Raw genomic sequence first — 123,890 nt, forward strand, 5'->3', positions numbered from 1 at the left:
ATAGTTACGTTTTGCGTTCAGGTGATGATGATACACAGGGCAATTTTTGAGCAGTGTTTTGGACAATAACATAGAATGATGTTATTATACACATATTATTATTGTTATTGAATAATGAATACTTATTACTTAAGTACATATTTCAGGCCATATTTCTTTACTTTTACTTGAAAACAAAAGTGTAGCCAGTACATCAACTTTCAGATTTGATGGGTGCGACCCACAGAACCATCAAGAATTTTACACTCTGTTCTGTTGAAGAAAGTGATATAGGTTTTGAATGTGGGATGAGTAAAAGATGACAGGTTTTTCATATTTGCGTGAACTATGCCTTTAAAACATACATATATTATTAGCAAATGTGATGAAAAGGTAACAGCTCGTTATTTAAAGAGATTTGAAAGAGATTCTAATGCTTATAATGTTAATGATCATATTGTGCATATGATTATAGCATCGATTTTGAACTGATGTTAAAAGGGTTAAAGAAAAAAGAGCAAAAACTTTGGCTAAATGCTTTTGAAATTAAATTAATCATTTTAGAGACAAGCATAAATCTGTTAACTCTGCTTCTGGCCCTAAAGCAAAAGCAATGAAAAAACAAAGGAAGTGCTTTTTGTTAGATGATCTGTCTCTTAAATTAAGTGTTTTATACTTTAGGGTAACATTAAGCGGGAAGAGACTATTGCACAGGAAATGTCTGCCTATAGGCATAAAAAATAGTAATTAAAATATAATTAGTATTAAGGGCATTCCTTTATAGCTATAAAGTGCATTGCAACAGAGGTATATTACACAGTAAGTAACATTAAAGTAAGTTTTTTCCTTCACAAAAAAGTACATATGTAGTATAAGTATGTGAATTGGGGTGCAGCAATAGTTACTCAATAAGTCATTTGATTACTTTAAATAAGTTTAAAATGCTTTTAAAACAACAAAGACAGTAAAATCGCTATGTAATTCTTAACCGTTATAATTACCATGGCTGCATGGTGTCAGTAAATGTGCATATATATATATGTGTGTGTGTGTACTGCAAACGGCATTTGTGTGAGGCTCGTCATGTCAGAAAGGCTTGAATAAACCACCATACTGTACATCAAGTAAACGGCTGTATTTCAGCTTCATCCGAGTCTGTCTCTGTCACTGACTGCTGTTTATCTGACGTAACGCATGATGAGAAGCAGACACGCACGTGGGAATGGTGGGCGGGGAGAAGCAGCTCATTTGGACTTAACACTGGACACTGTATTCAGACAACAAAATGGGCAGATCCTGGAGGCTATAATAAATTATCTGATGGGTGTTTTGAGCTGAAACTTTACAGACACATTCTGGAGACACTAAATGCTTATCTTACATTTTGTAAAAGGGGTAAAATAGGTGCCCTTTAAGGCAAGTAACTGTAATAACATCACCTAAAATTTAAAATAATTAAATAAACTTTTAATTTTTGTAAATTACACACTTTTTAACTGTAATATGAACTTTATTTTACAATAGGACAATACGTCAACGTATTTTAAAGTTGTATTTTGAAAATTACTGCATATTTTACAGTACAGATATACAATATTGCAAGAACATATACTGCAAAATAAATGGTGCTGTAAATGTAAATACCGTATTTTTGCTGTAATTCATTTACAGTTACTGGCGGACTGCTGCTGGTAGGTTACTGTAGATTCCACAGGAATTTGTTAACAGTGCAGAAAAGTAAACACAATAACTAGTTTGTAACTATTTACACCAACCACTGATTATACACTATATATTTTGGTAACACTTTAAATTAATGGTCAAATAGTTAATGTTAGCTAATGTATTTACTAACTTGAACATACAGTTAGTAATACATTTACTTTGGTATTAATTCATCTTTGTTGACGTTAGTTAATGTTATTTAAGTTAAAGAATGTTAATTCAAGTTATCTCACAGTGCATTAACTAATGTTAACAAACACAATTTTGGATTGTATAAATGCTTTAGTTAATGTTAAACTATGATTATTCAATGCTTTACAATATTATTTATACTTAGTTGATGTTAGTAAATGCATTATTTAGACTATTATTCTAAAGAATTACCTATATTTTAGTATGTATTCCCCTAAATACTAAATAAATTAAAGCAAATATGGCAGATTAAACATTAATGAGACATATTATTAATCATCATGAGTAAAATGAACGCAGAGGGAGATAGTTAAACAGGGTGTCTTTTTTTTTTTTTTTTTTAAAGATGTAAGCACATTGTCCTCCCCTGCTGCAATATCAGAGTGTAGCTGGACATATTTGCATGCTCAGCGCTGTGTGTCTGCAGTAATTCATCATTGGTCTCTGAGGTATTGAAAGCATCAGCATCCGTCAGCAAGCTTATGTCAATGGCTCTGTTTTTAAAAGAACAAAAGAATTATTTCTCATCAGTACAGCACTTATTTTTAAACAGCCTGTGATATGTGTCTCCAAAAATATACCCAAATGCAATGGCGAAAAAAATATATACCTAATTGTCTGTAAGATCACAATATTGGCATAATAATTAGAAAAATAATCAATGGGCAAACTGTGAGACCGTGTAATGAGATTGTAGCCATGTCCAGGGCAGTAAAAATCCCACTTAAGATCTGCTTTAAAAACACATTAACAAAGAAATGGTTATAAAATACATAATAAATATTTTTTATGTTAGTGTATTACATCACTTTGATTGACACTATATATGCACCAAAATACAAATACTCAATTATATAAATTAAGCATACTGACTTACAAAGTTATTGTAATATCAACAATATGTTTAATCAGTTGTTGTATAAAAATTAGAGCTATGCCTGCACTAAATATTCTATCATATTTCTATTTGCAAAACTAACAATATGTATTAATCAATAATATAATAAAAATGATAATTCTATTTTTTGAATAATGAAATTTTTCCCCTAAAATTTTAACTTAGCTGCTATTTAACATTTTGCAATACAGACATTCCCTATCAGAAATTCAATTCAGCTTTATTTGTATAGCGCTTTTACAATGTAGATTGTGTCAAAGCACCTTCACATAAATGGTCATAGTAACTGGAACAGTGTAGTTCAGCTTTTAGTGTTTAAGTTCAGTTCAGTTCAGTTTAGCTCAGTTCAGTGTGATTTAATCATTACTGAGAGTTCAAACACCGAAGAGCAAATTCATCGATGCGTAGCTCTACCAATCCTGAACCATGCGAGCCAGTGGCGACAGCGGAGAGGGAAAAAAAAACTTGAGAGAACCAGACTCAGTTGGGCACGACCATTTTAATTTCTCCGCTGGCCAAAAGTCTTGTACAGAGCTTCAGTCACCGCGGTGGAAGCTGGAAGATGGCCTCAGCGAAGACTCGTCTGTCCCTGGAGCGTCGCTGGAATCAGACTCATGTTCTCCACTCCCCACGACCATCAGCGCAGCAGCAGCTCAGGATACGGCCTGGTCCCGGATATGGAAACCTTGGGATCATCTCGTCACTGGTCTTGGATCCAATCAGTGACTCTGCATAATCTGAGGACCTCGGGATGAGTATTCCCAGGTGAAAATAGAGAATAAAGAGAATAATTAGCGTAGCTGCTGTTCATAGTGTATATAAGCAAGATGCAGAAGCCTGTGTGGAACCCGCTGGGGATGCATTGAGTGTATGCTTTACTAAACAGATAGGTCCTTAATCTAGTTTTGAACTGGGAGAGTGTGTCTGAGCCTCGGACGTTATCAGGATGTCAGTTCATCTCACAATTCTGATTATTTCGCAATGCTTTATTTTCAAAGTTTGCATGAATGTAAGAAAACCATTAAACTTGCAATTGTATCAGATAAAGTTATGAAAACCAACCTGTGAGATCTAAATGCTGAGGAAAAAATCAGTTGATGAAGTCAGAACTGCTAGGGGAAAAATCTATTAGACGTAAACTGAAAATTGCTAGATGTAAACTCAAAATTGTGATGGGAAAATTGTGTATCTGTGTGATATCTAGTTGCAATTACCAGCCAACATATTTTACTTAACTTAATCTATAAAGGATGGGAGTCCGTACCACAACTATAACAATTATGGGACAGAGAAACTAATGCTGGAATTTTTAAAAGCTCATGAGTAGTGAAAAACATTCAATCAGAATCCACCCTGTATTGAAGACCACGAAAAGACAAAATCAGACAAAGAGTGCAGCAGATGACAAAACTGCAGCTTAGAATATCAAATCCACAACCAGATGTCCGGGATTGTTTTGCATTTCAACTTTATTTTTAGTGTTCCAGTTTTTTTTTTTTTTTTTAAATTTATGTTTTGTCTCATATTTCGTCTTCTTTTTTTTAAATTGTTGAGCACTAGCTGTAGCTTTTCTTTCACACAAAAATAACAGTGGTAACCAATCATGTCATAGTATATTTGTAGCTCTCTGGTTAAGGGATTGACTTTTTCACTGGTGTTTTCCCATGATTTATTTTCAGTGCTACATTCACTCCACCGTCACTAAACACTGAACACCATACACCGTAAGAGCTTTGTATACAAAAGAAAATGAAATCAAATGTAGGAAAACATGAAAGCCATTTACAAACAAACAGACATCACTTAAACTCCAATCAGCTAGCGGACATAGCAGACCACACAGCTGAAATGCAGTGATCATGTGAGATCTCTCTGTGTATCCGTTTATATCCATAATGGTAATTAATTCAAAATAAAAGACTTCCTCTTTTACACTGAACATTTCCGTAACTCAAATACAGGCCCGGATTGGTTAATCTGGAGGACCAGGAGAATTCCCAGGGCCGGTCTGTTTTTTGGCCTAGCTCCAGAATCTGTTGCTCTCAGCAGTCACACTTTATAAAAATAATTTATTTATTTACTTGACCACAACCTTCTTATTCATTATTTTACCGCAGCTCTGCTATTTTTATCTATTTTCTCGTAGCCTCGTGCAGCAAGATGCAGCCTGCAGGTTATTGATGATATAACTAGATAAGTCATCATTCAATGAAAAGCTGTTGTGTTACAGTGGTTAGCAAGTTAGATTAAGACGCCACCAACCCGGGTTCGGTCCTCGTCTGAGTAACATTTTTTTTTTTCATTTTTATTGTTAAGACATATAATACTGTAAGATTGTTGAACATTTGAAGTTCTAAAACAGCAGTTTTTTCAAAAAAAAAAAAAAAAAAGACGTGATAGTGTAATTAGAAACTGAATTGGAAATGACCTTATTTTAATATAGTCAGTGGTGAACTGAGGTGGGCCGGTCTAAGGCTTGAAACTCCAGGGCTGAAAAAGAGTCCCACTCCGGCCCTGCTCAAATACCATAAAATATACATAACAAAGAAGAGAGAGAGAGAGAAAAAAAATAATACAAAATAATCAATATAAATATTGTAAAAAAATAGACAATAATAAACACCATATCAAAGTCATTAACAATATTTTATAGAGCAAATTAACTGTCTAATGACATTTCCACATCAATCTGGTTGTAGTTTTAAAGGGTTATTTCACCCCAACAAATGACATTTAAAGGGCTATGATACCCTCATGACCTCTAGCTCGAAAAACGTCAGGAAGACAGGTGCGTCTATCTTTGTTTAGGTGGGAGTGTTGAGTGGCGAAAGAAGGAAGGATTTGCATGAAAAGGGGAGTTTCATTATGTGCACTACAGCTGATTTTTCACAGCGGCAACCTAAACACAGACGCAGAGGAGGTATACAGTGATTCAGAAAGCAGCTTTTACAGCAGATCTGAGAGCTGTGTGGAAGTGGAGGATTTTAAGTCTATAATATTGTTGTGGTATTACTGTAAACTTAGTAACCAAATAATTTAGACTAAGGTATGTCTTTAAAAACTGAAAGAGTATGCTGATTATACTAACTAACATTTTGGGGGCCCCCAGAGATATTATTAGGGCCCCTCGTCCAACCCACCCCCTTTCCAGTCCAAACCATTTGAGCCAGCCCCCAAAGGCAATTCGATGAATTGCAGTTTCAGTTACTTCCGTATTGGCATCACAATAGAGAGCAGGACATTGCTGCTTGGAACTAGCCTATAAATGCACGAAAGCTATTTAAAAATCGTTTGCTATTGTGGTGTGTTTTACTGAGTAGCTAGCTATACTTCTAAACAAATAAATAAATGGTTGAATGAATGAATGAATGAATGAATGAATTTATGAATGAATGAATGAATGAATTTATGAATGAATGAATGAATGAATGAATGAATGAATGAATGAATGAATGAATGAATGAATGAGAAAAATGAAAATGTACTGATTTTTTTATGAGGTAAAGTCCAGGGTGGGATTGAACCCCCTAATTAACGCTCGATCTCTCCTGAAGGACATCAAAACAAGACGTATGGGGGGTCAGCTCTTTAATAGTAATCTCTGATGTATATCTTAAATATTAATAATCAAAAATGTATAATCTAAATATTGGCCTACCATTGTAAATGCAAAATCGCAGGAATCAATACCATGAAAAATATAATTCAACAGTCTAAAAATGGCAGTTCCAGAGCACCGATAGACATCTTAAGTATTCATACATAGAGCATGTTTCTTGTAAAATAAGTGTTTATACCTGCATGAAGCCTTAAAAAACGAATAATTAGACATAGTTAAACCGTAACCTCTAAAAGCACTAAATATCCCTTAAAATATTAATAATGTATATAATGTATTAATAGATTAGATGTAATTTAAATACATTCAAAAATTTGATTCACTGAAACATGTATTACTTAACTCCTACTGACAAAATTGACCCAAATAACTCTATTGAGGTAATCTATAACTAAATATAAAATCCCCATAAGTCCAGCATGTGGGTAAGAAAAAACAAAGCCGTTACCCAAGTGACCCTGTGCAGCTCTTTTCAGGCTGACCCTCTCTAAACACCCCCCGTCCTCCAGATCAGATCGCATTGCTCAAGATGTGTTTATTTCTGCTGCGCTGTCTTGTTTGCGACGTGCCTCCATCAGTATACAGTCATGTCCCGCATTTGCAGCGGAGGAGCGTGGATAGGCAGACGAGCGCGTCTGTCAGGGAAAATGACACGCGTGCCACTTTGCTGTGCGACTGACGGCGGGATGCGCACCAGTGTCACATCCCTGTATGTGTAGCCCGGAGCGGAGTGTGGGGGTCCCGTCCATCAGGAGGAGAGGAGAGGAGGGGAGGGGAGGGGGGACGCTTGACGGCGACGGGGCTGTGATGAGTGACTGACTGAGTGAATGAGTGACTGGAGCCGAGCCGAGGCTTTTGCATCTCCTCATTCTCACGATCTCCAGCTGCCACATCAAACGCCTCCTTCAGCCCGCGTCCGGCTCTTTATCCCATCAATTAGATTTAATCGCAACGATGGGTCACATAAACCCCGCATGCGGGTAATCTCGGGTCCTGCTGAACAAAAGTACAAAAGATCAAAGAAGCCACCAAAAGTAAATGAGAACACACACATCTCTTTGCAAAATAGCTACGGTTCAGTACATTTAATTAAAACAGTTACCTACACTTAGCAAGCTAGTGTTTTTTGACTGTTCTATTTCAATACTGGTAAAATCTTTGTTTTTAATGGCATACTTACAGTAACCTACAATCGTTTGTAGCTTTATAGGCTATAATACACTATAAAACTATTAAAGGTTAAGGTAACTCAAATGGTTAAATCAGTTTCCTCAAATAGTTTAAGTTCAAAACTAATCCGAATGAGCACTGTTAACTTTATCCATTTGAGTAAAGGAATCAATTTAAGCACAGTAAAACCCAAAAAAGAAGAGAACTCAAACCAACTGAGTACTGTAAAACCCAATAAGTTGTGTCAACTTAAACCGTTTGAGGAAACCAATTGCTACAAACCATTTGAGTTAAACTAATCTACACGAGTACTGTGAACTTACCATTTAAGTTGAAGTAATGAGGTATTTAATTAGCTCATAACCCTTAACAATGAGCTCAAAACTCTTTTTAAATAAGTAGTATTAACTTTCAGTTAATTTGGAGTTAACTACACTTTCATTTGATAAAGTTGATTGTGGGGTTTTACAAAAGTAAAATTGTAAGAATATTGATCATTTAGGAGGTAATAATGTACCACATTTTATAGTTTATAAAAGTAACTATGATGTATATTCTCAGGAAAACTAGTATGTTTTGAAAATACATTTTTCTTTAATTGAACTACTGAACTACTAAACTGTCTGAGTAAACCGATTGCAACAAATCATTTGAGTTAAAACACTAATCTATGTACTGTGAACCTAATCCTCAGGGTTCATATGGTCATGGAAAACCTGGAGAAGTCATGGATTTTTGACATTGCATTTTCCAGGCCTGGAAAAGTCTTTGAAAAACAGAAAGTTTTTGAAAAGTCATTTAAATTTAACAAATATCTGTATGCTTGAATTAGGGCTGCGCTTTATTGGAAAAATCTGACATTAGGAAATATAGTAAAGATAAAAGTAAATTAGCTCTCAGGTATTCACTATTCAGCTGCAGATATTGAATATTATTTAATCTTTATTAAAGTTACAAAAAATTCACAGTTGACTCAAATATTAAAATGTACTCACCATTTCCTCACACTTCACTTGTTTCAATACTATATGAGTTATTAAATTATATTCTTTTTGTGTTCATTTAAAACAAATGTTTGAAACAAGTGAAGGGTGTAATGAAAATGGCAAGTAATTTCTGATAAACTATCTCTTTGAAAATAAATGCATGCAGATGATAAACTTTTACTCCATTATGATTAAACTCTATATTAAACTATAATCCCAACATTGCATATCCTGTGATGTGACTATCGCAGATGCCCACATTGCGATATCGATGCTGAAACGATAAATTGTGCAGCCCTAACTTGAATATAGGTTAGTTGTCTTTACTTCTTTTTTGTCCTTGGCCAAAAACTTGTTCTCACATAGTTAGTGCTGTGTAAGCATTCTCAGAATAAATATTACATAGATATAAAAATAAATGTAATCAAAATAGATTGTTGCGTGTTCAATGACATAATGTAATATATGTGAACGTCACTGTTTTTCTTATTATTTATGATCTATATGTAGACATTACATGAAACATTACGTCATGAAAATGTACTTGAAAGTTCTTCAAAAGTCTTAGAAAAGTCATGGAAGTTTAGTAGTACAAGTGAGTATAAACCTTGCTACATTTAAGTTGAAGTAATGAGGTATTTAATAAACTCATTACCTTCAACACTGAGATCAAAACTCTTTTTTAAATGAGTAAATGTGGATTGTTTATACAACCACAAAACTTACAAATTTGTAACCTTTCCCTTGTCTTTATTAATTTTTAAAAATAATGTTAGTTAACTTTATTTGTCCTCGTAGAGAAATATCATTTGCAGCATACTCTCACAGAGACATCTGACTTTTCACATTTAGCATTTATATAAATAAATTATTTAAAAAAAACACATGGTACCCCTACTCTAAATAATTATCCAGTCTACTTGCCATCAATTGGAATTTAAAACTTAATTGCTTGAGGTATAAGTGATAATTTTGTCCTATTTCTTACACATCTGGGAACACAATATCAACAACCTGATGTATGTCTCTAATCATTGACATTCATAATAGCCTCATTTAATTGTCTTTCTTTATATATACTGTCAATACTCTTTAATTTTATTCCCAACAAGCGGTTGTTACCACCTTCCACAGTGACCTTTTCTGGGCCTCAGAAGCATTTCCATACCAACAGGTCACACAAAATGTTGCAATACCTTCAATAAAAGCACTATAAAACATGATCAGCAATGTGTTGTGAACATTAAAAGGCAATAGTTTCTTTAAGATTAACATTCTTTACTAAAGTTTTTTTCTTATACAGTCAGTCCATCCACTCCACTTCATTTTATTGTATTGTAAATATTTAAAACATGTTACTAACTGAATGTGCTCCTGTTAATTAATGTGGGATGAGTTTTGCTATGTGCCCTTTTTCTAAAATCAATATAATTTCTTTAGTTTAAGGAATATTTAGGGGAAAGTTTGAATTTTCACACCAGTCTAAAAAAAACCCCAAAGCTGACTTTTTCCAAAGACTGTGCAAAACTGGTAAAGAAAACATATAGGCTACTCATTCAAAAGCGTAAACACAATGACAAGCCTAATGTACGTAAATACTAACTGCATGCATTTATAAATGATTATCAATATAATTTCAAGTATAGGGTAAATAAACAGTGTATAAGTCTATATATTTAATTTAAATACATTTCTTTCAAATATAGAAAAAGTTGACTAAAGGCATAAACTGAATTTTAAAGGAGGTAGAGGATGATTGTATAAACTACTACTACCTTAAAAACAAATTCAGGGTATATGCAGGAATCCTAAAGGTAATTTCAATACCTTTTTAAAACTTTTAAAAGACCTTTTAGGAATATTTTAAGACCTTATCGCCACTTCAAGATCTAATCAGTATTAAACTTTTAACTTAATAAACAGTTGTTAATAAACAGTAGTTAACTCAATGGAGCACAACAATGCAGCAGAACTCAGATAAGCTCAGAAGAAACAAAGCTTGAAAGAATAAATGACATGGTTGTTTTCAGCAACAGGCTTCAGCCACTGTTTAAACTCGTCTTTCGCAAACTTACATTTTCCCATTTTGCCGTGTTTCGCTCAGTGGTTTCGCTACATGTGGAGAGTGTCTCATCACCTTCCTGTATTTGCCACAAACTACAAGACATCACCCAGATCGAGGAGCTTGGATGGACACGCCGTTGTTAATATTAGAAGGAAAATAAACATATTTATGCTTTTTTTGGAGTCAAACACTTTGGACAACGCCAAAACCTTGCAAAAACATGATTAAGACTTTTTAATACCTTATAAGGGCCTTAATTTTTTCATAATTGAATTATCTTATATACTTTTTAAGACCCCGCAGACACTGAAATTACTGTAGGCTACTAGTAAAGTATATCACACAGTGCTTGTGATATAGACCTCAATGCTACACTGTGAAAATTATTTTTGTGTGGGACAGCATGATAGAATAACATTAGTTCTTACAAATTTAAGTGGATTAAACATAAAACAGTTAAGTTGTTCCTCCAAAAACATTAACATTTTAAATAACTAGATTGATCCAACAGCAAACATCATTTTTTGAGTGTTGATTTGCATTTACTGCATATATACAGTATACTATAGTCATGTGCATTACATGGCATTCCAAAATCGAAGAACACCATGGTATTATTGATGTATTATTCAAAACTGGTATTCAGTTTAATCCGAGTATAATATGATTGTCCATTTTACATGACTTCAAAACAATCAATAGTGTAACATTATACAGCATTAAAACATGGTGATAATATGGTACTTTGATATCTATCCAATTACTGTCTGGCTGGCAATAATATTGCAAACAAACATGGTCCTGCAATGATAGATACCATGGTAGCACCTCTCCCACACAAATGAAGGAGCTTACACCACCTGCTGGACAATTCCTGAAAACATCCTATAAAAAAGTATGACATTTTCTAAAATGATACACAAGCATTTAACAGCTTTAATGTTCATCAATAAGAACCAAAATATCCTCACTCTGGTCTAGTACAACTGATGTGCTTTATTTGGCAGTTTACAGCATGTGCGGTGATTCGATTGTGTGGTCCATCTGAGTCTGAGCTGCGGTACAAGCCGTTTTGTGCAGCTTTTCAGTTGAGAACAAGACTTTGGCTCTTTACAATAGTTACACGAGGGAGAGGAAATGTCTCAAAAACATAGCAGTTACATAGAAGTAACATAAAGAACATAGTCATTACAAATTTGCAACTCCAAAAAGGAACAACTGGCTAGTATGTTAATACACATATTCAACTTTACATTCTCGTCCTTCAGGCCATAGTATGCCCATCATAATTTGTCCATCAAAGAGATATTAGTTCAAATCTGGTGAGTATAACTGCAACAAGAATAGTCCAGAAGAGCATCATGTCCATACTAGGGGTTGCACAGACTGGTCGACTTGAATGCTCTGCCATGGTGCTTTTTGATTGACGTCGACTAGATCACTTGGTTTATGACCTGAACAACATGACAGCTTTACACATGAATGTAGATTCACTGAATAAAACTGCCCTCAGGTTGAATTTAATTGAAACTTTACTGTTTACTCTTAGGGCAGCATGATGGCGCAGTGAGTAACAGCAGGAAGGTCGCTGGTTTGAGCCCCAGTTGGGTCAGTTGGCATTTCTTTGTGGAGTTTGCATGTTCTCCACGTGTTTGCGTGGGTTTTCTCCGGGTGTTCCGGTTTCCCCCACATGTCCAAGAACATATGGTATAGGTGAATTGAATAGGCTAAATTGGCCATAGTGTATGTGAGTGAATGAGTATGTATGGATGTTTCCCAGTGATGGGTTGCTGCCGGAAGGGCATCCGCTGTGTAAAACATATGCTGGATAAGTTGGTGGTTAATTCCGCTGTGGCGACCCCAGATTAATAAAGGAACTAAGCCGAAAAGAAAATGAATGAATGAATGTTTACTCTTAAGTCAGTGTGAACTTTGAGTGAATTTTATATTAAACAGGAGTCAACCACGAAGATCGCTGCATGCAAATTCCCTAGAGCAGATGCTAGCAGAACACTAGAAAAGTAATGTGATTAGCTGTTGTCCTCTGCAAAGCAGATGCTGACATATTTAGTGAATGAAATGTGAAACGCGCAGCCCTGTAGGTGTGGCTAACTTCATATCTTGTGTAAAAATGATCGCAGGTGAAAGTGGTGAAGATGTACACAGTGAGGAGACATCTGATAACAAAGATGAGCCAATAACCACAAAAAAGGCCAGACCTGAGCAATATTTTGAGCAGCTTTTTGGCCTGGACGCACTATCATAGCAGTAAAATATGCTACTGAGCAGGACTGATGCGTTATGTTGGTATTAAATAGCTTGCGATGAATCTTTTCTATGTGCTGACGACTTATGTATGACTTTTGCACTAAATTGTTTTGTTGTTGTTAAATTCATGCTGTAATCAATGTGTTGACTCTGCATATTGCAGTAAAATTAGCTCATGCTAATCTTGCATTGTTAATGAAATGCGCAGTGTTGACAAGGCATTTGTTTTGCACTAAAATGAGTCATTGGTAATGTTGCATTGTTTTAGCAACGTATAATGAGGTGTCAACATCATCTGTATATATTTTTCTTGGAAATTGTAAATCGTGACATGTTGCACAACAATTGCATCTTGTGTTTTATTCATGACATTACCAGCGACTAGTCGATGTCAACTTTGGTGGCAGAAAAGTCAACTTTAAAAAAATCAGAAGTTGTTCAGCCCCTATCCACACACGCTCAACTCATAACATCGTTTCTAGCATTTTAGTTGGGCCCCGATCACAACGAACACATTTTTTTTTTGTTTGTGGTGAATTGTGCTGGGCACCTCACATCTTAACCACCTGCTGCACCTCACATTTTTGACTGAGCGTTCTGTGCACATCCAGTTGAAAAAAGTCAACTCTGTGTGGAAAAAGTGCCCGATGTCACGCACTCCAGCACCAAAATCATTGATGCAATGGTTGCCTAGCAAGATAACGGAGCAGCGCAGTGCTTATTTCTAAAGTCAACAAAAAATACAAATGTTTCCAGAAGTGAAAAGCTTATTTAGTGTGATCGGGGCCTTAGACGCCAGATTTTAACACTGAACCTTCTTATATTTTCATATATATTGTTCCTGTTCATTTGGAGAGTTAAGAGACTCTGCTGGACTATCGCATGATCCTTGGTGCAGATCTGTCATTGGAACTCACTTTCCTGAGACGCACCCCTCTGCGGATGGTCTTCAGCATGTCCTCTCCTCCCTTCTCATGCCCTTCATCCTGCTGGAGGCTCTGGTCAGCCAGAGGATCTGCTGGGAACGGAAACTGGCCTTCGCCCAGAGCGTGAGCATTAGCCACCAGCTCTCCAATCTTCTCCACCAGACTATGGCGATTGGCAGCAAGTATCTGGTCTTCTTCTGAACTGAAGCCCGCAGCTCCAGGCGGTTGGGAGTAGACGCTTCCGCCCCCAGATCCCCATGTTGGCAGACTCATTCGCTTTGGAGAAGCTTTGTACTCTAGTATTTCCATCGAGTCGTCATTATACAAGCTTTCCTCGCTTCCATTGTGCTCTGGAGGAGGGCTGAGGAATCCAGGTGAGTCTGGGACAGTTGGCGTCTTTACCGGGACTATTGGTGGCCGGATGGGAATGGGACCCACAGTGGATGGGGTGCGCCTCACGTTTGTTTTGGACGAAGGGGTTCTACGAATGGTGGCTGTTCCTGAGGCGATGATGCTACTTCCTTTCCCATTGGTTGTAGGGCCGGCCAGTGCTCCATGAAGCCCAGCTGTGCTGGCTGGCCTCTTAGTCTGGATCATTCGCCGGTAGTTTTGGGCCAGGTTGCTGTGGCGAGGGACGGTTGAGGACTTGTCAAAGTCTGTTTGTGTGTCATTATCAGCGTCACCGTTCATGGAATAACAATCATATTCAGATCCTGCAAAGAGGAAAGGAGAAGAGATGTCATTATCTAAACCAGGGGCTCCTGGAGGGCCAAGGTACTGCAGAGTTAAGTCTGGAGCTTAAAGGCCTTGATGGCTAGTTGAGGTTTGTTCAACTAGGGTCTGCAGGACAGTGGCACTTGACCGAAACAAACACCTGAGCTGTTTCTCAATTCCAAGAACGCTGAGAATGGACTCATGTTCTAATGGAGACCATTCTTGTCTAATTACCTCGAAAGAACAAACTCAGGAGACCGGTAGAACAGAGAACGCGTCCTATTAGAAATGAGATGCTGTGTTCTTCCTGATGTGGTCACATGACCTTTACGCGTTTTTATTTGGAAAATAATTTAAACATTACAGCATTCATACAACAATTGATTGTTTTTCCCCTTTTCACAATATATACTATGCATAAAGACCTTACAAATATATGTTGCACAATACAAATCAAATTTAATTTTCGGTTCTGCAATCCGACTTCTCTAGCGAATTTTTAAGTCAGCTTCGATGCATCCTTGATATCCAGGAACTTTCATGTGTCTTCCATTCTTTGAGTTTTTGGAACTGACCTTTGGCAGCTGATGATGACATTACACGAGAACATGAGGACGCAAGAACGCTGAAGAACGCATATTGAGAAACAGCCCTGGTTTAAAGAAATGGCAGCCATGTTTCTACTATTTAAGTGCATTTCACTTAATTAGATCATGTTGTTATACTGGATTCACTCCAAACACAGTTCTACATCGCCCACTCTAGTTTACTGACAGGTTATTTTTCACCTCAAGTGAATTTTGTGCTTGTACACACAATTTACATAAAATGAGGCAACATATAACTAATAAGTGCTCAAGATTAGCTTAAAGTAAGACATTTGTAACAAACTAGTATGCCTTGCTGACATTGTGCAGGGATTAGTAAATCTTAAACCTAATTGCATTTAGATTGATTGTATGTGTTATGCAGTTTTACATTAATAGAGCACCATTTTGTGGCCTCCTTGATTTTCCATGTTTATGAAAATTTTATTTGGTATCTTCTCCCAATATATTCTGTGTGGTGAACAAAACTTTGAAACTTAAGTTATTTTGTTAGATTAACATAAAACAATAAATCAGAGTTGCACTCAAACCTAATATATATATATATATATATATATATATATATATATATATATATATATATATATATATATCATCCCAATAAAACAATTTTAATAGTAATATAATTCAACTGCTTTACTGAGAAATGTATCAGAGAGCACTTAGTTCTGCTGTGTGTTGATGTGTTACCCTGTGAGGGGATGGTGTCCTCCGAGCAGGATGGTGTGGTGTTTTGTGTGCTGTATCCACTGGAGTACTGCAGAGAGTCACAGCTGCTCTTCTGCGTCTGCTCTATACTCAGGCCACGGGTCAGAACCATAGCCAGCTCACTAGCGGCCGACGACACCAGCTTACCATGCTAAAACACAACGGCAGAACATAGAAAAATGTCAGAAAACTCTGTCAATCAAAATGTAAGAAAGTCTTTATGGTATTTTCACAAAGGCTGCATCTACTTGGTAAAAAATACAGTGAAAACTATTTTGAGAAATTTTATTGTTATTAAGTTGCATTACAACCATTTTTTGGCTACAAATGATTCCAAAAATGATTCAAATTTAAAAGCAATTTTAATAACTGAGCATCAAATAAGCATACTGCAATGATTTATGAAAGGTCCCGTGTTCACTGAAGACAGGAGTAATGATACTGGATTTTATATTGAACAAAACTTTATATTTTTAAATTGTAATTATCTTTCACAATGTTGGTAATTGTTACTGTGCTTTTAATCAAATAAATAGAATGAGTTAATAGTAAGCATTTATCATTAGTGAATATTATTACACTATGAATTACAATGAATAAACAATAATTACAAATAAATAAATTATTTTTTTAAGTATTAATATAAAAACATATACTAAAATATTAAGCCACACTGGAGTTTGAGCTTGCAAAATTCTGTAGTATGGCACTGCGAAAAGAGGCGGGATTAAACAAGATGATTAGACACTTAAACAAATGTTCCATATTTTAAATTTCTGTCCAGAGAGGTCATGTTTTGATCCTCGGTTGGTCTCACGCAGTTGCATGATGCGATTTTACAGGTCAGAGTTCACTTTCAACTTCATGTAGATCTTTGCAACTAAGCGTACTGCAAAACTTTTTTTTTTTTTTTTTTGCGAAAAAAAAAAAAAGTTAACACGTTTGAATCAATATTTGTTTACAACACAGAATATGAATAACATTGTCAATGAAAAAAGATACAAAAGACAGAAAGAAATAAACAAATAAAAATACAGAACATGATATAAACTTGAGGGTAAGACATTTAAGAATCAATTTCAGTATATAAATTAAAGTCTTTACAAAATGAAATACTGTAGTGCTGTTTGCGTTCCTATTTTCAAATATTTAAATTAAATTTAAATAATGGCTAAATTCTGGCAAAAAAAAAAAACAGGAGAATATGGGTTGGTATTAGTAAATTTGCATTTGTGGATATGGAATTTACAAAGCAAATACAGTTTATCTCAGTGGCTTGGGTGCATTTCTCACAACACTATTCAAATTTGCACAACAGTTAATGTATTTCTCAAAACAATTAGAACAAACGGCAAAACCTAGTTTATAACCTGCAAAAGCGTGTCACATGCTCAAAATGGAGAGCTCATTCCTCAAAAGCAAGTATTGATGTTAATGAAAGTGTCAGTGTCATCAAGGTGAAAAGTCCTGACACCATTGTTTATGAACAAGATAGCCAAATGGCTTTGTCCATGTTTTCATCATGAAAATTTACTCTGTAAATATTTTCCAATACAAAAAAGTCAGATTTTGGTGACACTTCCTGAAAATGCTCAAGACAGCACTATATACTACAGTAAAGTTAGGCATAACTGCATTTAGTGAGGTTGGCTGTTTGTGTGTGTTTGTGTGTTTTATATATATTTATATATTTACATCAAAACAAAACTATACAAAACAATATTGCTACATAGATATTTAAATATATATATATTTAGTTTGTATTATTAACACATATATAGTATATCTAAATATAACTAAACTTTTTTCTAAAATATATGTATGCATGTGTGTATTTATATATAAAAATGTATATGTAAAAAAATATACACAGTACACACATTTAAATGATGTTAAAATTTTATCTTTGATTAATCGCAATTCATTTTTGCCCAGCCCTAAAAATATCAATTCTAATATTTAATTTTATAATTAAAAAATTAATGAACAATGTGATCATTATATACATTCTCAGTACCTTGGCAGTGGCATCTTTAGAGTTCATCCTAGCAAGCCTGTAAGTGTCCTCTGGGTGTGTGTGTGTATGTCCTCCTGCTCCACTAGAGGGCTCTGCAGCTTCAGTCCTGCGCTGCTGACCGACAGATAACTGCTCGTACTGACCGACCTTTGACCAGTCCTGCTGCAGGAGGAAAACTGGGTTCAGGGTCACCAAAATATAGCCAGTACTGCACGCAACCTGGATTTACTCATTCAGTACATGTTTATTGTAATGAAAATGAACCCGCAGCCGGATGTCTGTTAATAATGAGAAACGGACGAGCAAGCAATTAAATGGGATGAGATTAAAACAAACAAGTTAAAATGAATAAAAATAACAGAGCATAAGAAAGCAAACAAAAGTGGTGCAAATGAAAAAACGAACCTTCCAGTAAGGAACCTTTGCTGTGGGTGAAGGGGAGTTTGATCCTGGGGATTGATTATATGAAGGGGACGCAGGAAGAGTGTAAGAGTGAGGCCTGATGGACTCATTAAAACAGTGAGACGGGCGAAAGGTAGCAAAGGATGAGCCCAACTGTGGATGACAGGATGACCAGTCAATCATGGAGAACTTTAGTGAAAAAAAAACCCAACAGCTTGATAATTCATCAAAATCACTCAAACAGCTGGCTTAACTCGTTTTATGCACAATATATATATATATATATATATACACAAAATATGCAATGTGTCATATTTAACAAGGGATCCATACATAAAACGATCCATTAGCAGATTTTTGTTTCTTTAAAAAAGATGTAATATGTAATTACAGTTTAGATATGTAAACATGTATATTATATATAAAATGTAAATAAGTATAATATTTCTTTAATATATTTCTTTAAATAATCAAATCAGCATATAATAATTATCTCTGAAGGATCATGGGACGATATCCGTTTTCAAGATATACCAAGGTTTGAAAAAGTCAAGGTTTTAAAACAGTCAATTTTCTGCTATACTGCTCCTAAGGTAAGAGTAAGATTTTTTATTTACTTTTTAAAAAAAATTTAGGACAGCAGTATCTCCAACAAAAAAGATCTCCAAAGATGCCGTTTTAAATAGTAAAAACAATCAAATTAAGACAGCAGAAGTCAAAAATTCATTAGAATTATTTAGCCTGACATGTTTACTGCTCCAAAATATTTTAAATGATTCCCAAATTAAAATATGTAGTTTAAAAATGGGAAAAGGTATTGTTTTTTACCCAGACGTTTAAAAAGAATATATTTTAGAGCAGTATCTCATGAAACCTCATCCCGTGAAACCGTGATATTTTTATCCAAGGTTAACATACCATCAGAATCTTATACTGGCCCATGCCTATATGTGACACTAAAAACTGGAGTAATGATGATGAAATATTTTTCTTTGCCATCAAAAGAAAAAAAAACATTTTAATTTTAAACTGCAATAAATTATTTATTAAAATATTAATTAAAAATATATATATTTCTGTTATTTTGAATAAATAAATATCACATCGTGTGCTAAAGAAACTCTTTATTATTCCAGATTTTTGGTGGTTGTTATATTTATTGGATTTTTATATTATATGTTATAAATATACTTTAATAATGATTACTTTTAAAGTTAATTTTATATGTGACGTTACGTTTAAAAGGGGGTTAAATGAAAGAAATGTGAGGAACATAATTGCAAATTATGAATAAACAAATAATAATAATAATACAAAAATAAATAATGGCAACAAAATATTGGGATGTAGGTAAAAAAATAAACAAAATTCCAAACTTCGAATAACACTTACTATTGTGGGAGAGCCGCACTCACTGACTGACTGACAGGTTTCTGAAGCCTCTGAGGATGCAGAACTGGATGACTTCTGTTAAAGATAAGGACAGATAAAGGAAGCAAAAATAGATATTATATGAAAGACAAAAACAAGACACTAGATCAAAGATGCTCAAAGGGCCTGCGGGCAAAAGTTGGCTCATGGTAACCTTTGATTTGGCCCACCATCCCATCTGAGAAGAGAAGGAGAATGATGGGGAAGGTTTAGAGATTGTCATATCAAATTTAATGTAACCTTTTATTTGATTGTTTTATTGTTAAGCTACAAACTGAAATTAAATGTTTGAATTTAGAGGCTGTTAATTAATCAGATTTAGTTTAAAATGTGCATACTGTCACTCAACAGGAGGACTTTGGTGAGCAAATCCAGGCAAAGACAGATTCTGCTTAACTAGTGTATTTAGCATTAAACTCCATTGTGTTATAAATGTGATTTTTTACATTTCAATAGGTTCTAATTAAAAAAGTTATACTGCATTAGTCAATACGATTCAAAGTAATGTTTTCCATTTATTTTGAATTATCATGAAATAATTTAAGAAATTACCATGGCAACTTTAATGTGGAATAGCTTGGTATATTTATTTTCAACCCACGGCAATCAATGATATTTGGTTTTTGGAGTTTCATACGAAATATTTTGGGCACCCTGTACTAGATAAAGGAGTAAAGACCTGGCTGGTGATGTCAGATGGCATCGGGGAGGGGGGTTTGGAGTGAACATTTGCGTCTTGAGAGACGAATCCAGAATCATGAGAGGAGACGCTGCTCAGACGATGAGCACCACCCGGTGGAAGGTGAACCAAACTGAAAGGAACACAAAGATATTATTATTGTTTTTCTAAAAGCAAATATGTCTGAATATGTTTGAATGCAACTAGAAATAGTTTGGAACACACATTCAATATTAAAAATAAAGCTTTTTTTACTGGCATCTATGGAACCTTTCAAATTTATGGAACGTTTGATTACAGAAAATGAATGGTTCGCCATCTGTCATCATTTACTCACCCTTCACTTGTTCAAAACCTGAGTTACTTTCTTTTGTTGAACACAAAAGAAGATATTTTGGAAAATGCTGGTAGCTAGCACCCATTGACTTCCATAGTAATTTTTTTTCCTACTATGAAAGTTGATTGGTCCCAGCAAGTAGACAGCGTTTGCAAAATATCTTCTTTCGTAAAGTAAGAAACTCGGATAGGTTGAAAACCCGTAAGGGCGAGTAAATGGTAAGGCAATTCTCATTTTTGATTGAACTATCCCTTTAAATACTTCCCCAGTTGATTGATTGTATTAAAAATAGCATTTTGACTACGCAAATAAGCTCAGGTTCAAATTTCAGGTCTCTTTTTATTAGTTAATTCAGAAAACACTAAAAAAATCAACTACACTTTCACAATTTTGTAAAATAAAATGTATGTAATTGAGCAAGTTATGTGTGAACAAACACCTCACTAAAACCTTCAAAAAACAGAAATGAACGAGACTGTACATTTTGGTGTGTAATAGCTGCTGAAGTGGAGGTTAAAGCAGGAGAAACTCACTTTGAGAAAAGGCATTAAAAAGATTTATAGTAACAGAAATCTACAAACAGCAAATAATGAAGTGTGATGAAACACTCAAAAGGGTATTTCACTAAATCTCAAAACCTCTAAATGGACAGGGGCATGGAAAAGTTAATTTTTACCAGAAGTCTTGCCTTATATGTTATCCACACTCTCAGAAATAAAGGTAAGTGAGTAGCAACTGGGGTGGTACCTTTTCAAAAGGTACAAATTTGCACCTTAAAGGTCCATATTAATACCTCAAGGGTACATATTAGTACCTAAAAAGTACAAAAGTGTCCTTTTAAAAATGTTTAGGTACTAATATATACTTTTGAGGTACTAATATGGACACTTTAAGTATACATTTGTACTTTTTGAAAAGATACCACCCCAGTGACAGCTCGCGTACCTTTAAATATATATATATATATATATATATATATATATATATATATATATATATATATATATATATATATATATATATATATTTTTTTTTTTTTTTTTTTATGTAAGATTCTTTAGGAAAACCAAAGATAGTTGCTCATATTGCATTGATACTATCATTTTTTGAAATGCAAAAAAAAAAAAGAAAAAAAAGATAAGATAAGCACCTGCAAAGGCTGCTCTTTCTGGATCCGATGCTGCTGGGAGAGGAAGGAGGCGTCTGGTAGGACCAATTATAATCAGAGCCTTTAAGATCCAAAATCACCTAGAGGAAAACAGAACAATATTTTGTTCTTATTATGATCTTGTGTGTGTGTGTGTGTGTTAGGTAGGTGATGTTCATGTGTGTGTTTCAGCACCTGTTCACTAGCCTCTGGTAGTTTGTGTGGGTCAGTGGTCAACACTGTGAGATCTTCAATGATGGCCTGAAGATGAGTAGCTTCTCCCAGCATGGCAATTTCACCCACCTGAGGAAAGATGTAGATTCACATCATTTTGAATTTTCATTTTAGTATAACAGCAAGTATTCTTCCTCTTATTCAAATTCATTCATTCATTCATTTTCTTTTCTTGTCCCTTTATTCATCAGGGGTTGCCACAGCGGAATGAACCGCCAACTTGTCCAGCACGTTTCTACGCAGAAGATGCCCTTCCAGCCGCAACCCATCACTGGGAAACCTTATTCAAATTCTGAAATGTAATATCTAAGTATCTCATTAATTCATTTTCTTTTCAGCTTAGTCCCTTTGTTAATCAGGGGTTGTTCAACTTATCCAGCATATGTTTTACACAGCGGATGCCTTTCCAGCTGCAACCCATCACTGGGAAATACCCATACACCCATCTCATCCACACACATACACTACAGACAATTTAGCTTATTCAATTCACCTATAGCGCATGTCTTTGGACTGTGGGGGAAACCGGAGCACCCAGAGAACACAGGAAGAACATGCAAACTCCACACAGAAATGCCAACTGACTCAGCCGAGGCTTAAACCAGTGACCTTTTTGCTGTGAGGCGACAGCGATACCCACTGCGCCACACGCCACCCATCTAAGTATCTATATAAGGTTTCTTTCATCCGTTAAACTCAAAAGAAACCTGTAACCATTGACTTCTATAGGAAAAATAAAAACCATGGTAGTCAATGGTACAGATTTTAAATCTGAAAATATCTTTATATTAATATATCTTTTTTTTTTTCAGATGTTCGGAAGAAAGAAAAAAGTTTGAAGCAGGGTTGAAACCACTTGAAAGAGTAAAAAGTGAGTAAGTATTTATTTTTGGGTGAACTATCCCTTTCAAACCATGTTTCAGGAAGGCACTTTGTAAATGTCTCACTGTAAACTTCTAATCTTACTTTTATGATCAGTAATATGCATGGCTAAGGACAATTTAGACATCTTTAAAGAGGAATTTACCAATTTATTTAGATTTTTTTGAACCCTCAGATTTCAGATAGTTATATAGTTACATTTCGGCCAAACTTTGTTCTATTCCAACAAATCAATCATCAGTGGAAATCTTTATTCAGCATTCAGACACTGTATAAATCATTAAAAATAACAAATTACAAATGTTACATGTAAATAAATATATCTATTTAATTTTATATGAGTGATGTTTTACATTATGTACTAAAAAAGACAGTTGCATTTCATGTAACGAACATTGCAGCGTTAAATAGAAAACATTCTATCGATACTCATCATATATTTAATACAAATTAATGTGCTTATTTAATCTTAAATTAAAATAATTAAAACTACCAGTCTTGAAAAAACATCTTTACGAGATCCGGCTTTACCCACATATCCTTAATAAAGAACAAGTGATTGCAGTCTTTATATATTACGCACATATAGTTAGAAATCTTTAACTTATTTAAAGAATTATTAGCCCCCCTGTATATTTTTTACACAATTTCTGTTTAAAAGAGAAAAGATTTTTTTCCAACACATTTCTAAACATAATGGTTTGTTCTGTAGACAATGAAAACAAATTGCTTAAGGGGGATAATAATATTGACCTTAAAATAGTTTTTAAAAAATAAAAACTGCATTTATTCTATCTGAAATATTATCAGAAATACTGTGAAAAATTCCTTGCTCTGTTAAAGATCATTTAAGAAATATTTGGAAAAAAAAAAATTACAGGAGGGCTAAAAATGTTGACTTCAACTTCATCTTGCAAGACCCCCTCAAAGTAACTTTTTTCCCTCTCACCACCACAGGCTGCAGGAAGCTGATGAAGGTGCAGTATCTTCCCCTCTCCTCCAGCAGAGCTCGACGCACAGCCTGCTTCTCCGTCTCCTCCATCAGCAGGTACATGTCATTCACATCCTGCATGGCACTGTTTAGCTGTGGCTGAAGACCTCCTCGACCTGACACCGAATCACAGACACAGAGGGTCAGAGACAGGACAGAGAACAGACACTGAAGTCATCACTGTCATCCCATAAAATTACACAACTGTTCAAAAGCTTGGGTTTTTTTTATTGAAAAAAAATGAAATATTCAGCAGACATGCTTTAAATTAACTGAAAATGCAAACAGTGTCACGTTATTAAATAAATATAGTGCATTTGTGTCCATTTTAACCTGAATGAGACAATTAAAATGTTTATCTAAATTCACAGTTCTTACTTAATGTACAAAATTTTGCAAATGCTTTGAAGCCTTCAACATATTTTATTATACTTTTAATTTTTATTATTTCAGTTTATTTTACAATTATTTAAAATATCCATTAACAATGATAATGCATTTAGCAGTCAAACATAAGTTTTTGTAAAATGATCTATGAAGAAGTGAAATGTTTTGAAATATATATTTAGACTTCTCCATGTTTTTTTTTACCCTTTCGGGACAGAATTGTGTTGATGAATAGGGTATATGCCGAAGCATGCTAAAAGGACTTTTAATTTGCCAGTAACCTGGGTTAAGCGCTTCCGGCGAATTGAATGCCAATGCAAAATCCAGTGCGTTTAAGGTCTGTTTTCTTTAAAAATCAGCGATCTCCACTAGCTGAGTGATATCCAATTTAAAGTGGGTCTCAGATTGTACAAGAAGCACTGCATTAAATTACATTTCCCCCGCCATATCTTTATAATATGAGCATTTATTTTACCCCACTATATTCAATGGAGCTTCTGCGTTAGCCTGCCGATTCTGACGGGTGCATGCGAGTAAACAGCTTTTTGTCTCGTTTTACGCTTGAGCAACCAAATAAATGCTAAAGTTTATTTAACTGAATGTATTTTATTGACATTACAACATCGATGCTGTATAAGGAACCGTATAAAATGGAAAAAAGTTCACAATAACAGGTCACGGGAAGTGTATCAGCATGGGAACAGCACTAGCGCGGCATATACCCTATATGAATGCGTACTGACAATAATCATGAAGGAATTTATGAAAGTACAATGACTTAATTTGTTTTAAAAAACATTCAGAGTAATACTTATGTTTCTGAATAAATAAATATGTACACTACTGGTCAAAAGTTTGAGGTCAGTAGGATTTTAAAATGTTTTAAAATAAGCTTCTAAAACTGTTAGTTTTGAGTCACAGCTCTAAAGTTACATATCAAACAGTAAGATCTGAGGTGATCTGCTGCTGCTTTCAGTAATATGGCAATAAATGTCACCACTGGCTTGCATGGTTCAGAATCTGAAAAGCTACTCATCGATGAATTTGCTCTTCAGTGTTTGGACTCTCAATAATGACTTCAAACCACACTGAACTGAGCTAAACTGAACTGAACTTAAACACTAAAAACTGAACTACCCTGATCAAGTTACTATGACCATTTATGTGAAGCTGCTTTGACACAATCTACATCGTAAAAGTGCTATACAAATAAAGCTGAATTGAATTGAATTGAACATAAAATGGCATTTAAACTAATTATTAGCATTTAACTCTCAATAAAGCATATGCGGTGTACCTGAGGTGATCATTGTTAGTTTTCTATTATTCAGCTGCAAGAAAGAAAACCCATTTCTAATATATCAATTGGAGGTGTTGGTTAGAACAAAAACTCCATTAACGTGGAGAATATTCCTTCTATATTGTGCTGTTGCTTTTATATAGAACACGATTTAATTCAGCCGTTAGGTTCGAACATCAGACTCACTCCTTTTGGTTCTCAATCTGGCAACCTGCGCTTGCGTTTGTTTTGGAGTGCAATTGAATCCAGGAATGCAATACCTAGTTCAACCACTGGGTGTCAAACTTACAAACTGCCCCTTTAAACTGTTGAAATATTCATCAGTACTGCTGATTTTTCTTGTATTTTTGACGCAGATTTTAGATTTCTTTCAAAAAATTTAAAATTAATAAATACAAAACCCAAACTTCTGAACGGCACAAACTGGATGAACTGAAAAATGTGCATTTTCCATTTTCATGACATGAAATGTTTGATGTAAACGTCAACACAGATGTCCCATGAGTCAGCAAAACGAAGACAGATACGGGAGGATAATGTCAACACAGCAAACAGGCATTGTCAGGCATCATGCAAAGAAACGTTCGTGACCATATAATGAAAATAAATGAGTTGATGATGCTCTGAATCTAAACACCCCAGACTCAATGATTGTACATTGTGATGGATTTTCACAACACGGATGCTTATTATGTCTGATGGAAACAATGACAATGAGACAAACATGCTGTGCAAACAATGGAGCCTTTGAGAAGGACACTAAAACATTCTGATGAAATGCACGCAAAACACCTTGGAATGAAATGGAATCGAGTTTAGTTATGTAAAACGTGATGAGTTATGAAAGAACAACCCAAATACATACCTGGTAGTTCTAGAGTTTATAAGCAGAAGCCAAGCCAATAACAGTATGAAAGACAGAAAGAAAAACAGCATGAAGAGATCGCAAAGGTTTGAAGAAATGTAAGCGAATGCAATTGCGAGCAAGTCTGACTCTGTTTATACTTGGTGTTAATGTGCGTTTTCATCAATGTGATCACAAGTGGATGAGGCTAAATGCAAATGTAAACAGAGTAGGCTTTTGCCAGTATCAAATTTTCTTGTGATTAACTGATGAAGCTTTTATCACAGTATACAATATTATCATGATGTTGACCTAAGCTGCAAAAATAAAAAAGGTTACTTTTAGGGGGAGCTCACACCAGATGCAACTTGCATGAAGAAATTTGCAATATTCACGCATAAATAAATGCGTGAACATTTAACGTTTACTCGCTTCATCTGAGTTTCACATTAAATTGAGCGTGAAATTCATTTCACAATAAACACGGATTTGCATGATGAGCGGGGCTTTTGTCTGCCCGGTGACTGTAGTTTTGTTGCTAAATAGCAGACATGAATTTTATTGAGATAATAGCTGTGCTTTATGTGCTTTAGGAAGGCTGAAAAAACAGCGTAGATTCATTTGGCGCTGTGTCAGAGTCAACTAGACTCTTTCAGAGGTGCATTCAGCTCTGTGAGTTCATCAACTCTAGAAACTGTGCTTGGATGATGGAAGCTTTCATTTGACTGAACCGAGCCCAGTTCGATAGCAGCGCAGGACGTCTATTCGCATCTTTGCATTGAATTAACATGTAAATTACTTGCGCTTGATGCTTCATCCGCGTCTGGTGTGAACGCACCATAACAGGTATAATAACAACAAATGCTCAGCATATTACTTTATTGAACACCAGAGGTGTGGACTCGAGTCATGTGACTTGGACTCGAGTCAGACTCGAGTCATGAATTTGATGACTTTAGACTTGACTTGACAAAATATGAAAAGACTTGCAACTCGACTTGGACTTGAACATAAATGACTCGGACTTTTACTTGGACTTGCGCCTATTGACTTGTAAAGACTTGCTACTTTCTATAAAAAGCCCAAAGATAAAAAGTATGTTGACAAGGAGCGCTCTATCTCTGTGTGTGTGTGTGTGTGTGACAGAAAGCATGCGCGCATACTTTCGACCACTAGCGCTTTGTGGCGCACTTCCGTGTTTTTGCACCAGCGGGAAATTTGAAGATGCCATTTTCATTCTGACTCGGAGAGTAAAATAAACACATCCGCGATCTGCTTCTTTTGTTTTATTCAGCGGATTTACAAAATCTGTCAAAGGTAAGAGACTTTACTACTCGCAATGTGTTACTGTTGTGCAAAAGCATTGTTTTACTGTTGTGCATAAGTCAATGAACTTCAGTTTTTTTAACCAAACTTACCCTCTCGTCATTTATTTCACATAATTATGAATGAACATGGCTGTAATTTATGTTTTTGCACTTGGTCGTTTGTGTCAATGCGCATATTAAGTTTTATTTTTGTGTTTTGCCCATCCTCTGACAATATTTTCTAACTATTTAATTAGTAGTAATAATAATTACATGCCATAATAACTATATATATATGTATATGTATATGTATATATATATATATATATATATATATATATATATATATATATATATATATATATATATAGTTTATTTTTAAAGCTCTTAAAACTGTGAAAAAAAGTGTTTTGTTATTTTTTGGTAACATTTTGCAATAAGGTTTTTTTAGTTAATCTATGTACTAACATGAACTAATAATGAACTATACTTTTAAACCTTTATTAATTATAGTTTAACATTTACTATTGCATTATTACAATTTAAAGGTATGCTTCTTAACATTAATGTTAATGCACTGTGATTTAACAAAGGTTAACCAATAATTTTATTTCCATTAATTAATGAATACTGTAATGATTTGTAACTGTACTTCACTGCATTGTTTGTTCACATTAGTACATACATAAACTTAATTAATTAATACAACCTTATTGTAAAGTGTTACCTTTTTCATATTTTGGATTGATACTATTAATTTTATTTAATATTTAAAACCTTAAAAGTATTTGTATTATTGTTGATGTTATGCCTCTTAGCAATATTTTAGTCCTCTATATGGTTTTTAATTAAATTTTTATTGTGAAATTGTAATGTAATGCATCTATATTGTTGAATTTCTGTTTGTTTGTTTTTCTGTATTTCCCCCTCTATATTTAAGGCTTATCTACTATTTTTAAGGTACTTAAAACCAACCATCTAATAAAAAATACAATTGACAATCACATTTCGTTTCATGAGTTGTTCCTGTTTTGTAGGACTCTTATTTTAACAGATTTCATTGGAAAACACTTGACTGATCATTCAATTAAAGTTTTACCTTTATTATTCCATCACTCAATGAGATCATTTAATTGTGAGTTGAATTACTCCATTTGTAATTGTTTTTAAATAAACTAAAAACGAAGACTTGTTTTATTCAGTTTGTTGAATTTGAACTCTACTTTACATATTAAAAGATATTTAAAACCACTATGAATGTATTTAAACTAATATTTAAATTTATATAACTGTTTCACTGTGGGTATATCTATTTTAATTTATTTAGCACATTTATTGCCTATTCAAACATGAAAACAAGTTTTAGATAATTTGTGGCTCTAATAAATTGGTAAACATTACAATATCCCTGCAGAAAAATCCAGCTTAAACCAGCCTAGGCTGGTAAGCTGGCTTTAGCTGGTCGACCAGGCTGGTTTTAGAGGGGTTTTGGTCAGTTCTAGGCTGGTTTCCAGCCATTTCCAGCCTGGTCTTAGCTGGTCAGGCTGGAAACTGACCAGCAAAATCCAGCTAAAACCAGCTTGACCAGCCTGGTTTAAGCTGGACATAGCTGGTTTTGGCTGGGCTCCCAGCCTGGCTAGGCTGGTCAAGCTGGTTTAAGCTGGTCATCTCCCAGCCTGACCAGCTAAGACTAGGCTGAAAATGGCTGGAAACCAGCCTGGAAGTGGCCTAAACCCCTCTAAAACCAGCCTGGTCGACCAGCTAAAACCAGCCTAGGCTGGTTCAAGCTGTTTTTTTCAGTAGGGATTTTTGACAAAATGGTCTAAAATGATAGTTTACAAGTGCCTAAGTGGGATTTGAACCCCGTTCTTTATGAAAAGAAAGAAAAATCTGATTGGCTCTGACATTACTTTCACCAGTGGGCAGGTACTTCAATCTGATTGGCTGGTTTCTCGTGCACGTATTCAGTCTCACTGCGTTTGCTTGACTTTTGTCCACACTGGCGCCTCAAACTTTTCCTGCTTTTGCTCTCAAGAGATCCTCCGGGTAAATTGATTATTCCAGAATGTTGATATGGTTTATCAATGTTGATAATGGTTTCCTTATTTTTATCACAGTTACATTTCTGCTTGCGTTAGTTATATTTTTGTTTAAATGTTTTTTTATTTGATTAGTATGGTACACCTTTCGGGTGATTAATAAATGTTTGTAAAACAAAATGCATTCTTTACATCCAACATCTATTCTCTGTGTCTTTAAGTGTTTGTAACTGGAAATATCTCATCATAAAACATACAGCCAAAATGTTATGGTTTATTAGATTAAAAATTTAATATGTAAGGCTATTTTAGTATTTTGGTTATTGTTAATAAATAGTGCCTCAATATAAATCATATCAAAAAGCACGAAAGGAAGAGGAAACACAAGACACAAATTCTATATATAATCTCTGAGAGCACGCAGGAAAATGTGTGCGTGAGCAGTGCATATTTGAGAGCGAGAAAATTTGCGCGTGAGCAGCGTATATTTCAGAGCTCGCAAGCAGTTTTGTCCACAGAGGAAATCGGTGCACGAGCGTCACACAAGGTAGAGAGCAAAGTTCTTCATTGTTATGTGAAGAAAACAACGTTAAGTTTTGTATAAAGTAGCCTACTTCATTGAGAATATGTGCCACAATTTTACATTGCTGCTAGACAGATTTGCATCTTCATCTCTTCAGCACACACGAGATTCAATTGACAAAATACCAAGTTCACTCAATTTTACTTTGCAGCATACAGGAGTTGGTCTACTGCTACCACATTGAGGTTGTTTATGTAGTTTTAGTTAATCACAAGTTGATCACAGAAGACATAACATAGCACAACTAAACTTAATGAACTAGACAGCAGTAGACCTGCAATTTCTGTGTGATGTGAGGCAAAATGAACTCTATTGTGGTGGAACTCGTTCTTGTGCAATTTGCTGTGGAGACGAGACGCAGCACTGTTTAGCACTTTTTCAGAAAATTACATTTGTGTTTTTATATATCTGAGCAATGTTCTTTCATAAAAAAGGTTTGTTTAATAAATACAGATCTTACAACCATACATAATCTGTTTACAGTTCATTTTTTCTGTTAAAAAGACTCGAAAATCAAACTATAGGACTTTGGACTTGACTTGAGACTTGTTGCCTTTGACTTGGGACTTGACTCGGGACTTGCCTGTCTTGACTCGGGACTTGACTCGGGACTTGAGGGCAATGAATTGAGACTTACTTGTGACTTGCCAAACAATGACTTGGTCCCACCTCTGTTGAACACACATGTTCAGAGTAAACAAATGATTCAACTAAATTTATTTATTTCAAGTATTTCAAGTAAACTGTATAAAAATGCTGGGTCCCAGATAATTCCATCATGTTGTGCCAACATAAATCAAGTAAGTTAACTTGTTATGTTAAAATGTTTTAACAAATTTAAGTGGATTGAACATAAAACTATTTTTTAACCTCATTTTAAATAAGTAGTTTGAACAAGCAGTAAAAAAAAAAAAAAAATATATATATATATATATATATATATATATATATATATATATATATATATTTGATATATATATATATTGAGCGTACAATAGGAAACACAATTAGTACAATATAAGTAAATTAAGTACATTACAAATAAGTAAAAAAGTCTCATTAGTAAATGTTGGTTAATGAAATAAAATCAATATTTAATAATAAAATAATGTTAACAATATTTCATATTGTTTAATAATTACAACAGAATTTTTTAACATATACTAAATTGATTATGACTTGTAATCTGCTAATGACTAGATTTTAACAAATTATTAGGCATTTACCAAGAAATAAACATCATCTAAGATTAATAAAAGCTTTTGTAGTTTACATAATGAGCTTAGTTTAATTAACTTATATTAATTGTTAACTATGTTAAATATTGGATATTATTAGTAGTAGTATGAACATACAACAGCCCTATCAATAGCCACAGGATTTTCAATCAATATTTCGCTATAGGCTAAGATGAAGAGGTGTAAATGTTCATGCTTGAAAAATTGACATGATTATAACCACTACAGCAAATACAAAATTAATATATTCTTAAAAAGTCCTCTTAATGTTCTTTAAATTTTTTTTTTTAAAATCCCAGTATTTTGAAGCACCCACCGGTGATGGGGAAAGTTACTTTTGAAAGTAGTGCATTACAATATTGAGTTACTCACGCAAAAAAGTAACTAATTGCGCTACTTAGTTAGTTGTTTATTAAATAAAGAAAAGATTCACGCAGCTTCTCCTACTGCAGCAAATTCCATTTTTACTGTTGATATTTTGCGCCAGTTAATCAGGAAATTACCACTTTATTAACTTTGACTCGTTGGATGGAAGCGCTGCTTTATTCGCACTTAACGTCAATCCACTTCTTTTTGATGAGTTCAAAATGACAAGAACCTATTGCAAAAATGTAAGTCTCCGGCTTTCCATTGTTTCTGACTGTCTGTAGTGACGACCGGCGATTCGCAAATGAATCATTTGTTTTAACCAGATCTTCAAAATGAAACAGTCAAACCAATTTATTAAATTGAACGGAGTTGACGTGAAATGGTTTGCATCTTCAGGAAGTACTTAACAACTTACTTTAAAACATACCAGACACCCATTCTGACTCTAAATAAACAAATATCCTGAGTTATTCAGTTAGTAGAACAGTACACGGACACATCTGCTGTAAAAAAACAGACCTGATGATGATAAGTGTGAGCCGACTGTCTGTTCCCTCGCAGCATGCTCTCTCATTGAGTGTGTGATTCAACCTGACTAAGGTCATTTTTATTCCGCAATATATTTTTTAAAAGCCAATCGAGCAAAGTAAAAAGTAACTTCAGGTTTTTTTTAAAGTAACCTAAAAAATATTACTTTTTTTAAGTAATGCGTTACTTTACTTGTTAATTTTTAAAATGTAAAAATATTGCATAATGCATGTTACTTATTACACATTACACCCAACACTGGCACCCAAGATATCAATATTGTACATGTTATTATCATGATACTCTGAATTATTGAATCATTAAATAGATCTAAAACATAGTCTAAAATGTTTAGTCACAAGTCATGTGTGGGGCGTGTGACATCACAGTAGGGAGAATCTGGAACAGCCTGTTTTTTATTTATGGGTTTTTACCATTATGGGCTATCTGTTTACATACACTTTGGAAATTCATCAGCATTTACAAAAGTTAATCTTTCAGAAAACATACTCTTTAAAAGTGAACCAAATGGTATCATCTCTCCACTAGATGGTGGTATAATTTACTGGTTACTATAATACCTTCAATAGGGCTACTGTGACACTCTTTATAATCTGGCTTTGACCTAATTAATCTTAGCATCAGAAGTAGTTAGCATGCAAGAGAGAGCTGAGTGAGAAAAGACCCCAGCGTGACACATATTCACTAAATCTTTACCATACCGAACGCAATAATCCCCTGAACACAATCCACAGAGCGAGTGTGAGTGAGAGGGGAAATCATAGTGCTGACTGAGTGGGAAAAAAAACAGAGACTGACCTTTTCTAGCTTTCTTCTGGAGCTTTATTGTGTCAGATGACTTCTTCTTGATCTCCTGCCTGGAGCGCTTGTACTCTGGTCAGCAGAAGGAAGGTGTAAATTCAGGACAGAGACGTCAGTATTGCAAAGAGTATGAACAGGTTTGCTTAACGACAGTCGAGATAATTCAGTCCTGTACCTTTGGCATGGTCTTTATCAAGCAGAGCTGCAGTTTTCTTCCACTCTTCAATCTTGTCTTGGAGTGGGCCAATCATTTTTTCCATTAGAGCACTAAGTATTAATAGAAAAAATAAACAAGGCAAAAAATAAACAAGAGAAACAACTGAATCACCCAACACAGTATTATTTCAAGACTTAGCACCAAAATTAATAATAAAAACAATAATAAAATAACAGAACTATATAGCTATGCGCATATTATACAGTAGTCAACATTTGAAGTAAATCAAAATTTATTTTCAAAATTATCCTAGGACAAGAAAAACTGTCTTTCAATAGTTTTAGGACAACTTTGTTGAAAGGTGTTGATCCAATTGTTGACTACTGTACTTTATATAATTGTATACAGCCGAAATTATTTATAACTCTGGGATATGAATAATGTTGGGCTTGACTATATTTTTTAATGCATAATTTACATACACACTACACATTTAAAGTTTAGGATTTTTTTTTATTATTTGGGGAGAAAACAAAAATTTGTCACATTTACTATATTTATTTGATCAAAAACATAGCAACAACAATAATATTGTGAAGTTGCTCTTTTATATACAGTATTATCTGTAATATACAAGAGTTGTGTTGTTATTTTAAAATAAAAATAATATCTTTAGTGACGAAATCCTTCACAAATAATTTTATATACTGATCTGATGATCAAGAAATTAACATTTATTTTAATTTAAATGCTTTTTTTATTGGCTCACAGTGGCGCAGTGGGTAGCACAATCGCCTCACAGCAAGATGGTCATTGTTTCACCTTTCTTAATTTTTTAAATGCCCCTAGGGCATTTTTAAATCATAGCTAGCATTCATATTGGGCTTCTGGCCTGTTTTAGAAAAAAAAATTTAAAAAAAGTTTAATGAAATCTAAAGTGTGCAGTCTGAAAGCACCAGTGATGCCTTGTGTAAAGAGATTTCCAGCTACGTGCAATGGGGAACATAAAGAGATAAATAACCAATGGCGAACTTAAAATTATGAAAAACGCTAGAGGAAAGGCAAATTTCTGGTCAACTTTTCAAATAGTGACAACTTTAAATGATGAGCCAACTGGTTATGCACAATGCACAACTTGTAATTGAGTAAATTCAATGTGGACCACATGCCGCTTGGATATTGATGTTACTTATACAGTTAAATCTTACATTATAATAAAATAAGCTATTCTGATAAAAACAAAAACAAAACAAAAAAACCATCAAATTTCAATTAAATACAAATCCGGTCTATGGTTGTAACAGTAAGAATAAACAGTCTTTGTGTCGGACTCAGGCCAAAAACTGATGAGCTGTTGGAAAAGAGCAAGACTACAGCCTGTGTGTCTCGGGCCAGGGCCGGGCTAGGGCTTAGATTTAAGGCCTGTGCAGTGCTCTAAGGTAAATTAAGCCATGCTAAGCGTTTTTCATGTTGTGTTTTAAAACGTCCTATAAAAACAATATATTAGAATCATTTCTGAAGAATCATGTTTAACAAGGAAGACGAAGTGATACTGCAAACTAAGCTTGCCATCCCAGAAATAATTTATAGTTAACACATCCCCATTTGTGTTCCACAGAATAAGTAAAACCATAACTAATTTGAAATGATCAGGAGAGTAAATGTGCATTTCCGAGCAAACTGTTTCTTTAAGGTCAGCATCTGAAATCCATGAGCTAATTCGGTCTCTCTGAAGACGACGGGCGCTTTAAAGCCTCTGAGCAGGTTGATTGATCTATGGATGTTTGCTTATCTCTGCAGTGGAAAATCAATAACTGGCAGAGACATAAAATCCTGTCTGTGCGTCTGACTGGCGGGGAGTGAGGCATGAAAGTGATCACGCCATTGCATGGGTCGATCACTCACTTGGTGAAGTGGCGCAGTTTGGCTTCGATGCTGCGGTGTCGCATGCACATCCGGGTCAAAGCCGAGCCGATATCCCTGGTGGCACCTGAGAAAGAGACAAATGAATGAGCTGAATATGAAATATGAACTTCTTGCAGATTTAAAGTATGACAATGACAGTTTAACAATTAAAAACAACCCAAGTTTATCAAAGTGCTCAAAAAAAATCAAGTTACTGTACTGTATGTGGTGCAAAATAAGTTGTTTGAAACATAAAGCCTGAAGATATATACATGGCCACAAGGGGGCAGCTTTATCAGAAGCACAAAAGCAAGTCCATTAAAGAAAACAAGCATGCACTTAGTCTGTAAAAAGAACGATAATTGCACCATATTCACAAGAGACAGATCTTCAAAGGCCGCAAATAGAACACTTCCCAAACTGAATGACTCTGATCCATCATGGAGTGTGCACTCGCTTGGTGACCTTGAGGACAATTACTTAGCGGTGTTAACTTTCCTCTCCGGCCAAGTGTAATTAAAATGGGGTCTTAAGCTATAAAGACCAGCCGGCCTTGGCCTGAACACAACCAGCATTGCAGCCAGAGCTGATGAGATTGAACTCTGATGCAATGAGGGTCAGTAGAAGGGCCAAAGTCTCTACTTAAAGGGTTCATGTGCCAGTGGATGTAAGGGGAGATATATGTGATAGATTATGATGGGAATCAAAAATAATGGATTAATTCTGGTTTTTACTCCACTGTATGTGGTTTCTTAATTCATCCACTAAAGATTATTTTAAATGCTAAATGAGGACATAGTTTGCATATGTTGTTAGAAAATCCTTGCAAAACATTTGTTGGCATGAATGACTTTTTTTTAAAAGGCAGAATTAATGCAATCCAATGCTAAGTCTTTGCTAATAATATATATAAACAATTGTTGTTTAATATTAAACCAAGCAAAGCAAAATGTGGCAATCTATTGCATTTTATATATTCGATTGATTAAAATCAAATTGTCAAGAATCATTCGTTTGGGAATCAGACTCTACACATGCTGTGTTACTTCACTGAAAAGAACCACATCATTCGTATGGAACTGGGCTGTGCTGGTTTTCGATTCAGTAAAAAGAATTTTCTAGTGAATCAGACTACAGTAGTTCCTCTGTATGTTTTTGATTCACTAAAAATAAAATTTTCATAGGTGTCATTAGAATCAGACTGCAGTGGCTACTCTATATGTTTATGATTCACTAAACCTATTTTAATTAGAGTCATTTGCTTCTGAATCAGACTACAGTGCCTCATCTGTACACTTCTGATTCACTAAAAGAATCTTTTGGTTAGAGTCATTTGCTAGTGAGTCATACTGCAGTGGCTCCTCTGTAGGTTTCTGATTCTCTAAAAAGAATCTTTTGGCTAGAGTCATTTGCTAGTGAATCAGACTGCAGTGGCACCTCTATGTTTTTGATGCACTAAAAATAATATTTTCCTAAGATACAGCAATAGCTCCTCTGTATGTTTTTGATTCACTAAAAAGAACCTGTTCCTTGAAATCATTTGTTTAAGAACTGGACTTCATTGGATGTGCTTTATATTTCTGATTAAATAAAAAGAACCTGTTCAGTAATCTAGTAAACAAACCAGTAACTGCAGAAAGGCATGATTATTTATACAACAAAAAGAACTGATTTATTAGAATCATTTGATCAAGAGACGGATTATATTGTTTGCTCTGTATGTTTTTGATTCACTGTAATAAAGAAAAACATCAGCTCATTGTAGTGATTCATTTGAGAGTGGTGGAACCTCTGAAAACGCATTATTGCAACATCAGAATTTCATCCATATCAGCAGATCAATGTGTGCTGCTGGAGATCCACTAATGGTTTATGTCATATCTGAAAAGATTTTTTTAAAAGTGATGATTATGTCAGAGTGTTTATACACCAAAAATAAATGTGTGTGTGCGACGAGAAATGGGAGCAGTCCAGAAGAACAGCCCTCCATCTCTCTTTCCAGGTCCAAAGGGAAAAGGAGTGAACCCGGTAAAGGGATATCCCTCCATTCTTCCACTCTGTATCTGCCTTTCCTGTCTGCTCATGTTTCCTAAACACCATTATTACAGGAGAGAATGGGAGAGGCCGGCAATAACCTGCCCTCCTGTAACCACACACACACACACACACACACACACACACACACATGAATGAACCGAAAATGTTCAAAACAAACAGCCTCCCACATGAAAACTCACTGCAAAGAGGCACTTCAGCTCAAACACGACAACAAGTATACACAGAGTTTGTCAAACCAGTAATATTTTACTACCAATAATATACTATTTTAAGTTTTTGCTAACATTTTTATTTTAATTTGTTACAGTTTTAGTAATTTTATTGTGTTGAAATAATTCATTGTCTTGTCGGCTTAGTCCCTATATTAATCCAGGGTCGCCACACCGGAATGAACTGCCAACTTATCCAGCAAGTTTTTTTTTTTTTTCCATCTCTGGGAAACACATACACATTCACACACACACTCATACACTATGGACAATTTAGCCTAACCAATTCACCTGTACTGCATGTCTTTGGACTGAAAGGGAAAATGGAGCACCTGGAGGAAACCCACGCGAACGCAGGGAGAACATGCAAACTCCACACAGAAACGCCAACTGAGCCGAGGTTCAAACCAGCGACCCAGCGACCTTCTTGCTGTGAGGCGACAGCACTACCTACTGCACCACTGCCTCGCCGTGTTGAAATAATCTCTATTATAATCGCTATTATTTTAGTAGCCTGCTATTAACGTGAGGGTGAGAACATTAACAGCAAAAACTAAATTAGCTGGTTATTTGTGTGTATACTTTGTATTTGTGTACTTATGTTGCGGGGACTAAATGCCACCACAAGTAGCACAATATCAGTAAATGTTAACCTGTGTTTTAACCTGTTGTCCCCAAAATGGCCCAAAATCAGACATTTTCTTGTCACGTTATCCAAGTTTTAGGAACACAAATAGCTTGAGTTCTAGTTTACCGTTTGATATCAGAAGTGGCTTATATAAAAAGCAAAGGCCTCTAGATTACGCTTATTTTAGCAAAATAAAATATGATCATGCCTTGATTTTTAATTATTTAATTAGGAGAGTAATGTCTGACTTTGCTTAGACAAAAGTCTTGTCATTTAACAGAAAAAAATTACATTATTGAATATAATGTGATGGTGTAGTGGGAAAAGATTGAATATTGTGCATGACTCCTATGAGCTTGGAGGACTGCATCCATACATCTCTGCAATGACTTAAATAACTGATTAAAAAAGTCATCTGGAATGGCAAAGACAGCGTTCATGCAGGACTCCCAGAGATTCTTTGGATTCATCTTCAATGCCTCCTCCTTCATCTTACCCCAGACATGCTAGATAATGTTCATGTCTGGTGACTGGGCTGGCCAATACTTTAGCACCTTGACCTTCTTTGCTTTCAGGAACCTGGATGTGGAGGCTGAAGAATTTGCCCTTTCCTGTGGTTTATAATGTAATGGGCAAGACAAATGTCTTGATACCTCAGGTTGTTGATGTTGCCATCAACTTTGCAGACCTCTCGCAAGCCCCAATACTGAATGTAACCCCAAACCATGATTTGTCCTTCACCAAACTTGACTGATTTCAGTGAGAATCTTGGGCCTATGCGGGTTCCAGTTGATGTTCTGCAGTATTTGTGATGATTGGGATGCAGTTTAACAGATGATCCATCAGAAAAATCTACCTTCTGCCACTTTTCCAAATGATCAACTAGAAGTCAAGTTATTACTTCTTGCTCTTACAACTGTGATTGATGACAAGACTTTTGTCAGGTAGTGTACAGTCTGTACATTATAAATACATTATGTCTATGCGAAGTCCCCATAAAAATAGCTGTACAAGTGTGTGATTGTGTGCACAAACTATTCCCATAGAAAACTTCTTTAAAACTTAATCCTGTTTGATACGACGCTATAAACTCTAAATTTAAGTCAAATCAACACTATATAAAGCATCAATACCCAAATTACAAGTACTTTTCTTTCTGTTGCCCCTTTGGGTGGGACACTGAACGACTGAACACTGCCCAAACCAGGTGACAGCAGTAGGAAAGGAAGGTCAAAGATCAGCCATCTGAATCCTCAGTCTGAAGGGCTGTACATAGGAAATGATAAGGCAAATAGAGGAAGAAAAAAAAAACTCTGTATCCCACTTGGCCCAGACCCACAGGTCCACCACAGTGTCTGTCTGCCGAGAGAAAGGCCTGCTGTCAGAACACAGTGTGCTTATCCAGGAGCACGCACATCTCACATCCTATTCTCAAAGCTCTTCAACAAGGCAAATCAAGTTCAACACTGCTGCTGTTGAGACATAACAGAGCTGCTCCTGATCTGCACGCGCACACACATTTGCATTGGCTTCACAGCTGCCTTTCAGCTCAGAAACTTTTATCTCAAAAACAGACCTTCTCAACGTCACTGCTACAGTTGAGATGATATGCTACACAAACACATGCTCTCTCACTCACATACACGCACACCTGCCAGCATCCTCTTCCCTTCCCTCGAGGGATCAGCTGACAGCTCCATCCTGAAAGCTGTATGCAGGAGTCCCCGACCGGACACATGCGACTCCCACAGCCTTCCTCCGCATCAGATGCTCCATTCAGACTCCAGCACCTGCCCACCACTGCAAAGCTATTCAGCAGATCTGCAAAGCCTTGAGGAACCACTCGTGTGCTCCACGGCTGCTTTAAAGGGAACGTTTTACCTTCATTAATGCACCGTCATGTCATTTCAAACCCAAATGACTGTCAGTGGAGTTCAAAACAACATTGGACCAGTGTTATTTCAGTGGCGTTAATAAAGTATTACTTTTATTAGTATTATTGTTAAGTTACTATTATAAGTAACTACTGTGGTATTTAAAGTTTCAATAATTTTTTTTTACATATTCTGTTTTTGTTTTGATTTTATTCATTTTAATTTAATATGGAAATATGATTGGTTTCACATGAAAATGTGATTTTTACATGTGAAGCTACTATGATTCTTCTGTAAGGATTCATCACCCTGTGCTAATGTGCGTTTTGAAGAATCACAGGCACTGTAAACCCTAATTCAAGAGTTCACACTTAGCTGATGATTGATAATAAAGCTTGTTTGGCATGCTGTCCCGGGAGAGTGTCCTGAGCTCATAAGAACCTCGTTTACAGGGCGAGAAGGGAGTTTAAGCTAAGGTAGATCTTGAGAACTCCCCTCCGGGAGATCAAGGATTGCTACGAGGATCTGCTGCTGTTTGAAATTCGTCTATGGTGCTGATTTAATTTAGTCAATTTACTTATGTCTCATGTTTTGGACTGTGGGAGGAAACCGGAGATCCCGAGGGAAACCCACGCAAGCACGGGGAGAACATGAACTCCGCACAGAAACGTCAACTGGCCAGGTAAAGACCCAGACCAGAGACATTCTTGCTGTGAGGCAACAGTGCTAGCCACTGGCCCACCGTGCTGTCCTATAAAGAAAAAGAGTGGGGGGAAAGGGGCGGAAGGAGAGATTCTTCAAGACGAAGATGACTTAGGTAAGATGCTTTGGCTATTTATACTAGGTTAGGAATCGTCTGATTGGTGAATCATACATTAGCTAATGCACGTTTTAATGTCAATCATAAGCACATGATCCTCTCGAAATTAGTTTGTAAATAAACCTCACTAAGTTGAGACTACTCAAATAATTTGAGGAAAGTGATTCCTTCAGTTCATTTGAGTAATGGGAAATCAACAACTCAATTAACCGAGTTGACCAAATGAAGTCTCCTCATTGAATTAACTTAAATGTTTAGGTACAGACAAGTTAAAACGGCTAGTAGACTAAACTTTCACATTTTTCAGCTTTTACATTCTTTACTCACTCCGAGGGCCGTTTAAATTGAAGTTGATATTTAGCCGCAGCATGTTAGTGTTTTGTAACACCTAATTTTTACGAGGTGGGATGTTAGCCTGACACTCAACCCCCAAACTGGAGGACCAGGGGCCTTATGTATGAAGACTTGCGCTGAAATCATACTAAAACATTGCGTACGCACAAAGCTTTAAATGTGCGTATGCAGTAAAAAAAATTCAGATGTATGAAACACTGCGTTCGCCGAATCATACGCATATTCTCTTTGTACATCCGAATGAACGTAAAACTGAGTGCACGTGCACGAGCACAAAAGCCCTCCCTGCCTCCTCCCCCGTATGAATATGCTAATTACTATTCTTTGGCAAAACCCAATGAAAAAGCAATGGCAAACGCAGCAAAAAGAGAAACTTTGAACATAATGTGATTTGGAGGTGCTGCTTTCAGAGGTAGACTGGAGAACAACGGTGTTTTTTGCAAGTTTGTCCTCTGGAATTGATAACAAAAGAAAAAAATAGAGTGGGAGAGTTTGACTGATGCAGTTAACACAGTTGGGTCTAAACATTGGACTGAGTGGATTAAAGAAGAAATATTGCAATTTAAAGGTATAAAATTTTGTAGTGTCTTCAACAGCGTGAGTGGCGCAGCTCGTAAAATGCTTGTAAAATCGTTTTTGATTTACGTATGCATATTCGTCTTCAGATGGCGCTTGTATAGCAATGTGTGTGCAGTCGATCGCTCCGATTACATTGGGCAAATCGGCAACCGCTGCAAATTGAGCTTTAATGTTTGGCTGGTCAACTGCATGGTATGGAAACCTTATACCTGCTAGACATGCGGATGAATCTGTCCCACACAGCTGCCATTGCACGGCTCAAAGATGTAGTGTGCAATTTAACACAACTGCCTCTAGGAGTCGCCAATGGAATTAAAACAAACACACACAAGAAATGAACGTACGCTAGGCATGAAGTTGGCGTGGACCAGCGCACATTCTCACGTTCATTTCATCGTTAGTAAATCCAAACGTGAGCGTGAAACCTAGCGTACGCAAAGTTTTTGTGCGTACGCAGCATTGATACATGAGGCCCCAGGACATACACACATATACTATGGACAATTTATAATTTACCTATAGTGCATGTGGTTGGACTTGTGGGGAAACCGAAGCACCTGTAAGAACCCCACGGGGAAAACATGCAAACTCAAACCAGCAAACTTCTTGCTGTGGGGTACATCGCTACCCACTGCACCGGGGTGTCACCCCTGTGTGTATATCAATTAAGAAAAATGTATATAAGAATTTAAATATCTACTTACTAATTTAATTTTTCTCTTTCATCAGATGAGTTTAGGTAGTGCCTCTGTCTTGCTGCACTTCAGCAAAATTCAGCATCACAAGCAAAATCACTGCATATATATATATCGACCAATCAGCATGGTTGTTAAGACAGAATTTCAAGTGCAACCAATCATTTTAAACAGAGACATGATAAATCGTTTAAAGAAATTAAAATGTTAAGTTTAAGTTTAGAGAACTTAAAATATTAATTAAATTTTTTTCTGCCTAATGAGCAAGTTCAACACACCTGTTTATGTTTTGATGCCAAAACCTGGTATTTTAAGTAATGTCAAGTTATATTAACTTAATCTTTAGTAATGACAACAGCGCGGTTTACAGTGTGAGAAATGAGTGATGGAAATGCAGAATTTTAAATAAAATTATCTTAAATTGCGATAAAGTCTCGGCGGATTAAAGTGGGATTTGGACTTTTAAGGGTGGGACGTTGAAAAAGAACTGCTGAAGAAACTGTAACGATAACACAAAAAAGCATTGTTACTCACACATTGTGCTTTAGTTAGATACAACATAGTTGAATATAGCACTGAATCATATTTTAAAGTCAACCCAGGCTCATTCTGATTACGTAGCCCTTTATACATTTCTGGAGAGAGCAATATATGTCCCAGGAGCTACGTTTTTTAGCAGTTTTTGATTTCACGAATCCACTAGAGGCCACTGTGTACGTTTTTTCAGATCTCAAATTTCTCTCACGAGTGCCGTTTGCACCTGCTGTTCTAGCATAAATCCACCAGAGGCCGCAGTCGACTGACTGAGTGACCGATTGACCTCCCCCTTCCCTAAAAACAATCAATAGTGTTTTCAAAAGCAGCGATTGACCCGCCCACCCCCTTTCCTAAACCCAACCACAGTGTTTTGAAAAGCAATCCAGAAAAAAGAAAAGTCCCTGATTTTTACCACGTTTTCAGATTTTACCACGTTCTCACCCTGGTTTTTACTTGTTTATTTTATTTTTTTAGCTTTTGTTTTTGTCTAACTCACTTTCTGGAAAAGTTCTTTACTTGAACCCCGTTGTCGCGATCAACTCTGCTCTGTGTCTCAAGTCCGCCAACGTACATGTCGAGCTACTAGACAATCTGGTAACAGCGAAAAAGCCGTCCATATGAAGGTAAGCAGTCAGCTTGTAAGCGAGAAAAGGAACGCTGTTATAACGCACCGTAGGGTTCATTTTAAAGATGAAATGCAGTCACACGTAGCTCTGGCTACATAATTTGCGATCTCCAGAAATGTATAGGGCTACGCTTTCAGAAAGAGCTTATGTTGTTTAAAGTACATGTTAACCTGAAGTTGCTGAGACTTTTATTTCAGCATGTTGATGCACTTCCAACTAAAACAGGACATTGAGTAGGGGCAGGGCTTTCTTTTTGTGTATCATGTCTTTGGCAATGGCGAGACTGAATGTTCACTGGATGTAAACAGCAAAAAAAAAAAAAAAAACAGAAGAACAAGTTACAATCAGTGAAACTCTTTCTAACACTAGTTTCAGCACAACTAACAGTAAAGCAATTCCTCATTCTAATTTTGACCAATTCTCAGCACTCGTGATACTTCTGTAGAGATGGTGTTAGTTATATAATGCAAACAGCTTTTTTCCCTCAACATCCCACAAAGTATAATTGTTTGCAATAACATTAAAAATGGGCATTAAGAAATTAAACAGTCAAATTCACTCCCAACGCACTGAAGTAAAAGCTATTAACATAATCACTTTGTGATTAAAGTAGTGCGAGATGAGAAAACAATTTAGAATCTATCCAGAAAAACACTGATATGAAAATAGTTAAATAATAATGTAATATAATTTCAGCCAAAACATCTGAAAAAAGTAACAGCCTTCACATCTGAACCTTGACGCAGCGGCCATGAGTCGCTCTCTCTCTCTCTCTCTTTCTGTCTGTCTGTCTGTCTGTCTGTCCGTCCGTCCGTCCGTCTGAATGGCTGTGTGTGCAGGTGGTTTGCTGTGGTTTAAGTGAATGGTTGGCACTAAAACAGTCACCAACAGAATTATTCATGGTTTTCACTCAACTTAATCTCCCGAAAGCTCATTGTGAAAACACTGCCTCACGCAAACTGCAGACAAAACAGCTGAGCAACACTTTACATAAAGGCCACGGTAGTTGAAGGTGTATTCACTAACAATACATAATCATTATGTTTACTGCAGTACTTGCTAATCTGTGTAATAAAAACATCTGTAAAATGCTTTACAAACTTTATTATTCATAGGCTGTGCTAATTAACTGATCTTATTGTAAAGTCTGACATTAACTGAAATAAACCATAGTAAAATTGCATTTTAAATGAAACCTTATTTTAATTTAACCATATTATTAGCATATTAAAGCAGGGCTGCACGATATTAGAAACATTTGACATTGCAATATGTTTTTTTACTGTGATATATATATATATATATATATATATATATATATATATATATATATATATATATATATATATATATATATATATATATATATATATATATATATATATATGCGATATAAATACAATTTCACTAGATGACTTCAATAGCTCTATATGGAAAATCATTCATTTAGATTTATTAGACAAATTTTGTGGGTACTGTAATATAAATGTATTTTCATGTTAGTTAGTATATACATAGAATAAACAAAGTCATAAGTAAACACAATGGAGCAAATATTACAGTTAAATAAACAGTGCTTTATAGTTTTAAGAAATTAAATATTCAAATGTAAAATAGCATTGCATAGTCTTTATCATATAAATGATTCAACAAAATTAATCTTTATTCATTTCCCAGTACTGAGTTGTGGCTGGAAGGGCATCTGCTGCTTAAAACATATTCTGAAATATTTGCTGGTTCATTCCACTGTGCTGACCTCTGATAAATCAGAGACTGAGCCGAAAAAAAAATTAATGAATGAATCATTATTAACCTTCTTTATGGACTATTAAAATGCTTTAACGGCTCCCAAAGCCGTTAAAACACTTTGCAGATGAGTACATTTACTCTATTATGATTACATTTTCTGTGTCTCCACAAATCTGATATGTTTTGACCTGTGGTTTCTGCACTGTAAAAAAAATCCTGGTAGCCTTAAATTTTGAAGCTGAATTAAATTAACCTTATGAGTCTATTGAACTTATATTAAACTGACTTAAAAGTTATAAAATTAGGTTAGAACATGATTAACTTAGTGTAACAAGTTAAAATGACCTAAAAACATATGCTGTCAAGACTAATTATTCATATATATTTTTACAGTGTGGTCAATTATAATCCCAACTCAACATTGCATATCATGCGATGTGACAATTGCGGACACAAACTTTGTGATATCGATGCTCAATCAATATACTGTGCAGCCCTGTACTAAATAATAATAAAATCTAAACTACTGTGGAATAATTAATATGGAAATGAAATTTAAGTTTAAATTTAGTTAAACCTAAACATAGTTTGTTAGCCAGTGGTTATGGTAGGTTACTTACTAAAAATAAAGATAACTTTGGATTATTGAAGGGTTTGCGATGATAACATTTTTCAAAAGCATAAAAAGATACAAATATCTATGTTATCTGTCCATCAACACTGTACTCATGTGAAAACTAAGCAAAGTTTCACAAACTAATCTCGAGAGGAGCACATGAAATGATTGATCGTGGCTGGTCTCCTATCAGCAATCATTAATAAACCAATATTAATAAACCGAAACTAATAAAAAATCAGATTATTCCAAACTCACAATAGCCCGTATCACCTTACTCCCTTATCTTCATTTTTGAAGAATCCCCTCATCCACCCCATCTCCCCTTTTCCCTCCGTTAGCAGGAGGAGCTCTCGAGACCTACCTGATCTCATTTCCCCTTACATGCTCATTGACCAGGCGGGAGCCCTGGGCTCAATTATCTCCGAGCTTAGGGTTCTATCATGGGACAGAATGCAAAACCTGCTATTATTATCAAGCAATATCTAAGTGTGAACTCTTGAAATTAACAAAATAGATTACTTTTTATTCTATGAAAAATGATATTTTGATTTGACAAACTGAACAAAACAGATTTAAACCAGAGATTATTTGAAATAAGACCAATATAAATGCATTTATAGAGGGAGATGTATTTTAATAATTTAACCTTTTTAAATGTGGCATTATTTTAGCAAACACGTATTTGTTCTGTTTCCCTTTTATTATCGAATGAAACTTTTCAGTCAAGTCCTGTCGGATAAAGGAAAACCATGCCCTACATTTCTTCTTACTCAATATTTAGTTTCGCTTTGAAATACACCACATTAAAAAATACAGTGGGTTATGAATGAGGATTCAATTTACATTTACAAAACATCTCCACTGACATATGGGATCCCAGAGAACATGAAGTGCCTCAAACACATCCGCATAACCTCAAACATGGAAATAACTAAAAACAAACACAACAATTTCCTTCTTCTCACGTTTTCTGCCTCCTGAAGAGTTTCTGAGGGTTACATAAGCAGTAATAAACCAGCAGACTAATAAACAGAAGGACTCTATGTCAAAGACACTCTCACAAGTTCTGTCCTGAAAAACAGCTATAAAATAATAGTACAAAATCGATACCTATATAAAATTATTACATAAAAGCAGCAATACATAATACATTTGCTATAAATAACAAATATGCTATTGAGAGAAAAAATCAATAGTAGTAAATCATGTATTTACTTCTTACCAGAATAATACAAGATAAAAATCTGAAAAAGCAACTAAATAATTATAGTGCAAACTGCATAAACAGAGCCTGCAGAGTTTCCAAAAATCTCTCCTTTTTGGTCTGTACACACTGAAACACAACCCTATATCATTTTTTTATTTAAACAGGATCTGCAGCATTTCCAAAAGTCTGCGTTTTAACCAGTATACACCAAAACCCATCCCTAGAGTTTTCCAACTTATAGAGGGGTCTTTGGTTTTTCTAAGGGGCTGTTTACTCGTCTGGTCACTTCATGTGTTTTCTTCTGATCAGGTAGCAATCCCTCTGAAATGCATTCGAGATGAATATAAATCTGAGCGATCAAACCACTTCAGGAGGTGCTCGGGGATGCAATTCTGATGAAACTGGACAAGTCTAAATTCATCTGGTTGTTGAAACTATTTCAACCCATATCAATAAAATCTTTTTCACTTACTTTTCGTGTTCTTTGGGCTCTTTGAATGTCTATCTTCTTTACATATATAAACTTTACTCCTCTCATTTAAAAAAATAAACATGTGAGAAAGGGCTTTGTGATATCCTACATGACAAGTCAGAAATAACAAAGCTAATGCAACACACAACATGCAACAGCAACGCTACAGATGACAGTTTGGAATGTTTGTTATGTTTTAACTGATTTTTTCATTAAATTTTTTAACCATTAATTGATACCGTTAAAATTAATATTGAATGATAGCATTAACGTCAGAGATGCATCAGGCAAATGTGGTATTTCTGAAAATGGACAAGAAAAACTACAGAAAAATATAGCATAATTTTTTGGAGAGTAGTTTATATACTGGCCACTTTATTAAGTACACGTTACTAGTTGCAGGTTGGACCCCTTTTGCCCTCAGAACTGCCTTTATAATTTGTGGTATAGATTCAACAAACTACTGTAAATATTCCTCAGAAATTTTAGTCCATATTGACATGTTAGCATCACGTTGATTTGTCAGCTGCACATTCATGATGCGAATCTCACGTTCTACCACATGCCAAAGGTGCTCTATTGGATTGAGTTCTGGTGAATGGGGAGGCCATTTGAGTACAGTGAACACATTGTCATGTTCAAGAAACCAGTCTGAGATGATTGGCACTTTAGAACATCTCGCTTAAATCCACCAGAGGCCGCTGAATGACAAACCGACAGACCAATCCCCTCACCCAACCCCTTCCCTAAACCCAACCGATAGTGTTTTAAAAATCACAGATTGACCAGCGCCCACCGCCTTACCTTAACTAAACCGACAGTGTTTTCAAACGCAATCGAAAACAAGAAAAGTCCTCGTGGCTGCCTGGTTATCACCACATTTTCAGTTTTTATCACATTCTCATCCTGTTATTTTCTTGTTTATTTTATCTGGAACCGTTCTTCGCCGCACTCAAACCCCGTCGTCACGGTTAACTTAGCAAACTGGTAACAGTGGCAAAGACGTCCACACGGACGTAAGCAGTCAGCTGGTAGCATAAAGAGGAACAGAAGCCGTCAGCGATGTCATACAGTTGAAGTCAGAATTATTAGCCCCCTTCGAATTTTTTTCTTCTTTTTTAAATATTTCCCAAATGATGTTTAACAGCGCACGGAAATTTTCACAGTATGTTTGATAATATTTATTCTTCTGGAGAAAGGCTTATTTGTTTTATTTCGGCTAGAATAAAAGTAGTTTTTAATTTCTTAAACATCATTTTAGGGACAAAATTATTAGCCTCTTTAAGCTTTTTTTATCGATAATCTACAGAACAAACCACTGTTATACAATAACTTGTCTAATTACCCTAACCTACCTAGTTAACCTAATTAACCTACTTAATCCTTTAAATGTCACTTTAAGCTGTATAGAAATGTCTTGAAAAATATCTAGTAAAATATTATTTACTGTCATCAGGGCAAAGATAAAATAAATCCGTTATTAGAAATCAGTTATTAAAACTATTATGTTTAGAAATGTGTTGAAAAAATCTTCTCTCCTTTAAACAGAAATTGGGGAAACAATAAACAAGCGGTCTAATAATTCAGGGGGGCTAATAATTCTGACTTCAATTGTATGCTTGTAGCGTTCGTTTTAAAGACGAAATGCAACCATATGTATCTCTGGCTACATGATTTGTGCTCTTCAGAAATGTAGACAGGGGTATGTATTCACAAAGAGCATGTATTGCGTTTTAAATAAGTAGCTTGAACAAGCAGCAAAAGTTACATTTGCATATAGTGCTGGGTTTGAAGAAATAGATCCTTTTAGTGAATGCATGTTTATGTGTCCAAATATAAAAGGACCCATTTTCCCAAATCAGATAGCAAATCAGAGAAAACACATACAATGACCAGGTCTAAACAGGTGCGAAAAGACTCTGTTTTGATCCGTCTACACTAAAACACACCCTATGATTTTCAAAATCAAACGGAGTCTGCAGTGTTTCCAATAGTCTCAGTTTTCTCCCGGGGTAAAGGTTTGAAAAGAGACAGGAAGACCAGCGACAGTGAAGCTGAGTTTGGCCCCCTGCCTTCGCTCTATCTGTTCTCAATTACTCCAGACGTCCCGGGACTCTCTCTGGCACGAGGAGGGGACATGAAGGATGCCCATGTGCGTATGGCTTAGTATGAGTGTGTGTTTACAGCCTCTAAGACTTCCTGTCTGGGGGAAAGAGAACTGCTGCTAAAAATACTCCACAACCCTCCTCGCCAGATGTGCTTCACATTATGGCCAGCAAAAACACGCTTTTGACTAAAAGAGACATAATAGGGAGCCCTGCTTTCTGTCCATCTCTCTGTCCATCTGGCTCAATATTCAGGGTGACAGGAGTTCGGTCAGGCGTGAGTGGGAGATTACAACATCACTTACTTTTTTACTTTTCCCTGGCTGCTATTGCTCAGCTTCTTTAACTTTATATAGTGATTTACAACCAAAAAAGGGATTTTTAAAGTGCTACTTGGTGTATAGGGACTTCATTTGTGTCAATTAGGGCTGTGCCATATGAGGAAAATATCTTATTGCGATTTCTTTTTTAAAGATACTGTGATTTTTATTTGATTTGCGATTTAATTTTGTAGTCAAGCTTCAGCTCAATAATCTGTATTGTAGCTTCTTACTGCTAAAATGCAGCGAGTGTTAGTTAAAAAGGAGCTGAAAAGATATGAACTTATATTAGCAAACAACTCTGAAATTTAACTTTGCTAGTTACCAGACTGAGTGTCACTGGCAATACTTTTAATAAGAGTTAGGGTTGGGGTTACTTTTTAGCAAGATGCTCCTCACATACCTGCCTGTGGTGATTTTTTAGATGTTTGTTGTGTATTTCCTCATGCTGTGGCAACAATTATGTGACAGCTCTTATAAATGACCTGGTTTTGTTTGGTGTCTGTGACTTTGAAACCAAGATATTCCCATATTACCGACATGTTATTTTTCTTTGATATGAATTTGTATTTTAATGCTTCTGAAGTGGCAGATGCTGTGGTTTGTTTGTTTTTCTTATTGTGGGCATTCCGCATCGTTTAGTTGAGCAATTCTGATTGGGCAAAAAGAAAGAGTGCTCACTTAATTGGCTAGTAAGAATGTCACACACAGACGGAAGTCACGCATGTGCTCTGGGTGGGGGTAGTTAAATAATTTATATTTCATATCGCAGCCTTTTGCGATTAGCTAATCACAATGTTTCAAATCGAGCCCTATTGTCAATGAACAAATGTAACAGAAATGAGGACATCCAAATGTAAAATCTCTAGTTGTGTCAACCTTAACCTGGGTAAATAAGGACAACTGCAAGCTCTGGATTTCATTTTGGAATTCTATTTTTAACCCAATAATTGCATTTATCCATATTTTAACTAAATTTGTAATGAAACAAATGAGTTGTAGTTTTAGAGTAAAGTTCGAAATTTAAAGGAGTGATATTAATAAATTAATTTAAAAAGAAAACTAGCTTTTTTTCTTAATGTATGCACATGAAATAGAAAATCAGGGCAGAAATTAATGTTTAAATATATGGTATATACACACATTTTAAACCATATGTCAAAACAATGAATAATTAAGAGGTTTAATAATTTATTACAGGTTATGAATAATCGATTTGTAAAAAACGACAAAAAACAAGCACAAGCATGCTACAGTTAAAGTCAGAATTATTAGCCCCCCTGAATTATTAGCCCCTCAGTTTATTTTTTCCCTAATTTCTGTTAAACAGAGAGGACATTTTTGACACATTTCTAAACATAATAGTTTTTATAACTCATTTCTAATAACCAATTTATTTTATCTTTGCCAACAGTAAATAATTTTACTAGATATTTATCAAGACATTTCTATACAGCTTAACAAGACATTTAAAGGCTTAACTAGGTTAATTAGGTGAACTAGGCAGGTTAGGGTAATTAGGCAAGTTATTGTATAATGATGGTTTGTTCTGTAGACTATCGAAAAAAAAATTAGCTTAAAGGGGCTAATAATTTTGTCCTTAAAATGGTGTTTAAAATAAAAAATAAATAAAAACTGCTTTTATTCTAGCCAAAATAAAACAAATAAGACTTTCTCTATAAGAAAAAATTTTATTAGACATAATGTGAAAATTTCCTTGATCTGTTAAACATCATTTGGCAAATATTTAAAGAGGGTAAAAAAAAATCAAAGGGGGCTAATAATTCTGGCTTCAACTATATATATTTATGCTTTTTCTACTTTTTCAATACCTAGACCAAAATATTATTTATTCTTTTTGTTTAATATTATGTAAACCTAAATGTTTTTATTTAATAATTATCTGAAACAAGTGTTCTTAACTTTAAAACAAACATTTTTGCTGCTTTTTAAAATTTGAAACGCTTTATTCATACATAAAATCCCTTAAATCAATATAAAAATGATGCGAACACCTAAATGGGATGATAAATGGGACCCTGCCTAAATGGCAGGGTTGTCTCTTTACATCATAATTCGATTCAAATCCCTCTTATTTTATTTTCAATATTCCTTTAGCCTCATTTTCTCTTAATCAGTTTTCCAACATCAACTATTTTTTTAATCAAGAGGTAGAACATAGCGTTCTGTTGTTTTAATACTCCATTTTGTTTTTATGTGTTGTTTTGGCTTCAACAGCTGAAGGGAACTGATTCCATGCTAAACATGTTGATTCTGGAAGCGTCTAAATGCACTCCAGGTTTCCTCTCTATTGTGAAAAATATCTGCGGTAAAGACTGTTATAAGAGGCTTTCAAGGATAGAAAGTGAAGCCTTGCTATTACTAAAGACTGAAGGAAACAAAAAATAATGAAGGACAGAAGTCTGCTCTCACATCTTTTCTCACATTTTTCTCAGACTTTATGATTTTGTTAAGAAGTTTTGTAAAATCATTAAGATATTGGTTAGTACTATACACTCACCGGCCACTTTATTATGTACACCCGTCCAACCACTCGTTAATGCAAACTTTTTGTCAGCCAATCACATGGCAGCAACTCAATGTACTTAGGCATGTAGACACGGTGAAGACGATCTGCTGCAGTTCAAATCGAGCATCAGAATGGGGAGGAAAGGTATTTTAAGTGACTTTGAATGTGTACTAAAATGGCCTCCACAGTCACCAAATCTTAATCCAATAGAGCACCTAGTCAACAAATCTTCAGTAAAAAACTGTGTGACGTTATCATGTCAATATGGACAAAAATCTCAGGAATATTCCCGTACCTTGTTGAATCTATGCCATGAAGGATTAAGGCTTTTCTGAAGGTAAAAGTGGGTCCAACTCAGTAAAAGTAAAGTGTACCTAATAAAGTGGCCGGTAAGTGTATATACAGTATAGAGAAAAATCCAACTGGCGTGCACACACAAACACAGACCTCAATCAAAACAACGGGATTAGTTTCAAATAGCAAGAGTGTTGGATTTTTCATATTGAATTGCATGAATGTTATTACCTAATTTGTAGTGGTTTTGATCATTTGTTTACTGTGTTTCATTAAATACTGCAGTTAGGCTATGTTTTTTTTTGCATAACAAATACTACACAAACATTATAGAATATTTTTACCATGGTAGTGAGGGCATGCATGATTTTACCAATGATTTTATTCATTACTTTATTAATGATTTTATAGATATTTAGATTTGGAAAAATCTAAGAAAAGCATTATTTGCCCTCTGATTATTCAATTGTTGTACCTGACTACAGTAGTAGACTGCCTAGTAAGATGTCAAATAGAGCTATTCAAGCCATCTGGTGAGACTGTATTCATTTCGCAATTTATATCGAAGAAAAATTAAACAGCAATATCAGATTTTTCCAATACGGAGCAGCCCTAACTCAGGATATTATTCAAAAGTAATATACAAAAGATACATATTGTTTTACTTGGTGAAATATTCAACCTGTTTGGTCATGTTCTAATGATAAAAAAATATACCGACAATAAAACTACAATTTATTTATCATCTGTTTTCTAAAAGATTTCACTCAGGAGCAAAAATCTGTCTCTGAAAAAACTATATTGTGATATTTAAATAGATAACTGTCTTAAATTAGCCTCTTTTCAGCAAAAGATTAAAAAAAACACATACAGTCAAACCAAAAATTTAGGCAACACATATATCTTTTTGATATTTTTTTAATTTGTGGGTGAACACTACAGTCCATTTATGTAAGCGATGAGAGCAAAATAAAGTAAACTCTATTATACCCAGAAATTCTCCACACAGAGGATTAAAAACCACCAGGACCTAAAATAGCTGCAAGACTGAGACAATACTGAAGTTCAGGTTTGCATGAATACGGTTACCAGCAGCTCACTAAACAGTTATCTGATTGTTTTGGTTGATTATACATACTATACCTGACTATCAAAGTTATCTGACATTATCAGGATTCATTTTTTTTTTACATAATTTAACTGCATAAAATCATAGTGGTCATATTTTATTATTATTTTAGTAAATAAACTGCAAGGTTGCTGGTTTGTGTCCTAGCTAAGCTAACTGGTATTCCTGTGTGGAGTTTGCTTGCTCTCCCCATGTTTGCGTGGGTTTCCTCCGGGTGCTCCAGTTTCACCCACAGTCCGACATGCACGATGGGTGAACTGAATGAACTAAATTGGCCGTAGTGTATGAATGCGTGTGAGAATGTGTGTATGGGTGTTCCCAAGTACTGGTTTGCAGCTGGAAGGGCATTCGCTGTGTAAAAACATATGTTTTGAATAGTTGGCGGTTCAATCTGCTGTGGCGACCCCTGATAAATCAGGGACTAAGCCGAAGTAAAATGAATGAATAAATAAACTGCAAAGAAAGTGAGAAATGGTGTCTGAATCACTTTTAACATGACTGTATTCACAAACAACCATTCTAACTGTGCAATAAACCACATGGGAGCAATTTGCTGACCCAAACACCTGATAAAAAGGTGAGTCCACCAAAAATGGGTGAAATGTAGCAAGTGTGAATCCGTCGGTGTAATCTCGACTGCCAAGTAAGGCGAATTCTTGCCCATGCCCCACACTCCAGATGGCTGGCAAGGATACATGCCATCTGCCAGTCCAGAGCTGCAGGGAAGATTAGCAGCCCACTGCGTCCCACTGACACACACTCGCACTAACATGCACAAACTCAGCCTGTGTGTCAGAACAAGGTAAAGAGGATTACACAGCTCTGCCTCGCCACTGCAAGCCGAGGCGAAATCGCTTCCAAGCTTCTTCCATGTATAGACATACAGTTTATAAACGCCTCGCAGATGGAAAACACACAAACGCAGCCCCAAGAGCCATCATTAAAACGCACCTCGCTCCACTCCCATGATGGAGAGCTTTGCGTGCTTCTCCCATGGTGGATCTCTCACAACATAAGAAATTACCCACGAGACGACCTATACACTTACACAACTAAATCACTATGTGTGGTGCAATGAGCTGACAATATGAATACAGTGGAGTGAGTAGATTTGTCACAGTGTACAGTATACTGAAAGGATGGTCAGGATGGATGGAGTTTTTATAAATATGCAAATTTATATTTAGAACTCTTGCTATTAGCATTGTGTATTTGTTTTCCAGAAAATGACACAATAAATAGCCATTTGTAAGTTACTGCATCAAATAATGCTCATCTGAGGTTAAAACAGTGGTATTGTGTTGACTAAAAATTATTACAAACATGCATGAAAACTAGGGCTGCACAATATATTGAAAAATTATCATTATCGAGCTAATAGTATATGCAGTGACCAATCAGATGAGACCTTTACTGTCTTCATCCCCACCTCTCCAGTAGGTGCTGTTAGATGAATCTAGAGCTGCAAATAAACACTAAGGCTGAGAGACAAGAGAGAAAAAATGACAACAGCCAATAAGAATCTGAATTTTTTCTGATATTTATAAAAAGGCATCTATTGCCTGTTGATTTTAATATGATCTTTACATAAAATATAATAAAATAATAATAAATAATAAATGCTAATACAATTAAAATTAGTTAGTTATATTGTAGAAAATACTGTTATTGCATATTTCCCCACTATCATGCAGCCCTGAAAACATGAAACCATGAAAACATGGCCCCTGTTTAGCTTGTAATGCCAAAAATGCCCTAAAATGACAATATTGTCATTTGTTTGAGTAAAAAGTTGGTAATACTTTATTTTGATGGTCAATTTGAGTATTAGCAGACTGTCTGCTTAATATCTGTTGATACTGCACCTTCAACAGACATTTAACTGACTATAAGATACTTTGCAAGTACATGTCAACTTACACTAACCTCAACCCCAACCAAACAGTCTACTTATAATCTAATGAGAATTAGTTGGCATGTAGATGCAGTGTAACTTAAATTCAACAAACAGACCATCAAATTAAAGTGTGACCAAAAAGTTTTATTTTGTTAGCCACTGATTTCTTATAAAATGAAAATAAAAATGTTGTCATCAACAAATAAATAACAAAAAGTTTTTCATATACATGTATGTGTGTGTGTATATGTATACACCAGAATGTTTTCATTTTAAAACAGCTATTTAGAATGAAAATGCTCCTTGTACAGATTGACATTTTTTGTTACAAAACATTTTGTTACAGAAAAACGTCTTTGTCCACACTATTCAGCCTAAAATGCATGATACGTGACATTCATTCTCACTGGCAATGTGTATATTTTGCAAGCATCCGCAGTTGCAGTCAAAGGCTTGTGTATCAGGGAACGATGCACAATAGTCCAGAAGACCAGTCAGAGGCTCATCCCAATTCTACCCCTTAGCCCTTCCCCTTACCCCTCTTTTTGTGTATTCGCGTACAGGTGGTGTCCAAATTCTCTTTAGCTTGAAGGCGTAGTGCAAAGGGGAAGGGCTAGATACTCCTTGAAACTGAGATTTTTCACGTCAACACTAAAAACCAAGGGGTTTGAAAAAAACATGTTTTACCGTCTTACTTTAAAAAACCCGCTAAATTAAAAACTGCTAAATTTCGCTATCTATAATCCATAATCATAACTCCTGTATAGCAGTCCCACAACATTCTACTCTCAATGACACTCGAATATCCTGTCAGAGAAGTCTAGTGGTTGAGAATGAGCTTTTACAGTGTCTAGTACAATGTTTTTGGAGTGTTTACATAGATGAATATGGCCACTGTTTAAATGCACAGTATAGTTACGATCTTATTGCCACATTATATCGTTATGATAACATGATAAATGCCCCCAGTGATTTCCTGAAGATAAATACACTTGGTTTGAAAACGGTGGGTAGATGTGCAACTTTTTCAAAATGCAATGGGGGCGCAAGGGGTGTTGCAAATGAAAGTGAAAATGGATGTAGTGGGCCACTAATAGTGTCTCTGGTTGCCCCAAAACGACGTGGGCCTTTAGAATCGTCCTAACCTTCCCCCCTAGCAGCGCCCCTGTCTGTAACCATTGACTTAGTGCCCAAGTAATTGAATTTTCTATAATGGAAGTCAATGGTTACAGATTTTCAGCTTTCTTCAAATTTTCAGAGGAAAGAAACTCATAAAGGTTTGAAACAACTTGAGGGTCAGTAAATTTACAGTTTTAGGTGAACTAACCATTTAGGAAATCAATATTTGGTGGAATACCTCACATTTTTAATTACTGCAAATGAAAACATTCATTATTATGATCAATTACCAAATCCATTTTTTATGTAAATATCAACATTTTACTGCATATGGACAATCCCTAACAATCCCGCCTTCACTAACTGCATCTATCAATATGAAAGTGTGATTGGATGGCTATTTTGTTCGTCAAAACATCCCATGATATGATTGGCTGCCACTGATTATCCTAATATATAAAAACAGAAGAAGACTACAAACCAGTGCCCAGCAAATAAGAACTGTTAGCAGAAGTGAAACACGGGACACAGGTTTTTTTTTCATTATAAGTTAGATACTAAAAGTACGAGGAAACCGGTAAGCCTGGTCAACCCAAACACAGTGACCTCAACATGTTAATAAAGATCCAGATGAACACAGCATGTATCATTACATCTGACTTGTGTTCCAGTAAACATCCCTCCTCCTGCATTCATCACTGGAAATGAATGTAAGCAAATGCAGCTATTCTTAGAGGCCAGACATCCAAACGCAAGTCAAACATAGACATCAAACACTAACACGTGCATTAATAGACTGGCCACATCTGTTTTATATATAAAAAAAAAACACTGACAATAAAGATCACAAACATGGCAGACTGCTGGACTCCTTTCGCTCTCAAAGCAAGAGTCATAATATAGGAGAAAGGTTTGTAGGACAGAGAGTGATGGTGTGTTGTTTCTTTACATATTGACGTGTCCTGTATTGATATTTATAAGCCTAGCCTACTAACAAGCAGCTGAGTTTTGCTTGATAAACGCCTCCATACAACAGTGAACTGAATTCAGCCACTGAATTCCAATGAAGCCTGGTGGTCATAACATTCTGGGAATAATATAAGAAGAAACAATTACAACCTTTATACCTTTATGGTAATTTATACAAACATAAATGTAAAAACATATTAATATCAATTTATTCAGATATTTTTTATGAAGAACAATAACAATATTTTATTATAATTGATATTATTGCTAATATTTTAGTTATAAAATTGCACAAAAAAAAAGATTTATAATCATTTAAAATAAAGAATATTAGTTCATTTATTTTATTTTATTTTCGGCTTAATCCCTTTATGAATCCGGGGTCGCCACAGCGAAATGAACCGTCAACTTATCCAGCACATGTTTTATGCAGCAGATGCCCTTCCAGCTGCAACAGATCTCTGGAAAATATAGAATATTAATATTAAAATACAATACTAATATAAGTATAATTATGTATTATATTATTATAACTATATTATTAATATTAAATTGTTAATATGTCTATTTTTTAAGGACAATAGCATTATTAGATTCATATTTACATTTTAAATTGTTATAATTAATATTTATATTAAAATTATTTAGTTAAAAATATATATTTAAGATGTAGTATAGATTTAGAACATAAATTAATAAAGAAATAAATGTACAAAATATTATATAATAATATATGTTGTTGTATATAATACCTGTATTGTTTAGTAATATATTATTTATTGTTAATACTGTATATCAGTGGTTCTCAAACTTATTTCAAGTACCACCTCAGAAAAAAATTGTCTCTCCAAGTACCACCATACTGATAAGCTAGATTAATTCTTCTTATTAAGAATATTTAATATTTTCAGCCACTTTAAACATTATCACATTTAAACATCAAAGGGGTAAAATGTGTTATTATTATTTTTTTCTTTCATTATTTAGTATTTCTCTATGTACTACTAGAAGGAAGCCCTGAGAACCACTGCTGTATATTATTATAGCATTTTAAAAATGTAGATTAATGTTAATTATGTTATTTTATTATTAATTATATAAAAATACATTTTATTAATGTTTTATTAGTAGTATTTTATAAATTTTATTGCTATTTATAGTTTAAAAATTATTTATATTATTATTACTATTATTATTATTATTATTATAAAAATATTAATATCAATCCTAACTTTTCCTGAAAATTAATACATTGTTAATCACAGATATTTTATTTGTGTATATAATATAATATAATATAATATAATATAATATAATATAATATAATATATTATAATATAATATAATATAATATAATATAATATAATATAATATAATATAATATAATATAATATAATATAATATAATATAATATTCGCTTTAGGATACCTATGCATAAACAAATTGAAAGTATTAGTGATTAACTCAGACTGAAAGCTCTTCATATGTTCAGGTCAGTGAAAGGCTACGGCTGTCAGTTATTGGGACGTCCCGGATTGAAGGGGTGATGGGGGCAGAATGTGTGTCAGTGGAAGCGGGTGAGACAGGTCTGCGTCTGCTGTCAATGTTTTAGTGATCTCCAGCTGTGCCAGCGCCTCCAGCCTGTCCCCAATTCACAGAAAACACATGCCCACTGCTGCTCACACCTAATACCACAGATTATACACTGACCGCTCATTGGTCCACAGCAGAAAATCATTTCAGTGTGGTGCTACTGGAAAACCCACAAAAACAAGGCCATCGCTAATAAATAAATAACACAGGAAGCTGATAATGAGTTCCTTCCTTTAAGGCAAGACGCCGCAGGTGAGTGTTTAAGAAAACGAATAGTCATCTCTATACTTACATGTGTTGACTGACAACATTAAAACTGAACAAATTTATCAGTACAAAAAAAATCGTTTTTATTAAATGTTTAAAAATATGCTAATTGTGCAGTGTTTCTTTAAATATGTGCTAATTTGCATCCATTTTTAAGTACAAAAATATGAACGATAGGGTTGGGTGATGTCAACCAATTTGGCATTGTATGATATCTACAACCCGGGCTCATTGTGGAAACGTAGCCCCGCGGACGTTTCTGCGGACCGCAATTTACGTCCCGGGAAGTACGTATTCGAGCGTTTTTTGTTTTCGCAGCTCCGCGAGAGGCCGCTGTGCGCGCTTTTTCGCGTCTCGGGCGCCTCTCGGGAGCATGCGGCGTTCGCGTCCGCGCCGTTCTCGCGCGAAAAGCCGCCTGATCGGGAAAAAAAAAAAAGCAAAAGCGTTTTCGGATCCCGCCACGTTCTCGCCCTTATTTTTCGGATTCCGTTTTTTGTCTTACCTGATTTCCGCAACCTGCTGTTCCCCGGACTCGATCCCGGTCGTCGTCCACCGCGGCCGGCTCCGGCTCCTCCTCCTCCTCCGGGGCCTCCGCTCCGCTGGCGCAACGCTGTGAGCTAAGCGGACAAACTGATTGCATCGGGAAAGCCCTCCACTCGGAGACGAGCCGTCGGCCGGCGAGCGCGAAGAGGAGGGGCGGAGCGGCGCCACACCGCCCCGCAGCGTTCGCTCGAAAAAAACCAAACGCAGCCTTTACGTACCTCCAGCCACGTAAATCGCGGTCTCCAGAAACGTCCGTGGGGCTAAGTTTCCAGAATGAGCTTGGGTTGGATATCTAATGTAAAAGTTTGCGATGGACAATGGCATTGTCGTCGTAGGCAGCGGTGAATTCATTATTTATTATTAATAAATATTATTATTTAATTATTATTAATTCATTAATTCATAACAAATTAATTATTTGTAGCCTACCATTTCAACTATCTGACCCGCATGGTCTTTGCTTTACCCATAACCAAATCATAAATAAATAAAGATGAGTTACACACAAATTACCACCTGTCAATCACTTTTTCCACGGGACTCTGGAATGAATAGGCAGGGTGATCTGTGCCATTATAATGGCATCGACAAACTTGGTAAAAAGGTGCACAACCAACAGCAACCAACCAACAGTATCTGAGGCTTTCGCTAATATGACTAAGTACAAGCATGAAAGCGAAAGATTGAAGCAGTGTACTGACGCTGTGACACGTTTCCTGAAGATTTAAAAGACGGAAGAGTCGTTAGATAGAGACAAGATTGATTAAATATCACGTTAAACAACTGTAGTGAGTCACGATCCAGCAGTACATCCTTGATAACCTGTCCCACGTGCACTGCTCTGTGCGGTTTTGTGCTCAAAGCACCCACTAACTGCCTGGAGTTTAGACGTGCACATATGCTGCAGCGCATGACAGAGTATATGTGTGTGGTCACATGATGTGCATTTTCAGTGGTATTGTGTGAAAGGAGGGCTTTTCAGAAAAGCTAGGGAAAACGCAAGTGTGGAAGTCGATCATTTTTGTTCTAAAATTCCCTTTTAAAAATAAGACGTATAAGTGTAAACGGGGTCTTGTGTATTTTTTGCGAGCGGGTTGCTGCTGCAACGGGGGCAGGGTGGAGGATCACGATGCCAGTTCAGCAACATGATGTCTATTGGCCATCAGCGATGGACAATGGCATCATCTATCGACCCAATTCTAACGAACGATGGATGTTTTGACATCTCTACATCAAACATTTTTTACAGAAATGCTTTTAATTGCCCCATAAAATTCTGAAATACTAAAATAATTTTTAATTCTTTATTTTCTAGAATGAAATGTAATCAGACACATGTAATCAGACACATTACCTATGAACAATTCCCTCGGTACAAACTTTCTGAATGTACACTCTAATAAATATTGGATTATTTTTTTTTAAACCCAAATGCTGGGTTATTTTAATTGGGTTGTTTTTATTATTTTAACCCATATGAAGAGTCAATCTGAAAAAATGCTTAAGATTATTAGACAGACATTTAAGCTACAGAGGACTAATTGTGCATTAAACATGATAAATGTAATTATGATTATATTATTAACTTGTAATAGACACTTGAACTGAATCAATAAACAGTACAGTTTTTTGTTATTATATATTTATTGGCTAAACTGAATAACCTAAAAACGGATTTGTTTGACCCAGGACTGACTAAAAACAACCTAGCAAATGGTTTAATGTATAAACCTCAACAAGCTGTGTAAAAAAACAACCCAGCTTGTGTTCTGTCCAGAATTTACTCTTCACAATATTTATCTGGGTTGCCAAATCATTACACAAGTTAGGTTTTTTAACACAGTATATTGTTGAGTGTAGATATGAATAAAACTGTAAAGTTTGGTGTGTATGTGTGTGTGTAAGTGCTGCAGAAGATTTCTTTTGAGAAAATAGTCTGTGAAATCAAAAAGTACAATGTTAATTTTGCTAGCACACACTGAATTCCTAAAGTGAACAATTAATCTGCATAAATAATTCAATAAAAAAAAGTTTGTTTTTGTAGTCTTCAGTATGTCTTCTCGGCATTTCCTTCTCTGATGAAGTCAGTTTGACGGCTTCAGCTACAATATTCTTAACCACGCCCCTTTTACCGTTAGTTTGCTATTATATAGTGAATATACACTATTTAGCGAATGATGTACAAATTGAAAGCCCCGCCCCTACTCAATATTCAGTTTCGGTCGGAAGTGCAATAACATACTGAAATAAAAGTCTCAGCAACTTCTGGTTCACACTGACTTTAAAATTATCCAGTCAGCTGCAATTGAAATCTACACTCACAAATTAATAAAGTAAAGAAATGTGTAACATAGAAAATACGAAGTGCATTTTGGAAAACAAAAAGGCCAAAAGCATAAAGTTATCAGGTGCTTGAAAAAAAAGTTTTTCTTTTATTTTGCAGTGTCTTGCCTTAAAAACAGGGAGAGATTACCCAGAGGTCTTCAGACACATGTCAGTGTATGGTGGAACTGCTTGTAAGTTTTACACGAATGCAGAGTCATAAAGAACAGGCAGACGAGGTCAGAGGTGAAAGTGCTCCAGTGTCAGAGATCTACTGCAGTATTGACATTCACTGAACTCATTTATGGCAGCGCCGTGTGCTTGGAGTCCAGAGCAGAACAAAGCGCTCCCGCAGGACAAACGCAATCAGTCTGGATCACTGGCATCTGGGAATGATTCTGGACCGGGCACATGGGTGAAGCTGGATGGGTGGCTGAGAAAGCGCATACAAAACTCTGCCATGATTTACTCATCTTACACTTGTTCCAAACCTGAGTTTCCAGCCTGATCTCATGGGAAAATGTAAGTAATTTACGTTTTGTCAGTTTAGTGGCAATTTCATACAAGCAAGTTCAGTCGTACAGAGACGTACAGTTTTAAAATGGAGGCATGGCATCCAACCCCATGCTAAAACCTAACCGACATTGAGTGATGAGCAAATCGTACTAAATTGTACGAATTAGATCGTACAAATTCATATGAATGAGCCACTAAATCAAAATGTTACGAATTGCAGTGAGATTGCGTTGGAGTTTTTTAATTATGTTAAACATGAAGGAAGAGATTTTTGAAAATGTTGGAAACTGATAGCCATTGACATTTTCCTGCCAATGGCTATGACTACTAATTTCCAATAATCTTTAAAATACCTTGATTTGCACTTGTAATGCATTGTATTTTATTATTATATTTTTATTAAGATGCTATATAAAAATTAAATATACAATAGTAGTTCATTTATATATGTATTAGTATTAACTAGGGCCAGACAGAATCTGCAGACATTTTGTGCTATTTCTGCTAAGAATTTGGTAAAAATCTTCAGATTTATGCAGAATGAATTTGGAAGTATCGTAACCTAAAGCTCAAAATAAGAAATAAAAAGAATACTTTATAATAATAATAATATCAATAATAATATAAACATTTTAATTTGTATTCTTTTTCCAATATTTCTCAAATGCTGTTCAAAGGAGATAAGATTTTTTTCAACACATTTTTTAAAAATTAAATAACTCACTTCTAATAACAATTTTAATTTTGTTCTTTTTTCTTGATGACATTTTACTAGTAATTTTGCAATATACTAGTATAAATACTAGTTAAAGTGCAATTTAAAGGTTTAACAAGCTAATACTGTAAGTTTAACTAGGCAAGTTTGGTTCATCCAAGTCATTGGATAGTAGTAATTTGTTTTGTAGCCAATCAAAAAGTAATAACATTCTTAATAGGGCCAATAATACTGAATTTAAGCAACCCAGGCTCATTCTGAAAACATACCACTATATACACATTTCTGAAGAGTGCCAGTATGTCCCAGAAGGTTCTTGCGTAAATCCACCAGAGGTCGCTGTCGACTGACTGACTGACTGAACGGTTGACTGACCCACCCTTCTCCTTCCCTTAACCCAACCAATAGTGTTTTCAAAAGCATCGATTAACCCGCCCACCCACTTCCACAACTGACGGTTTTAAAAAGCAATCCAGAAAATTAAAAGTCTGATTTTTACCACGTTTTCAGATTTTACCTCATTCTCACCCTGTTATTTACTTGTTTATTTTATTTTTTGGCTTCTATTTTTGTCTTACATGTTTCTGGAATCATTCTTCGCTGGATTTAAACTCAATATGATAAGGAACAGCATAACGTTCATTTTAAAGATGAAATGCAGCCATACGTACTCCTGGCTACATAATTTGCGATCTCCAGAAATGCATATAGGGCTACGTTTTCAAAATGAGTCTATGTTAACATTTAAAAAACATTTTAAAATGTTTAAATTGCTTTTAATACAACCAAACAAGCAAAAAAAGACTTTTTCCAGAAGAAATAATATTATCGAAAATACTGTGAAAATTATCTTGCTCTGTTAAACAACACTTAATCATAAAATAAAAATTAATCATAAAATAATTCTGACTTCAATTGTATATTCCGGCCTAATTAGAAAAAATATCAGCTGTGATTAAGCCTGTCTGACCAGCACAAACCAGTATATCTGAATTCAAACCAAATTGTCTGAATCATAGATCATGAACCAATGTGTAAAGTAAACAACTCCATCATTATTTCTCTCCCACACACAGAGCAGATATTTCAGAACACAGTTTTTGAAGTCCGCCTGTCGCTTTAGCTCCTCTGCAAATGCTGTAAGCATGCAGAAGCTGCTAGCACAAAACCAACAGGTCCTTTTCTCCAATGTCCAATGACAGATTCAAATCCACAACTACGCAAAAAGATCTACTGCATATACATATGGTGCAATTTAAAAAGGCAGGCTCCAGGCTGACTTTAACTGTGCTGATCAACACTGGATCTGTTCGGCCTCGTCTGCTCCCTTCAGGCACTAACTGCAGGATTTTAATGGCACAGGAAGGATTCGGTTTCAAAGATCCAATAGCGGGCAGCCTGAAGCACAATTCAGCTCTAATGAAACATGACTCTCCTAGTTATCAGAACAAAAGCCAAAGAGACCTTTTCTGATGTATTCATAATAATATCTGATAAAACCGCAATTATTAAATTGCAAAGGCTGAGATTTGATTGGATATATGAACTGTTTATATGAAAATGTGGTATATGCAAACTGCACAGCCCCGGAAACTGACACATGAATAAATGTTTGATGGTGTAAGATTTCATAACAGAGTTTTAGACAACCAATTTTACAGCTGCTATGTAAAATAGAATTATTTTTATTTATTTTTTCACAAGTAATCTTTTTATTATTTTACCATACATCTTTATTCAGTAGTTTTCATATTTCTGTTGTGTAAAAATATATTAATATTTTATAATTAATAAAGGTAAAACTTTAGATAAATACCAATCTCTCTTATTACCTGCCTATAATTAAGATATTGGCCGTATATTAGTACTTATAAAGTACAGATTCTGCTTGATCTTATTCAACATCTTTAACCTCACAAATATATAAACATAACAACTAAATTAATAAGTGGCAAATTGGGAGTTTGCTGTGGTAAAAGTCGATGGTTTGTTAATAGTAAGGATTATACCTTTAAAAAGTATAATAATATTGTTATTAATGGCTTATTATTTAAGCCATTTCTGAAATTAAATTACAATTTTTTGTCCAAACTGTGCAACCTTAAGAAAAATGAATTAAAAAAATATATTTTATTTATTTACTTATTCAATATATATCATTTTTAATCACATTTTAAATCATAGTCATATTTTTTATCAGACAACAACCCACAATTCCGCTGAGATTAGGTTGTGTTATCAATACCAAGGTTTGTTACAGTCACCCAAAATGCATTCAACAACCTTCCTCAACCCACAAATGTCACAACGATCATTGCAACCCTTAACATTTTAATTGCCAAAATACCTCTGGTATTGGTTGCCATGTCTGCCACCTTCTGAAACGCATCAAGAAACGCTGCGGTCGCCAACACTGTGGTTCTGTCAAGAGAGTAAACAGCAAAACATTTACAGACATCAGCGCCAGCACTGATTAAGAACAGCAACAGAACAGTTGAAAATCAATCTGATTCACATCTTGAGAACGTCCCAAATGCGGACTAGTGCTCTTGTGGACTTCGGTCAACGTACATCCATGAAGAGTTTGTCCCATTTGTCATTTTTTGTTTCATAGGGAGCTCAATTTTTCATTACTCTGGCATATTGTATTATCCAACAATCTGAAATTATGAAAATTAAAATTGGCTTTATTATAGTAACAATGTCGTAACCATGCTATTGGAGGGTTATCATTAGTATAACCACAGTTTTGATTCAAATATAAAGGTTAAACTGTGATTCTATCATTATTGTTACACCTTAATGCGAGTATAGTTCCTAGAGATTTTGACCTAGAAAATAGCTTTTATTTTCCATCAGTCTTAGTAAGTTTTAAAAAGAAAAATGATTAAAACTCCTTTTTTGTCACTTTTGAGATGCTAATGGTCTAATCCGATTCAATGATTTATGCTAAGCTAAGCTAAAAGTGCTCCCTTCAGACCCAAAGATCAGCTAAACGGATTCAGAAATGATAACGTTTAAATCTATAGGACTTTTAAAATAAGTCTATTTTTCCAAAAAGTATCTGTTCTGGCACTAGTACTGCTTCAAAAGTATCAATTTAGCATCAATGTCATCAAAATAAAACATTATAACCACCCAGGGTGATATTTGAGACGAGGCTTGTATGAAATGATTAAACAATAGAAGTGTTGTAGTGTTAGATCACCTTAGCTGGGAGTGCAGTTTGGTGGCCTTTGTGATGAAGTCTTCCCACACTGGATAGGAGTACTAGGAATGAAGACAGACATATAAGACAATGAGTAAAGATGTCACATCTCAACATTAATACGCATGCAGGTACTTCAACACAGGCTCATCTAGAACGTCATGTACCACAAAGAGAGCAAAACACTTCAGATGAGGACCAGATGTCTCATTGAACACAAACAGTCACAACACTCCACCATCTGCTTTTTGGAAGAACATTCACTGCAAGAACAGCACCAGAATCTCATCCAGGTGGACTGACCAAGTCTGTCCTCATGGCTTTATATGCTGTCAAAAAAGATACTAGTGTGTATACTATAGACTTTTAAAAGGAAAATTTGACTAAAAATTTCATAAAGAAATAAAGAAAGGTAAGATTTATGTGGTGATTTTATATACAGGGGTTAGACTATAAAAACTGGAAGCCTGGTTTTAGACTACAGTAATTCATTAGTATGGTGTAGGAGCTCCTTTTGGAGCCAATCCAGCACCAATTCATATTGGGAATGACAGATACAAGTCCTGCACAGTGGCCAGGTTGGTGGAGGACATTTCCTGACTCGCTCCTGCAAAAACCCCAAAGTTTAGATCTGGTGACTGTGCAGGCCATGGGAGATGTTTAACTTCACTTTCATGTTCATCCAAATCATTCTGTCAGCAGTCTTGCTGTGTGAATTGGTGCATTATTGCCCTAATACATGGCACCGTTTTCAGGATATAATGTTTGAACCACTGAGTGCACATGATCCTCCAGAATGGTTCAGTAGTCCTTGGCAATGACACTCCCATCTAGCATGAGTATTAAGTCTAGTGAATGTCATGATATTGCAGTCCAAAACATCACTGATCCACCCCATGCTTCACTCTGTGCATGCACCAATCTGAGTGGTACGCTTCTTTGGGGCTTCTCCACACCATAACTCTCCCAGATATGGGAAGGTCAGCGAAGTTTGACTCATCAGAAAGCAATACATGTTTCACATTGTCAACAGCACAAAATTTTCACTGCTGGTACCACTGAAATTGACGTTTGGCATCGGCAAGTTAACTAACAATAACTAATGAAACTTTATTACAAAGTGTGACCAAACACATATTAAATGCATTGCGAAAAAAGTCAAAAGAAATTATGTTTTTGTGTTATTTACAATTATTAAAATAAGTAAATCATGCGTCACCTACGTTGTTTATGTTAAAATAAATGTAACTTTAGGCGGTTCATTCCACTGTGGCAACCCCAGATTAATAAAGGAACTAAGCCGGGAAAAAATGAATGAATGAATTTAACTTTAAGTCAATTTAATGTAATATACTGGTAGTTTAAATGACTAAAGTTAACTAGAATGAGTAAAGTTAACTATATTCAACTTAAAAATACAAGGCAGCAACTTGTTTTTTTTCCAGTGTCTATTTTAACATTTAAAATAAATAAAGTCAAGAATTTATTAACAGTTAATAAAAAACAAATGAAAAACTGATTATCAGAGGTCTAAGACTTTCACATTGGATCATTTCAGGGGAAAGTCTGTCTTTAATAAACTCAACTTTCTAGGCGCAGGACGGAGGAATCTTTGTAGAATTGTGCTGACAGCTCTTGTTAAGGTTGGAATAAGGTTGTTTTGCATGGTCTCCGACAGCCATGATCTTTCATTCAGAGGTTAAGACAATCATCTGTCTGGAAATCCTTGGTCTCTATCCACATTACAGTTAAAAAAAATAGGTCAAAACTCGCTGAATGAGCACATTCTGGCATCAGGTTTGCTGACACAGACACTAAACATGGAAACACAACCCCTAAAAAGGAAAAGACAGCTAGGCTACAAGGAAGAGCACCTGTGATATTTCATAAAAAGCAAAAAGAGTCTGATTTTGTGTGTGTGTGTGTGTTTTGAAACATATTTCTGTTTAGCAGATAATTGTAAAAACAAAAAAGACCCCCTAATAGTTATGTTCTAATAAAATGGCTCTTTGTGGATTATGTGGGATATTGCATAAACTTAGATTATGAAAAAGTCCACATAGAAAAACTGACATTGGAAATCGCATACTTTCTTACAACATAGCAGGCGGGCAAATGTGACAAAAGATATGCCAGATTTATAAATAATAAATTTATAACAGTATTTATAAAAATAAAACACTGAAAAATGAGTAATTAAAGATTATTAATTGGATTTACTATATTTTTAGGGTAAGTGCTTGCAAACAATTTATATGGGCTGGATTTAAACAGAAATTAAGTTGAACATAACTAAATTGAGTTTGATTGTTTAAATTCAACCCCTTTAAATTGTTTTCAACCACTTACCTTAAATATTGTAGTAAATCCAGTCCAAAAGTATGACGTATTACATTCTCTGAGATTCTGAAGTGCGCATATGATGGACACTTTACTTCCCATGAGGCCACAGGAAAGGATTTGTCACGTAACCGATGCTGCTAGGTCACAAAATAATGATAACATATCCAGATTGCATACGCACATTCATATTATATAACACGTTTTTAAGCAGTGGTGGATTAATTACTTTTCAAAAAATGACTCTGGATGCAATCATACAGAGTAAAAAGCTTTATAGCTCATAGGTTCGGGTTCTGTTAGATCGACATGACCTTCTAACATGCTGTTTTTTAATTCTAATTTACATTTTAAAATAGTTTTACTGTGACTTTTCATGAACTTGATGAATAAATGTGAAAAACAAAAACACGTTTACCCAATTATAAACTTACATGTACCTTTACTCTTTCCTAAACAGTCAAAGCCATTATTATTTAAATGCCACAGATGGTTAATTAGCTTTTAAGTAACAAGACGAGAAGAGCATGAGGAGATTGAGACTGAAATAGATGAAGCAGGAAGGTTGTTGCAGGTTAAGAAGACGCTGTCAATTTAATTCATCCCACAATGGGCAAGAGCTTCATTGAATAATATGATCATCTTATTGGATGTACACAAGAGCATATTGTTATATATTGTTTTCATTTTCAAGAGTTCAAACTTAGCTGATGATTTGTTATAAAGCTTGTTTGGCATCCTGTCCCGGGAGAGTGGCCTGAGCTCATAAGATCCTCAAGCCTGGAACTCCCTCCCATTTGCAGGGCAAGAGGAGAGTTTGAGCTCCGATGGATCTCAAGAACTCCCTGCTGTAGTAGCCAATGAACAGATAGTGATTGCTCTTAAGAGATAACTACTTACTAGGAGCAGGTCTATGATGCCAATTTGTATAATTAACTTAAGGTGCATGTTTCTGGATGATGGGAGGAAACAGGGGAACCCGGGGGAAACCCACGTGAGCATGGGGAGAAAGTGTAAACTCCGCACAGAAACACCGGCTGGCTTGGTAAGGACTAATACCAGTGATGTTCTTGCTGTGAGGGAATAGTGCGAACCACTGGGCCACTGTGCCACCCATCCAGGAAAGAAGGAGGAGTAGGGGAGGAAGGGGGTATTCTTCAAAACGAAGATGGCTGTTATATACTGCAGGGTATTTATAGTGGCTTAGGAATCTTGCACTCTGTTAGGGTTAAACTTTGTGATTACACAGCAAATTACATTCTGAAATGTGGTTTCTGGTTATTATTATCCAACTCAACATGGCAGATCCTGTGATATGACTACTGCAGTTTGGCTTATTTTTATATACAGTATATATATATATATATATATATATATATATATATATATATATATATATATATATATATAGAGAGAGAGAGAGAGAGAGAGAGAGAGAGAGAGAGAGAGAGAGAGAGAGAGATCACATCAGAGTTGATTTTGAACAAATAGACCTGCAAAATATGGAATTTTTGCATTGATATTGCAATGTGCGCATGCATATTAGTCACATCACAGGATCTGCAATGTCACATCAGTATTAAAATTGACCAGTAGCCACGTTTGACAACACTCATGACTTGTGGAGTCATTGCAACGTTTAACCATAAATTTGATCCATATACGTTTAACCATAACATTTATCATTTATGTGTTTTTTTTATCATGAAATGCATCCAGTCCAATTACATTGTATTATTACATTTCTATATCTGAATATTGCTAGACTTCCAGAAAATCATATTTATATTATATCTGCTCTACTGTATTTCCCAATGTTTGTGATTGGTTTAATATATTCCTTTGTAGACACTCACTTACAAAATCATCACAATGTATATAAAATGATTTTTTTTTTTTTTCAAATAGACCTAATCATTTTATCTGGTGAAATTATACTCCATGTCACAATAAACTGTATATCGCAGAAAAAAATATTGCAATGTCATTTTTTCCAACATTGTGCAGCAGTAAAACATGTGAACACAGACATATTATATGTTGCTTAAGAGAAGAGCCATTCTAGTATTATGATTGGAATCAGTAACAAAGGCCAAATAAGACTTTGAAGAACAGCCAAATTATGTGATTATTTGTTAGACTCCATGCTAGTTTATCTCAGCAGCGCAGCTCTTGTGGCCAATAAACACATTAAACAAGAGGACTGAAAGATCTAACATTTTAACCCCAGAAAAAACAAACCGTTCACTCAAAACTGAGAATTCTGTCAGCATTTACTCACCCTTCACTTGGCACAAAACTGTTTCAGTTTCTTTCTTCTGCTGAACCTAAAAAAGATATTTTGAAAAAAACTGCAAAACGTTTCTGGCTTTCTTCAGAATATCTTCTATTAAGTTCAGTAGATAAAAAGATCCACATAAAGGTTTGAAACCACTTGAAGGATAGTAAATAATATGTCAATTTTCATTTTTGGGTAGAACTATCTCTTTAAAAATGCTATTGGCTCAATCTGTCCAACCCAGGCTCATTGAAAATATGTGCCAATGACAACATTTTTGAGAACTGGCAAATATTTACCTTGGAATACTTTGTCTTGCAGTTTTTACAAAACCACTAGAGGGCGCTGTGTACATTTTTGACAATCTTAAATACATTACAGGGGCAGGTTTTGTCATTTCCTTGTAAATCCACCAGAAAGCGCTGTGGACATTTCTGCGCATATTAATGTCCTTTTCATGCGCATGCGGGTCAGCTGGCCATCATACATAATCAGGGCATATGCAAGAATCCTAACGGTAATTTTAATACCATTTTAAGACTTTTTAATGGCCTTCTCAGAATATTTGAACACCTCATCGGCACTTCAAGTTCTATTCAGTATCAAACCTTAAACTTAATAAACAGTTGTTAATAAATATGTTTTTTCGGAGTCAAACACTTTGGATAACGCTTGAACAAAATTTAAAACCTCGCAAAATACAATTAAGACTTTTTAATATCTTTTAAGGGCCTTAATTTCCTCATAATTGATATATTAACTTTTAATACTTTTTAACACCCCACAGACACCCTGCTAATACATTAGCTTGATGTCCATCGTCTGATCCACCTCCCAAATGTGGCGCCATTCACAGTGAGCTATCCCAAGCAAACCACTCATGCAAGAAAAGCCATCTATATGCACTGAAAAAACACTGTAGTAATAATTTGCACAAATGAATTTTAAGTAAATTTTACAACCTTAGATCAGGTACAATTAACTTGTCAATATCATGTAAAGTTTACTTTATTTAGGAGTGTTAGGTTAAAGATTAAGTAAAAGTTAATTGATTATCTTTACTTTTGAGTCTTTATTTATTTATTTATTTAAATGAACCAAGTTATGTCCTTTTCTTGTTTTAGCAGAAGGAACATTGATTTTATCAATTCAAATCAATCTAATTAGCAATAATTTAGTACATTTGGTGCAACTTGGTTTATTTAAGAAACACATTTCCACTTGAAACATGATATTTCACTTTATTTTAACAAAGTATTTATTCAACAAATTTATTTAGCAAGAGCAAATTCACTTTATAAATGCTTACTGGTGTCAGCGCTAGTGTTAGCACAGCTGTGATTTTCTGAGTGAAGCGTCAAACATAAATGCTGATAATAAAAATGCCAGTGCCACGGATGCTGCTCTTCTGCAAGGTGGTAACCTTAAAACTAAAAGACATACTCAAAACTGTTCTAATGATGCTCAAACTCTAAAAAGTCTCTTTCAAATTTAAGCACCTAAGATTGCTTTTATTTTCAAAATACTTTTATTTTTATTCATTCCCTTGCAAAGCATGTTGGGAACTATCCATTATGACATATCCATTATTAAAACGTACTTAATATTACTAGGTTTGTGACGATTGCAAAATATTTAATTATTACGAGTAAATGAATATAAGTATTTAACTTTTTCCACTCATTTCATTTATTACATGAAGTAAATGTGTAAATATTAAATATGTACTTCTAGTTATCCTTGACACTTAATATAACAATTTAAAAATTATTATTAGTCTATTTATTAGATTTGACTACACTAAAACGTCATTTCTTTCAGTGTGGACATAAGCAGTCAGTGGCACCACCTTATAGTGTTTATCTTCCACATAAAATGCAGCCATATGTACCCGCGAGCACATATTTCAGGGTTCTCAAAAAATGTACACCAGGGCACATTTTCCCAATGAGCCTGTATTAAATCTGTCATATCAAGCCTTGTGTTTATCTGTAAACCCAAAAAGCAGCTGAAACATAAAGCATTCACTGAAAATGTTAAGTATGTAGAAAAATGTTTGCTTAATTTATAAATGACTTAAATTATTTCTTAACTTAATAATATTTAGATTACATTTTTGAAGTGAAAGCACATGTGCACGTTTTTCAGTGCTTCGCTTCCAATTATTCTTACAAAAATAGCTTCCATAAACCTTTGGCCAGAGCTGTAAACTCTTTTTATTGATCTCCAGTCTGCCAAGTGAAATCGCTGAGCAGAGAAATGCTCATTTTTTGGGAGAGGAGTTGCCCTATCTACTCGAATCATCTCTGACATTACAACACTCTCCGGCTGCAACCTCTTCACCGGTGCTGATAAACTGCATGTCATACAAGCTGAACGTTGCCAGCTTTGGGCCTGAGCCAAGTCTGAAGCCGTTCACAATATATGAACTCCAGATCTGGCATCTGGCCACTGAACTTCACTCAAACGCCAACTTTCAGCAATAACATTCACTACTGGAGCCGCATGAGAACATGGAAACCATTTATGGAACAGTACGTTCAACCGCAGGCTTCTGCTCCAGCAACGCAACAGGCTGGAAAGCACTCCAAAATACAAAAAGCTTGGAAAAGAAATCATATCTGAGAGATGGCCATGAGAGGTTTAAATGTTACATATTAAACTGAACTTATCCACACAAATGTGCAGAAACCTTGAACCTTTCAGCAACAACATCATGCGGTTAGTTGAGGAAACACATTCACAGTTTTCCCCTCAATAAATAATACTTATTGATAGTTGTTGTAATTATATTTAAGAGGTTTAAAAGAGAGTTATGCAGAATAAATAACTAATATGCACTTTATATGCATAATAAACAGTCAGTGTAGTATAATTCGCATAAAAATCAACTAATAATGAATATGTTCCTTAATTTAAAGTGTTACCAATTCTACATTCTATTTTAACTCTATATTTTTACATACTTTTTAGACGATATGACATATTTTGCATAATAATACAGTAAAAGTTTGGCTTGTCTTCATCAAGGACTACAAACATTTCCTCTCACAGGAATACTTCACCCAAAAATTTTAATGCAGTCATTTTTATCACCTGAAATACATTCAAAAGGTATTTCGTTAAACATTTGTCACCAAACTAAACACTAATCGAAAAATACTATGGAAGTCAATGGAGAACATTCAGGGTATATACAGGAATCAAAGAGTGAACATTTTAAGACCTTTTTAAGACTGTTTATATACATTTTAAGACCTTATAGCCACTTTAGGTTTCAACCAGAAACACTGGCGAGATTTTAACTTACAGTATATTTACTAAATATTAATGTAAGAAACTAATCCAAAACTAAAACATCATTCATATGCTAAATGACAATCTATTAACTCAAGCTAATTCAGCAGGTTGACACCTGTAGAACTGCAGAAATAATGGTTTTGCGTGAGTTACTGCAGTAAACAAAGCAGCCTGATTTCAAATCTAGCAGGATTTCATTGATTTCACAAACTACAGAGCATCCTAATATTTGCAGATTAAATTCAGGCAAACTTCAGCATACAACCATACATTAAAATGATATAAGATTTAATACCTCACAAAATAGCATTTAAGACTCTTTTTTATACTTTTTAAAGGCCTTAAATTTCTCTACATTAATTTATCAACTTTTAATACTTTTTAAGACCCCGCGGACACCCTGACATTATATTTTTTCTTACAAACAAGGCAATTCAAACAAGTTTGGAACAACCTCAGGTTGAGTAAACTAATTTGAATTCTAAGTATTGTCATTATTGGGTGAACATAACTATAAAATATAAACTTTGGTATATAAAATTGCAAATGGGGCTGGGCGATTAATCGAAAAGTATTCAAAATCTACATTGAGAACCTATAATCGATCTAATTTTTCCAGATAAATTTTTTTGTATTACTTTCCCTACCATACAGGTGTGTGGAGTCACGAGTCCCTCCTCTGTTAAGGCTTATTTACTTATTATTATATTAGAATTTAATATATTATGATTTATACTTTTAATATTATTCCGATAATATACTTCTGCCAAGCGCACACATACTGTCCGGCACAGCCTTCACATACCCACGCAACTCTCAAAAATGTAAATACACGTCACAACGACACATAGCATAAGCTTTGTGACTGGTCGGTTTGGTGGCGGTGACGAGGGTGGGCGGTATGAAGAGCCGCGTTTTAGGCTATGTGTGCTTTAATTTCAATCGTTCAGCGTTGATGTTCAATAAATAATCATAGATAATCAAGTAATGCACTTTTCATTCAGAAATCTCTTACTTGTAATATTCATTTATTTTCTTTTCAGCTTAGTCCCTTTATTAATCCGGGGTCACCACAGCGGAATGAACCGCCAACTTATCCAGCATATGTTTTATGCAGCGCATGCCCTTCCAGCTGCAACCTATGACTGAGAAACATCCAAACACTCTCATTCCCTCATTCACACACATATACTATGGACTATTTTAGCTAACCCAATTCCTTTATACCGCATGTCTTTGGACATCTGGACGATAACACAGGGAGAACATGCAAACTCCACACAGAAATGCAAACTGACCCAGCCGAGGCTCAAACCAGCGAACTTCTAGCTGTGAGGTGACAGCACTACCCACTGCATCACCTCACTTGTAATATGTGAACATATTTACTGTACTGAACCTGTCAGTGAACTAAGAGGGCAAAAACATAAAATAAATAAATTAAATAATCGTTCATTAATCATAATCGAGTTTAAATGTTCAATTGATCGAGATTTTGATTTTAGGCCAAATCGCTCAGCCCTAATTGCAAGTACAGTATATAAATACAATAACAAGAAGTGCAAAGAAAGAAAACCACTATTTACATGTCTTATAATATAATTTCTTGTATTGATATTATCACTTCAATTTTCATATACCAAATAGTTAGAGTGAGTTTATCCACTTTTGTCGTCAGTCAAAACAAAATTCAGTCAGCTAAACTACACCCTTAATACATTAATATCAATATTTAAAGAAAAACTTTGTATAAAAGTGTAATTGTACATCACAAGCAAGTGGGAGTTTATCTGAGCTCCACATTTAAGCTCACTCTGAAGCTTTTATATCTCTGTATGAGCCATGGGTAATCCCTGCACATTAACACTGCTTTTAGAATTCATCAATATGATAGAGGCTCAACCTGAGAGATATTCTGACTGGAGTCCAAAACAGTAAACACCTTTCGCTCATTGGACAACTAATAGCTAGGCAGACATTTAGTGCAGCATTTTTAAATCTGTAAATGCTGAGGAGTCGAGGACTATGTTAAGTGAAATTAATTGGGTTAAAATAGGATTCTTTTGGTGTAAAATGTAAACTACCATAACCATTACAAACACACTTAATAACATAATAAATAAAACATAATAAAACTTGAATATCGAATGATATTTTATAATTCCGTTCAAGCTTTTAAAAATGTGGGTGGTGGCAGAGCTTTGTATTTAAAAAATCAATCAGAAAAATAATATTAATAATTTTGTACATTTATAACCCTAACTAGAAGCACAATATTTGCTAAAATGTATTTTCTCTTTTTTAGCTTAGTGTTCTACCCATTAGTTTTGTATTTATCATGAAGTAAACGCTCGAAAATATAAATGTTTAACATATTACAGGTTGTAAAAACATCTACAAAAGGATCCAATTCACATTTCACAACAAAGCCCTCCATGCTGAGACCCCCATGTCATTAATCACAGCATCAGTGGTGCAGGCAGCTGGACCCCTAATGAAAACAAAGGCAGTAAAACACAACCATCTTTTTTCTTGCTAAATATCTGCATCAATAAAGCAGAGCTGGTACCTTCATATCATTGACGATCGCCTGAAACAATCCACCTAGAGCCCCGCACTCCTTCTCCACACTCTCCATCATGTCACCGAGCCCCGGATTGTTGTTCTGCTCCCAATGAATGAACAAAAATCGGCTGGAAGAAATATTCGGATCCCCCCCGAGAAAAAAGCTGGTTGTTCTTTTCAGGGTCTGTGCTGAAAGTGGTCCATCACATCCTAACATCAAACTCTTGTTGCTTCGGGTGTAAATGTAAGCAACACGCAGCAGATGTCGGCAAAATGGAAACAACAATTGAGGCTGTCGGGTGGCTCTGTGCCCGTTATCCAGGCGGTGATGAAGGCTGGGGTCAAAAGATCCGCTTCTCCCCTCCCAACCACCCAGTTTAGGATACAGAAGACGACTGGTGTTTCATGCTGACACTCTGTGCTGTCAAATGCGAGAGGTTTCGGCTCAAACACTGCAAGTCAGAACGCGAATTTAGGATGAAATACGGAGTCGAGTGATGCGGTGAAAGACGGACGTGATATTCGATCCACCAGGTTGGTGGGCGGGATCTGAGGGAATGGGGGCGGGGCCTATAGGGTAGACATATGGCAAGTTTGTGTGTATGTGTGTGTGCGTGTGTGGGGAGAGGACAATTGAATGGAGGGTTTTTAAAGTAGCTTTAATGTGTCTTTGTGTTGCAGGGACAAAGTTAACAGCACAGCTGCCACTGCAGGCCATTAAATGGACAGTGCACTTTTTTTAACCCTTTAGCTGTTGCTGCAAAAAAAGTTTACAAATATAAAAGAAATGTCATTTTTTTGTGGAATTTTTGAGAAAAAGGGAGGAAAACAAAGTTTGTGTTAAATGACATGATTATAATTATTATACTTAACTAACATTAAAATCTAAACTAAAACAACACATTTATACTGGATTTATGGGGAAAAGTACCTTTGAACTTTGTAATGTTTTAATAAAAATTTTCATTAATATGATGAACTAAAATAAATCAAATCTAAAGGAAACATTGATAAAAGGAAATATTTCTTTTGAAATATTTAAACTAAAAACAACAACAATCCCACAAACACTAAAAAAACTACAAAATATTATTTAAAAATGTTTGGTATGCCAAAATAACTTTGGATATACAAACTGCATAGATTTGTTGGCTGCACATCCATGATACGAACCTCCCGTTCCACCACATCTCAAAGGTGCTCTATTGGATTGAAATTGGTCACTGTGGAGGTCATTTGAGTACATGTCATGTTCAAGAAACCAGTCTGAGATGATTTGCTCTTTATGACATGGCGCGCAATCCTGCTAGAAGTAGTCATCAAAAAATGGGTGCACTGTCATCATGAATGGGTGGACATGGTCAGCATCAATACTCAGGTAGGCTGTGGCATTGACACAATGCTCAATTGAAACTAATAGGCCTAAAGTGTGCCAAGAAAATATCCCCCACACCATTACACCACCACCAGCAGCCTGAACCATTGACACAAGGTAGGATGGATCCATGCTTTCATGTTGTTGAAGCCAAACTCTGACCCTACCATCTGAATGTCGCAGCAGAAATCGAGACCCATCAGACCAGGCAATGTTTTTCCAATCTTCTATTGTCCGTCTTTGTTGTGTCTATGTGAATTGTTGCCTCGGTTTCCTGTTCTTGGCTGACAGGAGTGGCACCCGGTGTGGTCTTCTGCTGCTGTAGCCCATCTGCCTCAAGGTTCAATGTGTTGTGCGATCCCTTCTGCATATCTCGGTTGTAACGAGTGGTTATTTGAGTTCCTGTTGCCTTTCTTTCAGCTTGAACCAGTCTGGCCATTCTTCTCTGACCTCTGGCATCAACAACATTTATGTCCACAGAACTGACACATACTGGATATTTTCTCTTTTTCGGACCACTCTCTGTAAACCCTAGAGATGGTTGTGCATCATAATAGCAGTAGATCAGCAGTTTCTGAAATAATCAGACCAACCTGTTTGGCACCAACAACCATGCCACATCCTGATGCCCCATTCTGATGCTTGGTTTTAACTGCAGCAGATCGTCTTGACCATTTATACATGCCTAAATACATTGAGCTGCTGCCATGTGATTTGTCTGATAAGAAATTTGCGTTAACAAGCAGTTTGACAGGTGTACTTAAGTGGCTGATGAGTGTAGATTGATAAGATTACATAAAAATTTGAAATGTTTTTAAACCCTTTTAGATCATAGATCACTGCTACACTACATATTCACTACAATAATAATAATAATAATAATAATACAAAATATATCGAAACATTTAAAAAGTCACAAACTTTCAAAAGTCAAGTAGCTTTCTTTTTTTTTTGTGAAATTCAAATCTCATATTAAGTCATTACTAGGTAGATTATTAAGATACATCGATATGAACTTTAAATCACTTCAAATAGCTAAAAGAGAAACAGTACAGCAGAAAAGGCAGCATGTTTTGCAATCCTAATGAAATTCCTAATCAGGTCACTGTGAACTGCATTGAGCAATGTGTGTGTCCTAAACCTTGACCTTGCTGCCGGACACCGTCCCTCGAGAGCTGAATGAGAGAAGAGACCACAATGATACATTACATCCATCTCCAGCACAGATATCATATTTACTGTACATCTGCATATCATATTTACATCTGCTTTTGGCCACTGAGACCCACAAGCAAATCTCCTACATGCTGTTGCCACATGCAGGTACACAGATGTTTAAGCATGAAATTGTGATTTACCTTCGCTCCCCAAATTCTGGAAAGTACATTACGTAAGTACTGGGAGTTATGTAATCTGATATGAGTTTGAGAAATGGGAGATGAAGAACCCATATCAAATAAACACTTTTGACTTTTGAGCCACTGTTTTCCGTCACAGTCCTTAGAAAAGCACTTAATGAGGAATATACAAGCCAGAGAGTTTACAAATAGCTTGACCACAGAATAAAGTGGAATATGAATACAGTGCGAGTGATTGCTTTAAATAATTTACAAAATGACCACCGATTTTTAAACAGTGTTGTGTAAATGTGGGGTATTCCCATAAAATATTAGATTCGAGTTACTTGCCAAGAAAATAATTTAACTGATGTAAATGCTCCTTTAAATTTAAAACTCAAATGCCTAAACAACAAATTATTAAAATATCTGAATCAGGGTTTCAGGTATAAATTGAAATAAATAAATAAATAAACTATTTTAAAACTAATTCAAAACAAAAAAGCCAAATTAAGTATTTATTTTAGTTAGTTGCAAAGAAAATCTTTGACCTGAAAATAAACAAATGATGAAAAATATTTGGCAAGAAAAATAAATTAATTGATGTGAATGCTCATTTTAAATTAAAACTAAAATAATAATATTAATAATAATAATAAACTAAACAATGAACTATTAAAATATTGTATTTAAGCCAGGGTTTAAAAAAATAAACCTAACAAATAAATAAATAAATAAATGTAAAACTAATTTGAAAACAATAAAAGCAAATAAAACTATTTATTTAAACTATAGTTGCAAAGAAAATCTCGTACCTGAAAAGAAATTACAAAAAATATTTTGTTCATATTAAAACTAGAATACTTAAACAAAAAAACGTTAAACAACGCTAAACCTTTTAAATAAACACTAAACAAAATTCACACTGTTTGTAAAATAGCACCAATCTGAATTTATTTATTTTTTCATGTTTAGACACAGATGTTTTTTGGCTCAATAAATGCAAAAAAAACAACAACTAATTAATTGACAGAAATAAATATATCCGCGTATTCTAAAATTGAATTTCAGCAATAACAAAGTGCTCTCCTGACAAATGAACAAACCTCTTAATTATTATTATTATTATTTTATATGCATCGAGCCAACTGAACACGACTGACCACAGCAAAACCCCAACCGCAGTTTCCTGGAGTAGAGCTAAAGAAAATTAAAAGCCCCCCAACAACTGCTCCAGAGGTGAAGGAGGATGTTGTTGAGTTCCTCTTACGCCACAAGGAAGAACATTCTGTTCTTTAAAACGGCTAAATTCCTCCAAAAAAGATAGTCAAGGAACCACCTCTGACCTTCAGGCAGTTGTTAACCTTGTTACTTTAACAAGTTTGGTCAGGTTTGATGTTTTTCAGTCATGTACAGTCCTTATGTACAGTACACAGTTGCTCTCTTGGTTTTTTTGGGGGGGGTAATATCACACAAACTGTCGAATGAAGAGACATCATCATTTTTTCAGGGGGGCTAATAATTCTGACTTTAACTTTATATCCAATTAAATGAGATTAATCTTTTCTGGAAACAGTCGTAATGCATTATAATCTGCGATGGAAGCACTCTCTACCCTTATTATTATTCAGATTTTCAAAGTGGAAAGAAAACAAGCATCAACGGGAAAGCACGAACTTCATAAGATCATGCATATGTTTTGAGTAACAGTTATTTTTATGAGCATGGAGACACTTAAAATGCCATTCTAACCATAGTCTGCCTGCCGACTGGAGGAGAACCATCTGTGGCAGCGTCCCGTTCAGAGGGGGCGCTGGGCTGAGGGACTCCGGGCCCTTGATCCACGCTTGGGCCTTCACTGAGAACATTTGAGCCAGTGGAATTTCCTCTTGCGCAGTCCGCTAAGCCAGAGGATTCCTTCAGATGGGCTAAACAGCGTGGAGGCACGTGCATCTCCCTGTGCTTGTGAAAGAACATAAACAGAATGGAAAATATGCAGAGAGCGTGAAGCCATGGACGGGTCAGGAAGGACGAAGGGAAGAGGACAACTATGTACTTTTTTTCCGAGGATTTAGTCAAAATGATTTTCATTCACAGTGAAAATAGATTAAAATGCTGCAATATACATGCCAGGCCAGTAGGTGGCAAAATGTGAAGAAATAAGCGAAACCACCTATTTTCACATGAGTCTACTGCGTTTCAAATAGAGTATTTACCAACCTACATCACGCATGATGTCACAAGGGTTCCCGGTTGCAAAAAGAGGCCGGTTACAATAGCAAACATTTTGTGTTGTGCGGAAGGATGCCAAATTCAAAGTCCAAAAAAAGAAAACGTAACTTTTACCGTACACCACACTGCTTTGAATGCCAACCGCAGATGTCTTTGGCTAAAAGGGAGCTGAGTGAAGTGACGACCTGATTAAAAATGCTTGACTCTGCAGTTTTCATTTTAGGAAAGTTCACGCTATGCTGAATCATACACATAACTCATTTTTGATTGCAGCAATGATTTCAGCAAAAAACGTTAAATATGCTTAATTAAACTGCGGACACTGAATGCTTAGAATGAAACGTGTTCACATACCCTGCCATACAGGTGCAGTTCCTTGTTTTTTTTGCTTGTTGAAGATCACCAAGGCCTTGTTTAGCTCAGTCTTTTTCCCTTTTCTTTGGCTAGACAGAACCGTGTTTTTTAGTAAAATGAATGAATGAATGAATGAATGAATGAATGAATGAATGATTGTTGTATGGAGGTATACGATTTCTGACACAGTATCGCACAAACCTGTTCACATCCAATGGGTCCTAGGAGGTTTGTATCCAGGTTGGCAAGTCGTAAGGAGCCTAAAATGTCAGGTGCGTTTAAGTCACTTTAGTCGGAGCACTACAAGCATAGCCATCACAGCAATAAATAGTTTTTTAAAATAAATTATAATAAATACTAGCTGTTTTTTAATTGTAACAATACTTCCATTTTCCATTGTCTGTATTACTATGTACATCATACAAACAGGAGCAGCCTTTGGTGAGCATAAAAGGCATTTGATGCTGAACCAAGCAAGCTGAAAGCACTTACGCAACACTTCCAAGATCTCCAAGAACTATGTAAACATAAGCAAACAATGAAATATTGTGTTTATACTATTTCGAGAGAGTTGCAAAAGACAGGATGCCTGATCAAGACTACCACAGTTTAATGACTGGACATTGTGTTCTCGGTGTAAAGGATATAGCTGTGAAATGGCATGTACATAAACATACAGTAGCTCAAGAAGTATTTGACACTCAAGTCTCTTAAATGCTCAAATAACATTGCATAATGCTATAAATATATGATGTAAGGGCTTATGTAGATGAATTAACAGTAGCATGACACCAGAAAGCATCAGAGAAATCTTAAATGAACTCAAAAAATATTTTTTTTGCTGATTTTTCAAACTACTTATTACAAATTAGCTGAATCAACACAATTCCTGAGTTTTTTTTTTTTTTTTTTTTTTGGCGGGGTTGGGGGTGGGGGGCAACTTAATTGGTTCATGTTCAATTCACTTAAATTTGTATATATATATAAAAAAAAAGTTAGCTTAATCGATTTCAGTTAGGACAACATGACAAAATGTTTGTGGAATCCAGCATTTTTACAGTGTGATAAATGTTTTACTTAAATTAACAATGCAGTGACATTCAGAAGGTTTTAAGTGTGACTTACAGTGTGTAAATACATTTTGAGAGCCATGTAGAGACCATTTTGAGGGATGTAAACAATAACAATGGTCCTTACCTGTTTTAAATTTCTAATTTCAATAGCCTCCAAGAATCAAATGTCCATATGTTGATAAATAATATCATAATATGATTGAATTGTCTTTTGTTACAGTTATAAAATAGTTCGACAACAAACAGGAATGTTTATGGGCCAATGATATCACCCCATTGAAATAGTCTATATTAAAATATATGAAGTGGACCTGGGGGGCCAAGTCGGAGCACTTTCTCTGGTCCCCCGGGCTCTGCACTAGTTGGGGAAAATCTAAATTTAACCAAAACCATCGATTACAATTAGCAAGCATAATTCGGGACATTGCAACCTGCAGAACCTGGAAAGTTAAAAAAAATATATATGAAGTATTTCCCTATTAATAAGGACCAATTCTCACGTTTAACTAATTGCTTATTAGCTTGCATCTTGACTGTTTATTTGTACTAATAAAGCACATTCCTATATCTTATTCTGCCTGACCAAATTTGACATCTTCATCAACAACCTACTATTAATAAGCAATAAATGAAAAGTTTATTGAGGCTAAATTAGTGAAGACATCCTCATACACTAAAGCGTTATCCATTATTCTAACTAACAAACAAAATAACTATAGAAAATCGGAGTTCTTTAAATAAACCTGCAAGAGTTGAAACTTAGCTGGCTTTTCTTGCAATCTTCCTCTTTCACTCTGTGTCATTACATCTGGCTGCCAAGAAGTGAGCAGGAAGACGGATGTATTTTCCCTGTTTTCCTTCGGGCAGAACACTCTCCGACCACACGAACCGCACAAAGACTCTAAACACAGGCCACACAAAGGCCAGGTATCAAACACAGGCTGTAGAAAGAGAGGGAGATTCTCATGGGATAGGGAAATGTGTCCCTAAACTATAGTGCAAAGGTCAAATGTACATTTATTCATTCGCTTAATGCCTTCGGCTTAGTCCCTTATTTATCAGGCGGAAGCGCCAACTGTTTTACGCAGCGGTCGGATGCCTTTAGCCGCAACAAAGTACTGCACTCTCTCATTCAAACACACACACACACACACACACACACACACACACACACACACACACACACACACACACACACACACACACACACACACACTACGGTGAATTTTGTTTCCCCAATTCACATATACCATATTTCTTTGGACTGAGGGAGAGACCGGAGCACCCGGAGGAAAACCAGGCGAACAAAGGGAGAACATGCAAACTCCACACAGAAATGCCAACTCAGATAACTCAGCCGGGATTCAAACCAGTGACCGTCTTGCAGTGAGGCGACAGAGCCAACCACTAAGCATCTTTTTATTTTAGATGAAGTTAAACTGACTATCTACTCAGGAGACAAACATAAATTAGTAATATTTGTTTGACTAACACCAATGCTAGCTAGGCTATGTAGCAAAAAACCCAACCTAAACAAACATTACAATATAGGGCCAGGAATCTGTGATCAAAGTGGTGTTAAATCGATATTTTACAGTAATAAAGCAGCGATCTTAAGGATTTAATTTTGGAAAATAAAATAAATGTAAGTGTAAATGTTGCCCTCTGCTGGATTTCCTGATGGTCCACAATTCCATCTGCTTTACAGTAAACTCAGGAACATTCAAATAAAGCACGGAGGATACAATTAAAAACAGAAAAGGCAGTAAATTGACCAGCTGTATTTTAATCATTCTACTTTTCTTTTGAAATAAAACTGATTTACAAATGTACACCCAAGAAATGCAGTGTAATGTGAAAAGTAAAAAAAAAATGCTTATTGTACAGCACATACTGTTCTTTGCATAAAAACATGATTTGTGACTGTGCATAGTTAAAATGCTTTCAATGGTAAGTGAACACTATTACAGTTAGTTTGGCTGAGGAGTTTGGCAAAAATTAAAATTGAAACAGCAACTATTTTCCCTTTTTCAGGTCTAACCGTAACCCACATAGCAAAATTTCTCTGGCCCACACAATCAGGTTTTGCTTGGCCCACATGTTGCAATGAATTACAGTAAATGACTGGACCAAGCCTGGCTTCCAGAAAAGGACCAAACATTGACCAAATCTGGGCCAAGTCTCAGCCATGTTAATAACTCAGAACTGGGCCAGATTGGTTGTTGTGTCACTATTGCAATTAAAATTGATAAACCCATAAAACATTATGCTGACTGGTAGATTTTTTTCTTTACTCCAAATTTTTTTTAGTGTATTTTAAATGTGGGTCAAGACTTATATGGACCCAGGGCTTAATTTATGCCAGAACACACCGGATCCAGCACCTCATTTTACCGCTTTACCTCAAAAAAGGTGGCAGATCTGCCAAACCCGGGCCAAGTTTGGCCCACATGTTGTAAGCCAGTGCCGAATGAATGCCTGCTGTGCCAGCTTTATGCCAAATCTAGGCCAGAATTCTGCCACCTGAGAAACTATATAAAATATGCACATACATTTACATTGCAATGATTAAATGAAATGATCTCAGTGTCTACCTGTCTGCATTAATGCTGACTAGTGTTCATTTTTAATAACAACCACAATAATAATTTGTAAAAAATGTTTCCAAACTCACACTGGAGTCTGTTAACGGCTCAGTTGTGTCTATTTCAGCTGTGCTGAACACTAGCACACAACAGGCTGATCGTCTAAAAATAAAACTGCTCTCACAAAAATAGTTCAAAGTCTGTATATGACAAATGATACAAAGTAAACGTAGCTTTGATGTCAAAATAAGCTCTCAGAGGGCCGTCTCTTTAGATTCAGCCACCGCAGGAGCCGGCTGGAAGGTCAGAATTTCTGTGAAAGTGAGTCCTGTGGAAAATTGAAGGAACAGATAGAAGAGAAAATGGAGGAGGAAAAACTGGTTATTTCTTAGCACCCCCAATATAAATACACATTTGCCATGAATTTAAAGCTTTTCAGCATCGCCAAACCTACTTTTCCATTGCTCTAGCGACTGATCAGCCTCATCCAGCGAATGGTCATATGGTGGAGCCTCGGTTTCCTCCTCTGGTTCACGAAACTCTGAGAAGAAAGGAAAAGCCAGTGCCTCTGCTGCTGTTATCCGGCTCTCAGGGTCCAAAAGCAGCATGCCGTCTAACACTTTAATCGCTGAGAAGCAGAGCAACCAAATGTCAACGCCAAACAATTGTTCAATTCAATTTACTTCTAAAGCACCTTTAAAAACAAGCTGCCCAAAGTGCTTCACAATTTTATACTGTAACACACACACACACGCACGCATGCACGCACTCATGCATGCACGCACACACACACACACACACACACACACGCACACACACACACACACACACATTCAATGCAAAACACAGATTTAAAACACTCCAATGAGTCACAGGATCTGATAAGAGAAAGGCTTTTCCTGAGTTAGATTGTGATTGAGACAGTACGAAACGTTCATTTCGTGACTATAGAGACCAAAATTATCACAATTATCATTACCATCGCTTTTGTAAAAAATTTTCTGAAAATGTTCTAAGATAAAATGTCACACAAACTTAAAGCATTCCACCATCTGAAAGAATGTGAACATGAACAAACAGCAATTAATGTGTGTGCGTGTTGCGTGCGAGCGTGATTAATTTCCTAGAATGCATTGTTTGTTAAACCTGCACTTGGAAACTACTACAATTAGTGATTTGATTAAAATATTTAATTGCAATGTCTCTGACTGATATTGCAATTTTTATTTGAATAAATTATTTCAATAATGTGCAGTTCACACTTTAAAACGAATACAACCTATTTCAACTCTCTCTCTCTCTCTCTCTCTCTCTCTCGCTCTCTCTCTCTCTCTCTCTCTCTCTCTCTCTCTCTATATATATATATATATATATATATATATATATATATATATATATAKAGAGAGAGAGAGAGAGAGAGAGAGAGAGAGAGAGAGAGAGAGAGTGATCTTGAATCAGATCTTGAATCTGATCGGCTGATAGCCAAGTGATATTTTCCAAATAACAGCACTCGTCCGGCCTCTTGACCCTCTTGGTTGGCCAGAGCGAACTTGGATGCTTTGGTGTGAATGCACAGTTAGCCTGTTTTTGAGGAAAGATGGCTGATGATGTCAGCAAGATGGCAATAGAGTCCGCATAATAAGCCCTTAGAGAAAAACTGCGAAATTTTAAGCTGATCAAACCATTATTAAACAGGTAAATGACTGTCTAAGTCGATCTCTCTTTTGTATGTTGTAGTGCTGTATTTAAACCATAGTAATACTGTGATCTCCTGATTGCACCAGAGAAATACTGGGAAATCTCTGTAGACTGATGACATTTATTGCATTCAGCCTTATAATCTGAAAATCTGAACAAAATCAGCTGTTTTGTCATCACTTTAGACATTAAGCTATAGAGAGTCATTCAAACACTAACTCTAAAGTGACATTGGTAAATTAGTAACTGTTTCTGCTGTTTTGACATCAGTTGCAGATGTGAAAGAATGGTGTAAGAAAGTAGTTCCTCTTACAAAAGGGTTTTGAGACTCTCTGTGTTTGATTTTCTTTTTTATACACGATTATACCATCAAACTTTTGTATAAATGTAATCTCACACTCGTAGCTGTGCGATGTGGCTGGTCACAGGTGGGACACTAAGGCACTTGGCTGCTTGCCTCCCACCAGTGCCAAAATACAGCCACATCGCACTGCTATTTGTGTGATATTGCTCATCATTAACTGTCTAATTCACAGCACAGCCTTTAAACAATTAGAAATACTAACCATCAGAAAAATGACTACAGTTTACCCTAAAACCAGGAATCATGATAAAACCTATTTTGTGACGTTCAAGTTGCAAAGTGTGCTTGGATCACATTGTGAATGAAGATGACAATTGTAAAGTCACACTGCAAAAAATGCTTTTCTCACTTAGATTTTATGTCTTGTTTCTAGTCCAAATATCTAAAAATTCTTATTTCAAGAAGCATTTACTAGGCAAGCAAAACATATTGTCGTTTCCAGAAATAATAAGCCAATATTAAGTGAGTTTTCCCTGAAAACAGGCAAAATAATCAGCCAATGAGGTAAGCAAAATAATCTTGTTTTTCCTCTTGGCATAAGATTATTTTGCTTACCTCATTGGCAGATTATTTAACTTGTTTTAAGGAAAAACTCACTTAATTTTGGCATATTATATCTTAAAACAAGACAGTATATTTTGCTTGTCTAGAAAATTCTGTTTAAGAGTTTTTAGATATTTGGACTAGAAACAAGACAAAAAATCTAAGTAAGATATGCATTTTTTTCAGTGCATGGATTTGACTCCAAAGAAAAGCATGGAACAATTGAATGCAATAAACGTCACTTTGAATAAAAAAATCTGCAAATGAATATATTTAATTGTAGAAAATAAAAAAAAATGTTTAACAGACAAAATTTGTTTCACATGTTCAAAATTTTTGGTTAATGCATTTCTTTTCAGGATGATTAGCTAATTTTAAAAAAATAAGCTATTTCCTTCACGAGTAAATTTAAAAATAAAGATTGTAGTATGTAAAAAATCATTCATTCATTAATTTTCTTTTTGGCTTAGTCCCTTTATTAATCTGGGGTCGCCACAGCGGAATGAACCGCCAACTTATCCAGCACATGTTTTATGCAGCGTATGCCCTTCCAGCTGCAACCCATCTCTGGGAAACATCCAAACACTCTTACTCACACACATACACTACGGACAATTTTAGCCTACCCAATTCACCTGTACGGCATGTCTTTGGACTTGTGGGGGAAACTGGAGCACTCATAGGAAACCTACGCGAACAAGGGGAGAACATGCAAACTCCACACAGAAATGCCAACTGACTCAGCCGAGGCTCGAACCAGGGACCTTCTTGCTGTGAGGTAACAGCACTACCTACTGTGCCACCGCGTCACCCAATAAATACATTTTTATAAGTAAATTATTCAGTGTACTGTCGAAATTGTTACTATGTCACTGAAACCACATGAATATTATAAAAATTGCATAAGAACAAATCAAACAAAAATTGCATAATAAAAATCAAATAAGCTTTGTTTTTAAATACTTTCACAGCGTAGTAATAACTATAATATAACTACTAACTTAAATCGCCTTTTAAAAATCACAGTATGTCATTTTTGCCACTAAGGGCACGCATTCAAACAAAGGTGAAGTTTAATTACATGTTGACTGAGTGGGGAATCATGGGAGTTATCGTCTTCATTACATCCTACAGATCCCACTGCAGAAATAAATTACAAGCCTATTATCAATGTAGTGTAAAGCTAAAAATTGTCAAAGTAAAACGAGACGCTGAAAAAAAAAACAGCAGAGCTTTTATTATGCCACAGAAGATTGTTATAATGCTGCTCTGTGCAGTCTAATAACACGCACAAGTCATTAGCATGGCGACAACATGGACTGCCACTACTTAAAATAGCTTGTTTCTCTGGACTTGAACATTCTTTGAACATAATGTAAAAGTACATAAGTTAGCATAAATAATAACACTGTTCTAGTGGTTTTTGCATATCTTCATGAAAAAAAAAAAAAAAAAAAAAAAAAATTACTAACACTTCCCTTCTTAGACTTTACAGACCTGAAACTTGCCTTTAGTACTTATTCATTGTTGCTCTTAGTTGTGTAAATTGCTTCCTTGTCCTCATTTGTAAGTCGCTTTGGATAAAAGCGTCTGCTAAATGACTAAATGTAATGTAATGTAAATGAATTTACATTTACATTAAGTCATTTAGCATACGCTTTAATCCCAAGCGACTTACAAATGAATATAAGTTAATTTTTTTCTTTTTACTTAAAAAACAAAACCTTGTGGGTTAACATTTGGTAATAGAACCAAGTTAATTTTTAGTTTAATGAATTAGCTTTTAAAAAAAGTAGTTACAGTGAATCAAGCAGTCAATGAGAGAATGTGTTCATTATCTTGAATGCATCGAAGAAATGGAGGGGAAAAGGGGATTGTCTCAATGGACAGTGATTTTACTTAAGACAAATAGTGCAAAAGTAGCAAACACGCTGCTTTAAAGTTCCAATAATCTGTATATATGGCATGTATAGCTCTGGGGAAAGGAAGTTCTAGGATAACAAGTAAAAATTTGTAAAAAAAACAGTAACGTAAAAGTAGCTCAAAAGTAACGTACCGTATTAGTTACTCTAAAAAGTAACTTAAGTAATGCATTACTTTCAAAAGTAAATTCCCACAACACTGGTAAAGTCTAATAAAACACACAACCTATTAAATCACCTTTGGTGGTTCCTGTTTTTTTTTAAAACCAAACCAGTAATGTGACTTTAACATAGGGACAACTGACATGGACCATGTCACTAATTAAAATAGCTTCTTTCTCTGGATTTGAACATTCTTTGAACATTTGCAATGATGTAAGTACATAAGTCAGCAAAAATTATCACCCTTTTCTAGATGTTATTGGATATCTTAATGAAAATTAAGAAAAAACAAACTCTTACCTTGTGGGTTAACATTTGGTAATAGAATCCGCAGATCTTTCTTTCTAAATCTTGGTAACTTTGTGACGTAGTTTCTAGCCTAGAAAAAAAAATGTCAGGCTATTCTATATTTTCATTTTCCATAATATATCTTCAAATGAATATTGCACAGCTGAAACCCACATCTTCAGACTGTAGCTTGGCTGTGAACTCTTTTGAGGGTGTCCCTGTAACCTTCATGATCTCCATCAGCTGATCCAGGTCTAACAGATATTGGTTAAGAATTTATTTTTAAAAAATGACAAGGGATGCAATTTAGTGAACATCCTTAAAAATGGCAATGACACATAATCTCCAAATTTGTGCACAAAACCCCAGTTTTCCTGGCAGGAAGGATACGGTCGTGTCCTTTGAATAGTGGTTTTCCTAGCAGCATCTCTGCCATGATGCACCCGACTGACCAGATGTCCACTAGGGAGAAAAGGTAATCAAGCACAAACATACCTTTATATTATAATCAGCACTGTAAACATGCTGGTTTCCACACAATTCCTTCCTGTTGCCCCATCACAAATCAAATAAGTTAATAGTTTTTACAAATGTAAGTACCTTAACATAAAAAATTAAGTTGTCCCAACAAAAAAATTCAAGAATTGTGTTGATTCAGCTCATATTTTAGTAATTTAAATAGCAAAGTGGAGCATCTAATTAATCAAGCACTTTATGAGCAATAAACAGCATAACAGTAATCTTCATTTTTGGACAAAAAAAGGTCTGAAATTGTAGATCTTAAGAGCTTGAGTGAGCATTAGTGATGGAACTAAGATTCAATATACAAATGCAAAATTTTAGGATTTATTATTGCAAATAAAAATCATATTTGGGCCACTAATGTCATCTGTGGGCTGTTTACACTCACTTTATGAAATATCTGAATTTGAACATGTTTGTATTTGTGTATTACTATCTGAATAAGGTAGGTTTTGATTTAAAATGTATACAATTAAACAAATAAAAGGTAAAAATAACACAAATTAATGATGAATTTTACCCCCACAGCTGTAGCACAATAACAGACATGAATCTAGTATGGTTACATAGCATTCTTGTTAAAATCTTCAGATTCTTTTTTATACTGTTTGTTTATAGTTGTCAACAAATATTAACACACGTTTGGTGTTCATTCATTTTTGTGGTAACACTTTACAATAAGGTTCATTAGTTAATGCATTTACTAACATGAACTAATCATGAACAACACATGTACAGCATTTATTAATCATAATTGAACATTTACTAATGGATTATTAACATCCAAGTCCATGCTTGTTAACATTAGTTAATGCACCTGTTAGTAACATGAACTAACAATAAACTACTGTATTTTCATTAACTAACATTAACTAACATGAACAAAAACAGTAGTAAATATATTGTTCATTGTTTGTTCATTTTAGTAAATGCATTAATTAACATTAACTAATGTACCTTTTGTAAAGTGTGACCATTTTTGTAATATACAATTTGGTATAATTAGCTATTTTCACTGGTTTGCGTTTTGCATTCTTAGATAATCATTACTTACTAGTGGGCCCACACAGAATCTGCACGCACAGAAATATGCAGATGTCCGCAGGTTTTTAGCCCATCATTAGGTCTATGTATTTACTTGTGTACATGTGTGTAAATTTATATTTATTCAGTTTTTAAATTAATTTCAGTGATATAATTGATTAATATTAAAATGATTTATTTACACTACAGTTTGTAAAGTAATAATTTCTGTCTTTTAGTAAATATAAACAAGAGACTTGCCTTGTTTACCAATTAAGTGAATCTAATTAGATTTGCACAGTAAACATTAAATAAAAGTTAAAAAGGTATTTTTTTTATTTTGTATATTACGATTTTAGTTGTAATACTCCCAAAATAATTCTGCAAAAATCTGAAGATTTATTACAAAATTCTGTTAAAAAAAAAAGGAAAAAATGTCTGAAGATTTTGTCTGGCCCTACTTATTAGTAGGGTTATCAGTATGACAAGTTATGGTAAGAAAATAAAAATTTTCTTAAAAAAATACTTAATACTAATAGTTAACACTACATTAAATAAAAAAAATACACTTACCGGCCACTTTATTAGGTATACCTGTCTAACTGCTCATTCACGCTAATTTCTTATTAGCCAATCACATGGCAGCAACTCAATGCATTTAGGCATGTAGACATGTTCAAGATGATCTGCTCCAGTTCAAACCGAGCATCAGAATGGGGAAGAAAGGTGATTTAAGTGACTTTGAAAGTGGCATGATTGATGGTGACAGACGTCTGGTCTGAGTGTTACAGAAACTGCTGATCTACTGAGATTTTCAGGCAAAACCATCTCTAAGGTTTACAGAGAATGGTCTGAAAAGAGAAAATATCCAGTGAGCGGCAGTTCTGTGGGCGCAAATGCCTTGTTGGTGCCAGAGGTCAGAGCAGAATGGCCAAAGTAAGAAGTAAGAGTTACTCAAATAACCCCTCGTTACAAATGAGGTCTTCTAATGGCTACTTCCAGCAGGATAACGCGCCATGTCATAAAACATGAATCATCTCAGACTGGTTTCTTGAACATGACAGTAGCTGTTTCCATCCACCTATTTTAATGCGCATTTTGAATATGCATAAAAAAAAATTGCTTGATAGAAAGGCCATGATGCGCATAAATTTTGAAAAAGCGCATAAAAAATATTTGCGCATAGCTGAGTAGGATAAACTTTTTATTCGATAAGAAAAGATGCGCATAAACTTCCATGGAAAAGCTTTTATTGAACAAATTCCTCCACAGTCACCAGATCTCAATCCAATAGAGCAGCTTTGGGATGTGATGGAAAGGGAGATTCGCATCATGGATGTGCAGCTGATAAATCTGCAGCAACTGCGTGGTGCTATCATTTCAAGATGGTACAAATGGCGGTACTAGTAAGGTGTACCTAATAAAGTGGCCGGTGAGTGTATAAAGGACTTTTACTGAAGCAATTTCTATTATAACTATAACTATATTTACTCAAGTTCTTGACTTGTGAACTTCCCCAGCAGTACAATATTATTGATATTAATAACTAATACTACAAAGAATAATTTTTGTATATAAGCAAAAAACGAAAAACAAATAGAGTCTAGTGTGAGTAATGTGTGACTCACCAGTCTGTGTGTAATGCATCCAGCTCAGAATGACCTCAGGCGCTCTGTACCAGCGTGTCACAACGTAGCCCGTCATTTCACTGTCTGTTTGCCGAGCCAGGCCAAAATCCAGGATCTATAACATAAGACACAGTGTTTTATCCTTAGAATAAAAATACAGCACGATTATACAATTGTACAATTATACCACTTCAAACATACACACGGTGAGATACCTTAAGCTCACACTCCTCGTTTATTGCAAGATTGCCTGGTTTGAGATCCTGCAAGGTTATAACAGATGGAGTCAGTTGCTATGAGTGAGAAATACATCTCGTATACCGTGCATTATATATAGCGTGATTATATACAGTGGACATCACAAGTAGAGAACAACAACATTTCAAGATCACTGCTTAGATCTATCTGAAGACAACTTTTTGATAATGCTAGTTTGTGTAATACATGCTTCATTGAACCTAATTATTATCTTGTTTATTAATCAAACTTGTTTTAAGTTTCAGTGTTTTGAGGGATGATGAGTGTATTCTGCTCTGCAGTATCCTCTGTTTAGCTTTTCAGCAGATGGGCAATTCTCAGATGACCTATTTTTGATATAATATAAACATTGCATCACCAAAAAATGAATGAGCATAAAAATGCACTTATTTATTTACTGTTTTATATCCTCTTTATTAAAATTGCATTTAATAATTTCCCCTAACATATTTATTTGGAAGTGCTATTTTTTTTGGACCATGATGTTAAGTGGTTTTGTTAAATTAGCTCCAGTTTTGGCTTTAGTACTGACTGATCTAATGTACAGTCAGGAAAATAAGTATTCAACATGTCATCATTTTTCTCAGAAAACATTTCTAAAGGCGACGTTGACTTTAAATTTTCACCAGATGTTGACAACAACCAAGGCAATGCAAACAGTATATAAAGAGAACAAAAATCAATTTGTTTACTTATTAATTTATGTGTACTGTAATAAAATTACATGTCACAGGAAAAAAGTATTGAACACATGAAGAAAGGGAGGTATAAAAAGGCAGTGAACGCATAGACATCAGCTAAAATCTCTCAGTATTTATTCATTCAGCAACCCTCTTCCCTTCATCAGTGTAAATTAATAGTCACTGCTTCAGTCCAACATCTACATTATCAGGATGATGAAGAGGAAACCAGGGTGGACATTTTAGCAAGACAATGATCTGAAACACAGCCAAGGAAACTCTCAAATGCTTTCAGAGAAAAAAATCAAGCTGTAGAATGGCCCAGCCGATCACCTGACTCGAATTCAATAGAAAATACAAATTAAAGATCAGATTTGATAGAGGAGACTCACAGAACCATCAACACTCTGTTGAAGTTTGTAAAAAAAATTATACCTAAACAATGAACGTTACTTCGTTCTCCATATGAAAGTCGTCTTTAAAAGCCTTTTATATAAAGTATTATATACATTTCAGTAATTCAGTACATTATCCTTGTGTCATTGCATTGTTATTAAACATAATTTTTTTTTTTTTATATTTTTGTTTTGTTTTATTTTTATGTTGGTATTGTTTGGGTTTTTACCAAAATCTATAATTCTCAGAAAAAAGACACAATGTGTTGAATACCCACCCCAACGCCCCAAAAATATACACATATACATCCCATATAGCATCCTAAAGAAAATATTAATTTAAAAGAGAGAAGGGGTGTACTAATTTATGCTGGGCACTGTATATTATGAAGTACAGTATGAGAAGGTTGACAGTTATTAGGTTAATTAGGCAGGTTAGGATAATTAGGCAAGTTATTGTATATTGATATTTTGTTCTTTAGACTATCGAAAAAATTTATAGCTGAAAGGGGCTAATTATTTTGTCCTTAAAATGATGTTTAAAAAAATAAAAACTACTTTTATTCTAGCCAAAATAAAACAAATAAGACTTTCTCCAGAAGAATAAATATTATCAGACATACTGTGAAATTTCCTTGCTCTGTTAAACATCATTTGGGAAATTTTTGAAAAAGAAAAAAAAAATTAAAAGGGGGGCTAACTGTGTGTGTATATATATGTATATATATGTATATATATATATATATATATATATATATATATATATATATATATTTATATCTCTGTTTATATATGTATATATTATATATAATAATATATTTCTATTAATCGTAATCTAATAAAAATGTACAATTAATCTAGATTTTGTTTTAGTTTAGGCCAAATTGCCCAGTCCTACAGTGAGCCTTCCTTTAGTGACTGAAAACATCCGACAGCCGTTGTAAACATAAGTAAAAACAAAACCAAAAAAAAAAATTAGGACATTGAAGAAAGGATAATGCAGAGAAAGTCAAATTCAATGGACAATTGTTCAACACCGCAACTGTGGTTGATTAACAGTATAGGATAAAGACATCTGCATATACGTAGTGTCTCAATACTTAGGAGAATCTGTAAAAAGGCCACAGTGCAACAACAATCATAGTTCTCCAATTTTTATCACTAAAATAGAAAGTACTTTTGCTGAATTCCCCTGATTATTTCGCAAACTATTGTTTCACTAGCCACTCTTCTAAATAGCTATATGGTCTTTTATATTTTAAATATCTTGTCATAAATATCATAATTTCTTTTAAAAAAGGTATTTAGAAATAGTTTTTTTTTTTACTTTGATCTCCACTGTAAACGTTTAAAGCATACTCACCCTGTGAATGATTCCAGCGGCATGGATATACTGCAAACACAAAAAGATTTATGATGATATATTTGCATGAGTGCATTACTGAAGACTATTATTAATACTCACTTTGAGGCCTTTTAACATCTGATAGACCAGATACTGCACTCTCTCTTCTGAAAGTCTCTCCATTTTCATTAACTTTCCCAGATCAGTACCCATGAAAGGCATGACCAAGTAACTATGCAAAAGATGAGGTCAGTCAGATGACGATTATGCATCTCTTCAAACTGCCAGCAGACTACACAGCATGCTTATAAAGTACTCACAAGTCGTGGAATCTGTCTAGGGAAAGGTCTGCAGTGAACACATCCACAAGTCCGATAACCTGCACCGATTCAAAGAGAGAAAGGCTGTCACAAACCACACATCATGAGCCTCAGGTTGGAGTGTCAATCTTTGGTGTCCTACATTGTCATGCTTCATGTGTTTGAGCAGCCTGAGCTCACGATAGGCTCTTTTGGCAAACAGGTCAGACTGGAAGGGACGATGGAGTTTCTTGATGGCCACCTTTGCCCCTGTCCTCCGGTCTAATGCATAGCTGAGGAGTAAATCACCAGTTGTAAATGCACACAATTTAAATACATATTATTATTTACATGCAAAAAGAGGCTTGCTTTAGAAAGAGGATTCAAATGGTAAGAATGTCCTCCCTGACAGACGTAGTCATGGGTCTTTTAAACATGCAAATCAAACAAATGAACATGGGGGAATATTTTAGGGCTATATTTTGTATATATTTTATTTACAGTAAGGTTCATAAATATTTGGACATCAACAAATTACTAATATTTTTGGCTTGATACACCAAACACAATGAATTTCAAATGAAATGAGATTTGCTTTAATTTGAGAATATTTACATCCGAATCAGGTGAACAGTGAAGGAATTACAACAGTTTGCCTATGTGCCTCCCACTTGTTAAGGGTCCAAAAGTAATTGGATGGAATAATAGTTATAAATCAAACTTCCACTTTTTAAACCTTGGTTGCAAATACTTTGCAGTCAATTACAACCTGAAGTCTGAGACGAATAGACATCACCAGACACTGGGTTTTATGCTAGTGCTCTGTCAGGCCTCTACAGCAACTGTCTTCAGTTCCTGATTGTTCTAGGGGCATTTTCCCTTCAGTTTTGTCTTCAGCAAGTGAAATACAAGCTCGATTGGATTCAGATCAGGTGGCTGACTTGGCCATTGCATAAAATTCCACTTCTTTCACTTCAAAAACTCTTTGGTTGCTTTTGCAGTATGCTGTGGGTCATTCTCCATCTCCTCTGTGAAGCACCATCCAATGAGTTCTGAAGCATTTGGCTTAATATGAGCAGAAAATATTGCCTGACACTTTAGAATTCATCCTGCTGCTTTAGTCAGCGGTCACAACATCAATAAAAAGAAGAGATTCAGTTCCATTGACAGCCAAACATGCCCACGCCACATCACTACTACCACCATGCTTCAGTGCTTAGAATCATGAGCAGTTCCTTTCCTTCTCCGTACTCTTCTCTTACCATCACTCTGGTACAAGTTGATCTTGATCACATCTGTCCATTGGATGTTGTTCCAGTGAAGGATTTCTTAGAACTCTAATCTGGCTTTCCTGTTTTTTGAGGCTCATCAACGGTTTATATCTTGTGGTGAATCCTCTGTATTCACTCTGGTGTAGTCTTCTCTTGACTGTTGACTTTGACACACATACACCTACTTCCTGGAGAGTGTTCTTGACCTGGCCAACTGTTGTGAAGGGCGTTTTCTTCACCTGCGAAAGAATTCTTTGGTCATCCACCACAGTTGTTTTCCGAGGTCTTCAGAGTCTTTTGGGGTTGCTGAGCTCACTGGTGCGTTCTTTCTTTTTAAGAATGATCCAAACAGTTGTTTTGGCCCCTCCTAATGTTTTTGCTATCTCTCTGAGGGGTTTGTTTTGTTTTTTCAGCCTAATGATGGCTTGTTTGACTGATAGTGAAAGCTCTTTGGATCTCATCTTGAGAGTTGACTAACAGAATTAAAATGCAAATAGCACACTTGAAATTAACCCTGGATCTTTTATCTGTTCATTGTAAATGGGATAATTACAAGTACTTTTGGACCCTTAACAAGTGGGAGGCACATTTGCAAACTGTTTTAATTCCTACACCGTTCACCTGATTTTGATGTTTGCATGTTTTTTCGATGATTGTGTTGATGTATTGAGCAAAAAAAATTTAGAAATGTGTCGATGTTCAAATATTTATGGACTTAACTGTACATAGAAGACATATCAATACTACTAATTGATTAAAAACATCATTGTTGAACAATGGTTGGTACCTAAGGATAGCGGCAGTTCCAAAATTTGTATGAAAATGATATTGTATTAGTTTGACAACTTCAAAATTAAATGGTAATTTATTATCTTGCAGTGAACTTTTAGATAAATTTGGTTTTCCAGTTACTCCAAAAAAGTATGCTATTGTATTTGATACCACATCTCAACAACTTCTTTATTTTATAAGAGAGTATGGAAATGAATCTTGTAAAAGAAAACCTTTTTAAGGAGATATTAATATTATTAAAGTTATACTAATAAATATATTAGAAATATCATAACAGTCGATACAATTATGTATAATAACTAAAAATGGACCAATGTATTCATTAATCTAAATTGGGAAAAAAGCTTGGCATTCTTATGAAATATATTGTATAAATAACAAAGTAAAAGAAGTATGGCAAGCCGTTTTGACTTTTATTCATTCTCAGAATATGTATTCTTGATATCAGCAATTTTATTTCTTAATATCAACAATTCAGTTCTTGATATCAAAAAGGTAATTGTTGATATCAAAAATTGAATTGATGATATAATTTTGTTTTTATATCAAGAATACATATTCTGAAAATGAATAAAAGTCAAAACGACTTGCCATAAAAGAAGTTATAAAAACAATTTTACATTGTATATATCCAGCTAAAGAGGTTTTAGAGAGATTTTATAAATTTGAATATTGATTATTCCTGTGATTTTTGTTGCATGGAAAAGAAATCTATTGTCCATATATTTCGTGATTGTATATACACGAGGATTTTCTGAGTGGACATGGGAAATTTTCTTAAAAGGAACCCAAATGTAGTATTCAAGTTACAACATTTTGATATTTGCATTTATTATGTCAATAATACATGCAACAAATTTACCTTCCTTGTACAACTTTTTATTATTTTGGGAAAGTGCTAAATACATATAAAACATACAATGTTTATTATAATGTTTAAAATATCTTAAAAACAGCTTATGCAGAACAGTTCCTCAAATTTATATTAAATGATATTTGTGCTATATATATATATATATATAAAACAAACCAAGAAAGCAGGGTTATAGGGTTTTTGGAGGGTTACATTATATTGTTTTGATGCTCTACTTACCCTATCATCTTGGAACCATTTTCTACGTAGAAATATAGCAAATTAAAACTTGAACTGTTGTACTATGAAATACAACTCTGAGGATGTTAAATAAAATACAGAAACTGAAGAACATGCAATAAATCCTCACCTGATCTCTGGTCAACAGCTGCCATCTTACAATTATTAACCTCAAAGTAATGCAATGAGTTCTACACATCGTGATTTAGCAAACAATTGCATTTAATATTCAATTTAAGTATTGTTATTGTTGTGTATCTCTATAAAACGCAGACTGACTGGGAAATAATTAACTTGTATCAGCTCAAAACGAAAATATGTATATAAATAAACTAATACTTTCACTTGTGCTACTTTCCTACTTCCTTCCACATCATTTGTTTTGAAAACATCCCGGATACACTGACAGTTCTGTCACAGTGAAACGGTTCTTAAAATGTTAAGCACGAATCTTTCCAGGAAGTACAGAAAATGAAGGCACACTTACCACACTGTACCATATGCCCCCGTCCCCACCTGTTTCAGATCTTTGTATCTATCCGGCACCTCCCAGATTGTTTTATTTATCTCCTGTCGAAAATAGCCAGGTCTCGATCGGGCTGTCATATTGTCTAATAGCCCTTTAAACGCGCTACTTCGAGTCCCGAGGCCGTGATTTCCAGGTTTACCTCAACACTGATAATAGCGATCTACCTGTGCGCGTTCTTGAGTTGTACATGTGCGCGTAACCGCTCCCACTCCGGCGTGGCGGTCTGTATGGCAAGCCGTTTTAACCTGAAGTCGTAGCATTACCTAGCTGATAAATCGATTTTATTCTTCAAATTTAGTACTTTTTTCTATATCATTAGTTATTAGCCTCTTTCACACAGTGATGCCAGTAAATATCTGGAAAATTACTGGAACGACTTAACCGATAAATAAAACAAAGCACATGATCACACAGGCAATAATTTTCCATGATTTTTCTGAAAAAGACTGTTCACACATCCATTCCAGAACAACCGTAAATTCAGACATCATTAATCAGAAATCAGCTCTAAACGGCTGCGCTTGTATTTGTTATCATAGAAGTGGTCAGTCTTCTGTTGATGGTTTCACTTTTTTTGTTTAAAGCTTAAATAAAATTACACAGAGCGGCATTCTGGCAAATTACTGGTAATGTTACAACTTCTCTTTCCAGAAAATTGCCAGAACGAATTTACCGTTATTTTCAAAAAGGGCCTTTTCACACATTACCAGCAATTTTCCGGAAAGGTCTGAATGTGTGAAAGGGGCTATGGTAATGGCCACAGCCATATCTACCTGCAGCCCAAGGCTGGTTTCTTGCTGAAGCTAAGCAGGGCTGAGACCACAATGGAAAACCAGGCAGCTGTTGGAAATGGTAGTGAGGCCAGCAGGGGGTGCTCAACCTATGGTCTGTGTGAGTCCTAATGCCCCATAGTGAAGGTGCCGTCTTTTAGACAAGACGTTAAACTGAGGTCTTCACTCTCTGAGGTGATTTCAAATCCGATGAAGTGCTTTGGGTATATGGCCATACACGATAAATGCACTATATAGAACACATTACATTACATTGTGAATGTTATTTTAAAATGTCCGTAATGTTACATTAGTAATAGTCAACATACATGAGGATGACACCAAGAAATAATGATGAAGGTTTTGCTATAAGCTGAATATTTATATATTAGTGGTCAGCCGTTAATGCGTTAGTGCGAGGCTCTTAAAAATAGAAATATCATCGTTTATCTATTCTCAAAGTTGGTTTGGGAGCTGGGTCTGTTCTACGCAAGCTATGATGACTTTCACCTTGATATTTAGAGCGGATGAATACCTGACCAGTGAGCCATATGACAAAAAGGTATATATACAGTTGAAGTCAGAATTATTAGCCCCCCCTGAATTTTTAGACCGCTTGTTTATTTTTCCCCAATTTCTGTTTAACGGAGAGCTAATTTTTTCAACACATTTCTAAACATAATAGTTTTAATAACTCATCTCTAATAACTGTTTTTTTTATCTTTGCCATGATGACTGTACATAATATTTTACAAGATATTTTTCAAGACACTTCTATACAGTTTAAAGTGACATTTAAAGGCTTAACAAGGTTAATTAGGTTACCTAGGTAGGTTAGGGTAATTAGGCAAGTTATTGTATAAAGATGGTTTGTTCTGTAGATTATTGAGAAAAAATATAGCTTAAAGGAGCTAATAATTTTGTCCCTAAATTGTTAAAAAAATTAAAAACTGTTTTTATTATAGCCGAAATAAAACAAATAAGACTTAATGCATAAGTAAAATATTATCAGACATACTGTGAAAATTTCCTTGCTCTGTTAAACATCATTTGGAAAATATTTAAAAAAGAAGAAAAAAATTTGAAGGGGGCTAATAATTCTGACTTCAACTGTCAGATATATACAATATATATATATTTATAGGTGACACAGTGGTGCAGTAGGTAGTGCTGTCGCCTCACAGAAAGAAGGTTTGAGCCTCAGCTGGGTCAGTTGGCATTTCTGTGTGGAGTTTGCATGTTCTCCCTGTGTTTGCGCGGGTTTCCTCCGAGTGCTCCAGTTTCCCCCACAAGTGTAAAGACATGTGGTACAGGTGAATCGGGTAGACTAAATTGTCTATAGTGTATGTGTGTAAATGGATGTTTCCCAGTGATGGGTTGCATCTGGAAGTGCGTCCACTGCATAAAACATGCTGGATAAGTTGGCAGTTCATTCTGCTGTGGTGACCACAGATTAATAAAGGACTAAGCCGAAAAGAAAATGAATGAATAAATGTGTATATAAATCCATATATATATATATATATATATATATATATATATATATATATATATATATATATATATATATATATATATATATATATATATATATATATATATATATATACACACTGAAAAAAAATTATTCAAAGATGATTCCTTGGATTTACTAAATTTTTTACGTTAAGTGGTTGTAAACAATTTATTTGGGCTGAATTTAAACAAACAAATTAAGTTGAACATTATTTACACTCTTTTCAGTGTAAATATATATATATATATATATATATATATATATATATATATATATATATATATATATATATATATATATATATATATATGTTATAATGGGAGTATAGTAGAATGTTCTAACGCTATCGTAACAGTTGACAAAAACCTGGACACTTGACTTTTCAGAAACATTGTAAAATCCTTGTCTAACTCTCTTCAACAAGCTACTACCATTAATAAAAATCACCATTGGAATTGTTTACAGGTAATAAAAGTATTAGTACCATAAAAATTTATTAGCTCTTTTTAGGGGATTAATGTAAAAGCAGCTTTCCATACATGACTTGCGTCACTAAGACATAATATCCAAGAACATGTTCGTCCTTCATTAAACGTGAGAACAGCTGCCTGTTTGTTCCTCCACAGCCTTGAAAACCATTAAAACGAGGGCTTTGGGAGTCCCATGGCATTTGGTCATTTACAACATGAAACAGAATACTAGTTTCTCCAGCTATATGCAACAAGTTTCATACTTGACACAGTTAAAATCTGCCTTAATTTCTTTAAGGTGAACACCAGAACCTGTGTTAACATGTTACCCAAGTACTGGCCCTCAGGCAAAGACATTCCTCCCTAAATGAAAACAATGAAATCTGCTCCCATTCCAAAAGCTGTTACAAATGAAAAACTCACAGAAGTAATCCTGGATAAAAGGATTAGAACACAGTGAAATTTGCTACGTTTATTATAGAAATAGAAATAGCACATATTAATCCGGAAAGTTCATAAAAATGATATAAATAATGTTGTCACAGTTTATCGTGTTTTTGAAAGGGGGTTTCAGAAAAGGGAAAAAAGAAAATTATTGATTATATAGAAAATTATTAAAAATAAAGTGTTAAATAGTTCATTACTATTTAAAAGTAATTGTTGTACAATGGACTGTTCCAGCTACGAATGGATTGTATGTTAAAACAGGGCTACATATTAGTGCAACTAATTAATCTGGTGTGAAAAAGATGCTCTCCAAGTAAACAATTACACCAGTTTGTGCGTTTAAGCTGTCTTGCTCAATGGCTTGTGCGTTTCCTTTCAAAGCTCCTTCTACATTCAAATCCAAGTCATTTTATACATAGAGAGGCTTAACTTCTGTCTTTCCGACTGAGACCTGTCATGCAAAGACTGCTGGTCAAAGTCATCATTAAAAACCAGTCACATTTCACTTACACCTTACCCATTTTTGAACTGGTAGACAGGAGTTTAATACCTCATTTAATACCTCCGCTGACGCCTAACCAGCTTCTGCAGGATTATTCTGCTTTAATGAGCAGGTTAGTTGTCACGAAGGTTTTATGATGATCAGGTGACACAGATCTCATTGGCCCAGACAGGGGGTTTGCTGTCATAAGGGACAAGCCCTCGAGCCCCTGCTCCTGAACTATTACTCCCTTCTTCTTCAGTCTCGTCTCTTTCTCCAGGAATAGCTGCTCCTCCTCTTCCCATCCAACCTGGCTGTTCAAGACCTTCCTGCACTGAGAAAGGCTTTTCCAGCACTTTCAGGACTCTTTGGACCTAAAGTGATTTGAGACAAAGTTTTGAATACAAATTTTGAAGCATTATGAGATCTATGCATCTATCCATCCATCCGTCTACATTGCATGCAGAAAGTATTCATAGCACTTCTCTTTTTCCACATTTTTTTATGTTACAGCCTTATTCCAAAATGGATTAAATTCATTTATTTCCTCAAAATTCTACACACAATACGCCATAATAACAATGTATAAAAAGATTATTTTAATTGTTGCATTAAATAAGTATTCACAGCCTTTGCTCAATACTTTGTTGATGCACCTATGGCAGCAATTATGGCCTCAAGTCTTTTTGAATATGATGCCACAAGCTTGGCACACCTGTCTTTTGGGAATTTTTGTCCATTCCTCTTTGCAGTACCTCTCAAGCTCTATCAGGTTGAATGGTAAGTGACGGTGTACAGCCATTTTCAGATCTCTCCAGAGATATTCCTTAGGATAAAGGTCTGGGCTCTGGCTTGGCCACTCAAGGACATTCACCGAGTTGTTGTAAAGCCACTCCATTGATTTTTGGCTGTATGCTTTGGGTCATTGTTTTGCTGAAAAACAAACCTTCACTCCAGTCTGGGGTCAAGAGCACTCTGAAGCAAGTTTTCATTCAGGATGTCTCTGTACATCTTTCCCTCTATCCTGACTTGTCTTCGAGTTCCTGCTGCTGAAAACATCCTCACAGCATGATTCTGCCACCACCATGCTTCACTGTAAGTATGGTATTAGCCTGGCGATGAGAGGTGCCTGGTTTTCTCCAAATATAACACCTGGCATTCACTCCAAAGAGTTCAATTTTAGTCTCATCAGACCAGAGAATTTTGTTTGTTATGGTCTGAGAGTCCTTTAGTTGCCTTCTGTTTGGCCACTTTACCATACAGGCCTGATTGGTGGATTGCTGCACAGATGGTTGTCCTTCTGTAAGGTTTTCCTCTCTCCACAGAAGAACGCTGGAGCTCAGACAGAGTGACCATCGGGTTATTGATCACCTCCCTGACTAATGCCCTTCTTCCCCGATTACACAGCTTAGATGGCCGGCCAGCTCTAAAAAGAGTCCTGGTGGTGCCAAACATCTTCAAAACATTTTTCTGTAACCTTCCCCAGCCTTGTGCCTCAAGACAATCCTGTCTCTGAGGTCTACAGACAATTTCTTTGTCTTCATACTTGGTTTGTGCTTTGACATGCACTGTTAACCCTGGGACCTTATAGACAGGTGTATGCCTTTTCAAATCATGTTAAATCAACTGAATTTACCACAAGTCAACTCCAATTAAGCTGCTGAAACATCTAAAGCATTATCAGTAGTAACATAATGTACATGAACAAAATTTAGATCTTCGCAGCAAAGGCTGTGAATACTTATGTACATGCGATATTTCAGGTTTTTTATTTTTATTAAATTTGCAACAATTTCCAAAAATCTTTTTTTACATAGTCATAATGGGATGTTGTGTGTAGAATTTTGAGGAAATAAATAAATTTAATCCATTTTGGAATAAGGCTGTAACATGAAAAAAGTGAAGTGCTATGAATACTTTTTGGATGCACTGTATCTATCATTCTATCCATCCATCCATCTCACACGCACACCTATAGAACACTGTATATCCTATACATCTACCCTTAAACCCAAACCTCATAGACAACAACATTTGTTTTTATATTTTTAAAATAAGTCATACAGTGTGATTTATGAGCCATTTTCCTCATGGTGACCAAAAAGATGTCTCCATGAAGTACAAAAGTACTGGTATTGCAAGATGTGAGTAAATATTTGGTCCCCATAGTGTGTGGAATACGCACCCACACTAACAGTCTTAACAAAACCTACTGACAGAGTAATTGTGATCGATCAAGTATTTTCAAAAGAATAATAATAAAAAAAAAGTTAGAGTAACCTAATCAAAAACAGTAAAATATTATGATTTAACACAAGTATTAAAAAATTGTAATTGTGGTGACATCTTCAGAAATCTTTTTAATATGGATCTTTGGTGATAAAGAAAATTTTTTTAACATAATATCAACATTGAGAAAAAGTAAAACATTTAGTGATAACCGTCTCCCTGTTAAACTAAAATTACAATTTAGAAGCTATGAATAACAAGCTAATGAAGCCTCACCTCTGAGAAGTCTCCATTTTCAGCTGCTGCTATTGCATTCTGGGCGATGTAGTTTCTAAGCACCACGTGCGGGTTGTTGTTGTTCATCACACGCACTCTCTCCGTCTGTACATCTTTCACATCGACCCCAGATTCACACTCACGAGCAAGTCGCTGCCTTGAAATTGAACAGATATATTAAAAAATAGTAGCCAATATATTTACACTGATAAATGTTTTTTGCAGTAAGAAACTGCAAGTGAACAGAGTAAAAACAGGATTAATTGTAATCTCCATAACTCCTCAGTTAATTGATTAGATAAAGATTTCCAAACTTTTTTTTTTAAGTTTTATGAAATCTTAAGTTTAAAAATGTAAATGAGGCCTCAACTCATTAAATATGTGCTAATTAGCATACGTTTTTTTGCACAAAATTCTGAACATTTGTTAAAGTCTTGTTCCAAATAGGGTTTTTTGGCCATATTAGAGTGTTTTTTATTACTTCATAATTTTAAAAATACTGCAAACAGACAGAAAAATACAAACTACCAGAAAGTCTTTTAGAATAAAATGTATATAATAATACACCTGTATGAAAAACACCTCTGTTAAAAATCCAAATACATAATAAATCTCCCAACAGATTATCAGATCAAGACAGCCACGTCTGTACCTGTATTTTTGGATCCAGTCGGACCAGTGTTCAGTGTGCTTGACCCTCAGCTGTTCTTCAGTGGTGTCCATCAGCTCCTTCAGTCTGGAGAGTCTTTCCAGCTGCCGGGAGACTGTCCCCCTGTCCGAAATCATCTGGAACAGGGCAGGGTTACTCTGAGCCATGGACACCAGCATTGCAAGCTCACTACATCGAAGAAAAAAAACACATCACTCAGCAATATCTATATAAATATTTACTTATTTTAAAGATTTTCTCAGTGGCTTTGGTGCATTTCTCACAACACTATTTACATTTGCACAACAGTTAATACATTTCTCACAACAATTAGTTATTTGTGCACATCATAGTAGCAGTTTCTCATTCCTTCCAACAAATTGCAGATGCTTTTAGACATGCATCGATTGCTTTCACACAACTCTCTACTGTTTTAGAACATTATTATTTGCCTATGTCATGTCAGTCAAAATTAACTAAACTTGTGAATGCTGAATAGTCATTTCACATAAAACTGATAGTCCTCAATTCATTACTTGAGTCATTACATACTAAAATGTTGAACGAGTTGTCAAAATCTGTTGAGCAAATTTTATAAAAAGATTTTAATTTTTTTTCCTGAAAATGTCTTCTAAATTGAACAATTTCATAAAGGATTTACAGACCTGTGTATGTTGTAGGTTCAGTTCCAATATGTACTGCAATATTATTTACAGTTGTGCCCAGATTTACCCAAAGGAAGTTTATTTTTGTTGTAAATAAGGGTGTATTTATTTTTTTGCACAATGCTGTGAATAAATTAGAATTGCAAAAACATCTGCAGTTAAAAATGTGAAGCATACATATTCAGTGTCTTGTACACAGATTCCTCACTAAATGCATTAATGTCTCACTTTACTGCAGTTTTCAAACGGCTGTGCAAATATTATAGTGCTTTCTTGAGCAATATGACTTTTTTGCATTGGAAAAAATGTACAGAGTAAACTGTCATAATGAAAACATGACAAAGCCATTTGACTATCTTGTTCATAAACAATGGTGTCAGGACTTTTCATCTTGATGACACTGACAGTTTCATTGACTTCAATACTTGTTTTTGAGGAATGAGCTATCCATTTTGAGCAAGTGACGCGCTTTTGCAGGTTATAAACTAGGCTTTGCAGTTAATTGTTTGAGAAATGCATTATCTGTTATGCAAATGTGAATAGTGTTGTAAGAAATGCATTAAAACGACTGAGAAAAACTGTAAATATGATTTGCTATTGATTGTATATGTTTAACTATAATCTTTCAAAATGCGCTAATTAAAAAAATTATTTTCATTTTTTGTAACTTTAATATTTAATTATCATTTGTTAACATAATTTCATTTTCATTCAAGTCAGTCAGTCACAGACAGACAGACAGACAGACAGACAGACAGACAGACAGACAGACAGACAGACAGACAGACAGACAGACAGACAGACAGACAGACAGATAGATAGATAGATAGATAGATAGATAGATAGATAGATAGATAGATAGATTTTATTGATTCACAAAACAACAATGACTAGAATATGCATAATTAAATGTTTTCAATTTCAAATGTTTTTAACAGAAAGGTAATTGTGTGACTTTCTAAATATATAATAATGCATTTAATCAACAAGAATGCATCAAGTTGGTTAAAACACAGTGAATAAGTTCTTGTTTGGAACTTTCTACTCAAGACAATGCAGAAAAAACTATTGTTGTATAATCAAAATATATTTATTCACTCTTAACATATTGTTCATTTTTAAGCGGTTCCAAAATGAATGTATTTTTTCTGCAGAACAAAAAAGAAGATAATTTGATGGTAACCAATACTGATATCCACAGTAGGCAAAAGTAGCTTGAAAGCCAATGACTAGCAGTTTACAACATTTCTCAAAATATCATCTTTTGTGTCCAACTGTATACCAAAACTCAAACAGGTTTGGGAAAAGTGGAGGGTCATTTAATCATCTTTGGGTGAACCATCCATTTACGCAGTTTTTAAATTGACTGATTAAAAGAAATGTTTCTTTTTTATAAACATTTGCTTATTAGAATGAAAGTATCATCTGACACTGTCAACTAGATATATGATGCTAAAAATTTCAAATGAAAAACAACTAATATTTTAAAACTGTGGTATTGTTTTAAGCAACTTTAGTTAACATATACAACCTCTTTCAAAAATATTTTTGAGATCTTTCTGAACTCAAACCATTAGTTGTCTCTGTACATGTAAAACATCTAGTAAAGTTTTACCGTGGGTCCATGGAGGGTCTGTTTGCAGCTTTCAGCTCCTCTAGAGAGGCAGACTGGTGCAGGAGCAGCTCTGTGGCTTGTTTTATAGTCTCGCTTTCATCTTCAGCCTCCTCCTGAGTCGGGCAGGAAATCTGACTTAAGCTGCGGAAAGTGTTGGTGAAGTCGGCACCTAAAAGACAGGAAAAGATCAGACAAAATTAGAGACAGGATAGGTATTAACTGTCCTGTAGTTAACCCACATGAACTACATTCATTCATTTATTTTCCATTTTTTTCAAGGACTACATTTATTTTCCAAAATGAACCGCCAACTTCTCCAGCATATGTTTTGCACAGAAAATGCCCTTCCAGCTGTAACCAAGTACTGGGAAACATCCATACACTACAGCCAATTTAGTTTATTTAATTCAACTATACCACATGTCTTTGGACTGTGGGGGAAACTCACGTTAATACGAGAAGAAGATGCATGAAATGCCAAGTGACCCTGCCGGGACTAGAACCAGCGATCTTCTTGATGTGAGGTGACATTGCTAACCACTGAGCCACATCATATATATTTTTTTATTTTATAAATATATCTATTAAATATATTATACTTTTTATTCTAAAGATTCACCTAAAGATTTTTTTTTTGTCAACACTTCTATAACTAACACATACACTATATTTTCTGTTCCATCTATAAAAATCTGCTCTGGACCTTCAGCACTATGTCTTTCTAATCCATTTTCTATTTTATATTTTTAAATAAAAATTTTATTTGCTCATTTAAAAAATAATATTTGGTTACACTTTATTTTAATGAGTCCTTGTTACAGTGTAAACATTAGTTTAACTACTGAGTTATAATAACTAATTACATGTTCTTACTATGTTGTTTAGGGATATAATGTGGGTTAGCTGCATGTAATGAATAATCAATTGTACTTACTACAGTAAGTACATGGAACATGTAACAAAGACACCTTAAATAAAGTGTTATCCTGTATTCAAACTTTTGTATAAAAACTACATTTCTATGGTCTTCTATTACTATCACTTTCTAATCTTTTTTCTAATTTTCCTTTTTAGTTTTAATAAATCTTAACAATACAATCTCCATCTGTCTCTTAATTTCAATAAAGATAATATCTTGAATACATAGAAAATAGAATATAATATATAAAATTTTGTAGAGTCTTTTTAAACTTGTTTGAATGGAGGTTCATTCTGCTGTGGTGACCCCTGATTAATAAAGAGACTAAGCCAAAAAGAAAATGAATGAATGAAATTCTTTGACTGTAATAATTTAAATGTTTACTAAAGATTTAAGGTGACCAATTTCTTATTTTAATGAATATAATTAATAACACAATTTATGTTTTAATAAAACTGTTTAAATGCACCAAAACATATTGGCTATATTCACTGACAAATGGATCAAAAATGCATGTATTCAAATGTTCTAATGTAAATAAAAGCTGAGAAATATATTTTTTCTACAACAATGCCTCTTGTACATCATCTTCGTTTTATTTGGAAGAAGCCTTTATTGTTTCAGAAAAAAAAAACTTGAAGTGTGAATAAAAGTAACTTTAAGTTAGAATTTGCCAAGGGTTTGAATAATTTTGATGATGAATAAAATTGGTGCATGGACAGAGTACTAGTATACAGTATACCACATTAAACTAACTAAGAAATCTCATATTTTGGCCTCTTGTTCGTTTCATTACCTCTACTGCATATTTATTTGCCAGAGATTATCCTCCTACCCGTGTTGTGCATGGTCTGCATGAGCTCTGTGATTAGCATCTCGTCTTCTGGTTCCTCCTTCCTCAATAAACCCAGTTTCTTCCTCATGTTACTCAGATAGAAATCATTATAGAGAGGCAGATACTCGTCCAGCACCTGCTCAGCTCGATCTGGAGGTAAATCAGGCTCCAGTGCTTCAGCCAGACGGGCTAAATTCCAGCGGCAGATGGCCGGCTGCGCCTGGTAAGAATAGCGGCCTGAGTTATCACTGGCATTGCAGATGAAATCAGGATCAAAACTAGAAGGACAAAAAAACAACAACAGGAAAATCATGTTTATTTGTTCACTAAAGCAATATTTGACAAACATTCTAAACAAAATGTTTATTTAAGTGAAACTTCACCGGTCCATGAAGCCAAAAGGCCCGTAGTCTAAAGTCAGGCCCAGGATGCTCATGTTATCAGTATTGAGGACTCCATGACAGAAACCCACACACTGCCACTGAGCCACCAGCCTCGCTGTTCGAACAGTCACCTAATAATAATAGTAAATAAGTGAAATTACAATAGCACGCAAACTGTTTTTTATGCTGTTGAATGTTTTATAGAATAGGGCACTATAATTTCTGCAATGCTGAGAATGTAGGCAGGCTTATAAAAAAGTATTACAAAATATTATATATATATATTTTTTAATTTACTGAATAATTGGGTTGTGCAGGTAAAGAATACTTAAATATGAGGTCTGCATGTTTTGCATTTAAGCAAATGAAGGGCACTGCTTTTATGACCAAGCGGCAACCTCCCACTCTCCATCGTAAAGTCTTTTTTTTTAAACTCATAAGTTACATAACTCATCAGTTTTGTTTATATTAAGTTATATTAAGTCTGTATTATTAAGTCCACTTGATTTGCCACTTGAGTGACAGCTAGGTCTCACTGGTCGCCGTCACTTCACCTCAGCTGACTCCGGCTGATTAGCGGCTGATCTGGGCATATACAGTTGAAGTCAGAATTAAAAGCCCCACTTTGTTTTGTTTTTTTTCTTTTTTAAGAATTTCCTAAATTATGTTTAACAGAGCAAGAAAACAGTATAAACAACCATTTTCATAGTATGTCAGAAAATATTTTTTCTTCTAGAAAAAGTCTTATTTGTTTTATTTCAGCAAGAATAAAAGCTATTTTATTTTTTTAAACACCATTTTAAGGACAAAATTATTAGCCCCTTTAAACAAATTTTTTCCCCGATAGTCTACAGAACAAACCATCGTTATATATTAACTTGTCATTTTAAGCTGTATAGGAGTGTCTTGAAAAATATCTAGCAAAATATTATTTACTGTCATCATGACAAAGATAAAATAAATCAGTTATTAGAGATGAGTTATTAAAACTATTATGTTTAGAAATGTGTTGAAAAACAGAAACAGAAATTAGGGAAATAATTGGCTAATAGTTCTGACTTCAACTGTACATCATATTTTTGTTTTGTTTTCTGTGGCTTTACACAGTCAATTGCCTTTCAAAATTATTTCTTACAATTATCAGATGATTTGGCATGCTGGGTGTACTTAATTATGCTCACAAACCATTCCCAGGTGCGTACAATTACTATATATCATATCTTTAAGTGTATTTGTTTTATTTAAGATAACTTACCATTTATATATTTTTGACCTGTAATGCACTCCAAAATCTGACAGATTGATTAGCTGTGGGCTACAGAACAGTCATCTGAAACATTGTCATACAGAGTTATGCCTGGATTTCTTAAATAGCCTTGCATTTACTAACACAGACTATATTTAAAGCATTTGGAAGTAATTTGCATTTCCTCCTGTATAAAACCAGCATAAGAACAATGTTTAGTGGTTCTATGTATTAAACGTGTTTTAAAAAGTCAAAACACTTTAGTGATATAGTACACAACTAAGCTCAAGGGGTCAGAACACAAACACGTCACAGGTAATGAAGTATTAAGCGTTTCTCCAAAAGAAAAGCCTGTCTAAAAATATATGCGCTCTTCAGAAACCTATGGGTGACGTCACAGATACTAAATCCATATCTTTTACAGTCAATGTTTATGACCCATACTAAAGCACATGTGTACTATGTGAAAATGAATATATGAACAAAAATAAAATGAAATAAATAAATATCTTAAGAACATAAAAACTCTTACTATCTGAATAGCATCTTGTCAAAATACATACAATACTTTTTTTTTATTATTTGAAGTTGCCTACAACTATTATGCAGTACGCAATGGAAAGTACTTCCTTCATAAATATAATAACTACATAATAAATACAATAATAATATTAATAATAATAAATAACAATAAAAATTATTTAAAAAACTGTTTAATAAGTTGTAAAATGGTTTAAATATAACAGTAAAATGTAAAAAATTATTTAAACTGATCAGACCCTTTGGTTAGTACAATAAATTAAACTTGCAGTACAATGAAGAATAAAAAACAGGAGAATCTACAGGAAAATTAAAAACCAACAAAACAAAAAAAAAATCCATATATTTAAAATCAACAAGGCAGTCATAACAAGTTCACAAATATGTTCAAATAATATAATGTCAAAACTGCAATTAAACAAATAAAATTATAGAAGTTTTACAGATTTTCTTACTTTTAAAATGGCTTTATGAAAACAAAAATCAGCAAAGGTTACTTTATATTAGTCAATTTACTCACTGTTCTATACTAACATGCTCTAATATACTCTCCGTGGATAAGAAGCTAAATCTGATGATGGTATCCTGCCTAAGTCATTCAGGTAAATAAGGTCATGGAGGATAATACGATAACTGAAGACCAATGAACGACAGCAGGAACCAAACATTGAGGAAAAAATATCTAGCCCTGGTTTGATAAAATACAAGAAAGTGCTGTAAGTCTACCTCTTTGAAGAAAGCAGTGTTTCTCTCAGTGAGGTCTGGATAATTGCGATGGATCTCAGGGTAGAAGTTCTCAATGACGTACTCCAGCATCTGCGTCCGCAGCTCATCGTGGCCATAACTGGGACCCTGGCGGCCAGTGAACTCATCCGCTCGCTTGAAGATCTCGAACGATCCAAACCTAAATCATAAAAAAAATATTAACATCCTGAACAATTAATGCAAGAACTAAAAGACCTTCATGAGTGACACTCTTTGATTGATGAATATAAAGTGCTACCTAAAACTGGCTATGATTGTCAGATTTAACTTCTTATCAACTGAGACAACATTACAGCATGAGAGTAATTGTCTGGCCCACCACACCACATGATAACCTCAATACATTAAGCAATTCCAACTGTGCCTCATGCAGGTGAGTGGGCTTGACAAACCACCTGTAGAACACACTTTTTCATCCCTTTGACACTTGCACCAGTTTTTTTGCACATTTGCACCATATACTTTCTTACAATCAACCCCCCCCCCCATCCCCCCAAAAAACATAGCATTTATATATTTTGCTTCACACAGGTAAGTGGACTTGACAAATCACCTCAGAAACATTCTTCTCTTTAAAAAATAACACACTCCCCTCTTCTTTCTCTACCACTTAATTCTCTGAGCACTAACAGTTCATTTGTATAATTAGCATTTTTAGCATGTGTTTCCTCTTCTTGTTGAATCGCTGAATGCCTCCTCAATTTTAAGTAGCTTTGGACAAAAGTGTGTGCCAAATGACTAAATGTAAATGTAAATGTAAATGTAATGAAAGTACAGAGTAGATTAAGTTTACATTTTCTTACACTTTTTTATTAATAGGGCAAATTTGTGATATAATGTAGACTATTTAGAAGCTGTGATCTGTCTCCTATTGATGACATGAATGTCTAACATTTGCAGCAAATAAAAGCATGAAAAATTTAAAAAATAAAAAATAAACACATTTTTTCGTTGCCCTCAGGTAGAATACTTAGGATAATTTAAAATGAGGTTTTATGTTTTTTTGAACCAGTACTTAATGTAGAATGGTCAATATTTTAAGCTCTTCTTTTTATATGTGTCTGTTAATTAATTCTTTATAATGGTTGTATGCAAGTAAGTATGTAAATAAATAAATTTGTTGTATTTTTAATTCTGTGATCACATCTACTCAACTCATTTCTAAGTCGTTTGCAATGCAAACATAAAGTAAATGTAAGATTATTTTAGATTGACATTTATTTACGACTTGAAAGGTGAGAGGTGGGAAATAAGTGTTTTTGTTTACTTTATTTTTGTCCATAAAAAAAACATACAATTATTTAATGGCAGTTTTGATAAAGCATAGGAAACCTGCAAATAAAGTAAAAAAATGAATATTATATGATAAAATAATAAATCTGAAGTTTGCCTTATTTTTAAATATTAATAATACATTATAATGATAATAATAAGAAGAAGAAGAAGAAAAAGAAAAAAATCTGAAATTTTGCCTTATTTTAAAATATTAAATAATAATAATAGTTGAAGAACTAAACTAAAAATAAAGGTACACAGAAAAATTTGATAAAAAATTACCAAGTTTACATTAAACAGTCATCAGTCAGTCATTTTCTTTTCAGCTTAGTCTCTTTATTAATCAGGTGTCGCCACAGCAGAATCAACCGCCAACCTATCCAGCATATGTTTTATGCAGTGGGTGACCTTCCAGCAGCAACCCATTACTGGAAAACATCCATAAACACGCATTCACACACATGCACTATGGCCAATTTAGCTTACCCAATACCGCATGTCTTTGTAATTGTAGGGGAAACTAGAGCACACACGAACATGAGGAGAACATGCAAACTCCACACAGAAATGCCAACTGACCCAGCCAAGGCTCGAAACAACGACCTTCTTGCTGTGAGGGGATTGGGCTACCCACTGCGCCACCGTGACGCACGCACATTAAACATTTTATATCAAGTAAAATTAACATAAAATTTCAAACAAAACACATATATGAGAAAATAAATGCTAAATACTTAAATGGTTAAAAAAAGCACAGAGTATAAAGGTCACCTAATGAAGCTGGGAGCAATGCGCAGGACCACAGAGCATCTTTCCATGCGTGGGTTGCCATCGTAGAATATATCCCTCATGACTCGAGAATCTGACGTCACGACTGATCCAGCTCTCGTGGTTGGCACTCCTAAAGCAAAGACCGCCTCACTGCACAGGAACTCACGAATGCTGGAGCGCAAGACCTTACGCCCATCGGCCTGTCTAAAACAAAAAAATAAAAAGAACAGAAATATTATCCATATATATAAATAATATAAATAATTATCAGTAGTGTTGCCGGGGCTTGTGACCTTCCTGCACATTGGGCTGTTTTGAAAATAGCATCAGTGGAAATATTTGAGAGACGTGGGCAACAGTTTGCTCTAGGGCTGGGCGATATGGCAAAATGCAATCTCGATATAGATTAACGATATATATTTCAATAAATGCTTCCAATGCTTGGTAATGCTTCTGGATTTAAAAAGACTACCCCAATGCTGACTAAAGCCACAAAAATTAGAGAGTCCATTAAATGGCATTACATATTTTCGAATGACAATTTTTTGGTGGCCATCCAGATTCCCATTGTTGCACATTCTGCTGTGTGATTGGCTCTTAGATCAATATAGAGTAAAAAAGTAAAGAGCTTATCATTGTTATTGACATAAATTTGTTTGCGGCCCAGCCCTAGCTTGTTACACTGCTTATGAAAAGTATTGGTAGCAAGAAATAAAAACATACATCCTTTAAAATGGTATGTTGATTCTTGGAATGAATATCTGGCAAGTGGCAACCCAAGTACATAGTGAAGTCAATTTTAAGGCAGGTAAGTGGGGTTTGGGATTTTAGATTTAACTGTACAATGATGCTTGTGTATGTAATTATGCATTACTTAAGTATTACATGTAAGTATGTAAAGAGAATTCAGGCTACTACTGATGAAACTGACGAGGAATAACGGAATAACCTAAAGAATAATCTAAAGAAAACCTAAACATTCAAAGGTATAAAGTTTATCGTATAATTTATAGTCTGAAAAAAATGTATAATATACATGGGTCCAAAATATTATATTTCAGCTTAGTTAATTTTTTTAACACTTACTTTCTTTTTCTGATTTTAATATTTGATTGCTATTCATTTAGATGGGTTTTTATTGATTTAATAAACATTTTGATAATTTATTTGAACCTTATTTAATAAAAGATTTTGCATTCATTCATTCATAAATAACCAAGGATGTAGAGTGGCTCTTGACATTGGTGTGGACACGTGCTTTTAATAAATAAATAAATAAATAAAGGCTTTAAACACTTAATAAAGCGAATAACAATTAATGAAGCACATTCCATGCTGCATATGTCAATTTACATGATGTTATTGCAATCTGGCTTTGAGGAGGTATGAATGTAGAGAAATTTAAAGAGGCATGTGATGCAATTTAACCATTTTATCATGATTATTATTTTTCATAATCATGAAAAAAATATACTTAACTTTGAATAATTGCACAGATTTGTTTATTATTATTATGGTGGACTCCAAGTGAACTTGACTTTAAAAACATGAATCTTTGAAAAGTAGCTACTAATGTCCACAACACTTACAGTGAAGGAGAAATGCTAAAAAAAAAAGCTGTCATTACAGCATAAATAGGCCCAGCCAATCACACTGGCCTTATGTGTTTGTGGGAGGGAGGACCCGAGAAGAGAACATGATTTAACCCTTTCTGTATGTGGTTATTAAAGGTTAACAGTGCATTGTTTTATTTTGAAGGTGATTTAATTATTGGTGGTGACATTTCAGTAATTGCTGGCTATTGGTGATGACACAACCCCTCCATCCATGCCCTTGTACATAACGGACTGTTTTAATCCAGTTTATTTATTTAACAATCAAATGTGTTTTTTGTTGATTAATTATTTATTCATTATTTTTACAATACCATGTATACATTTTTCAAATTGGATTTGTTTACCGAGGACCTTTACCTTCTGTTTCAAGTTAACTTTAAGGAGGGGAAATATTAATTTTGTTGAACTTTTTTTGTTATGTTTCATGCAAGATGTAAGAAAAGTAAAATACAGCATTTCATGAAACATGTAATCTCAGCATTGCAGCTAAACGAGTGTGAACACTTAAAAGTATCACAACATGATGTGGTAAGATCCACATTGAAAATACACCAAACCAGCAGTGTTATACATTAGTATGTAATACAGTAATACAAATGTCAATCAAAGTGGAGACATTGGTATTGCTGTATTTTGTACATTGTTCTGTTTTTTTATGTGATGAAATATTTTTTTTTTGTTTTCTTATTTTTTCTTTTTAAATTGGACTTTGAGTCTGTAATAAAGTTTGATATGATTATGAACCTACCTGGAGTACGGAGTCAGTCCAGCACCCTTCACCTGGATCTCCCAGCGTCCAGTCGGGTTCTCCCGCAGTAACTCCGGGCTCTGACCCGCCGGTGCTTTCACTTCTCCTAGATAACACGCAGCTCCATCTCCGAGCTGTCCGGCAAATTGTCCAAACTGGTGTCCGCAGTAGCAGTGGGCAGCGGGCTCTGACCCAGGCATCACTTTAGAGCCGCTCAGATACTCCGGGCCCAGCGGATCCTTCAACACCTCCTCGGCATCCAGACCCAGAAGCGCAAGAGCTGGAGCAGAGACCGCCACAAACTCCGGGTTCTTCAGAGGGGTCGGCTGGACTCTGGAGAAGCAGGAACCTCGGACCTGCCGGACACCTGGTTCGGTGGACGGGTCCAGAGGAAGTTTTTTAAGAGCAACATTGTCAAACTCGAGTCGTTCAAGGGAAGAGCGGCTCAGGCTTACGCCCATGTCGTCCATTCCCGCATGTGCCAGAAATCTACGCGCAATAACACCGGGGCGTGAGATGTAAAACCGGGTTAAACGAGATCCAACAGAAGCCATTCACATCGTACTCGTGTCTAAATTAAGGTTGTTAGATAAGAAGTGCTGCTGTCATCATTACGTAACTTTAACTGAAGCAAGTTGCTCTCAAATGTTCTTGGAAATATGGTCCGTTGTTGTTATTGTTCCCCCTGGAAACACAAACACAGGAACGAACTATTCGATCATTTTATTCCTTGCGACCTTAAAAGTTTCTTTGCATAGATATTTTATTTGGTTTATGAGGAAAATATGTTAATGTTCAGTTTGTAATGAAAAATATTCTTATTTTAGACAAATTTTATATTCATTAATGCAAGTGCCTTAAAACAAAACCACTGCTTTTACTTTTCCGAAAGGAATTTTGGTTATACTGTAAATCTATAAAGTTGCTAAAACCAAAATACGGAAGAAGTCTGTTTAGTTTATTGGAAAAAATCATTAATTGAAGACCCGGTAGTGTAAATGTTTTTTTTTTCCTTTGGTTGTGTTTGTGTGTCTATTCTATGTTATTTATTTGTATTTTTATCTTATTGATTTGATTATTATTTGTGCTCTGTTCTATAAATGTAGATGAAAGTTGTTACTTGTGTAATAACGCATTTAAAAAAAAAAAAAAAACATTCCTTGAATATTTACTTCCAAAATGACATGCTTGGCTTTTGGTTTGTTTAAGCTAAAAATAAAAAATGGTCGCACCATTTAGCTATATATTTGTTTATTAATTTGTATAGTTTTTAAGAAAAAATATGCCAACAAATGTTGTTCAGTGCAAAGTATACATACATACAGTTGAAGTTAGAACTATTAGCCCCAAAAATATAAAAACTGTATAATAATAATATTGATAGCAGCCAAAAATATAATAATTGTCATTTTAAATCTAAATTTTATTTTTAAACAATTTATTTGACACTTTTTACATTAAATTTTATCCATTAATCAGCATTTTTTTAAGTAAAATAATACAACTTATTTTCATCACCTATGTTATAATTAATTAGAGGTCAAAGTGAATGTTTTACATAAACTAAAGAGAACAGAATATTACCTCACCATATTTCTACATTTGTTTTTAATTTAATTTGAATTTCTTTTTGAAACATTGATTGCACACTTTTAAGAAAGATGAAAGAAATTAAAGAGAGAAATGTGATGTTTTAATTCTTTTATTATTTATAAGATTTTAAGATACATTTTAAGTTAAACTTGAGCATTGGCTATTTGGCTTTTAGAAAATAAAGAATAAAAAGGACCAGGAAAAAGATAGATGATCAAAAACTGCATGAAGTTAACAGGAAGACAGATTCAACTTCAGGAAGACAGCAGCATTTTGAGACAAATTAGGAGAGCTAGTTTACATAGGTCAATGGATCAGTAGAATATATATATATATATATATATATATATATATATATATATATATATATATATATATATATATATATATATATAATTTTTTTTAATACACTATTTTAAACCAATTAATTAGTCAACACTTTCATTTGTTTTCACCCGCATCACACATGTATGAAGTTAAATGCAGGTAGGCCTACTGTTACTAAACCAACAGGAAAACTCAAAAAGTACCAAGTCACTGACAAATTTCCCATAATATATTTTTAAAAATCATGGTGAGTTTTGAATAACTCCAAATAATCATCCCAACCAGCCATCTACATTAAAAGAGTCATGCAGATACATCCAAATTAGTCATTTCCTTCACATGCAAAGCTTCAGTCACACACATCTTTATTCAAACCCCACTTTAAATCCTGTTCAGCATCTAAACATTTAAAAGGAAGGCAGCTTTTTGGCATCAGCATTACTCGCCACATAAGCATTATGTGCTTTGATTGTGCCTGTGACCTACACGCCACATCTAAAATTGATTTTCAGTCACTCTTTACTGAGACAACACTGTAAAAAGCTACATAGGGAAAAACAAAGATGTGAAGCAGCAGTTCCAAAAGTGTAAGGCTTTAAGCACACAAACTACAGAAACACACACACCCACAGAGCTTCCTTCAGTCCATATAATGCAGGACTCCCAAAATTGCAGCCCATGCTATTGATGGCTTTTCTATACAAGAATTGTCAAGTCAATTTCTCTCAGTGTAATGGCTCTCTAGAGTTTAAACAGGCCAGTTTCAACTCATTTTATTGGTCATTTATTTTTATTTACTCAACCTCAGGTTATTAATAATGTAGGCGACACTTGTTCTTCCACAGGAGATAGATAAATAGAATGGTGGATGGCTAGGTGGCTAGGTAGGTAGATAGGCAGGCAGGCAGAAAGACGGATAGAACGATAGATAAATCAATGAAACAGTTTATAGAAAAATAGATGATAGAACAATAGATAGACAGAACAAACGACAAAACGATAGAACGATGGATAGATATAACGAGATAGAATCATAGATAAAATTGATAGACTGATAGAACAATAGAACAGATACAATGATAGAAAAATAGAATGATATATAGAACAAACAGATAGAATGAACGAAGATAGATAGAACATAGATAGATAAAATGATAGAAGGATGGATAGAAGGATGGATATAATGATAGATAAAATGATAGATAGAATGACAGATAGAAAATAGATAGTTTGACAGATGGATAGATAGAACAAACAGAACAAATGAACATAAATGGATGGATGAATGGACAGAATGATGGATTGATGGATAAATAGAACGAACAGAACAAACGAACGAAGATAGAACATAAAACGATAGATAGATAGATAGATAGATAGATAGATAGATAGATAGATAGATAAATAAACTGATAGAATAGAACATAGATAGAATGATAGATAAATAGATGAATAAATAGAAACAACATAGAATGAACGAACAAATATAGATAGAACATAGATAGAACCATAGAGATAAAATGATAGAAAGATAGATAGATGGATGGATGGATATAATGATAGATAGAACATAGATAGATAGAATGACAGATGGATAGATTGAACGATAGAACAAACAGAACAAATGAACATGGATGGATGAATTGATAGAATGAGATGGATGGATAAAGAGAACGAACATAGAACAAACGAATGAAGATAGATAGAACAAAAAATGATATAGATAGATAGATAGATAGATAGATAGAACAATATATAGATAGACTGATAGAACAATAGAACATAAATAGATAGAATGATAGATAGATGGATAAATAGAGTGATAGATAAAATGAACAGATAGAATGAACGAACAAAGATAGATAGAACATAGATAGAACCATATAGATAAAATGATACGAACGAACATAGACAGACAGATAGATAGATAGATAATTACATTGATTGTACGAAAAAAACACAAAACCGTTAGCACCCGTGGCTCCTGATGAAACATTGAGGGGTCAAGAAGTTAATAATAATTTATAACATCACGACCTTGTTTTAACCTAAAATTGGAAAAAATGGCCTGAAAATGAGTAAATTAACAGCA

General features: G+C 34.8%; 4 protein-coding genes across 7 annotated transcripts in view; 1 reads left to right on the forward strand and 3 right to left on the reverse strand.

Annotated features, from left to right (window-relative positions):
- The window catches only part of uri1 (URI1 prefoldin like chaperone), a 68,718-nt gene extending 64,977 nt beyond the window's left edge, over positions 1-3,741 (forward strand). Inside the window, exon 11 of the transcript XR_012393710.1 lies at positions 3,000-3,741. The gene's annotated coding sequence lies outside the window, so the exon portion shown is untranslated. The remainder of the gene's footprint in view (positions 1-2,999) is intronic.
- A 7,869-nt stretch (positions 3,742-11,610) lies between these two features.
- On the reverse strand, positions 11,611-78,418 carry mtss1la (MTSS I-BAR domain containing 2a). 3 transcript variants are annotated; one of them, XM_073929230.1, is made up of 15 exons: positions 77,899-78,418; positions 67,412-67,473; positions 66,551-66,624; positions 35,458-35,542; positions 33,571-33,662; positions 33,393-33,467; positions 23,937-24,094; positions 22,067-22,174; positions 21,875-21,972; positions 20,388-20,520; positions 19,670-19,744; positions 18,281-18,430; positions 17,876-18,034; positions 15,841-16,009; positions 11,611-14,541 (listed from the first exon to the last, which is right to left on the reverse strand). In XM_073929230.1, exons 1-15 carry the CDS (start codon positions 78,109-78,111, stop codon positions 13,778-13,780), a joined length of 2,415 nt encoding a protein of 804 aa, XP_073785331.1. In that variant the 5' UTR covers positions 78,112-78,418; the 3' UTR covers positions 11,611-13,777. The 3 variants fall into 3 exon arrangements, with proteins under 3 accessions (XP_073785331.1, XP_009291775.1, NP_001038391.1); XM_009293500.5 differs by having other exon boundaries at positions 17,876-18,037; NM_001044926.1 differs by lacking the exon at positions 18,281-18,430 and having other exon boundaries at positions 13,778-14,541; positions 17,876-18,037; positions 77,899-78,229.
- Positions 78,419-86,035: 7,617 nt separating this feature from the next.
- Positions 86,036-101,855, reverse strand: mapk12a (mitogen-activated protein kinase 12a). 2 transcript variants are annotated; one of them, XM_073928894.1, is made up of 12 exons: positions 101,581-101,824; positions 98,141-99,500; positions 97,999-98,057; positions 97,799-97,910; positions 97,697-97,726; positions 95,216-95,263; positions 95,001-95,115; positions 92,218-92,289; positions 92,002-92,081; positions 91,840-91,918; positions 87,305-87,478; positions 86,036-87,178 (listed from the first exon to the last, which is right to left on the reverse strand). In XM_073928894.1, exons 2-12 carry the CDS (start codon positions 98,153-98,155, stop codon positions 87,105-87,107), a joined length of 858 nt encoding a protein of 285 aa, XP_073784995.1. In that variant the 5' UTR covers positions 98,156-99,500; positions 101,581-101,824; the 3' UTR covers positions 86,036-87,104.
- Positions 101,856-104,875: 3,020 nt separating this feature from the next.
- Positions 104,876-120,811, reverse strand: selenoo1 (selenoprotein O1). Its single transcript, NM_001044871.3, has 9 exons — positions 119,879-120,811; positions 117,515-117,718; positions 115,430-115,607; positions 112,918-113,048; positions 112,535-112,812; positions 110,781-110,949; positions 108,504-108,689; positions 107,852-108,008; positions 104,876-105,720 (listed from the first exon to the last, which is right to left on the reverse strand). The coding sequence occupies exons 1-9, from the start codon at positions 120,430-120,432 to the stop codon at positions 105,499-105,501; spliced, it is 2,079 nt and encodes a 692-aa protein (NP_001038336.2). The 5' UTR covers positions 120,433-120,811; the 3' UTR covers positions 104,876-105,498.
- Positions 120,812-123,890: the final 3,079 nt, after the last annotated feature.

This window comes from Danio rerio, chromosome 18 (assembly GCF_049306965.1).
Source record: "Danio rerio strain Tuebingen ecotype United States chromosome 18, GRCz12tu, whole genome shotgun sequence".
Taxonomy (NCBI): Eukaryota; Metazoa; Chordata; class Actinopteri; order Cypriniformes; family Danionidae; genus Danio; species Danio rerio.

What these genes read in the sequence shown, in the direction of transcription:
- mtss1la (XM_009293500.5), bottom strand. Translation starts at nt 78,111, where the DNA reads ATGTTAGGATGTGATGGACCACTTTCAGCACAGACCCTGAAAAGAACA. An exon ending in TACCAGAGGCTAGTGAACAG is followed by an intron (nt 21,973 to 22,066) that starts GTGCTGAAACAC and finishes GTTTTCCTCTAG; the next exon opens with GTGATTTTGGATCTTAAAGG. An exon ending in CATCTGACATCACCAGCCAG is followed by an intron (nt 19,745 to 20,387) that starts GTCTTTACTCCT and finishes TATCTTTAACAG; the next exon opens with AAGTCATCCAGTTCTGCATC.
- mapk12a (XM_073928894.1), bottom strand. An exon ending in ACTATTCAAAGGACACGACC is followed by an intron (nt 92,082 to 92,217) that starts GTATCCTTCCTG and finishes AATATCTGTTAG; the next exon opens with ACCTGGATCAGCTGATGGAG. An exon ending in CCAAGCTACAGTCTGAAGAT is followed by an intron (nt 91,919 to 92,001) that starts GTGGGTTTCAGC and finishes TTTTTTTTCTAG; the next exon opens with GCTAGAAACTACGTCACAAA.